The following is a 144,179-nucleotide window of genomic DNA, read 5'->3' on the forward strand; positions in this document are numbered from 1 at the left end:
TCTCACCCCCCCACCCCCCAACCCCACATCAAGAGAGCATGCTTGATAAAGTACGCAGATTGCCTTGGATAAATTCCACCAACTTCACCCTTATAAACTGAGAGTTGATGTAAGTTCTGCATTTCATCCTAACCGATGCCCCAAAACATCATAATTATTTTCCCCACGAGGCTCACTTGCTTCATCGGGGAAATTACTACTTAGCTGTGAATCCTACATGATTAGGATGGAAAAGTGATCAAGGTCACCAATTTATAGGTTTCAATTAAAGATGAGAGTCACAAGACCCAAAATCGGGGAAAGCATAACTCAGGTGGATTTGTCATAGTGAATTGGGGCGAAGGGGAATTTGGGAAGGACCACAGATCTACCAGGTTTTCTTTCCATTGTCCTCTGCCAGAAATACCGATGGGGAGGGTTAGTTTCCCATCCATCCACCCTACTATCTGACTGAACCTTGGGAGCATGTCTTGGAGCATACCTGGGCTGCCCCAGGAATTACGAGCAGCCTATTATCCATAGGCTTAGTGGTTCCTGTGCCTGCTGGTATCTGCTCTAGGCTTGATTGTCTGAAGGCCCCAAAGAAGTTTCAGAGAAAAGAGGACTAATTACCTCCAAATGCTGGTCCTTGCATCCTTCAGAGGAAAAATTACAAAATTCTATTTCATCTTCAACATGTTAAGAGTCTCTAGCTCCTCTGGTACCTTGTCACTGATTTATTCACTGCCAGTCAGGGAGGGCAGCCCCTGCTTCTACAGGAGCCCATTCAAAATATTAAAATTACCCCATCCCAGGACAATGAGCAAGGGCCAATATTTTGAACAGGTGGCTGTCGGAGTTCCCACCTACTGCACTTGCAGTGGCGGCATTTTGAGCTCAATGGAACTCAATATCCAAAACACCAATAAAATTCCTAGATTACCATAGAATTAAAAAAACACAGAGTTTGACTTATTTAGTCAATGTAAATCAATGGCCCCAATACAACCAATGAGTGCTATGTCATAGGATCATAGGAAATAGGAGCAGGAGTAGGTCATTCAGCTTTTCGAGCCTGCTCTGCCATTCAAACAGATCCTGGATGATCATTTACCTCTATGCCATTTTCCCCCACTATCCCCATTCCCTTGATGTTATCAGTATTCAGAAATCTATCGATTTCAGTCTTGAACTTGCTCAATGATTGAGCTTCCACAGCCCTCTGGGGTAGAGAATTCCACAAGTTCACCACCCTCTGAGTAAAGAAATTCCTCCTTATCTCAGTCTTAAATGGCCTGCGCCTTATTCTGAGACTGTGTCCCCCTGTTCTAGACTCACCAGCCAGAGGAAACATCCTATCCACATCTACCCTGTCATGCCCTGTAAGAATTTTGTAAGTTTCAATGAGATCACCTCTCATTCTTCGAAACTCTGGAGAATGCGGGCCCAGTTTCTGAAATCTCTCCTCATTAGACAATCCAGTCATACCAGGGGTTAGTCTGGTGAACCTCCATTGCACTCCCTCTGGCAAGTATATTCTTCCTTTGATAAGAAGGCCAAAACTGTACACAATACTGCAGGTGTAGTCTCACCAAGGCTTTATACAATATCCAGGCTTGGGCTGGTAAGTGGCAAGTAATATTCGTGTCACACAAGTACCAGGCAAATTCCACCTCCAACGAGAAAGAATCTAACCATCGCCCCTTGACATTCAACGGCATTACCATCGCTGAATCCCCCACTATCAACATCCTAGGGGTTACCATTGACCAGAAACTGAACTGGAGTAGCCATATAAATACCGTGGCTTCAAGAGCAGGTCAGAGGCTAGGAATCCTGCAGTGAGTAACTCACCTCCTGACTCCTCAAAGCCTGTCCACCATCTACAAGGCACAATTCAGGAGTGTGATGGAATACTCTCCACTTGCCTGGATGGGTGCAGCTCCAACAACACTCAAGAAGCTCGACACCATCCAGGACAAACCAGCGCGCTTGATTGGCACCCCATTCACAAACATTCACTCCCTCCACCACCGATGCACAGTGGCAACAGTATGTACCATCTACAAGATGCACTGCAGTAATGCACCAAGGCTCCTTAGACAGCACCTTCCAAACCCGTGACCTCTACCAACTATAAGGACAAGGGCAGCAAATGCATGGGAACACCACCACCTGCAAGTACCCTCTAAGTCACACACCGTCCTGACTGGGAACTATATCGTCGTTCCTTCACTGTCGCTGGGTCAAAATCCTGCAAATCCCTTCCTAACAGAACTGTGGGTGTACTTACCTCACATGGACTGCAGCGGTTCAAGAAGGCAGCTCACCACCACCTTCTCAAGAGCAATTAGGGATGGGCAATAAATGCTGGCCTAGCCAGCGACGCCCACAACCCATGAATGAATTTTTAAAAAGTAGAAAGGTAATAAGCGAAATTGGAAGGCAGATGAGACAAAGGCAAACGTTAAATATTTGGAATGAGGAATAATGTTAATACAAAATTAAGGGCACTCTATCTGAATGCACACAACATTTGCAATAAGGTAGATCATTTGAAGGCACAAATAGAGGTAAATGGATATGATTTAATTGCCATTACGGAGTTGTGGTTACAGGGTGACCAGCACTGGAAACTGAATATTCAGGGATATTCATCGTTTTGGAGGGATAGGCAGAGGGTAACAGGAATAAAAACAAGAAATGCTGGAAATACTCAGCAAGTCTGGCAGCATCTGTGGAGAGAGAAGCAGAGTTAACTTTTCAGATCAGTGACCCTGCTTCAGAACTGGCAAAGGTTAGAAATGTAATAGGTTTTAAGCAAATAAAGCAGGGGTGGGACAAGGGATAACAAAAAATAAATGTATTGATAGGACAGGGTCACAGAGAATAACTGACCAGAAGGTCATGGAGCAAATGTAAATGGTATGTTAATGGTATGTTGAAAGACAAAGCATTAGTGCAGAGAGGGTGTTAATGGACAGAAAAATGAACAGCCCTGGCCCAAAGCACAAACATGATAAAAGCAGGCCTGCCCACTGTTATTTTCGTGTTTGTGCTTTAGGCCAGGGCTGTTCATTTTTCTGTCCATTAACACCTTCTCTGCACTAACGCTTTGACTTTCAACACACCATTAACATACTATTTGCTTTTGCTCCATGACCGTCTGGTCAGTTATTCTCTGTGACCCTGTCCTATCAACACCTTTACTTTTGTTATCCCTTGCCCCACTCCTGCTTTATTTGCTTAAAACTTATTACATTTCTAACCTTTGCCAGTTCTGATGACGGGTCACTAACCTGAAACATTAACTCTGCTTCTCTCTCCACAGATGCTGCCAGACCTGCTGAGTTTTTCCAGCATTTTTTAATTTTAGATTTCCAAATCTGCAGTATTTTGCTTTCATATTAGAGGGTAACAGGAGGTGGGGTAGCACTGTTAATAAGGGACGAGATCAGTACGTTATTGAGAGAGGATCTTAGATCGAAGGAGCAAGATGTAGAATCAGTTTGGGTGGAGCTAAGGAACAGCAAGGGGCAACAAACATTGGTGGGAGTTGTTGATAGGCCACCAAACAGTAGTGGTAATGTTGGGCACAGTATAAATCAGGAAATTAGAGCTGCATGTAGAATGGGAAATATAGTCATAATGGGCGAGTTCAATTTACATATAGATTGGATAAATCTAATTAGCACTAATGCTGTGGAGGACAAATTCCTGGAGCGTGCATGAGATGGGTTTCTGGTGCAGTACGTTGAAGAACCAACTAGGGATCGGGCTATTTTAGATTTCGTATTATGTAATGAGAAAGGGCTAATTAATAACCTTGCTATAAAGGAACCATTGGGAAATAGTGACCACAATATGATAGAATTCTACATTAAGTTTGAAAGAGATATAGTTCATTCTGAAACTAGGGTCTTAAATTTGAACAAAGGAAACTATGAAGGTATGAGGGGCAAGTTGGCTATGGTGGATTAGTTTAGTTTAGTTTAGTTTAGAGATACAGCACTGAAACAGGCCCTTCGGCCCACCGAGTCTGTGCCAACCATCCACCACCCATTTATACTAATCCTACACTAATTACATTAGTGCAGTTACATCCCCACCTGTCCCTATATTTCCCTACCACCTACCTATACTAGGGGCAATTGCTAATGGCCAATTTACCTATCAACCTGAAAGTCTTTGGCATGTGGGAGGAAACCGGAGCACCCGGAGGAAACCCACGCAGACACAGGGAGAACTTGCAAACTCCACACAGGCAGTACCCAGAATTGAACCCGGGTCGCTGGAGCTGTGAGGCTGCAGTCCTAACCACTGCGCCGCCCATTAAGAAAATACATGAAAAGATTTGATGGTAGACAGGCAACGGCTAGTATTTAAAGAAATACTACACAGTTTACAACAAATATGCATTCCTCCAAGACACGAAAACCCAACAGGAAAGGTGAATCAACCGTGGCTAACAAAAGAAGTTAAAGACCGCATTTGTCCAAAGGAAGTGGTTTATAAGGTTGCCAGAAAAAGTGGTAAGCTCGAGGATTGGGAGCAATTTATAGTCCAACAAAGGAGGATCAAGAAACTGATAAAGAAAGGGAAACGAGATTATGAGTGCAAGCTAACTAGAAACATAAAGGCAGACTGTAAAATCTTCTTTAGATATGTGAAAAGGAAACGATGAGCAAGGATGAATGTGGGTCCATTGCAGGCGGAGACAGGAGAGTTTGTGGTGGAGAATGAGGAAATGGCAGAGAGTCTAAACAATTACTTTCTGTCTGACTTCACAGAGGAAGACAGAAAATCTCCCAGAAATACGAGGGAACCAAGGGACTTGTAAAAATGAGGAACTGAAAGTAATTAGTATCAATAAAGGGATAATACTTGAAAAATTAATTGGATTGAAAGTTGATAAATCCCCTAGACCAGATGAGCTACATCCCAGAGTATTGAAAGAGGTGGTTATAGAGATAATGCTTGCATTGGTGGTTATCTTTCAAAATTCTATAGATTCTGGAAGGGTGCCTGCAGACTGGAAAGTAGCAAATGTAATCCCACTATTTAAGCAGGGAGCAAGAGAGAAAATGGAGAACTACAGATCTGTTAGTTTGACATCAGTAGTCGGGAAAATGGTAGAATCTATTATAAAGGATGCGATAACTGGACACTTGGAAAATATTGATATGATTGGGCAGTGTCAACATGGATTTGTAAAAGGAAAATCATGTTTGACAAACCTTTTGGAGTTTTTTGAGGATGTTACTTGTAACAGAGATAAATGAGAACCGATGGATGTGGTGTTTTTGGATTTTCAGAAGGCTTTTGATAAGGTCCCACACAGGAGGTTAGTAAACAAAATTAGAGCACATGGGATTGGGGATAATATACTGCAATGGATTGAGAATTGGCTAACAGAAAGCAGAAAGTAGGAATAAATGGGTCATTCTCAGGATCAGGCTGTTACTAGTGGGGTACCACAAGGATCAGTGCTTGGGCCACAGCTGTTTAGAATCTATATAAATGATTTGGATATGGGGACCAATTATAATACTTCCAAATTTGCAGATAACACAAAACTGGCAGGGAATGTAAGTTGTGAGGAGGATGCTAGGAGGCTTCAAGGGGACTTGGACAGGCTAAGTGAATGGGCAAGAACATGGTAGATGGAATATAATGTGAATGAGTGTGAAGTGATCCACTTTAGTAGAAAAAGCAGAAAGGCAGAGTATTTCGTAAATGGGGAGAGGTTGGGAACTGTTAAAGTCCAAAGAGACCTGGGTGTCCTTGTTCATGACTCAGTAAAAGCTAGTATGCAGGTGCACCAAGCAATTAAGAAAGCAAATGGTATGTTGGCCTTCATGGCAACAGGATTTGAGTGCAGGAGTAAAGATGTATTGTTGTAATTGTATAAAACCTTGGTGAGACTTCTCCTGGAGTATTGTGTACAGTTTTGGTCTCCTTATCTAAGAAAGGATATACTTGCCATTGAGGGAGTGCAATGGAGGTTCACCAGACTAATCCCTGGGATGGCGGGATTGTCTTATGAGGAGAGATTGCAGAAACTGGGCCTGTCTTCTCCAGAGTTTCAAAAAATGAGAGGTGATCTCATTAAAACTTACAAAATTCTTACAGGGCATGACAGGGTAGATGTGGATAGGATGTTTCCTCTGGCTGGTGAGTCTAGAACAAGGGGACACAGTCTCAGAATAAAGGGCAGGCCATTTAAGACTGAGATAAGGAGGAATTTCTTTACTCAGAAGGTGGTGAATCTGTTGAATTCTCTACCCCAGAGGCTGTGGAAGCTCAATCATTGAGCTTGTTTAAGACAGAAATCAATAGATTTCTGAATACTAACGACATCAATGGATATGGGGATAGTGGGGAAAAATGGCATAGAGGTAAATGATCAGCCATGTTCTGTTTGAATGGCAGAGCAAGCCCGATGGGTGGAATGACCTACTCCTGCTCCTATTTCCTATGATTATGACAATAGAATGGCAGTTAACATAAAAGTGAACCCAAAAATCTTCGACTGGCATGTAAGGAATAAGTGGGTAGTAAGAGTTGGGTTGAGACCTACTAGGGACAAAGAGGGTGATATATGCTTAGAGGTGCAGGGCAAGACTAGAACACTTAATGAGTCATTTGTTTCAGTGTTTACTAAGGAAGAGGAATCCAATAAAATATCGGTAAAAGTGGAGATAGTCGAGGAAATTGGCTAAAAATTGATAGGAAGGAGGTGCTGGAAAAGTTGGCTATGCTTAGAGTGGAAAAGTCACCTGGACCAGATGGCTGGCATCCCAGGTTGCTAAAGTAAATGGGAGTGGAGATAGCGGAAGGCTTTGCCATAATCTTCCAGTATTCCCTGGTATGGGTGAGGTGCCAAAGGATTGAGGAATGACAAATGTGACATCCTTTTTTTATTTTAGAGATACAGCACTGAAACATGCCCTTTGGCCCACCGAGTCCATGCTGACCATCAACCACCCATTTATACTAATCCTACACTAATCCCATATCCCTACCACATCTCCACCTATACTAGGGGCAATTTATAATGGCCAACTTACCTATCAACCTGCAACTCTTTGGCTGTGGGAGGAAACTGGAGCACCCGACGAAAACCCACACAGTTACAGGGAGAACTTGCAAACTCCGCACAAGCAGTACCCAGAATTGAACCCAGGTTGCTGGAGCTGTGAAGCTGCAGTGCTAACCACTGCACCACTGTGCTGCCCCTGCACCTTATACAAGAAAGGGTGTAATGACATTCCTGGTAACTGCATGGAGGTCAGTTTAACATCAGTGTGTGGTAAGGTTTTAGAAACAATAATCATGGAAAAATCAATTGACACTTGGAGAGGTATGAGTTAATTCAGGAGAGCCAGCATGGATTTCTAAAAGGCAGATTGTACTTGACTAATCTAACTGAATTTTTTTAATGAAGTAACAGAGAAGGTTGATGAAGGGAAAGCAATAGATGTTGAGAAAAATGAATTTTAAAAAAGTGTCTGGCAAAGTACCTCATAAAAGGCTCGTTAACAAAATTGAGGCTCATGGAATAGAAGGATCAGTGTCAGCTTGGATAAAAAACACTTGCTTAAGGACAGAAAACAATGAGTCATGGTAAAAGGCTGTTTTTCAGGCTGGAGAATGGTATATAAATGGTGTTCCTCAAGGTTCAGTGCTAGGACCACTGCTTTTTTGATATATATAAATGACTTGGATATTGGAATACAGAATAAAATTTCAGTATTTGCTGATCATGCCAAACTTAGCGGTGTGACTGACAGTGAGGATGACATCAATTGACGGCAACAAGACATAGATAGGCTCACAGAATAGGCAGACAAGTACCAGATGGAATTTAATACAGAGAAATATGAGGTGAAACATTTTGGAAGAAGGGATAGGGAGAGGCAATATAGACTAAATGGCACAGTTCTGAACAGTGTACATGGACAGAGAGAGCTGGAGGTACATGTGCATGGATATTTAAAGGAGGCAGGATATATTGAGAGAGTAGTTAGCAAAGCATATGGGATCTTGGGCTTCGTAAATAGAGGTATTGAGTACAAAAGCAATTAGGTTATGCTGAACTTTTATAAAACACCGGTTAGACCACAACTAGAGTATTGCGTCCAATTCTGGTCATCCCATTTTAGGAAGGGTGTGAGGGTCCTTACAAGGGTGCACAGGAGATTTACCTGCATGGTTCCAGGATGAGAGATTTTAGCTACAAGGTTAGGTTGGAGAAGCTGGAGTTGTTCTCTTTGGAGCAAAGGAGACAGAGGGGAGATTTGATAGAGATGTACAAGCTTATGACAAAGAAAAGCTGTTTCGATGCAGGGGGATGTGAAGCAGAACTTTTTTGTGCAACGAGTGGTAATGACCTGGAACTTGCTGCCTACGAGGATGGTGGAAGCAGAGACGATGAATGATTTCAAAAGGAAATTGGATGGGCACTCGAAGGAAATAAACCTGCAAGGTTGGGGGATAGAGCAGGGGATTGAAACTGATTGGATAGCTCTACAGAGAGCTTCCTTCTGTGCCCTAATGACTCTATGGCTCTAAATCCCTTGCTAACTTTGTGCATTAATGCCGATGTTGCGCAACTTCTGGAAAGCTCAGCCAATTTGATTGCTAAAACCTCTGACGGAACTAATCCAGGAATGGTGTGAACCCACTCTGATAAAGTAATAACAATGTTACCAAGAAGTTTAGAAGGATTATCAAACCAGAAGATTGGTGATTTTACATAGAAGAAGTTGAGCTTGTCTTAGGAATTCTGAATCATGAAAGGAAAAGAAAATCCTTTGATTTACTCAATTTCTGGTATTGAATTAAAATTATGCTTCATAATAGTTTGGTTTCAGCTATTTTGTGGAAGGGTAAGAACTGCATCCAATTGGACATCTTAAGTTGAAGTTCCAACTACTATTATCAAGAGAGGATATTGTTACTGTAACTAGAGGGCATGTTCTTACAGGATTACTGCCAGAGGAAATGCCATGTTCCTGCTGGTAGGGCTAACAGGTCCTCTAGAAATCAGTGCTTAATAATACATGTTGACCTAGAAATTGGTTCACGCCTCAGGAATGATCCCTGCACCAGAATGAGTAGGCACGATGCGCACCCACTGATAGACCTTCAGCCTCATTTACATCATGCTACCAAGCTGCAGATGCCTGCTGGGTGGCCCAGGCAGCTTGCCAATGAAGGGAATTTTAAAGTCGGGAGGCTGCGTTACCTGAAGCGACCCTCAGGTAGATCCTGGGAGAGACAGGGAACTGATGGGGAGGAAATGGGGATGACTAGGAGGGAGGAAGGCGATTGGGGATGAGGGAGGCTGTGGGGATGAGGGAGGCTGTAGGGAGAGACGGGAGGGCAATCAGAATGAAGTGGCTAGCAATGGTCTGTGGCACTCCTGCTACTCCTGGCTCCATGTTAAATGTTTTTTTTTAAACTTACCTTTTGGGTGGCAGCCTCCAGTTGTCCCTTAAAGGATTTCTGATTAGGCCATGTGTAGACCACATTTTCCTGAACACATTAGGCCTTATTTGCAAAGGGCCTAATGCCTATCTCAGGTGCACACTCTGAAAGATTTTTTACAGCCTTGGCCAATATGGTGGGCAGCGCACTTTCAGCATGTAATGAGTGGATGCCCTCCACCCATCCTATTGGATGCATGGGCGACCATTTTGCACCTGAAAAACAAGCGCAGCACCTTCAAATTTCTAGGCTGTTATGTCTGTATCTGAACAAATAGATTTCTTTATGTCTGCTTGTACTTTGATCTTTATTGACGTGCTGGCTATTTAATGCTAGTTAAAATGCTGTAGAAATATTAACTGCAATTAAGCCTAAGCAAAGTATTCAAGTATAGTCAAATATTGACATGTTCTAGCACGTGACAAATTTAAGAGACATCTCTCAGGGCCACATATGTAACAATTTGAATGGTGGCTGAAAATGGCATTGCATTAATAAAACAATGATAGAATATCCAGTAGGTTTGTATTATCAAATCTTTACCTTTTCCAGCATAAAGTTACAGAATACATGAAACACCACAAAGCCCAACATGAGATAGGCAAGCATGTGCCCAAAAGGAAGGCAAAGGGACATCTTAAGAATCTACAAATGGGGAAACGTAACATGGAAAGAAAATCAACTCAGGTGAAAAACAAATTCTAATTAGCTCATGGTGCAGAAATAATGTTAATGCAAAATGTTTTTTGATGCACATCAACAGGAATGTGGCAGTCAAACTGATCAGATTCCTAACATCTCTCAATCTCACACTGAGTTAAATTTGAACGAGGTTCAGTATAATCCCAGTCTAGTGAAAATCTGCATCCTAATCTTCCCATCAGTCTCTCTAAGGCCATCTGGCCACTTTATAGACTTATTTTTCAATGTTATTGTTGGTAGTGAACTGATTCTCCCATCAACCTTTCCCGTGACATAAAGAATTGGGAGCAAAGCTGTGCTGAGGCAATTGTGGCTTCACCCTTTTGTCACTTAGTGTGACCCTCATTGACATGCAGTCAGTGCTATCCATACATAAGATTACACAGATATTTTGAAATTGCAGTATAACTACAGCTTCATTCACTATATACTCTGTTAGAGAGAACTTCAATAGCTTTTTCTGGCACTAGATCGTTAGTTTCCTTCAATTATTGTTCTGAGTTATAATCGTCCTGGTGAACAACTAAGTTTTTCTGAGTTTAATAGTTTGTGAGAGAAGTTGAAAAAATAAGGACTTCCACAGTGTAATTGTTTATGTGATAGTGCAATAGTGATTAAATACTGGGAACCAAACAGTGTATCATTTAACATGCAATATAGCCAGTTACAGAAATGCAAATTAATGGACCACTGAGCCCATTTTATGAACAAGTTGATTTCAAATGAAGCGGGAATTTGTGCTGCAGTTGTACATCTTTCTTTTCCTTAGCCTTGGAGCATAACCTTGGAGCCTTTCTCTCCTACTGGACTATCTGAATGCAACCTACAACCATATATATATTGCAAACCACACCCACCAGTGTTCCTCTTATCCACAATAATGATGCTTGGACCAAATATTGAAGAGCGAGTAATTTCAAATGGTGGCCTGGAAATTCTGTAAGGATTGTGGCTGGAATGGTGGATTTTATCCCTAACTGACTGGCGACTAAACCACCTGCCGAAAGCCGGCAGGATCCTAATTCCAGAGTGCTAATTGGGCCCTGACAGTGATTTTAACTACTGATTGAGTGGGGAGGCTGATGTGGCTTTGCTGGCAGGTGAAGACCAGCCTGAAGAGGACTGGGAAACTGAAGAGAGCTGATAGATAAGTTTTTTGCTTTCTTTTGTGGGGCCAGGAGGAACTGTGGTTGCAAGAAGAACGTCGATCCTGAAAACAAGGAGGAAACTTTGCAGTTCATAGGCAAATAAACAGGAGAGGGTGTCAGAGACAAAGAAGAAGCACAGCCTGTTAACTCCTATTTCTTCCAGAAACATTTTAGTGTTTACACAGCTGAACCAAACTTTCATGTTTTTGAAATCATAGATGACTTGGAAGTTGAGGTCAGCCACTCAGAGGAATAGCCACGATCAAGATCCCTAACTTATGCAACATCCTCACCAACTCTATCATGGCATTTAAGCTGCCCCAGCACCAACCCAGACAAACCCACATAGGAGAAAGTAACAAATAAGTCAGAAGGGTTTTCACTGGTTGAGGCACCAAGCGTGAGCAGGTATGAGAACCTGGAAATGGAAGAGGATCATGTCATTCCACTGCAGAGGGCTGAAGTGTCTGGTAAGTTAGATCCAAGAGGCCCAATCTTTAAAGGATAATGATTCTGGAGCATAGATCTCATGTGTAGGCACTGCCGACAGTTTCTATGTACATAATCAAGATGACGGAGAAATGAAATGATTCCAACATAACACCATATTGTACAACAAAAAGAACACCTAGAAGGAGTGACAGTCCAGGAGATATCTGTGGCTACAAGGCAACAGGAGGAAGTGCTAAGTAGATTGGTGTCTTCCAGAATGTCAGCTACCACTGCTTCAACAGATGCTTTGAGTGTCAGCATGAACACAACACTTTCACAGAGCTTCCAGACTATTCGGTCTGTAATGACACCAACCCATAGCACATTTGAGTCCTGCGCTAGTGGGTTACATGGAGTTGTAACACATGTTACTGTCTCTCATGAGAGTGAAATTGTGTCTACTCATTTAAAACCCCCTCCAATGCCAGTAGCTGAGGGAGTTCAGACTTGAGCCTGCTACTCATTGATGCAAGAAACTGGCAACCAAAAACAGATCCCTCAAATACGGCAGCTGCCCTGAGGCAAAAATTCTCAGTCCTTGAAACCTCCAGAGGAATCTTTCCAGCTGCCTACTTCACAATCTCACATCAGTCAGGAAGCATCTTGTGGAAGTGCGAGATTAGGACCTCGAGCAACTAAGATAACTGGCACAGAGGGCAGATCCAGGATATAATTGCGTTTAGAGCATGTAAAGTTATTGTAAGTTTTAGCAACTTTTGTTCTGGAATATAAAAATTGTTTGGCTATATAAGCATCAGATTAACATTTCTGTCAATTTTTTGCATCTTGGTGGACTTAGTACGATAACATGGGTGAGTGGACTCGTGTTATGGAGGCAAAGTACAGAAGCCTTTGGGAAAGGAGGACTTTTTATGGCAGTTTGGTTAGTGGGATGTATAGGCAGAGGAGGAATTTTATTTTGTTAATCAGATTTTATTTACTAAAAGCAGTAGATTACCAATTGCTGCCTGCTTTCTCTGGCTGCAGGCTGATGACTCTCTGGTTCCATCTCCTACCCTTCTTGTACACCCTCCTCCTCTTAATGTGGGAATGAAGAGATTTCTCTATCTTCTTCATTATTGCCATTATTCTCATCAGCTTTGGGAAGTAGTAACTCTTTCTGCATAACATTATTATGCAGGATGCAGCAAGCTACAGAGACTCTTTCTGGGCTGGACTGCAGGATTTATTCAGACACCTAAAACAAGACTTCAAAATGTCTATGGTCTGCTCTATTAAAATTATTGTAGTCCCATAGGCTTCATTATACTTGTTCTCCTCCTTGCTACTTAAACCAAAAGTCATGACTGCAGGGAATATCTCTGATTACTAAACAACCATCTTGATACGTGATTCTGTGTCACCATGGCTGGAGTGGTGAATGGCTGCTTCCTGCCTAGGAGGTATTAACATGCATGATGAGGTGACTGGCAATGCACATCGGGTGGATGTTTGTTGAATGAAAGCCTTTCCTATTCATGAAATTGAGGGGGTTATCATGCAGAACATTCAAAATCACACCTATTCTATCAATTGCTCCTTGCACTTGTAGTAGTTTTAGAATGATACTGTTTTCACTCTTTGTTTCAAAGATTGAGGGCTGCCTGAATAGATCATCAGTGACCTTCTTTATTTTGGCGGCTGCCTGACTAATGTGATGAAGATCATCTGAGATTGCCTGGAAGAATCCTGTCACAGAACCATTTCAAGGCAGTGGTTACTTTCACTGTTACAGACAGTTGTTCTCCTGTTAGATGTGAACTGCAGGTCTTCAGAATGAAGCTGGCATAACTTCCCAATTGCCTCTGAGGAGGAAAGTGCAACCTCTGAGGCAAAAATGGTCACAGAAATCTAAGTAAGGCCTTCTAGGCCTGCAACCCCTATGACATGCATATCTACATGCAGGAAACAAACATTTGTGATGCCTCACTCTAAGAATTCATTTCCCCAGTCCAGAAATTTACTTTAACAAGTATTCAAAAACTCTGTTAGGAGTGTGATGGAATACTCCCCACTTATCTGGATGAGTGCAGCTCCAACAACAGTCAAGAAGCTCGATACCTTGTTGGACAAAGTAGCCCACTTACTCAGCAACCCATCCACCACCGTAAACCTTTACACCCTCCATCACCAGTGCACTGTGGCAGCAGGGTGCACCAGCTACAAAATGTACTGCAACAACTCGACAGAAACTTGCAAATTTCTCTGTGCCTCCAATTTCCTGTATAGAACACCATGGCCACGATTTTATCGGGGCAGCGGCGGTTTTGACTTCTGATAAAGCACTGGCGAGAATCCTGTATTGGAAGGCCAAGCATTGACTGAGAAGCGCCACCACAAAGGTGGTGGCTGCTGCCGGTGGAGAACGCACCTGAGGCCTAGGAGTGGCACTGGACGCAGGCCACAGGTAGGTCAGGGTGGGCAGGGACTCGTGGACTGGGGGTCACAGGAAGGAGGTGCAGGAGGTCGGCAGCAAGGGCAGAGGGTGGCTCTCAGTGGGGTCCCCCTTCCTGATGCCGGGTCCCTTGTTGGCACTGTGCCTTTTAACGAGGGACCCCCCCCCCCCCACAACCTGCAGCTGGCAAACAACCCCCATGGGTTTGTTTAGCATGCTCCCCGTGCAGCGCCAGACCCACCCACCGCTGGGCTAATTGCCGCGGGGGAGGGATGAGGCCCTTAATTGGGCATTAATTGCTCAGTTGTGGGCCTCAATTGGTGACTGTGCAGGAAGGCCATTCACAAGCCTTCCCATCCCAGACTTAATTTCGGCGAAGGTGGGGAGTTAGCGGGGTTTCTTTCCCGACCCCACCCCCCTACCCCCTGATTACATGCTCTCCCCACCTCCAAACCTGCTGCGGGGAAGAGCATAAAATTCCCGCCCCGGTGTTGGCAAACACCCTGGAGAAAATCTCAAGATATGCATAAGGATAATTCTGTGCAGACAATCTATACAGTACAGCATAAGGAGTGGCAGGGTATAACAGTAATTTTGAGTTTTTCTGTTTTTCTTAATGACTTTAAAGCAGATCATGGAACTGATCATGGTACACTCTTTTTGGGATTTTAAAATTTATGTTTCCTCTCCACATGCAAAGGAATGTTAGACGACAGGGAGGCATGTGTGTGGCTTGTAGCCAGTATTGCTATTGTCTGGGGATCACTGTTCAAATAATCCTGATCCCAGAGCAGCCTGTTGAGCAGGACAATGATCATAGTTGTCCTGAAATTCTTGGGGTTGGGAAATGCAGTGATTTGTTGTAGAACCCTGTTTCACTTGGATGTCCCCTAATCAAAGAACCTCCTTAAATTCTGATGGAGGTCATACGCAGATCTTCTGCCTGCTCCGCCTTGCCACTCCCTGGGTAAAGGGTTTGTGTTTGAGGAGTTTTTGGGCTACACCAGGACATTCTCTCCTTAGAAGGGCTCAGAAGAATTCACGCCAGCTAAGAACTGGCAAACTGGCATGATCTCCCCCAGCGACCCTACAAATGGGCCCAAACCTTTACTAGGCAATCAATCTTACATGGAAGCAGAAGATTATAGAAATGAAGTTCTTTGTTGAACTCTTGTTGGGTCTTAGCTTCACCATCTGGCCAGCAGTTCAGGGAGGGCTTCAACCAAGCTATGAAAGTTCCACCTAATTGCTGCAATCAGGCATCAGTGGACAAGCTGCACATGTGTCAATGGAATAGGAGCCCAGGAATGTCAGAGTTAAAAGGTATAAGCACATGAACACACATTATGCTCCCATCGAATAGTGGGTCTACCAGTTGGAGATGTGCAACTTCAACAGAAGCAATTGTTCTCCCACTATGATCAGACATTTGAGAGCAATTGATAATGTAATATGTATATTTTGAAGATGTAAAATCTTACCAATAATGCATCAACATTCATTCTGCAGACTGAATCAATCTGTTGTTCAGGCAAGACCATTCTGAAACTGAGTGACTTACATTGTTTGACAGTTTCAAGCTCGAGTGGAATTTATAGTAATTTGGGAACAAAATTGTAAAAGATTGAAAAACAGCCAATTTAGTTCAGTTTGGGGGATTCACCTCACCCCACCCCATCTGTTCAATGATCAGCTGAAACTTTCAGTCCATAGGCAGTAACTGTTTGCCTCTGAGTTAATCCCATTCTGCTGAAAGTGTGCAAGTGCTGCCAGTGAGAAGAGGGGTGGGCTCAGCTGTGACGAACAGCTGTCTGTTACCAGCTAACACACCTAAAGTTGCCATTTTAACTGTGGGTGATGGTGCCAAACATGTGACAAGGAATTGGCTGCCCACTATACACCACATCCAAATATCCTTTCCATCAAAGTCAATGTAACAGAAAATCAGATGTGATGTATAACAGACAGCCAATTTAATATTGCCTCTTTTACATCAACACCCAAAGTTAAAATAACCCCCTAGAGTGGATGCTTGGATGAGGTGCTAGTGAGTCACTCTCAGCCATGATATTATATATGAATCAATGCATTCACTAGAGGAAGAAAAATGAGGCAAAGTCAAGAGAAAAAACTTAAATGAATCACTTATTCTATATTCTGAACACATGTTATGCCATTTAAGGAGCTGGATTGGGTCCTTTTACTTATATATCCTTGATTATGATCAAACAACAATTCCTAAACATATATTCTAACTGGGAGGTCCATTGTGAAGTAGTTCAGCTGAAAAGATTATTTTTTAGCCATTACATTTATTTAAGCAACTCTACTAATTTCAAGTTTTTTGCCATTTTTACCAATGTCAAAGTTTTTTGCCTCCTTAAATTATCTATGTTTGAAGACTGGTTAATAACTTCTAGTATGTTCATATGACCCTGCTCTTGTGCCGATGTGTTGTAATATAAATAGCAGAAAGTCAAATGTCCAGAGTGAAGCATAGTACTTCCAAATCTTTGAACTATGCCAAAAGCAATAGCTTGGTCAATTATCAGGTGCTTTTTCATCTGGCTGGCTGCAGTGTCATATTCTGTAAGTAAGCACTTTATACACAGTTTTAAAATGTATAACTACTATATTTTTGTTTAAAGTAGAATCACAAAAAGAGTATTCTTAGCAACTTGTTTTATGGATGCGTAACTCCAGGATTAAAATGATTACACATAACTTTTCAGTTTCTATAGTATAGTTAAAAATTGTGCAAGTTGTAAAATGTCATTTACCCATTCACTACAAAACCATTGATGAAACATCCTTTCCTTTATGTTGCTTCTTTTTCTCTCCATTTCATTATTGCGCACTTGGACTGGCACTTTTTCTTTATGATTTCTCTGTTCAGTAAACTCTCTATTCTTTTCATTAGGCCTCTGGGTTACAAGATATCGTTTACTTGCTATGAGTTCTAGGTAAATGATGTCATGCTGCTTTTATAGTTCCTGCATAGAGCCTATTCCCCATTATATTGTTTTTATTTGAAGTAATAAAAGCGATGTCGTGGAGGCAAGCTTTACAAGAACCAGCTGAGAAAAGGTCATAGTAATTTTCAATATATATAAAAGGAACAGCAAGGAATTAATTTCTCCTTTAACTAAAATATGTTTTGTCTTAAAGGGACATTGTCAGTGTTGAGACTTTGTTTACAAATTTCACCCAAATGATGGACAAATCTAACAGTGTAATTGCTGACACAGTGATGTCATCATGTCATTACATCAACAATTCCATTTCACTGTGAAGGCATTTAAATTGTAAATGGAAAAATCTGCACTGTTATAGTTTGTACTGTAGTCAATATAATTTAGGTTGGAGCATGAAACTACCTTAAATAGCAGACTTTTCTCAGCAAAATGTTCCAGAGACTTAACTTGTCCAAAAGTTTCCAAACACACTTTTTAAAGTCATGAATGCCCCTTTGTACAGTTCAGTGGATTCACATATAGCTTTATTTTTCTCCACAGAAAGTCTATGGTGACCATGGTAAGTGTTTTTTTAAACTACATATATACACAATGATAGTCAACGTTAAAGTTATGTTTAATGAAGAATTGGCAATTGGTTGAGTGGTTCATAAAATTCTCTAATAAAATTGCACAGTGTACATCATTTGGATAATAGTAGCATTGAGATGAAAAGTAGAAATGTGACATACACACAGACAGGAATTTTCACAGCAATTTAATAGAATTTTAATATGAGTAAATTTAAAACTGGTCTAGAATTGAATCTTGTAAAAGGGGCCTACCTTTTAGCTGGCAGTGAGTTTACTGCCTCATTAGCAGTAGCAGTAAGTTCCTGCGCAGTACCACACAGGTTAACATTCCTATGGGCATTTTATGTAAATCAGGCAAGTTAGTATTAATTGACCCCCATCCCTGGTTTTCTATATTTAATGGAGGGATATTAAAGCCCACATTATGCATTGTTCTCAGGAATAATGTATTTCTTTCTTAAACCCTCTACCATTCTCCCCTCCCCATTCCTTCCTCCCAAGAAATGTCTTATTTTAGTGCGACAGGGCTTCAGTTGCATCATTTTCTGCAATCACAGGCAATACCATTTGTTCCTTAAAAAATACAAAGTTGCTTTCCAGATAATTGTCCTCATTTTACCATCGGCAGAAAAATATTTTTAATTTTAAAATACCTGATTTCTCAATATATGGCTCTGATTGGCCAACAGGAAGTAGCTGGCAGAGTCCTTGACTAATGGCACAGTTCCAACAGCAGTGAACAATGCTCTAATTCTTAATGAATGCTGCCAGTCCAGATGTTCTGAAGATCAGATTACAACAAGTCGTAGTGATATTGCCAACCATAACGTTTCTCAATTAGCACAAAGAACAAATCAATTGCCTTGCATGTGTCAACATTTGAAAAAAAAAAATCTTGGGATGAGGTTGGCTCTGACAAGACTGCTTCTATTCTTTATCCCTAGTTGCCTTAGTTGAGAAGGTGCTGGTAGGGTTCCGAAGAAGGGTCACTGACCCGAAACGTTAACTCTGCTTCTCTTTCCACAGATGCTGCCAGAGCTGCTGAGTGATTCCAGCATTTCTTGTTTTTATTTCAGATTTCCAGCATCCGCGGTATTTTGCTTTTACTTTTCCTTTTACTGTTGCACTCCTTATGATGACGGTGCTTCCATAATACTATTAGATGGAAAATTCCAAGATAGAGACATAACAATGAAGAAATGTTGAAAAATATCTAAGTCAGGATGATGTGACTTGGCAGGGAACTGATGGTGATCCCACAACATTGCTGCTCTTGTCCCTTTTGGTAGTAAAGGTGACAGGACAGGCATCCATGTCTGGATCAAGGCTATGACAAGGTTAGGGGCCAAGTGGTTCTGGTAGACCCCAAACTAAGCATCAGCAAGCATGTTATTGGTAAGTAGATGCATATGTTGCCTACGTGGTGCACCGTTCCTTCTCTATTACGGTTGCTGCAATTCCAACCTATTATTCAATGAAACTTACTCTACCAAGCAATAATATGGTATGTATATCTTACGTGTGGAAATTACTAGTCATGAAGAATGACAAAAGCTGGACATACAAAAGGTTGTTGGAATATGATACATGGTCCCCTACTCAAATACACTTCAATGAGTAATTTACATTGATTGTATGCACAGTGCATTAGTCAGCCTGGTGTAAGCAGTGGACATAACATTTCAATTAGTATGACTCATTTCAACAATAAGTACAAGCCCCTTGTATGGATTCAATTATTTAATGATAGGACTTTTTTGAGTGTAACTAATAACATAAGCCATGGAATTATGTTAGGAGGTTTTGTAAAAAGAGAAAGTTGAAGAAAGAAATGGGAGATTGGGTTACGTTTAGATGGGAACTACAAACAAACTGGTCAGACCTCTCCCCTGAACAGTTAATAAATCCCTTCAGCTGCCCACAAATAACTTCAAGCAGCTTCAGACAAAGTGGCTTCACGTTGAATGGCAGCCAACTGTGCTTCAGTCACACCCTGACTGGAATTTCCTGTAGGGAGAGTCGCCTAGAAATTTGATTGTGCCCATAAATGAGTGTGCTGGGGCTGGTGTGTGCAATGCACTCGCCTGTTACTGATGTCCCAAGCAAGGTGGAATGTTTGCTTTGCCTGTTCATTATCATGAGTTAGGTGTACAGCCAGCACTGCACTATTCATGGCTGCACATCTGTCTGGGGACCGGAAATTGGGCATCGCTGATGCCATTTAAAGGTAGCCAGTAACTCTTAAAGGGGAGGTGCAGATAATAAGGAAGCATTTACGCACAGCGAATTGGCTGCAGCATGTTCTGAGGGAGCATCATGGTATTCTGGATCTGCCTTGGAATCCCTGATGCAGGCAGTGGACAGCAGGACAGAATTCCTCTTTACCCCAAGGGGGCAGAAAGATCTCCAGGCAACACCTCTACTGCCAATGGAAAGACATCCCAGAAGAGGTCAAAGCCAGTGACTCAGCTCTCAGGACGTGGCTGCAATGCAGGAAGAAGTTCAGTGACTTCACCAGAGTTGCGCAGGTAACAATACTGCTCTCTTACTCTCCAACTGCACTACTCACAACACTCCCTCTCCTGTTTTCCTTCACTCTCCTACAATCACTGCACCACACTGCACTCCAGCTCCTAAGATGCACACTCACCACTATTGCAACGCTCACTTCCCGTAACTCACAACAGATTCACAGCAACCCAGTTATTCATCCATGAGTGGTACATTCTCTAAACACCTCACAAGACTGTCACTAATACATTCCCTTCTTACTTGAAGAAAAAGATCACCCACAATTGCAGACAGCATGCTGCCAGGGGAGGTCGAGCCTGCCTGCGCACCTTCTCCCTCCTTGAAGAAAGTGTGCTTGCCATCATGGGCAACAGCAGAATAATGGCTGTGGTGACTTGCAACGCTGGAGGAGCTGTCACTCATGGTTACTTCATACCTTATCCTCTTTTTTTCCTCCTTATTTCTATCTTGGCCTACACACTCTGCATGGTAAACAGCAGGTGCTTTCACCAGCCACTTCTCTCTGTTCTCCTTTTGTCCTAAAAGCTAACCATTGTCACTCTCATTTCAGGTACTGGAAACATGCACATATCTCTGTAACTTGAGAAAGAGGAGGCCTGCCCTCCTGATAATGAAGCATCACTTGATCTCACTCTTCCAAGCACCAACTCAGATACTGGGTACCACACATACTTTAGGCACTAGGCCAGAGGAGGGGTCTTCACATGGTGAATCAGCAGTGATGTGTGTAGGAGTAGGGCAGAGGAAACAGATGCCATGGGTTCTACCTCACTGGAGGATGAGATCATACAGTAGGAATGCTGCAGAACACTCAGATGCTGCGTTCAAGGGTCCAGCCTACCAAAGACTGATAGGCATATACCAGGAAATGCACGGTGTACTGGGCAGCCTAGCAATGAGCTTGCACACGATATTGCAGAGCATGAAGGAGTCCAGCTCCAATTTCTGTTAAGGCTTTATGCAGAGCATTGATACAGCTCTGTCTAACATGGACAGGGAGGTCAACTCTAGTTACACAATAGTGACACCCACTGTTACGACCAGGTGAGAAAGGGGTCTAGGGGCTCCCTCTCCGCCTTTGCCTGGTTTACCCGTAACAGGGTTTAATTTTTAAAAACACCATGTTTTTAGCTCCCCTCAGTGAATCCTTGTTCACTGCTCGCCAATTGTAAGGCCAAGAAATCAATCAGACAGGTTTTCTTAGATTTAAACAAGAAAGGTGGAAGTTTATTAATCTTAAACACTAATTCGGTTAACGACTATGAATACGCGACGTGACCACGCTAGCATGCATACGTGATAAACACACACACAGATAGAGACATAAAAGTAGAAAGAATTAAGGGAAAAAGTTTGAAGCAATAGCTGGGGTTTGTTTACTGTCCTTTGAGTTCGATGTAGAGTCTTTGATTACAGGTAAATCTTGCCGTTTCGTTGGGGCCCAGTGGACGCTTTCAAACTTGTTTCGATGTAGTAGTCTTCTCTTTTAAAGTTTAAGTGTCTTCAATGGATGTGGACATCAGTGAGAGAGAGAGAGAGAGAGAGGCTTTCTTCTTCCAAGTTCAGTTGCAATCTGCAATCTCTGTCTTCAAACTGTCCTGTGAGCACAATTCAAAACTCCAAGTTGGCCAGCAGGTTAGTCATGTGACTAACCCCTTATTTGGGAACAACCACAGCGGTTTTTGGATTCCAAAGCTCTCGATGAGGGATGGGGGTGGTGGGGGTTGGGGGTTGTGGGGGGGCGTGGTGTAGTGCTGTCTCTTACACCGACAAGATAGGGATCACCGTTGCCCAGACCAATCTCTGTTAACTGAATCAGTGAGCAATTCTTTTGACTCTAAGCTCTGTCTCTTAGTATGCAAATGCTTTTCCAGCCACTGCTGATCTCTTTAAACAGTCAGCTCTTCACACCAGCAATAGTTTAAAATTAATGTTCATCCAGGCAAGTGGAGAGTATGCCATCACACTCCTTACTTATGCCTTTCAAATGGTGAAAAGGCTTTGGGGAGTCAGGAGGAGAGTTACTCGCTGCAGAATTCCCAGCCTCTGACCTGCTCTTGTAGCCGCAGTATTTAAACGGCTGGTCCAGTTCAGTTTCTTATTAATGGGGTAACCGCCCAGGATGTTGATTGCGGAGGCTTCAACCATGGTAATGCCATTGAATGCCCTGGGGATAGATGGTTAGACTCTCTGTTGTTGGAAATAGTCATTGCCTGGCACTTATTCAGCTTAAATGGTTGCTTACCACCTGGCTGTTGTATAGGTCTCGTTGCATTTGGGCACAGACTGCTTCAGTATCTGAGAAATTCCGAATGTAACTGAACACTGTGCAATCATCAGCAAATATCCCCACTTCTGACCTAATGATGGAGAGAAGGATGAAGCAGCTGAAGATGGTTGGGCCGAGGACACTGCCCTAAGGATCTCCAGCAGTGATGTCCTAAGGCTGAGACAAACACAATCATTTTCCTTTGTGCGAGGTATAAATCCAGCCAATGGAGAGTTTTCCCCCTGAATCCTATGGTTTCAATTTTACTTAGGCTCCTTGGTGCCACAAACGGTCAAATGTTGCCTTGATATCAAGCATAGACTCTCACTGGCACTTTCTTGAGGGCAACTACGGATGTGCAGCATGTGTTGGCCTTTCCAATGACACCCGCATCCCATGAAAGAATAAAACAAATAAGAAGTAAGAGCAGGAGTAGGCTATGTGGCCCCATGAGCTAGCTCCATCATTCAATAAGATCATGCCTGAACTTTTACATCAAATGCACTTTCCTGCCCAATCTCCATAGCCCTTGGTTCTCTTTGTGCCCAAAAAATTATCAATCTCAGTATTGAATATACTAATCAACTAAGTATCCACAGCTCTCTGGAGTAGAGAATTCCAAAGATTTACAATCTTCACAGTAAAAACATTTCTGCTCATCTCACTCCTAAATGGCTGATCCCTTATCATGAGACTATGACCCTAGTTGTAGACTGTCCAGCCAGAGGAAACAACCTTTCAGCATTTACCCTGTCAAGCCCTCTAAGAATCTTATACATTTCAAAGAGATCACTTCTCATTCTTCTAAACTCCAGAGAGCCTATTCTACTCACTCTCTCCTCATTTTCCTTTGTGTGAGGTATAACTCATAGAACAGCCCTCTCATCCCAGGGAACAATCTAGTGAACCATTGTTGCACACCCCTCTAAGGCAAGTATATCCTTCCTTAGATAAGGAGACCAAAACTGTATACAGTACTACAGGTGTGGGGTCTCCCCAAAGCCCTACATAATTGCAGCCAAACTCCCATATTATACTACACCCCCCTTGCAATAAAGGCTAACATACCATTTGCCTTCCTAATTGCTTGTTGTGCCTGCATGTTTAATTTTCGGTGACTCGTGTACAAGGGTCCCTAAATCTCTCTGAATACCAACATTTATGACTTTCTCACCTTTTAAAAAATACTCTGCTTTTCCATTCTTCCTACAAAAGTGGATAAATTCACACTTTCCACATTATATTCCATCAACAATATTCTTGCTCAATCACTTAAACCAGTCTATATACCTTGCAGCCTCTTTTCACCCTCCTCACAGCCTACTTTCCCACTTAGCTTTGCATTATCGGCAATCTTGGATACATTATACTCAGTTCTCTCATCTAAGTCATTGATATAGATTGCAAGCAGCTGAGCCCCAAGTACTGATTCCTGTTGCACTCCACTAGTTACATCCTGCCATCCCAAAAAATTACCCATTTATTCTTATTCAGTCCATTAACCAATCCATGCTAATATATTACACCAAACCCATAAGCCTCCAATCTTGTTTGGCACCTTATTGAATGCCTTCTGAAAATCCAAATATACTACATCCACTAGTTCCCCTTTATCTACCCTGCTAGTAACATCCTCAAAAAATTTAAATAGATTTATCAAACACTATTTCCCTTTCATTAAAACCATGTTGACTCTGCCTAATCATACTGATTTTTCAAGTGCTCTATTACCACATCTTTAAAAGTAAACTCGATGATTGAGAAGGCGGCTAATGGGGCAGTAATTGGCTGGATTAGATTTATCCTGCTTTTTCTTCTTGTAGCTATACTATGTTACATTTTTGTGTTGTACTGGACACACCAATCACACAGACAACATCAGTGATTCCAAAAATTAGGTTATTTTATTCAAGGTACTAACTTACACAGCAATGCTGGGAAGGTGCTTTACATTGTTGTTCCTTTAGCTGCTTGCCTCAAGTGTTTGGAGGTCACAAAATGCATCACATCCTGCAATGTCTGCAATGGTCGCGTTTGACGTGTCATGCAGCCGACGAATGATGGGGAATTTGGACAAATAGTCTGTCACAACCATGAAATCCTCTCAATGGACAGTGAAGAGATTGGTTGCAATTCTGGTCCATGGATGTGCAGGGACCTCATGGGGTAACAGAGGCTCCCTCTGAAGACTGGGCATGTGGACTTGGCATGCCTCACAATTCTTCATGGCTGTTTCAATGTCATGGTGTATTCCCAGCCAATAAACTGTTTCCCTGGCCAACTGTCTTGTACAGTCTATACTCATGTGTGCTTGATGCAATTGTTGTAAGATGTCCTGCCTCAGAGATTTCAGCACAAGTACTTGTTTGCCTTTGAAGATGACACCCTGAGATATACCAAGTTCATCTCTTAATGGTCAAAATGATGGAATAATCTCTGCAAAATGCTGGAGAGACTCTTACCAGCCATCAATCAGGGTCTTCCAGAGCTGTTGCAGAGTGGTGCCATCAAAGTTGCTGACATTTGGACATGCCAAAACCCATGAGGTCAACATGTAGGACATCTTCGATTTCAGAGTCAATGAGATTGACCTGAAGGTCCAATGAAATGTCACTGGTTTTGGATTGTTTGGGTAGTTGACTCAATGTGTCAGATGTAATCATGATGCTAGCTGGCTTGTAGCGAATGTCACAGTCATAACCTTGAATTTTAATAAGCAGTCGTTGAAGTCGTGTTGACGCACTTGCACTTGTTAGCAGTTTCTGCCAGATCATCTCAAGGGGTTTGTGATCCGTTTCGACGATGAATCTTTTCCCAAAGAAATAAGTATGGAAGCACTGAATCCAAAGGTGTTACGACCAGGTGAGGAAAGGGCCTCAGGCTCCCCTTTTGCCCCTTTCCTGGTTTGGCTGTAACAGGGATTTTCTTTTAAAACACAGTGATTTTAGCTTCACCCCAGTGAGTCTTTGCTCACTGCTTACTAATTGCAATTGTAAATGAACCAATCAGACAGGTTTTCTTTAGTTTAAACAAGAAAGATGTAAGTTTATTTAGCTTACCACGCTAACCCGGTTAAAATTACTAAAATACGCGACCATGCTCGCATGCACACGAGATAAACGCACACACACATATAGATACAGAGGGGAAGAAAGAATTTGGGTGGGGGGGTGGGTTGAAGTAGAGTTGGCAATAAATGGAATTGAGTCACTGTCTTTTGTGTTTGATGTAATGTACTTGATTGAAGTTATGGTCTTTGCTTTCTCGCTGGGGCCCAGTGCACAATTTTAAGCTTGCTTCTCTGGTACCAGAAGGCCGAAGAGAGGTTTCAATTGTCTTCTTGGTGGTCGCCTGTAAGGTTCTGTAGTCTTGAGGCTTACACTGCCACTGTGGTTTCCCTGGGACTTTGCTGGCGAGAGAGAGAGAGAGAGGTACTTTCTTCTTGGAGTTCAGTTGCAGTCTGTTACCTTTCAGTGAGGCACAATTCAAACTGTCCCCAGTTTGGCCAGCAGGTAGGTCAGATGACCATCTCTTTGTGTGAAACCGCAGCTTCTGGGAGGGTTGTTGATTTCAAAGTTCTCCAGTCACACTCGGTGGGATGTGGAGTTCTGGCTTTTACACAGTCAAAGAATGTTGATTATCACTATTGCCCAGACCAATCTTGTTAACTGAATCAGTGAGCACTTCCATTGTCTCTCAATTCAACTGTCTCTCAGAATGCAAATGTGCAACTATGTTTTCAGCTGGTCAGCTCTGTTGGTTTTTTTAAACAAGTTATGTGCAATGTCCAGTAAAAAAGTTTCTGTTGTGTCCCATATGTCAAAATTAATTTCTTTCCATTTGGCAGGTGTGATTTCCGTCACACCTCCACCTCTCACAGAATGAAATGCGACATTAGGGGGGCATTTCATTATAAGTTAGAAGGAAGAAAAAATACAGGAAAGCACACATGCCTTACTCTCATTCATTCTCATTCATTCAGGAATCAAAGAAAATGGTTTCAGCCTGTCTTTTCTTCATAGCCGTTTTGCCTTCTTCATAGCCCGTCCGCCCGTTTTCCTTGAGGTGGGTCTAAGATACATATGTGTTGCCCAAGGGGTTTAAAGTTTCTTCACTATCAGCCTGCAATACATTGGGAATGGAAATCCCAATAAATGTGTGATTTTTGGGGAGGTTTGGGGTTTGCACATTTCCATGATTGTCTAGGGTGCCTTTCTTCCTGTTAGGGTCTGCAGGGGGATGGTTAGATTTAATTAGCTCTGGGAGAGTCATGCAAGTGCTGTTCACTTCAGGGTATTTGTTGGTTCCCTTTTCTCCTGACTGTGGGGAAGGATTCTTTGCTAATCTTCCCTTTGTCCTCTGGGACACTCCTGCTTCCAGGTATATGTCCAAATTCAACTGCATGTCCCTGCGGCACTTCGACTAGAGTGAGTGCATCACACTCACTGTTTCTCTATCCTTTTGAGGACTTTCTTTGTCCCTGCAGATTTCTGCAAATGCTCTTAGCAGCTCCGGTAAGGTGTGTCCGCTGTCTGCATTTACATAGGAGTATGTGGGGTCTAATTTTTCCAACACTTCAGGATTGGCTGACTGGACAGTAGGGGTTTTCATTTGGGAAAACTCCCAGACCTCCTTTAACCTGTCCTCTTCGACCTTTTGCCCCCTTCCTCTCTAACTCTCTGCCAGACCTGTGCTTGTTTGTCCCTTTTTGTTCTCGGCGGTGGCCCCTTACAATTCACCAACCCTCTGCTGAAGGGTTCTCCAACTCCAAACACCAGTACAGGAATTAGGGGTGCAGATTTCACTGTGGGTTGGGGTTTCTCCTCGACCTGGCATATGTGGCAACTCCTACAGTATTCCACCAAATTGTTGTGGAGTTTTGGCCATTCAAACTGCTGCCTTATGCGGACTTTGGTTTTTCATATACCAACATGCACAGCCATTGTAATCTCATGGGGCCCTCTTAATATTTCTTTACGGTACCTCTGCGGCATCATTGACCAGTGAACCACTGTCCACTCTTTGTCCTCAGCTCTGTGAGGGAAACTCTACGTCCTCATCAGTACCTCATTCTTTAAATAGTAGCAATCAGGGACTCCATCTGCTTCAATTTCAGTTTGGGCAGCCTGTGCTAACTCTCTCAATACTGGGTTGGCTCACTGAGCCTCAGCTAGGGAAGATCTATCTAATCCATTCCCAGCTCCTCTAACTTTCCAAGAAAGTTTCAGACAGACAGACCACAGGGTCATCTTTCTGCAGTGCCATTTCAGTCTCCTCTGAGGGAGCTGGTTTGGTCATGGCCCCATTCACTACATATTCAGGGGAACTGCAGAGGACTGTCTCCTGCCACTACCCTGTCTCCTTGACCTTCTTCGGTCTCTCTTCACTACTGGGGAAGCTACCACCTTTATCCCACCAGATCATTACCTAGGAGCAGGTTAACCCCATCCACAGACAAACCGGGGACAATCCCTACGGCCACTGGTCCCAAAGCTAGGTCACACTCCTAGTGCACCCGGTGTAAAGGTACGGGCATACACTGCCCTCCAATATCATTTACTATCATCCTCTCATTTACTGCACTCTCTGGGGGAAAGGTCATGCCTTTTAGCAGCAAAAGGGATCTTGTGGCCCTGTGTCCCTGAGGATTACTATGGGTTTGCTTGCCCCACTCGAGGGATATGGAGTTACTCTCCCTGTGGATACAAAATCCTGATAGCTTCAGGGATCTCATTAGATTTTCCTGCACCCGCAGCAGTATTTTTTCTGGGTCTTACTGCTGCTGCAGTTAAAGCCACAGCCTACTCAGCTGCAGTTTCCATCAGGGTCCCTTCTCCTGTACTGAGTGGGTGTGCCCTGATTAACCCTACAGGCTTTCCCCATAGTTTCCAGCAGTCATCTCTTAGACCAGCCTTATTACAATGGAAACACACAGGCCCCCGGGTCTCACTCCTACTTACAGTACTATCCTTTTGGCTGGAGGAGAGCCCCATGTGTGTCCAAATTTTCTTTCTCTCCCAGGACTGCTTGGGACTTATCACCTTCCCACCGTTTGTCCTTTACGGATTTGTAGGGGTGACTAGGAAAGGTTTTCCCCTGGGGAACCGACTTGTATGTTAGAGCAAACTCATCTGCCAGAACTGTGGCTTGCCTCTCACTATGCACTTTTTATTCCTCCACATGGGTCTTTATAGAGAGGGGGAGAGAGTTTTTAAATTCCTCGAGTAAAATCACCTCTCTAAGGTTTTCATATGTGAGCCATACTTTACGAGTCCTCAACCACTGGTCAAAAGCCAGCTGCTTACTTCTCTCAAACGCCAAGTAAGTTTGATCAGCTTGTTTCCAGAGGGTTCAGAACTTCTGGCGGTAAGTTTCCGGTACTAGCTCATATGCCCTGAGGATAGCATTTTTAGTCAGTTAATAATTTTCTGAACTCTCATTTGGCAACAGGGAATAAACCTCATGGGCTTTTCCGGTTAACTAGCTTGGGTAGCAGGAGAGTCCAGCTCTCGGACGGCCATTTTAACTGCCTTGCAAGTTTCTCAAAAGTTACAAAAAATGCTGCACATCTCCCTCATTGAATTTTGGAATCAATTGGGAACATTTTAAAAACTCAGCACACAGCCCCGCACTACTTGTATTCTCCATGTTGGCCAGGCTTTCACTGGGGTTACTCTGTTGCCCCCTAGCTAACTCAAGCCACCTCAGCTCGCTTTCCTTCTGTTCCTTCCATAAATTTCTTTCTCTTTCTCTCTCCAGTGCTCCTTTCTCTCTCTCTTCTCTCTCCCTTTCTCTCTCTCCTTCCCTGTCTTCTAATGCAAGTTTCCCCTATTCCAATTGTATCTTTGCAATATTATCCTGTCTGACTCGAATTCTAACCCTGCCTCTGATTCTTCAGATTCAAGAGAAAACTGGTTGGTCATTAGACTTAGGAGTTCCGATTTCCAAGCTTTGGCACAAAAAGTGATCCCACACTGCTCAGCCACGTTCCTAAAATCCTCCATAGATAGTGCCTTTAACTTATCCCAAGTTACTTCACCCTGGCTTGAGGAGGTACGGGCTTTGGTTGCGGACATGTTAGTACCCTAGCACACACAACCACAAGAAAACCTGTATTGAAGTCTTCTCTCTATTTTTGATTGGGATCAATTTGATTTCCCACTTCCAATTTCTCGTTTGTCTGTGGGTCTAATCCAGATGCTAACCCCCAAATTTCTGTTACGACCAGGTGAGGAAAGAGTCTCAGGCTCCCCTTTTGCCCCTTTCCTGGTTTGGCTGTAACAGGGATTTTCTTTTAAAACACAGTGATTTTAGCTTCACCTCAGTGAGTCTTTGCCCACTGCTCTCTAATTGCAATTGCAAATGAACCAATCAGATAGGTTTTCTTAGGTTTAAACAAGAAAGATGCAAGTTTATTAACCTTACCACTCTAACCCAGTTAAATTTACTAAAATTTGCAACCACGCTCGCATGCACACGAGATAAGCACACACACAGATATAGATACAGAGGGGAAGAAAGAATTGAGGTGGGGGGGGGGGGTGGAAGTAGAGTTGGCAATAAATGGAATTGAGTCACTGTCTTTTGTGTTTGATGTAATGTCTTTGATTGAAGTTAAAGTCTTTGAGTTCTCGCTGGGGCCCAGTGCACAATTTTAAGCTTGCTTCTCTGGTACCAGAAGGCCGAAGAGAAGTTTCAATTGTTTTGTTGGTGGTCACCTGTAAAGTTCTGTAGTCTTGAGGCTTACACTGCCACTGTGGTTTCCCTGGGACTTTGCTGGAGAGAGAGGCGGAGAGAGAGGTACTTTCTTCTTGGAGTTCAGTTGCAGTCTGTTACCTTTCTGTGAGGCACAATAGAAACTGTCCCCAGTTTGACCAGCAAGTAGCTCATGTGACCATCTCTTTATGTGAAACCGCAGCTTCTGAGGGGGTTGTTGATTTCAAAGTTCTCCAGTCACACTCGGTGGGATGTGGAGTTCTGGCTCTTACACAGACAAAGAATGTTGATTATTATGATTGTTCAGACCAATCTTGTTAATTGAATCAGTGAGCACTTCCATTGTCTCTCGATTCAACTGTCTCTCAGAATGCAAATGTGCAACCATGTTTTCAGCCGGTCAGCTCTGTTGGTTTTTTTAAACAAGTTATGTGCAATGTCCAGTAAAAAAGTTTCAGTAGTGTCCCATATGTCAAAATTAATATGTTTCCTTTCGGCAGGTGTGATTTCCGTCACACTAAGATTAACATTTCCCACCCAATGTTTGTACAATAAGTTTGGGGATTTGAGAGGTTCTTCGATGCGAATGCAATTGGCTTTCATTTTTGAAGAATGCATGCTGCAATGCCCTTTTCAGACGCATCAACTTCTAGCGTGGTCACTTCTGATGGGTCATAGAATTGGAGTGTCGACAGACTTTCTGTCAGTGATTACTTGAGGTCATCAAATATGTGTTGATGATCTTCAGTCCTCACCAATGGAACTTCCTTCTTCAAGAGGTTGCAAAGAGATGAAGATTTGTGAGGGAAATTTGGGATATAAGGTGATATGAAGTTTAATAAGCCTAGGCAACATTGCAGATCTAGCTTGTCTTTCGGTTTTGGCATTGCAGTGCTGTCCTTCAGCTTGGCAGGGTCAGGATGGATGCCTTTATCTGAATAGATGGAGCTGAAGAAATTAATCTGCTTAATGTTGATGTTGCACTTGTGATTGTTAAAAATGAGCCCCTCTCAGCATGCTGCTTCCAGGAGATGTAAGTTATGCTCTTGCTTCATTCTGCCAACAACAGCAATGTCATCTGCTGTACAGATGCACACTGAGATCTCGCATGTGATGCGGCCCGTATGTTGCAGAAGAAGTCTTTATTAATGGCAGCCTTCGGAAGCAGTATCTTCTGAATGGAATGTGAAACGTAGTGAGTTCTTGGGATGTCTTCGCCAAGTGAACTGATCAGTACCCATTTTTGGCATCCACTTTGGAAAGAATTTAGCATTTGCAAACTTGGGGTTTAATTCCTCTAAGGTTGGGATCGTATGTGGGCATAGTTTCAGTGACACATTTAGATGTTTTGAGTCACGACAGACATGAATGGATCCATCTTTCTTCACTACACATGTGATGGAACTATACCAGTCGGTGTGGTGCTGTATCTTTCGAATGATGCCGTCTTTTTCCACCTTATCCAGTTCGATCTTTAGTTTTGTTTGGACATGGATGCTGCATTTGCATAGAGGATCAAAACTGTGTTGCCCTTAAAACTGCTAATCTTGTCGAACCTGTCTGGATAGAGTGAGGTTACGTCGGCCACAAAAGGCTTGTCCTTTTGGTTAGTAGGCTTAGCATTCGTGTCAATGCTGTGGATTGTCACCAGTGTGAAATCTCCCCATGCTGGTAGGCCTGCAATTGATGGACCTGTGGTATCCACAATGTAAAAAGTTTGGGTTAACCAGGGTTATTTGCACTCGAATGTAATGGATCCCAAGGACAGAATCGCTGAACCATTGTACACCCTGACCTTGGGGGTGGTCGCTTGTGCCATAGTTTGCCATTGCCGTGGATGCAGGCTGTTCAGGATGCAGAGTGGTAGAATGTTGGTGCTCGCACCTGTATTGATCTTGGTCCAGAGCATGTGTTTGTCAGACTTTTTCAGGCAAATAATCTGGATGGTGGCAAAGGCTTCTGAAGGTCCCACCATGTCGATGCACTCTGTGACGTTAACCATATGAAATGCCTTCTCACTTTGTGTGGCAGTGAAGGTCATGCACACCTTCCAACCTTTCAGTTTGGCTGGTCATCTCGTGTATTTTCTGCCATTGGTATTTGGACTGTACCCTCTATCCATTGGGATCCTGTACTTGTCAAGCATCCGACTGTGGCTTGGCTTGGTGTGCCTTGGGTTTCTTGCATTGGCTTTTCCATTGCCCTCTGTTGCCACATGTCTTCAAATATCGTGGAAGGCAGACAGCTTCTTGGTGAATGCACAAGGCCACATCCCCAGATGGCTCACCCTGTTTGACTGTGCTGGCACGGTGTCAATAATAGATGAACTGCACAGGGTTTGCAGGTTCTGCCTGCGCATAAGGATAGCTTTGAACTTACGACCACTTCAAGCAAGGCGTCTAAATTGTAGCCTTTGGGTTTATCAAGGAGGTCTTCTTGGAATGCTTCAATGGAGGTGGAAGCTATCACAAGCTCCATAATCCTGTCAGCTAGATCAGCCTCAGAAAAATCACTGTCACGCCCCTTGTCTCTACATCAGCTCACGAACTGGTCTATTGTCTCCTTTGGCTGCTGCTGGAATGACATAAACTCGAGGAGGTGTATTCTGAAATCGAGCTTGACTTTCAACTGGTCTTCCAATGTGGACCATATTTTACTCGGGTTCTTTAAGTCATCCTCCGAAATACCGGATGTATTTAACCTGTATAGGCCTTCATTTCCAATGGCAATCTTGACTTAATTATTTGGCTATCTGGCTCAGAAATGGCCAAGTCAAGAAAACAGAGCTCCATTTGTTGGGTTCAGTTGTTTTTGTATTAGTAGCATTTTAGGGCATTCTACAGAAAGTCTTAGGCTCCGATAAAGGTTAACTAACAAGTCGTTATTATTTATAGTTACTATATACACTCTCCACAAGCCACCTAGGCTAACATCCTTCGTACTGCCATACCTTCTTCTTCTCAAGCCTATCGTACGTAACTGTTATATCATCACTCACTGTCTTCAGTATTAGCCCTTTACATCCTTATACGACATCTCCCCCCAAGTCTTTATCCAATATTTTTCCAAACATATATACGTTTATGACTTCTCAACTACTCTGTTCCCCACCCCCCCCCCCGCCCCCCACGCTCCCCACCCCCTACAAATCTTTACAGATTCAGTCTCATCGGAGGTTTGACAGCTCTCCCCAATCTCGTTCTAAGCTGCTTGGGATGATTAGTAGTCCTCATAGTAAGTCTGGGTTGCTGACTTGGTTTTTCATTTCTACAGGTTGTAGTATTCCATTTGGGTTTGTTCCTCTTCATCTGGATCTTGCTGCAACTGACTGTTGCTTTTGTGGAATAGGAATGATATTCCTCCGATTCCTTTGGATGTTCCCTTCATTTGTTTGTATAACATGCGATCGCTGATAGTCCTCATGTTTCTGGATTACTGTACCTTCTCGTTCCAGGTCACATATCCAAACTTTCTGATCATTGTTTAATTTGGGTAAGCTTCTCACTCAAAATCTCCTATTGTAGTTTTGGATTTGTTTCCTTCTGTAGGGGTTTTCTCTTTCTCAAACTTTATCATAGTCTTGAGTCTTCAATCCAGGCATCAATTGTTGAGGCAATACTGGAAGCTGTGTTCTTAACTTCCTTCCCATTCGTAATTCTGTTGGTGATAATCTGCACAGCAGTGGCATTGAACGATAAACTAAGAGTGAGATAGGAAGATCTTCATTTTTCTCGGGTAAAGATTTTATGGTTCTCACACCTCGTTCTGCCTTGCCATTGGACTGTGGATACCTCAGTAAGCTTGTAGGATTCTGAAAGCCCATCTTCACAGCAAACTGGGTAAAACATTCGTTTGCGAACTGTGGTCTGTTGTCTGATAATATTTCAACCGGAATCCCATGTGTCGCGAAGATGTCCGTAAAGATTCTGATAACTACCTCGGTGGTTATAGAATGTAATTGCAGAGTTCTATCCACCTGGAAAAGTAATCGATAATGATAATAAAAGCAAAATACTGCAGATGCTGGAAATCTGAAACAAAAACAAGAAATGCTGGAATCACTCAGCAGGTCTGGCAGCATCTGTGGAAGGAGAAGCAGAGTTAACGTTTCGGGTCAGTGACCCTTCATCGGAACTGACAAATATTAGAAAAGTCACAGATTATAAGCAAGTGAGGTGGGGGTGGGGCAAGAGATAACAAAGGAGAAGGTGCAGATTGGACCAGGCCACATAGCTGACCAAAAGGTCATGGAGAAAAGGCAAACAATATGTTAATGGTGTGTTGAAAGACAAAGCATTCGTACAGATTAGGTGTTAATACACTGAATATTGAACAGCAGCAAGTGCAAACCTGAAAAAAAACCTAAAAAAAACAGTGGGTAAGCAAACTGAACAAACTAAGATGAAATGAAATAAATGCAAAAAAAGATAGTAAAAAATGTAAAAAAGAATGTAAAAAAAAGGAAGAAAAAATAACTAAAAATGAAAGTAAAATGGGGGACTGCCATGCTCTGAAATTATTGAACTCAATGTTCAGTCCGGCAGGCTGTAGTGTGCCTAATCGGTAGATGAGATGCTGTTCCTCGAGCTTGCATTGATGTTCACTGGAACACTGCAGCAATCCCAGAACAGAGATGTGAGCATGAGAGCAGGGGGGAGTGTTGAAATGGCAAGCAACCGGAAGCTCAGGGTCCATGACTTCCCACCAAACATGAATAAATCCATGCTTAGCCTTTGCCAAAGTCTAGTTGGAAATTGGGTAGTCAAAAGCAGTTTGTGCTGTTCTAGCCTGTGTATCACGTATGTCTGACAGTTGTTCATCATGGTCTCAATATCCTCGTATATCCCAGGCTACCGTACCGAAGATTGTGCCCTCGCTCTGCACTTGATTATACCCAAATGGCCTTGGTGTAAATGATCTAAGATATCGGATCTCATTGAAGTAGGAATAACAATTCTGTCATTGTAAATTACTAAGTCATCAATTATGGTGAAGTATTTCCTATACTCATGGAACGTCTTCCTTTTTCTCCCTCCTGGATTTTCTTGTGCCACCCATGTGTACGATATTGTCTAATGCGAATACACTCTTCATCATTCTTCTGTGCTTGTCGTATTTCTCACAACTTCTATGTGCTTGCTGGCCAACTTAGAGAGTCATAGAGTTTTACAGCACAGAAACAGACCCTTCAGCCCAATGCACCTGTGCCGACCATCAAGCACCCGTCCAAAACTAATCCTACTTCCCCACAGTTGGCCCGTAGCCTTGTATGCTATGGCGTTTCAAGTGCTCATCTAAATACTTCTTAAATGCCTTGATTGTTCCTGCCTCTACCACCCCTTCAGGCAGTGTGTTCCAGATTCCAACCACCCTCTGGATGAAAACATTTTTCCTCAACTCCCCTCTAAACCTCCTGCCCTTACCTTAAATCTATGCCCCCCAACTTCTTGCAGCCCCCTGTGAATAGATGACATCTCTCCTCCTGCCCACCTCCTGCACAAAGGCCTCCAGTGCAGTGCCAGAAAATCTTCGAGCCTGTTCTCTGCCATGTTGTGCCATCCTTCTGTCTTTCCCAGGTCAAACTCACTTTTCCAATGACTTCCAGCACCTGCTCCAGCCAAAACGCTCCTCCACTTTAAGAGGTGCAGACTTGCTTTTAAACAGTGCAAGCTAACTTGGACTCATGCTGGCCTCTCACGATTTTGCAGCACTTGCTGATGCGTGTAGCCACTCAACAGCACGCTGAGCACTGGTTGCATGCTCCAATCATTTAAATGAGTAGGCAGCATGCAGTTTGTGTCCTGCCTGCATCGGAAGCAACAGATGTTGGTTAATGATACTTTGTGATCCCTGTGCCTGTTCACGGGTCTTCTCAAATTGTGCAACGATTAACTCTGTTTTTCTCTTTCCATAGATGCTCCCTGACCTGCTGAGTGTTTCCAGCATTTTCGGATTGGATTTTCAGCATCAGCAGTATTTTGCATTCATTTTTGAATCAATTTTTCCACTCTAATTAGACACCTCCTCATGCTATATACCATTCCCCAACTGTAAGAGCAGACAAGCCATGCGTTGCGAGTATGACTCTATGTCACATACAAAATTCATATCTTCCTCTGACGGATGATCTACAGTTGCCCTCGATAACGCATTGGCTGACAATTGGCAGGAATTGTTTACCTTTGTTGGCTTGACTTCAGCTACCTTCTCAATCAACTGCAATTCCAAGCATGCATTCCTGTTCAGTAAAGAAAATTCTTGATTGTGTAAGACGTATAAGGTTGTCTTCATTTATGCTGAAGAGTTGCTTAGAATTTGCCTTTTACTCGCAGTTGTGTCCCGCCTGGACCATGCAACTGTCGGTTGCAGGTAATGTCTATTCACCCATGGCTCTTAGTCAAACAATACCGTGACACTAGCCCGTGTCCAGCTGCGAGTAAAAGGAAAACTCCAAGCGACTCTTCAGCATAAAGGAAGGCTATGCGTGAAAGTCTTCTGCTTTGCACCTTTAAGCAAAGAAATTTTGCTGTGGCACATGTTCCCAGTTTTTCCACAATTAAAACACTCAGCTTTACTTGCTGGGCACTGCTCTCATTTGTGGGTCTTCTTGGCTCCATAATGTGGCAAGGTTTTCCTATTTCATACGCCTTCTCACATGTATGTTTTTTCTACTCCTCAAATTGTTTCCCTGGCTTTGGCTTAACCAGTTGGATGGGCATTGGACTCCTTCTCATCCACAGCTTGTATTCAGATTGTAGAATGTCCCTATTGTGTTTGCGAATTTCAGCCTGTGTTACAATTTGAATGGCCTTTTCCAGTGTAAGGTCTTCCTTGTATTGCAACAGGTCTGACAAGAATTCATCCACAATGCCGACGACTATCCTGTCTCTGATTAGTTCTGCCTTTAATTTGCCATATTCACAACCTTCAACCAATCTATAAAGGTCATTAATGTAGGAGTCTACAGATCATCCAATCATTTGTGCCCACTTATTAAATTTGGCTCTTTCCAAGATTTTATTGGTACAGAGATTAAAATATTTATCAAAGGCTTGGAATACCTCTTCAAATTTATTGGTAGCTTCGTTGATCCCTTGCTGGACAATTACTTCATCCACAATTGCACCTACTGAATATAGGAGGGTGTTCACTTGTTCCACTTCAGATTTTATATGGAGTTGCAAAGTGATTCTAAACCTTAGGAACCAATTTTGAATCTAATTGGGTCCCTCTTGATTCTGGAAACTCTCAGGCATTCGCAATTTTGGATCCATATTGTTTTCCTTAATAGACTTTTTAGGGTGTTCCCCTTTAAGAAATTCTGCTTATTTGGTTTTTTTTGTGCAGGGGAGGCGAGACAGGGTCAAATAAACGTAATGGGTGTAGGGAATGGTGGGAAGGTGTGAACTTTAAACTTTGTGTAGTTGGGGGGGTGGAAGGTCACATCTAAAAGGTAAGTATTTTGGGGGGAACGGCAAATAGTTAATGTAATTGTTACTGGGGGTGAGAAAATAGGGTGTTAGAAATTTATTGCACAAATTTTGAGGGGATGCTTCTTTAAAAATTTAAATGAGCCGACAGGGCTGGCTGCCCTTTAAAAATGGCGCCAACACCTGCGCACAGGCAGCTGGCACCATTGCTGGGGACAGACAGCCCGCCCCCTCCACATGATTAGGACGGAATGGGCCACCCTGGTTATTTAAATGAGCCGCCACGCCCTTTGGTGTGCGGCCTACACAGACGGAACGGCATTTTTTGAGTTCGCTGCCGAGATCGGCAGTGGGCTCTTAAAATCCAGCCCATTATATGGAACAGTATCAGTGGCAGGGAAATAGATTTAAACCTGGACAGTCCTTAAGGGGTTAAGTTCTGTGATGACTGCCTGGGCCTTTAACTGGCAGTACAAGCTTTCTCTACGGCCAAAAAAGAAAACTGCCTTGTTGCTATGGGGGAAATAAAGTTACTGCAGCTGTAAAATGAAACTTCCTGCTATTTAAAAAAACATCATTGCCTGAAATACCACTAGCTGCCACAGCCTAGTGGATCAGTAGAGAGAGAAAGGCAGTGTAAGCATGGTGCCAGATCCGGGCGTTGGGCGATGATGCGCTGTCCTGAGGCTCCGCCCACCAAGGGCAATTTCCATATTCGAAGAAAACGGAGCTATCTCCATGGTCACGTGCTGAACTTAGCCTCTGCCCACGACGGGTGGTTTCGGCATGAAAAAAACCTCAGCCACCTCCTGGTCCACACGCTATCCTAAAGCCCTGCTCTCAGAGAGCAGTTTCAACGTGAAATGGCTCTGTAATGGTGATGGGGAGAACCAATAGTTGATTGTTTGTTTCTTCTTTTTAGCTCTACTGATTGATGAAAAGGTCAGTAATGGAGCTGGAATTTTTTTTTCTTTTTTACCTTTGTGCCTTGCCTGAGACCTTCATGAGAAGAGGGAAAACAGCTATGAAAGTCTGCTGGCCTTTTCAAATGACTGGAGGCTGCTGCGCACAGATGAACCTGCCTGGTTGTGTTGCGATAGGTCAACTACCTCCCTGAACTCCTGATCCTGGGGCCTATCAGCGAAAATGGTGTTCCTGTCTAGCACACACCTCTCGGAGTTGGCTTTTATTGGACTACTTCCTGCGCAAACCTTAAGTGCACCTTGAATCAGACTCAAGTTCCCTTAAAGTAAAGCTGTTGAATCTCGACGCGATGTGCGATGTCCCGACGATGTGGACCTATTGTGTGTTCAACGCCAACAATATCGCAGAGTCACTTAGACAGACTTCCACGCTGCCTCAAGGATCACAGACAAACCTGGTGAGCTTGTAAACCTTCACTCTGGAGCTTCTGTAGCAAGTGAATGGGTTCAGCTTTCCAATGTCTGCATAAACGTGAGGTATCTTTAACAACTACCAGCTGCCACCATATTACGTTTTTGTGTTGTAATGCGGACACACCAAGCCTGCAAACAAGATCAGTGAATCCAAAAAGTAGGTTTCTTTATTGAAGGTACTAACTTGCACAGCAATGCTGGGAAGGTGCTTTACATTGTTGTTCCTTTAGCTGCTTGTCTCAAGTGCTTGGAGGGCAGAAAGGTCTGTGCATCACATTCTGTCTAATGATGGACAGCCATTTTGGATATGCCTCTTAAAGCAACACTGCAGCATTTAAAGCAATACCACAACATATTGGAACAGCATGGCTAGAGGTGCAGCACTACAGCCGGGGTGTTATCGGAGCCCATAGCCTTTGCTGTATACAGTGGACTCAGCCATTTCTTGATAGCACATAGAGTGAATTGAATTGGCTGAAAATTGGCATCTGCAATGGTGGGGACCTCAAGAGGAGGCTATGATTGGTTATCTACTATCATGTGTTTCTCTCACAGAACCACGGGAGTGCTGAAGAAGTCCCTGGAGAATGGCCTTGGCTCAATTGGAGAGGCAGCTGCTGTTATCTCTAAGGATCACTGCATTCCATGCTCTCCCACCGCCCTTGTTAGGCCTAAACAACCAGATATGTCAGACTATGCTGGCCTATGCCAAGATGCCAAAGTCTTGCCCTCAAGACTCACAGCTGCTCGCAGTCACCCACCACAGCCATCTGAAGTGTTCTCAATGGAAGGTTTCCATCTCCCCAGCTGCAGCCACTGAGGAACCACTTTGTATGAACACTAGGATCAGTAAATGAGCACACAAGGAAAGCACTAAAGGCTTGCACAAGGGTGATTCATAGTTATTTCTGATAACTGATACAGGTGGAATTGAGTTGTTTGATAAATCTGTTTTTTTTTCTGGATCTGCTATTAGTGTTTCCAGTTGTAGTGAAGTGAACACCCATAAGGCTGGATTGAAGGAGAACAGTCAGATAGTGGCAGTAAGGACAGTGGCAGTTAGCCCTCTCTGAATTTAGATATTTGGAGCATTTTTCTGTGAGGAGAGTGTGTGCAGTCCACATTGGGCAAGCCGCAGCACAACCGCATAGATTTCTCACCACCTTGATTTCGATGCTCTTAAGCATGGGAATGACTTTCTGTTTGTGTTGGATACATAACTGAGCCAGAAAAAAAAATACCATCACTGTTCTACTCCCCATTACTAAGACTGTCAGAGTGCTGATGGACACCAATATCAGACCATCAAGGACTTAATGATCCCTACTAGCTTGCTAGAGATTAGACCATCAAGTATTATTTTCTTATTTTAAATTAAAAACTATTATGAACAATAATACTTCTAGCTTTGTCACTTTGGATTTCATGACATTTAGTGCCTGTGTACCTATTTGCCATAAAGATGTTTGTGGATTTGAGGACACCTATGAAAATAGGACAGGCGGGGGGAAATATTACCTTGTGTAAGTGTTGCGCCACTTCTATTAAAGGGACTGATGCATTCAAGCCTGCACCATTCAACAAAACGTTATTTGTGAATCAATCTGAAATTGTCCAGTTCAGGTCATTGAGTTAACAGTTCAGTTTAAACCTATTTCCAAAAAATACAAATACTTAATCAGTTAAGTATCTGCTTATCAGGATAATAAAAAAGTTGCAGAGAAGTAATGAACCTCGGTCCAATCCCCAGTCTGTGCTGAGTTAGCTAATCTCAGCTGGGTAAATAGTAAAATTGAAATAATTGTCCCAATGTCTTTGGGCCATGGGAAGGGAAAAAAAAATTCAACTCCTGAACATTAGCCAGTAATTTTTTTGGTGGAAATTATGTGCATGTGTATGTCAAGTGACAGTAGGATTAGGCACAGCTGTGGTTTCCTGTGTTGAATGGTCTAATTGCACTGACTATCTAAGCCATTTTGGCCAAGGTACCAGATGGTTTCTGGCACCTGTGGAACTGTAAAACCAGCAGGAATTACTTTCTCCAGAAAAGGAGTGTAGAAACTTGAAAATCAAATGAGGGAAATTTTAAAAGCATCTAACATTATTTCTTGATTAACATTGACGATTTAAAAAAAAACTTGTCATGATATAAATTTACAACATTTATTATGATCTGCAAGCACATCCTTGCAATGGAATATGCAATTAAAAGATAAACCTGAATTAGAATTCCTCGCAGTGTTACATGCGGTAAAACCTTTATAAAAAGCACATTTGTGATTTGCCTAACGGAGCACAGAAGAAATCTTCCATTACTGTTTATAATTTTAAGATGTCTCTGGGCAGAAGGAAGTTGATTTCAAAGAAATAATAAAATGGGAATGTTAGCTAGATTATCCTATTTGCTTAATGTAGCAAGTCCCTGCAAATATTTCACGCAAGCAAAATGGGCAAAAGTAGAGCTCTGCAGAATACATTCCCTTAATCCTTTGAAATTCACACCCAAACTCAATCTTATAGTGTGACCTCAACAATAAAACCTGCCTGCAGGCTACCAGTTTGTGCAGACAAGCAGCTTAATAGAATATAAAAACAGAAAGTGCTGGAGATACTCAGCAGGTTTGGCAGCATCTGTGAAGAGAGAGAGAAGCAAAGTTAACGTTTCAGGTCAGTGACCTTTCATCAAAACTGATGAAAGGTCACTGGCCTGAAACGTTATCTCTGTTGCTCTCTCTCTTCACAGATGCTGTCTGACCTGCTGAGTATTTCCAGCACTTTCTGTTTTTATTTCAGATTTCCAGCATCTGCAGTATTTTGCTTTCATCTTAATAGAAGGACAACTAATTCTTATAACAAATCTTCCAGGATCATTGATAAAAATAAATATTAGCAGAAAATATATTCTGTTTAAGATCAGAAAACTGTCAGAGATAAAGGTGCAAATAATTTTCCATTATTTTGCTAATTGTTGATAAGTTTGAACTCGTAATATTGCAAAGATAATATTTAAATATGATCCACTCCTAGGGGAAGATCCTGCAGGAATGGATGAGGACAGTTATCCCTCTTGGTTAGAAAATTCCTACGATAATAATGGTTTGTGAACAATGTTTTTTAAACTTGTTAAGTTATCTTGTAGTTATTGATTTGCGTATGATTTGTGTCATTTAGAAAGTGTACATTAGAAAGTGTTCTATGTAGTAGAATATTCATACATAGTACTTTGAATAAATGTAAACAAATATATAGTTTTGTAAAAGAACAGCAAAGTAAGCATAATTTGTTTAATGTTTCTTCCTTTATTTGTTACTGTAGTCAAGTTGCAAAGAAGATTAGTCTTAGTTGTAACTCCACACTAGCTTGTCAGCCCTGAAATTGCACATTGTTTTCAGTGTGTCTATAATGTAAAATTGGGACAAATACCTTAATGGGCAGTAAATTAGATGGAAGTTGATTCTGGTTATCCATCCCCAAATTGATCGCTCCGAATTTCCACATACATCTCAGCACTTCCTGTTAGTCACCGGTCATCTCCCCACCCACCAAATTAGCATATATTTTAATGAAACCAGTGGCTCTGTGGTGCTGAATTTCTCACTTTTACACTTGCAATGCCCTAGGTGTAAGTTACTGCAACTGGGAACAACATTTTGGAGCATTTTATTTGTATTCCGCATGGACTTCTAACTGCCTTGAGTGAGAGCAGTGAAAGAATTTGACCAGCCCTACCAACAGTTAGGGTTTCTAAAGAGCAGGTATGACATCTCCTTTGGGCATACCTTTGCATGCCATTATCAGGAAAGAGGGACAGGAGAGGTTGGAGGAAAGGAGAATGAGGTAGCACGTAAGGAGGATGAGCATCAACAGATTTTGCCCCAACCACCCCCCTGCCTCCAGCAAAAGAATGTATAGGCCATATAGGTCCTAAGTGAAGAGATATATATTAGAAGAGTGTGTTTCACCATAGAGGAAATGGGGAACTCTGCCATGTACTCTCTGAGTACATATAGCCACAGTTGTCTGCCCACATGGCTCTCTCTGTGGCTATTAAAGATGACAAGGGCACTCAACTTTTCAGGAACTGTGTTGTTACAGGCAGCCACAGGGATGCATTTGTCAGCTGACTAACATACTTTTCAGGTGAACTGTGGTACTATCCAGTTTGACATCACAGCAAGATAGGGCTACCAGTCTTATAACTATAACTTTTCCAAGGACCAAGATGTAATTAGTGACATCCACATTGATATACGATTTCCTACATTCAACCTCCTCACCAGAAGGGGTTTCAACTACTTGAATGGACAAGTTGTATGTGACAGCATGCAAGGTATCATACACAGCAAAGGGAGGTTTGCTGGAGACTTTCAAGATTCATTTGTCCTTCGGACTTCTGCCCTCCCTGAGCACTTCAAGGAAGAAAGTAATGTCAAAGAATGGCTTGGTGGTGACAAGGTGATCCCACTAAGAGTTGAGCAAACAGCGGTAGAGAACACTACAATGAGGCACATATCTCCACTAGAATGGTCATCAAGAGGACTATCAGGGTCTTAAAGGTTATGTGCCCTACAACACCTCAGCATCCAAAAAAACCTGGACGTATATATTTTTTGCTGACGTGGCCCTAGCTACTTTGGAGGCAGAAGTATATGAAGGAATGCATTACAATAACCATCACTCAAGGACTCCTCACCGAGAGCTACAAGGAGCACGTGAGCACAGCTGATTACTGAAAACATCTCTATATTTCCATAGTTTATCTTTGCCACTGTTCCCTCAGTCCATCTTCCCCACCTTAAAATGAAGGGTAAATCAAATTTAATTTATTACCCATCCTAGAACATTACAATGCCTCAGATCATTTTGTCACTACATGACCAGGCCAATAGTAAGTCAGTACAAAATAACTACCTTTTCCTGTATGATTTTAAATACCATACCTTTCTCTCTCCTATTCTAGTACTCCTGTATAGCTGCAACCTCAGGGCCAATGTCACAAGAAACGGTGACTGCTGTGCTGTAAAAGGCTAATGGAACAAATATGACACTCCTCTCATGGCAGCTTGATGCCACAAGGGAGCCGCTACTGGCTACATTTCTGAAGCTTGTGCAAGGGCAGCCTGTTGTCACCTTCTGTGTGCCAGTACCATTGTAGCATGGCTGGAGGCCTGGCATTTACTACTGCCCTGAGAGACAGCAGCCTCAGATAGGCTTCTTCCAGCCATCGATATTCTATGAGCTGTTGATCACTGATTAAAAGGATAGTTGGTATAATGACAGCCATCAAAAGAAGAAAAAGCTTGCATTTATATAGCACCTTGCATGAACCCAAGGACATTCCAAAGCTCTGCATAGCCAACGGATAACTTTTGAAGTGTAGTTACTGTTATTACAACACGGCAGTCAATTTGACCACAGCACGATTCCACAAATACTAATGATGTACATGACCAGGTCATCTGATTGTGATGTGAGTTGAGGGATAAATGTTGCACAGCATACCAAGAGAACTTAACTGCCCTCAAATAGTGCCATGGGATCTATTACACCCACCTGAGAGGGAAGGCGCATCCTTGTTTTAGTGCCTTGTCCTAGAGAGGGCTTAAAGATCAGGCAACATTGGGTACTCAAATATCTGATGTGGGATTTGAACGCATTGCTTTCCTACTCACAAGCAAGATTGCTACCATTGATCCAAGATTGGCGATCCAATCCTGAAACCCCTGGGAGAAAACAATCTGCATCCTGGTCAGCAGGCACACAAGGTATTGTCTATCCTGTTGCCTTTTGCCACTTGAGCTATAGTCTGTGCTTTTATGGAGGAGGAGGCACCGACTACCCCCGGATGCTTCTGAAGTGGTAATCTACTAGAAATTCCAAAGAAGTTGCCACATGCTCATTTATGTCTGCAACAAAGAAATAGCTTTCCTGATGTTGCCACAAGTGAGTAGTGTAAATGCTATAGTCAAAGCTTTTAACTGCTGCATTTCCTCAGGGAATTATCTCCGAGACTGCATTCTTTCTTTCTTTCTTTTGGGCCTCCTTATCTCGAGAGACAATGGATACGCGCCTGGAGGTGGTCAGTGGTTTGTGAAGCAGCGCCTGGAGTGGCTATAAAGGCCAATTCTGGAGTGACAGGCTCTTCCACAGGTGCTGCAGAGAAATTTGTTTGTTGGGGCTGTTGCACAGTTGGCTCTCCCCTTGCGCCTCTGTCTTTTTTCCTGCCAACTACTAAGTCTCTTCGACTCGCCACAATTTAGCCCTGTCTTTAAGGCTGCCCGCCAGCTCTGGCGAATGCTGGCAACTGACTCCCACGACTTGTGATCAATGTCACACGATTTCATGTCGCGTTTGCAGACGTCTTTATAACGGAGACATGGACGGCCGGTGGGTCTGATACCAGTGGCGAGCTCGCTGTACAATGTGTCTTTGGGATTCCTGCCATCTTCCATGCGGCTCACATGGCCAAGCCATCTCAAGCGCCGCTGACTCAGTAGTGTGTATAAGCTGGGGGTGTTGGCCGCTTCAAGGACTTCTGTGTTGGAGATATAGTCCTGCCACCTGATGCCAAGTATTCTCCGAAGGCAGCGAAGATGGAATAAATTGAGACGTCGCTCTTGGCTGGCATACGTTGTCCAGGCCTCGCTGCCGTAGAGCAAGGTACTGAGGACACAGGCCTGATACACTCGGACTTTTGTGTTCCGTGTCAGTGCGCCATTTTCCCACACTCTCTTGGCCAGTCTGGACATAGCAGTGGAAGCCTTACCCATGCGCTTGTTGATTTCTGCATCTAGAGACAGGTTACTGGTGATAGTTGAGCCTAGGTAGGTGAACTCTTGAACCACTTCCAGAGCATGGTCGCCAATATTGATGGATGGAGCATTTCTGACATCCTGCCCCATGATGTTCGTTTTCTTGAGGCTGATGGTTAGGCCAAATTCATTGCAGGCAGACGCAAACCTGTCGATGAGACTCTGCAGGCATTCTTCAGTGTGAGATGTTAAAGCAGCATCGTCAGCAAAGAGGAGTTCTCTGATGAGGACTTTCCGTACTTTGGACTTCGCTCTTAGACGGGCAAGGTTGAACAACACTGCGGCACAGTGGCGCAGTGGTTAGCACCGCAGCCTCACAGCTCCAGGGACCCGGGTTCGATTCCGGGTACTGCCTGTGTGGAGTTTGCAAGTTCTCCCTGTGTCTGCGTGGGTTTTCTCCGGGTGCTCCGGTTTCCTCCCACAAGCCAAAAGACTTGCAGGTTGATAGGTAAATTGGCCATTATAAATTGTCACTAGTATAGGTAGGAGGTAGGGAAATATAGGGACAGGTGGGGATGTTTGGTAGGAATATGGGATTAGTGTAGGATTAGTCTAAATGGGTGGTTGATGTTCGGCACAGACTCGGTGGGCCGAAGGGCCTGTTTCAGTGCTGTATCTCTAATCTAAACCTGCCCCCTGATCTTGTGTGGAGGAAAATTCCTTCTTCAGAGGATTTGAACGCATGTGAAAGCAGCAGGGAGAAGAAAATCCCAAAAAGTGTGGGTGCGAGAACACAGCCCTGTTTCACACCACTCAGGATAGGAAAGGGCTCTGATGAGGAGCCACCATGTTGAATTGTGCCTTTCATATTGTCATGGAATGAGGTGATGATACTTAGTAGCTTTGGTGGACATCCGATCTTTTCTAGTAGTCTGAAGAGACCACGTCTGCTGACGAGGTCAAAGGCTTTGGTGAGATCAATGAAAGCAATGTAGAGGGGCATCTGTTGTTCACGGCATTTCTCCTGTATCTGACGAAGGGAGAACAGCATGTCAATAGTCGATCTCTCTGCACGAAAGCCACACTGTGCCTCAGGGTAGACGCGCTCGGCCAGCTTCTGGAGCCTGTTCAGAGCGACTCGAGCAAAGACTTTCCCCACTATGCTGAGCAGGGAGATTCCACGGTAGTTGTTGCAGTCACCGCGGTCACCTTTGTTTTTATAGAGGGTGATGATGTTGGCATCGCGCATGTCCTGGGGTACTGCTCCCTCGTCCCAGCACAGGCATAGCAGTTCATGTAGTGCTGAGAGTATAGCAGGCTTGGCACTCTTGATTATTTCAGGGGTAATGCTGTCCTTCCCAGGGGCTTTTCCGCTGGCTAGGGAATCAATGGCATCACTGAGTTCCGATTTGGTTGGCTGTATGTCCAGCTCATCCATGACTGGCAGAGACTGGGCTGCATTGAGGGCAGATGTGGTATTCCTCAAACATCCTTCATTTCAGGTGAGTTCTGGGCCTCACTGCTTCAAAGCCATGGGCAGCCTTCATCTCGGGAAGGTGGCACATCCTGAAACTACTCCCAATCTCCCTCTTGCTCTGCCCATCCTCACTAATATTATCTAATTCCAACCCTCAACCAGACACCCCCACCATGTCACTACCACTGTCCCCCACCCCTCCAGACACACACACACACACTCACATACATATCTTCCTGAGTGTAAGTATCTGAGTTGGTGGTTCGAAGTGAAAAAGTGACAGTGGGGTGAGATTGAGAGGGTTGTGGAAAAGAACCACGGGACAGTTTAGTTTAGTTTAGTTTAGTTTAGAGATATAGCACTGAAACAGGCCCTTCGGCCCACCGAGTCTGTGCCGACCAACAACCGCCCATTTATTCTAATCCTACATTAATCCCATATTCCCTACCACCTACCTACACTAGGGGCAATTTACAATGGCCAATTTACCTATCAACCTGCAAGTCTTTGGCAGTATATTGATCGTGTGCTTTTCCCTCTTCAACATCAGCTTCCTCATTGACATCATTCTCAGAGACAATAAAGAATGAGGGATTCCATCTCTCGTCCTCCACATCCTCACAATCTTTCTCCCTGATGTTGTGATGAATCTGTAGGAAAAGTGAGCACAAGGCAATAATGGGTGATCATTACTATGATAACTGTGTAATTCTGTAGTCGTAATCTGGTGTGACTACATTGATAATCTAATTATCTAATCTCATTCAATGTGAGAAGTATAACAGGTAAGGCAGATGAATTTAGAACTTGGATTAGTACTTGGAAATATGATGTTGTTGCTATTACAGAGACTTGGTTGAGGGAAGGGCAGGATTGGCAGCTAAATGTTCCAGGCTTTAGAAGCTTCAGGCGGGATAGAGGGGGATGTAAAAGGAGTGGGGGAGTTGCATTACTGGTTAAGGAGAATATCACAGCTGTACTGCAGGAGAACACCTCAGAGGGGTCATGCAGCGAGGCAATATGGGTGGAGCTCAGGAATAGGAAGGGTGCAGTCACAATGTTGGGGGTTTACTACAGGCCTCCCAACAGCCAGCAGGAGGTAGAGGAGCAGATATGTAGACAGATTTTGGAAAGATGTAAAGGTAACAGGGTTGTGGTGGTGGGTGATTTTAGCTTCCCCAATATTGACTGGGACTCACTTAGTGCTAGAGGCTTGGATGGGGCAGAATTTGTGAGGAGCATCCAGGAGGGCTTCTTGAAACTTAGATCGTCCAACTAGGGATGGGGCCATTCTGGACCTGGTATTGGGGAATGAGCCCGGCCAGGTGGTCGAAGTTTCAGTGGGGGAGCATTTCGGGAGCAGTGACCATAATTCCATAAGTTTTAAGGTACTTGTGGATAAGGATAAGAGTAGTCCTCGGGTGAAGGTGCTAAATTGGGGGAAGGCTAATTATATCAATATTAGGCAGGAACTGAAGAATTTAGATTGGGGGCGGCTGTTTGAGGGGAAATCAACATCTGACATGTGGGAGTCTTTCAAACGTCAGCTGATTAGAATCCAGGACCAGCATGTTCCTGTGAGGAAGAAAGACAAGTTTGGCAAGTTTCGGGAAGCTTGGATAACACAGGATATTGTGAGCCGAGTCAAAAAGAAAAATGAAGCATTTGTAAGGGCTGGAAGGTTAGGAACAGAGGAAGCACTTGAGGAATATAAAGACAGTAGGAAGGAACTTAAGCAAGGAGTTAGGAGGGCTAAAAGGGGTCATGAAAAGTCATTGGCAAACAGGATTAAGGAAAATCCCAAGGCTTTTTATACATATATAAAGAGCAAGAGGGTAACTAGGGAAAGGTTTGGCCCACTCAAGGACAGAGATGGGAATCTATGTGTGGAGCCAGAGGAAATGGGTGAGGTGCTAAATGAGTACTTTGTATCAGTATTCACCAAAGAGAAGGACGTGGTGGATGATGAGTCAAGGGAAGGGCGTGTAGCTAGTCTGGGTCATGTTGTTATCAAAAAAGAAGGAGGTGTTGGGCGTCTTGAAAAGCATTAAGGTAGATAAGTCCCCAGGGCCTGATGGGATCTACCCTAGAATACTGAGGGAGGCAAGGGAAGAAATTGCTGGGGCCTTGACAGAAATCTTTGCATCCTCGTTGACGACAGGTGAGGTCCCAGAGGACTGGAGAATAGCCAATGTTGTTCCTTTGTTTAAGAAGGGTGGCAAGGATAATCCAGGAAATTATAGGCCGGTGAGCCTTACGTCAGTGGTAGGGAAACTATTAGAGAGAATTATTTGGGACAGGATTTACTCCCATTTGGAAACAAACGAACTTTTAGCGAGAGACAGCATGGTTTTGCGAAGGGGAGGTCGTGTCTTACTAATGTGATTAAGTTTTTTGAGGAAGTGACGAAGATGATTGATAAAGGAAGGGCAGTGGATGTTATCTGTATGGACTTTAGTAAAGCCTTTGACAAGGTCCTGCATGGCCGACGGGCACAAAAGGTGAAGTCACACGGGATCAGAGATGAGCTGGCAAGATGGATACAGAACTGGCTCGGTCATAGAAGACAGAGGGTATCAGTGGATGGATGTTTTTCTGAATGGAGGGATGTGACTAGTGGTGTTCCGTAGGGATCAGTGCTGGGACCTTTGCTGTTTGTAGTATATATAAATGATTTGGAGGAAAATGTAGCTGGTCTGATTAGTAAGTTTGCGGACGACACAAAGGTTGGTGGAGTTGCGGATAATGATGAGGATTGTCAGAGATTACAGCAGGATATAGATCGGTTGGAGACTTGGGCAGAGAAATGGCAGATGGAGTTTAATCCGGACAAATGTGAGGTAATGATGGAGTTTAATCCGGACAAATGTGAGGTAATGCATTTTGGAAGGTCTAATGCAGGTGGGAGGTATACAGTCAATGGCAGAACCCTTAGGAGTATTGACAGGCAGAGAGATCTGGGCGTACATGTCCACAGGTCACTGAAAGTGGCAACGCAGGTGGATAAGGTAGTCAAGAAGGCATACGGCATGCTTGCCTTCATCGGTCGGGGCATAGAGTATAAAAATTGGCAAGTCATGTTGCAGCTGTACAGAACCTTATTTAGGCTACACTTAGAATATTGCGTGCAATTCTGGTCACCACACTACCAGAAGGACGTGGAGGCTTTGGAGAGGGTACAGAAGAGGTTTACCAGGATGTTGCCTGGTCTGGAGGGCATTAGCTATGAGGAAAGGTTGGAAAAACACGGATTGTTTTCACTGGAACGACGGAGGTGGAGGGGCGACATGATAGAGGTTTACAAAGGGTGGTGGTTGATGGCAAATGTTCATCCTGGAGTTTAGTTACTAGTGGTGTACCGCAAGGATCTGTTTTGGGGCCACTGCTGTTTGTCATTTTTATAAATGACCTGGATGAGGGTGTAGAAGGGTGGGTTAGTAAATTTGCGGATGACACGAAGGTCGGTGGAGTTGTGGATAGTGCCGAAGGATGTTGTAGGGTACAGAGGGACATAGATAGGCTGCAGAGCTGGGCTGAGAGATGGCAAATGGAGTTTAATGCGGAAAAGTGTGAGGTGATTCACTTTGGAAGGAGTAACAGGAATGCAGAGTACTGGGCTAATGGGAAGATTCTTGGTAGTGTAGATGAGCAGAGAGATCTTGGTGTCCAGGTACATAAATCCCTGAAAGTTGCTACCCAGGTTAATAGGGCTGTTAAGAAGGCATATGGTTTGTTAGCTTTTATTAGTAGGGGGATCGAGTATCGGAGCCACGAGGTCATGCTGCAGCTGTACAAAGCTCTGGTGAGGCCGCACCTGGAGTATTGCGTGCAGTTCTGGTCACCGCATTATAGGAAGGATGTGGAAGCTTTGGAAAGGGTGCAGAGGAGATTTACTAGGATGATTGCCTGGTATGGAGGGAAGGTCTTACGAGGAAAGGCTGAGGGACTTGAGGTTGTTTTCGTTAGAGAGAAGGAGGAGGAGAGGTGACTTAATAGAGACATATAAGATAATCAGAGGGTTAGATAGGGTGGATAGTGAGAGTCTTTTTCCTCGGATGGTGATGGCAAACACGAGGGGACATAGCTTTAAGTTGAGGGGTGATAGATATAGGACAGATGTTAGAGGTAGTTTCTTTACTCAGAGAGTAGTAGGGGCGTGGAACGCCCTGCCTGCAGCAGTAGTAGACTCGCCAACTTTAAGGGCATTTAAGTGGTCATTGGATAGACATATGGATGAAAATGGAATAGTGTAGGTCAGATGGTTTCACAGGTCGGCGCAACATCGAGGGCCGAAGGGCCTGTACTGCGCTGTAATGTTCTAATATTCTAAAAAAGTTATGAGCGGCATGGACAGAGTGGATAGTCAGAAGCTTTTTCCCAGGGTGGAAGAGGCAGTTACTAGGGGACATAGGTTTAAGGTGCGAGGGGCAAAGTTTAGAGAGGATGTGCAAGGCAAGTCTTTTACACAGAAGGTGATGAGTGCCTGGAACTTGCTGCCAGGGGAGGTGGTGGAAGCAGATACGATAGCGACGTTTAAGAGACATCTTGACAAATACATGAATAGGAAGGGAATAGAGGGATATGGGCCCCGGAAGTGCAGAAGGTGTTAGTTTAGGCAGGCATCAAGATCGGCGCAGGCTTGGAGGGCCGAATGACCTGTTCCTGTGCTGTACTGTTCTTTGTTTGTTCTTTGGTACCAGCACTGTGCCCCCTAATCTGGCCTTCTCCCACTGTAAGAGCTTTTCCATCAGCTCCATGACTTGCTTCTTCTTGGGGTGAACTCTTGGTTTTGAAGATGCCCCTTCTGGATTCATGCCTCTTATAAGCATTGTGCACTAGTTGCTCCGACCATTGTTAACCTGTGAAGGGAGGCAATTATGTTCCAGATGGCAATGGAAAGCTCATGTAAGAGAAGTGGTGATAACACCCTGTTAAAATGAAGGAAGGTATTAAGGTCCTTAGTCAAACCTTTTAATTTTTTAATTTTACAGCTTTTAATTTTAGACAGCAAAGGTGTACTAGTGCCCAGAGAAGCCCAGGAAGAAAAGGGAGAGAAGTGGATGTGTTACTTTGCCTGATTTGATTCCGGTCATTGAACTTTTTGGCACACTGATCTGCAGTTTTGGGCCTGAGAAAGTAGAAGCAATTTGGAAGAAATTTCATGTTCACATCATAGGAAGTATCACTTTTTACTTTATCTGGTATATTCATCAAGAAATCATGCTCCTTCAATTTCCATGGGATTTCTCCTAATCTATCACCATAATTCCAACAGAATCCAGCATGAAATTGAGGGTGGAATGGCCTCTTTCTGTGCTGTAATGACTGTCTGAGAAGATAAGTGGAACCTCTGGAGAATTGCCATAAAAGGCTAAAAACAGCCATTTGTACCATTTCTTCAGAGTTTCCTGCAATCTCCTGCTGTACTTACATGGTAGTTTTCCCCATAGAGATTAATTTCAATTTACTTGAAGAAATTGTGTATTTTTGCTTATCAAGCAAAGTAATATGTATTGTCACAGATGAATAATGTGGAACATACAATGGTTGCTCGCCATTCATATCCACAAAATGCAGTATAGTATTACTAAATCCAAAACTGGTCAAATTCTTTTCTGCTCCAACAACACTGTCATCACTCAACATAATGACATTCCTAATGATCAATATTCACCAATTGAAATAATTTCTTTTACTAAAGGAATTTTAATTCCAATAACAACTAAGAAAAGCTTGGTAAAGATTATGCTGATTATGTTAACAAAAGCAACATTCTTCTAGAACCTTGTCTTTCAAATCCTTGTCACAATGGGGGAACCTGTGAAACAACTGCTTCAAGTTACCAGTGCCGGTGTCCTCGTCCATTTCAAGGAAGGAACTGTCGAAAAGGTAAGGTTGTTATTATCTTACAAAAGTATTGATGAATGTTCTAAATAAATGCCTCAAAAATGTTAATATTTCCCAAGTTACATTAATTACATTTAATTATTTGTATAGATGTATATTTGTATAGATTACTGTGCTTTATCTGTGCCCCCTGACATCGCCCCTCCCCCACCCCAAACTTAGCCAAAAATATAGTTGGGATAGGGAACTCAGCAGTTTGTAGGATTAAGCCTATATATGTTAAAGCTATGTTGCGACACATTAATGCTCCAATTTTCTTTGCCACAGCACCACCCAATGAAAACAGATCATAAACATATCAAGCCTTTTATAGGGTTGTGTTTTTACTGTACCTGTTAATGCACAACGAAGTGAATGCAGCAAAGGCTGCTCAATGCCATTGCTAGTTTAGCAATATTCATTTTGCTGAAAATGAATAACATTCGTGTGATCAGCTTAATTAATTAAAATGGATGATTTACAACTAATACAAATATGTTTTGGGGTCAAGTTTCTTTTTGGTCGCACTGTATTTTTTGGTGCAATTCGCCCAATATCATGTAAGTGGTGCAAAAGATTGTGGGATTTTAAGTGCAAAGTACATTCAGCGCAAAGCAAGTTTCTACGATCTTTTGCACTAATTTAAAAAACATCGTGCTAGAATCTGGGCCCGCCCACAAAACCGGTCATGCTCACCAGATCGAATTAATCACCATTGTGCTTGTCTGCTAACTGTGCTAGTTTGCCGGTCTTCAAGAAGGCTTTAAAAATTAAGCTGGATCTTTTTTGGCATCAGGACACCAATAGGCACTTCTTAAATTTTTTTTAAATTTACTAAGAAACTGACTACTGTATCCCAATATAGCTAGCAAATGATTCTGTATATTTTTAAAAAGTCATTTTCAGTCATTTAAAATCAGGTTACTCATAGGTGGTAGATTGATACTGTGAACTAAAAATGCTTATTTTTTGAGATAAACCCACTTTCAGCTGCATTGATGAAACTATACAAAGTTGCCACTGCTAAATATATCAAGGAATATTTCTTAGAAGAAAAATGGTTCAAAACAAATTACAAATGAAAACGCTGCCCAATTGCACTGGTTCGTGACAGATTTTGCATTTGGTAATATACCAATGCATTTGAGCGCACGTTTGGGTGTAATTCTCATCTGGATGATTGATTATGCCCAAAACGGAAACTCTACCCCATTATTTTTATAAAGATCGGATCAATATTTTCATTTTTCTACACTGATAATTACGTGGGTAGACAAACTTGTGGACAAGTCTCCCACTTCAGCTCTGAATCTGCAATGATAGTCGGCTAAAATTATGGAGGAATGTTTTGCAACAGGAAAATGTGATGTACAATCAGGTCAATATATCGGAGGAAGAAATTAATATGCATTGGCTGTTCACTTTAGATAGGGAAAACAATGGATTTTAGGTAAATTTACAACAAACCAGTAATACACAATAGGCCCCACTGATTGATTTTGGCCTGTTTTCCACCAGTTTCCAACTAGTTTTGGGCAGGATAGCAAAGGAAAATACAGTGCCTGTCTTCAGATCATGGTACATACTGCGATCATTATGGGGAAGTGTTGTATTCCAGCAACATCCTTTTTTAAATTCATATCTATGTGGGCAGAATTCAAATGCTCAGTAGCTGAGGAAGTACTTGAACTGATTCTGCAGCTACAGCTTCCTCCACCTCCATTGCCACCAGCACCAGTTTTTTGTGCTTTGTGTGTATTACCATTCTGCAACTCACAATTTAAATTTCACAGAGGGGATGTACCTATGCTGCACAAGAAGGGATGAGCGACATAGGACGCTTTGAACTTCTATCTCCTGGGGAGGCATTGTGACTTGGCAATACTTCTTGTGATACATCTATAGAAATTTAAGAGGACCATAGGTTAGAATACTGGCTCCATGACATCCCTTCAAATGCTCACTACATGAGAATGGACTGTGTATGTGGTGTCATGGAAGTGTAGTTTTGTTTTGTTTAAAAAAGTGTGCCTTTAAGACTCTGTTTAAAAAATAGTGTGCCTTTAAAAACTAAGGGGTACAATGTGCCAGCTGCACCTGCTTCCTAAAAAACAGCAGGAGAGAGCAGGTCACATGTTGTATTGTAACTTTTGACTATGGGTAAAAACTGGCTTTAACCAGTTTGAACTGGAAATCAGCAAAGCGTACTCTACACTGAAGGAAGAATTTGTCTGTCTTAGCAGCAAAATCTTCATTTATCTTCAGGCTCTGTATTGCCCAAGGAAAGAAAGACCCTGGAAAAAGGACATTTGCATTGTTGGAGGTAGTAACTTCCTTTTTACTTCCAAACCCGAAGAGGTCTCTGCTTCAAGAGTGACTCTCTGTCATCTTTTTGTGTTTGCTGGAATTCTCAGTAAAGTTTCTGCTGAAAGACTACCAATTTTAGAATCCGAATAGACCCTTGCTATATTCCTTGTCAAAAGAACTGTGTGACACTCGCTGCAACCAAAGTGCTTTGAACGCCTAGCCAATAAAGATTGTTCATCAAATTCGTCTGGGGACTTCAAATCGCATCTAATGATTCAACTCTAGGACACCTCACCAATCGGGAACATAACTCACCAGGACTTACAACCCAACTATGTACTTATTCCTACGAAACAGTTCTTTTTTTTAAAAAAACACCATTTTAAAACCGATTAACTGTTGACTTTTGAATGTATGTGTGTGTGCATTGGGGTTAAGAGAAATAAGAAGTTATACAGTCTTTTAGACATAGGTTTATTTCAATAATGTTTAAGATTTCATTGATTAATAAATAGTTATTTGTTGTTGTTTAAAGATACCTGGTTTGGTGTATTTTATTCTGGGGGTTAATAAAGTGTTCAATTTGGCTAATTTCCGGTAGGTGGGAAAACTTTAATAATATGCTGCGACCTGTGGAGTATTGGGACTGAATTGACAGTGCATTACTCCGGTCTCGGTCGTAACAGTGGATTGTGCTCGAGTAGGCTGTCCATGAATTGGATGAGAAGGGAGGACATGAGACGGGTGGTATTCATCCTGAGCTTGGAAGAGGCCTTCACTGTTAGCTTCCCTCACTCTATATATGCCCTTTGCTTAAATGATCATAAAAATGGCACCTCCAAAAGCATTCAAGATCCTGATGTTTTGTGAGCTTGCTCCAGTCCAATTTCTGCTGCCTTCTGTTATGCAACACCTTGGTCTACAAATGGAGATGCAGAATTGAGAGGTGAGATATGTCTGCAGCACATATAGTGAGATTCAAGTGACCATCCAGCATCCTGATTTGGGAGTAATTACATGCATATGAATCATGTAGCAAGATTCAGATGGCAAGATTTATGGTGCAAAACCCTTCAAGGATATTGTGCAGGAAGAGTCGCAGATATGTTACCTCTATATAGGGCTGGATTTTACCAGCCCCCCAGTGTCAAGGGCCGTGGTGGGGGGGCCCAGAAAATACCTCCAGGAGAAGGCCCACCATGGGCCTCGATGCCGGGAGTCGGTTAGGAGTCGGGAGGAGTTTTCAGGGCGGGGAGGGGAGCGGGGAAACCGCTTCCTATTGTTTGTGGGGGATGGTGGGAAGGGGTTTAAGGTCAAAGGTAATAATGGAGTTCGGGATCGGATGAAACATTTTTTTGGGGGAGAGGGCAATAAATAAATTGTTTGGTTATTGGAGGAGTGGGAGATGGTCTGAAATCTTTTATTACATTTTTATTTTAACTGTAACATTCATTTCAGTTTAAAAATTAAAATTACTTGTAAGAGCGTGAAGCCTTTTAAAAATGGCACCGCGCCTGTGCACTGGCGCCGGATACCGCTGCCAGGGCTGGTGCACCCACCCCCCTATGTCTTGGGGGGGGGCAGGTGGTCCACCCCCTCCATATAAATGAACCGCAGTGCCAAATATCGCGGCAGCTCCGCAGCGCACATTTCATGCATGCGCCACGCAGTTTTTGAAGCTCGCCGCTTAGATCGGTGGCGAGTTTAAAAGATTTTACACATAGTGTGCGTTGCTGCAAAGTAGGCACACAATGAACTGTGGAATAGTGTGTAGTGAAGGAAACCATTTATGATATGGAGATATAATCAATTAAATCCTAATTAGTCTGACACTGGAAAATTGGCCAAAATCAAAAGCACAGGCCCGAGGCCGATCCCACAGAGTTTATGCTGGATTGCCCCAGAGCAGAAAATACAAGCTTGCATGTTTATATGGCTTGCAACAAACATATTGTCCAGATTTTGTGGTGGTTATGATGACACAACTGGTATTGTTCACCATCATTCCTCCACTGAAAGTGACAGCAACGTCAGGAGTCCACACGTGCAGAATTATGCAGAAATCCAGAAGTTTCTGTCAGTCATTCTACCTTTTCCAGAGGGCGTGCTGTTGAAGCAAATACCTCATCACCACCAAGACCCCACCATCACCATCCCCTGGAATGCAATCAATGGGAAATTAATTGAATTGACCAGTACTTCCACCCTTATATTGTTAGTCTCACTGTATAAACCCTTGAAAAAGCTACAGCTTGTTGAATGAGGTGTAACTGGGTTTTTAACAAGGTACTAAGTTCAGAACTACTGCTAAACACCCTCACTGGCCCTGAGAAGTTAATTTTATAATTGTGGAATGTCAAATTTCTCCATAATGAGAAAGAAATCCACATTTTAAAAAAAATTAAATGTTTATCTTTATTTTAGTTTCTATCTTCATCCAAATATGATCATTTATTTTGCTATTTGAAAAATGTAAATAAAAAGTGAAGTTTTAAAAGTGATTTTAACTTCCTGGTTTGCTGTGTGTGAATACTTCAATGTGATTGGTTGCTTTCCTACTTGCTGACATCACTGCTGTTGCATGCCAAGACATCCCCTGCCATCAGGAAAGGGGAAAACTATGCCACATAGATCAGTAGATCTTTGTGGGCAGTTTTCTTCGAGAACAGCAGTGAGCACCATTGCTCACCACTAACTGCAAAATCCAGCCCATGACATATTGATTTTGTCAATGAATCAACATGATATTCATAAAGATTTAAAAAATAACTTTTCAAATTTTCTAAAATAAAATCAAGAGAATTTCTTATATGTATTTACATTTTTAAATGAATAGAATTAAAGTATCTACAAGATATTATCTGTACTATTTGTAATAATTTACTGTTATGAGAGCACTAATAACAAGTAAAAATACATTTTAATCTTTCATATGCTGATTTAAATTCACAAGTTGAATGAGTAACAACTGGATGCAGAATGTTGCCAGAGATCTTGTATTTTTGTTACAGTAAATGATCCTTGTAAGAAAAAACCATGCAGAAATGGAGACTGTGTTATCCAGTCCAACCCACCATATTATAAATGCAAATGCAAACACCCATATGTACCACCAACATGCAAAAGAGGTAAGACTCAATACTATTTATTATTATGTGTCAGAAATAATGGACAAAATACCTGACATTTCCCATTCACAGTTTGTTTACAAATGACCTAGACTTCAGTGTAGGGATCAGCCTTTTAAAGTTTGCAGATCATACGAAACTTGGCAAAGTATTAGATCGTAATGAGGATAGTTAAAGGCTTCAGGATGACATATACAGAATGGTGAAATGGGCAGAAGCATGGCAGATGGAGTTCAATGCAGAGAAGTGTGAAGCAATGCACTTTGGGAGGACTAATATGGAATGCAGTATACTATAAATGGCATGATTTGTAAAGTGTAGATGAGCAAACAGACCTCGGTGTCCAAATGAACAAATCCCTAAAATGTCACTGGGCAAATTGCCAAGATGGTTAAAAAACATATGGTTTACTTGGCTTTCTATATAAAGGAGTAAAATATAAAAGCAAAGAGATCATACTTGAACTTTGCAAATCATTGGTAAGGCCTCAGCTGGAGTACTATGGACAATTCTGGGAAAGATGCAAAGGCCTTAGAAAGGATACAGAGGAGGCTTACCAGGATGATGCCTGTGATGAGGGACTACAGTTATGAGGAGAGGTTGGAAAAGGTTAGGACTGTTCTCCTTGGAACAGAGGAGGTTAAGAGGTGACCTAATAGGTTTTCAAGCTGATGAGAGGTTTTGATAGAGTAGATCGAGAAAAATTATACCCTCTAGCAAGTGGGTCCATAACTAGAGGTCATTGATTCAAAATCATTGGCAAAAGATCTAGAGGAGAGATGAGGAGAAATATTTTCACTCAGAGAGTTGTCAGGATATGGAATGATCTACCTGAAAAGGTGTGAAAGCTGATTCCATAAATAATTTTAGAAGGGAGTCAGACTGGTGCTTGAGGATGAATGAATCATTTGTATGGACAAAAAATGAGGATGTGGGACTAAGTATGGCTGCTCTTTCAAAGAGCCAGCACAGGCACAAGGAGCCGAATGGCCGCCTTCTGTGCTGTAAATTACTAATCTAAGATAGTCTATAGTTTTTTGTGGAAAGAATACTAATTTATCCTTAGGCATGATGCCTGTTGGTAATGTTTAGTTTACTCCTGGTAAAAGATGTGAGTAGAAAGGATGAAATATTAGGTCATAAGTCTCCCTTTCATTCATAACATGAATAAACATCTATCGGTTTGTTTAGTTTAGAGATACAGCACTGAAACAGGCCCTTCAGCCCACCGAGCCTGTGCCGACCATCAACCTCCCATTTATACTAATCCTACACTAATTCCATATTCCTACCACATCCCTACCTGTCCCTATATTCCCCTACCACCTACCTATACTAGGGGCAATTTCTAACGGCCAATTTACCTATCAACCTGCAAATCTTTGGCATGTGGGAGGAAACCGGAGCACCCGGAGGAAACCCACGCAGACACAGGGAGAACTTGCAAACTCCACACAGGCAGTACCCGGAATTGAACCCGGGTCGCTGGAGCTGTGAGGCTGCGGTGCTAACCACTGCGCCACTGTGCTGCCCCTTTGATTTAACACTAAGCTTTTGTCTGATAGGGCAATAAGCGTAAGATGTTTCTAGTATGCCAGAAATCCACTGTATATTTCAGGAGCAATATTTTGACTTTTGCCTGGGTGCTCTTCCACCTACTGGTCTGAACAGTAACTTGAGCAGTTTAAGACTTGAACAGTCTCCCCTATTTTCCTATTTGTTTCTCCTGTCCACATTCTATTTCATAATCATTTATCCTGGAACTGTTTTAACTACTTTTGTCCTTCTAGTACCTTTTTACCTTATGACTGAGCTTCCTTCAATCTCCTTTTAGATTTCTAATGCCTGATTTAGCCAATCATTGTCTAGCATTCAACACATTTACTATTCCAGCATTGTTAAAATCGTTTGCAGAGCTTTAAACTAATTAATTATTTCCTTGCGACAGTGGTTAAATAACAGAATGTTGATTTTCATCTGTTGTTCTCTCTTCTTTCGTTTTGCTCATCCTATTAAAATGTTTGCTTATATTTCCACACTCTGGTTCGGACACATGGTCGATGCCTCTAATACTAATGTTTCTCTACACAGATTTTGGTGGAGCTACTGTGTATTTCCAACTTTTTCCCCTTTTTTATTTCAAGTTTCCAACATTTGTAATTCTTTTTTCTCTCAAATAACTATTTTTGACAATTGTGTCTTTCAAGCAACCATGCCATGTAGCCCCAATCCTTGTAAAAATGGAGCAACGTGCAGGGTTGGGAAGAAGAAAGGAAGCTTCAACTGCAACTGCCCAGGATTATTTAAAGGGGAACTTTGTGAAATAGGTAATCTTACTGTTCATTCTAGCTGTGACTGATGTCTTAATATAAATGTATTCAACAGTGAACCAGTTAAACCATTTCCATGTCAGAAACCTCCATCTCCAGTAGAACCATTTCCTCACAGTACATAATATTCCAGCCATTTAACATATAAGTGTGTTTGGAAGAATGAATGATAAAGCTATTATCAGAGAATTGATTTTGGTGAGTGGAAATTATATGATAGCACTCCAGAATCCAGTAGTCCCACCGTTGTTGACTGGACTTGTCATATAGTCTCCCTGCACTGGAATTCCTTCTCTAATATTGTTAAACATTTAGAAATATGAGGGTAATTTTCAATTTAATGGTTGAGTTATACTGGCTCAAATAAGTGATAAAGATGGTTGGAAAAGCGAGCAGAATCCTTAAGAAATTAGTCCAGTTTGTCACATTATAAATCTTCATTATATTAAAAATGTATACTCTCCCAATGATGGAATATTGCACTCCATTTGACAGGATTCATAGAAAATTTATCTCTTGATATTGGACTAAGTACAGAGCAGATCCATGTAAACTGCTGAAATGGACATTGATAGTCTACTCACATCTGAATGCGCCTTCTACAAGATCAGAGATATATGGCCAATATTTCAGTTCGCTGTGAGATTGTGACTGGAGAAAGTGCCACCTAATGGCCCCTAAATCCGCAGCCATATGTGCCAGGTATTAGCTTTCCAGGATGGTCTTGGGTGTAAGGCAAGAAACTCTCCTTCAAGGCCATCAAAAATAGGGGGACTTATGGGGTTGAGGTCAGGGACAGGTAATTTTGTTAGATTTGCCATACGCCAAGCTTTCATTGGCATCCTGTATATGGCCAGTGCAGGAAGACACGATTGCACCAAGTGTGCTGATTGACTCAGTGGCAGATGTGAGGCTCTTCTAAGAGGGGTTCATGACACCCTATGTTACAGGCACCGATATTCGAAATGTGTTGCTAGTGATTTGGACACTTGCCAATTTCAAACAAATTAGAAAATCTGTCCTTGACCTCGTAAGGCTAACCTGGGCCATCTGTGGAGTTCCAAATGGTCACAATCCAGGTGTATGTGCTTGGAAATCTTGCTCATGGATTTTCAGGGCCAGTTAACCAAGATCTCCATAACAGGAACATAAAAGCTGCTGCAGCTTCATTACAACATTCTATGGCACAATGGCTGCATGAGCAGACAGTGCTGTTAGGGAAGGAGTTCCAGGATTTTGACCCAGTGACAGTGAAGGATATAGTTCCAAGGATGGTGTGTGACTTGGAGGGGTATTTGCAGGTGGTGGTCTTCCCAAGAATCCCATGAAGATGCTCATTGCCAGGCACTTGTTTGATGTGAATGTTACTTGCAACTTATCAGCCCAAGCCTGAATGTTGTCCAGGTCTTGCTGCATGTGGACATGGACTGCTTCAATATCTGAAGAGTTGTGAATTGTGCTGAACATTGTGCAATCGTCAGCGAAAATCCCCGCTCTGACCTTATTATGGAGGGAGGGTCATTGATGAAGCAGCTGAAGATGGTTGTGCCTAGGACACTACCTGGTGAACTCCTGCAGTGATGTCCTGGGGTTGAGATGATTGACCTCCAACAACCACAACCATCTTCCTTTGTGCTAGGTATGACTCCAACCAGTGGGGAGTTTTTTCCCTGATTCCCATTGACCAATTTTGATAGGGTTCCTTGATTCCTTATTCATTCAAATACTGTTTTGATGTCAAGGGCAGTCACTCTCACCTCATCTCTTGAATTCAGCTCTTTTGTCCATGTTTGAACCAAGGCTGTAATGAGGTCAGGAGCTGGTGGTCCTGGCAGAACCCAAACTGAGCATCGTTGAGCAGATTATTGCAGAGGAAGTGCCGTTTGATAACACTGTCAACGTCACCTTCCATCACTTCGTTGATGAATGAGAGTAGGCTGATGGGGTGGTAATTGGCTGGTTTGGATTTGTTCTGCTTTTTGTGGACATACCTGGGCAATTTTCCACATTGTTGGGCAGATGCCTGCATTGTAACTGTACTGGAACAGCTTGGCTAGAGGTGCAGCTAGTTCTAGAGCACATGTCTTCAGTACTACTGCCACAATGTTGTCAGAGCCCATAGCCTTTGCTGTATCCAGTGCCCTCAGATGTTTCTTGATATCATGTGGAGTGAATTGAATTGTCTGAAGATTGGCATCTGTGATGGTGGCAACCTCTGGAGGAGGCCAAGTGGATCATCAACTCGGCACTTCTGGCTGAAGATAGTTGCAAATGCTTCAGCCTTGTCTTTTGCACTGATGTGTTGGGCTCCGCCGTCATTGAGGATAGGGATATTTGTGGAGCCTCCTCCTCTGGTTAGTTGTTTAATTGTCCACCACCATTCACTTTCAGATGTGGCAGGACTGCAGAGCTTATATCTGATCTGTTGGTTGTGGGATCGCTTAATTCTGTCTATTGCACGCTGCTTCTGCTGTTTAACATGCATGTAGTCCTGGGTTGTAGCTTCACCAGGTTGGCACTTCATTTTTAGGTATGCCTGGTGCTGCTCCTGGCATGCCCTCCTGCAGTCTTCATTGAACCAGGGTTGGTTCCCTGACTTCATTGTAATGGTAGAGTGGGGGATAAGCTAGGCCATGAGGTTACAGATTGTGGTTGAATACAATTCTGCTGCTGCTGATGGCCCACAGCACCTCATGATGCCCAGATTAACCCATTGAGCATAGTGGTAGTGCCACACAACACAATGGAGGGTGTCCTCATTATGAAGAAGGGGCTTTGTGTGATAGTTACTCCTACCAATACTGTTATGGACAGATGCACCTACAATGGGTAGATTGGTAGGGATGTGGTCAAGTAGGTTTTTGTCTCTTGTTGATTCTCTCACCACCTGCCGCAGGTCCAGATATGTCCTTCAGTACTCAGCCAGCTTGGTCAATAGTGGTATGACCGAGACACTCTTGGTGATGGACATTGAAGCCCCCCATCCAGAGTACATTCTGTGCCCTTGTTACTCTCAGTGCTTCTTCCAAGTGGTGTTCATTATGGAGGAGTACCAATTTATCAGCTGAGGGAGGGCAGTAGGTGGTAATAAGCAGGAGGTTTCCTTGCCCATGTTTGTCCTGATGCCACGAGACTTCATGGAGTCCAAAGTTAATGGTGAGAATTCAAAAGGCCACTCCCTCCCAACTATATACCTCTGTGTCACTACCTCTGGTGGGTCTGTTCTGCCAGTGGGATAGGATATACCCAGGCATGGTGATGGCAGAGTCTGGGACATTGGATTTACGGTATGGATCGGTGAGTATGACTATATTAGGCTGCTGCTCGTCTAGTCCATGGAACAGCTCTCCTAATTTTGGCACCAAGTCCTCAGATGTTAGTGAGGAGGACTTTGCAGGGTTGACTGGGCAGGTTGTGCCTTTGTTGTCCCCAGTGCCTAGGTCGATGCTGGATGGTCTGTCCAGTTTTATTATAACTTGACCTTTCTGTAGTGCTTTAATGCAACTGAGTAGCTTGCTTGGCCATTTCAGAGAGCAGTTAAGAGCCAACCACATTTCTGGTGGGTCAGGAGTCACATGGAGGCCAAGCCAGGCTGGGCAAGGATGGCAGATTTTTTCCGCTGAAGGATATTAGTGAACAAGATGGGTTTTTACGACAATCCCATAGTTTCATGTCATTATTAATGAGAGTAGCAACTTATTCCAGATTTATTACTTAATTGAATTTAAATTCCCCCAGCTACCATGGCGGGATTTGAACTCATGTCATTGTAGCATTAGTGCAGGTCGCTGGATTACTAATCTAGTAATATTTACCACTATGCTACCATTCCCAAGTAAATGGATTAACATCTGCATTAAAATAACAAAGAAATGTCAAGCAAACATGTTAAGCATGTTTCCTTAAATATTGCCTGCAGTAATTTCTAAACACACAACCATTATAAAGTTCACACGCTGTAAAGCTGCACACACTGCTTTGAAAGAACCCACACAGCTCTTTCACCTGGAACTCTGCTTCTTATATGCAGATTTAACCATTATTTTATGAACCAAGTTTGTTAGGCAACAGGAGATCCATGATTTGGCACCCTAATACAATTTCTTCAAGCGTTCCTCTGCTCCCAGTAACTTCCAAGATCAAATTCATGACAGACCTGTCTGTCTTGAATTTAACAAGGGCTCAATTCTGCAGTTATGCTCGATAATATTAAGACATAAAACAAACAATGCTATCTGCATAATTATTTTCAAAAATTATATAGACCAACAATCATATTTAAATTCAGAGATTGTCTTGTTCATGTTTTATTGTTTTGTGTATTTTTTTTAGCGCCAAATGATTGTTACCAAGGTAATGGCTTATCATATAGAGGTCTTGTGAAAGAAACTGAACGGGGAAAGAAGTGTCTGCACTGGAGCTCGAACTTGCTGCTTAAGGAAGCCGTTGGTACTCATATGGAGAATCCCAACAAATATGGCATTGGTGATCACAACTATTGCAGGTACCACAGTTTTAGAACTTTAGAATTTTGATATACTCGGGTAGGTTGCACCCATTGAGCTGAGTGATGATAATTATTTTAATTTATAACTTAAGCTTAACTTCATACTCTAAATTTTTGAACCCTTGGTCTACCAAAAGGTAAACTCCCAAAACAAATACTAGATTTGGGGTGAGTTCAACATGTTCTAAATACTCAAATGGTGGCTTGTCAGTATTCATTGCTATAAGGAGGATAAATGATTAGAATCTGGAGATCTTTTATTGAAAAGGCATTCTTTTGTTTAGAGTATCTACACCTCTTCAAATTAGCCCCAAATGTTTTTCAATACTTGAGCATTTAATGTATAGAACACACTACTATATGAATAAAATCAATCACAGAATAAAGTCACTTTTATATGATTGTATCAGTTGCTTTGCAAGTTGATAGAATGAGACTTCTAGTACGATGCAATTCCACAGGGTTGTACTTTCTATTTTGCCAAAAAAAGGTTAACTCCCCATTTTTTCACCCCAGTAACAAATTAGACTTGAGTGGTTTTGAAAGGTGCCATTCCTTAAGAATGAGCGTTTATATGTAGGAAAAAAGCAGTGAATTGCAACACAATCATAATAAGATCTACTGATCCCTTAATATTTCCAAAATAATAAATAAATAAGTTCACCAATATAAATGTCATAGTTTGTTAATGGAACTGTGGAGTGTGCAATATTGCAAAAAGCTCAGTATTAAATTCAGAAAGTAAATTTTACTCGTGACACTCTAAAAGGTTGTGTTCTGTTCTTCTCCCCTGGCAGGTAAATATGAAACAAACACAGCGAATGACTCAAATTGTATTTATATTTGAAAGACAGCTAGAGAGGGAGAAAAGCACAGGCCAGATTTCATGCGACTCAGCAGGAAAGGGAAGGTGGAATGGGAAGCGGGTAGCAAAGGCCCTCCTGCTCCAACTGCCACTCCCATTGGAATCTTGAGCTGGTTGGCCAATTAATAGCCAGCAGGCGGGCTTTGAGGCGGCAGCTGCGTTGTCAGCCGACACGGAAGGAAGTGCTGGCGGTATGTTTAAAGGGCAGGCCCCAGCAAGGCGTAGGTTGCGGGTCTCTAAGGGCAGAGAATGCCATTGCCACAGGGGTGGCCATTGCTGCCAGGGGAGGCCCCTCCGTTGACCAAAGATTAACCGAATAGGAGGGCCCGTGTCCTGGAGCCCACCGGGAGGCCGCCAGGGTTTACCTGGCTGTCTCGCAACATGGTGGAGGGCCTCACAAGCGCTGGTAAAATGCCAGCAGAGACAGGAAAAACTCCCTTAAATGGCCACTTAAGTGGCTCAATTGGGCTCCGAATGGGCAGGCCATCTGACACCTTTCCTGCCGCTGGCAAGATGGCATGGCAGCGGGAAGACAATGGCACGCCACCTTCTCACACCATTTTGCCAGCCTTCCTGAGTCATAGCCCATCCCCAAAGGGCTCTTAAAATGCAGCCCACCTTTTAGAAAATCATCCGTAAATCCTTTTCACTGAAACCATTGTATGTATGTATATATTTATATATCTATTATACTTGTTCTACAGATAAGTGATAAGGTTGGGATCAGTAAAAATTCAACTAAATTATTTATTTCCAGGAATCCTGATGGTGATGAAAAGCCTTGGTGCTATTTTAAGGAGAAGCGTGATAAATTAAATTGGGACCATTGTGCCATTTCTCCCTGCACAGCAGGTATGTATTATCTGTGTTAATTTCATTTTATAACAGTTAATTTGTTCCATTAATTATGTCATACAGATGGGTATTAGCCCTGCCTTACTGCATAAACAATAACTACACAGCAATATCACAATAATTAATGCAATTAATGCTTTGCTAGTTAAGTGCTGAAGTGCTAAAAGTACAATACTAACTGCTTTAAATTACAAGATAGAATTAAATTAAAATCCTTGTAATTTTCCCATATCAGATCCATATAATGAGGAATGGGGGCAGTAGTGGTAAGTGGATTTTATCGAATTGCTTTCAATTTCACTCAGAGACACAGCCAAGGCAAAAGGATTTATTTTGCTTTTTTTTTACCAGCAGCCTCAGATCTTCAGGTTCTCAAATTGCAATCTAAGAGACAGCCTGCTATAACGCTTATTTATTCCAACAGTCCCCATTAACTGGTAACATTCCATTTGGGTGGAAACCATCAAATAACCTGCCTATATACAAGAAGGGGTCAGGTTTACCTGGGAACTGCACACCTGTATCTCTTCTCTTAATTGTTGTTTGTCATTGTTCATAAAAACTAAAGTACGTAACAAACAGTTGGAACGACGACACCTTGCATTCATATCTCAATTATAACAACCTTCTATGTGGTCACCAGTTACTTTCCTTCAGAATAAACCAGTAATCGAATGACATTTTTAATCTCACTTTCCAGAAGTGCAGTGATTTTCCTTGCTAGAGTGGGATATTTCTGGTGTTGTCAATGGGGAAGTCAGCTTGTTTTGCATTGTATCTAGTGAACAACTGAACTGAGTATGTAACTTCCTCAGAAAATACAGATGTAGGGCCAAGGCAGTTGGATAGATGTTCTCATTTAAATCCAAAGTGACCTGAACTGTGCTAAATTTGGACCTTTCAAAGTAAATCGGTCAACATAATTTGGATTACTGTTTTAAACTTGAGACATATTCCTAATATTTGGATGCCTACAATAACTTTCTGTTCTGAGAATGGTATCAAATACCAAATTACAAAAGTAAACAAAATTAATTAGTATTAATGCATAGAATGGGTTTTGACTTTGTACCATTTATCCATCATAAAAGCTCGACCACAACTCCAACGAGAACCCACGGCCAGACCTGTGGCCCGATCAACTGCCCCTACTTCTACCATTGTGCCCTTTGAGTGTGGAGTACCAGAGGTTGCAGTAATCATAGGCAAAATCTTTGGTGGAAAAAGGACAGTACCAGGAAAATATCCGTGGCAGGTATCTCTACAGCTGAAAAATCGGATTGGACTTTATAAATCAGGACATCTGTGTGGAGGAACATTGATCAAACCATGTTGGGTTCTCACTGCTGCCCACTGCATTGTCTCACAGTAGGTATTATTATGCTTATAAGTTGCCACGAGTTATCTTCTTATTTGAGAAATTCGCTTCCACAGAAATATCTTTCTAAATTTTGTAACATATTTATTATGTATTTACTTTTTATTCCAGTTACCTACATTTACAGTAATTTATTGGAAATACTGGAGTGAACATTTTTATTGTAAAGCAACATTAATTAAGTAATTTTACAAGTCCGCAGTACTTGCTTGGAGCCTCATACACAGGCAGCACATATTGAAAGTCCAGGCACCCACTATTCATTATATTCCACTCATTAATGGTCAGAAATCTCTGGGCAGCAGAGGCCTGAATTGATGTCAGTGGCTAGAAGGGAGTGACAGAAAAAAGGAAAGTAGCTATTTAAGTGAGGTTCTAAAACTTACTTTTAGGATTGTTATATCACTTTATCCACCTCTATTAATTTCAATGACTCAAGTGAAGTGCTGACTTGAAAAGATGCTAATTTGGTGAATTGCAGTTGTTTTAACATGCTTAAATATGTATAGTTTATGATCTCTGCCAAATAGTGGCAGTGTTGTGATAAGAGTACCAGCTGCTGTGTCAATTTGCACAGGTCTGTGTGGTGGAGTCTATTAATCAGCTAACTGAAGCCTGGAACAGCATAAAGAGAGCCGAGGAATCATTAGGACAGAAAATAGAGAGGAATTGAGAGAACGAATAGGAAATAGGAAATACAGCAATACCTAAACAAACAAAAGCAAGAACAAAATATGGAGAAAATTAAATAACACTAACAGAGTCTCAGAGAAATTGAAAATAAAAACAGAAAAATACATTTAAGTAATAAAAACAAGAAATGCTGGAACCACTCAGCAGGTCTGGCAGCATCTGTGAAAAGAGAAGCAGAGTTAACGTTTCGGGTCAGTGACCCTTCTTCGGAGAACGTTAACTCTGCTTCTCTTTTCACAGATGCTGCCAGACCTGCTGAGTGGTTCCAGCATTTCTTGTTTTTATTTCAGATTTCCAGCATCCGCCGTATTTTGCTTTTATAATACATTTAAGTAGTTTGGCCAGATCTATTCAGTCCCAAACTTCATCTAAGCCTTGATCCAGACATGGATACATGGAACTGAATGTCAGAAGACAGGTGAGAGTTACTGCCCTAAAAATCAAGGTAAAATTTAACCGAGAATGGCAAAAAAGAGGCATAACAAAACTGAGGTTAATAGGATTGAAATGTACAGTGGCTAGAGTCCTACCTGATATAAAGGAAGATGGTTGTGATTGTTGGAGATCAATCATCACAGTCCGAGGACATCACTGCAGAACTTCCTCAAATAAGCAATCAGAGGCCAACAATCTTCAGCTGCTTCATCAATGACCTTCTCTTAATCAAAATTTTAGAAGTACAGCTGTTCGCTGATAACTCCACAGTATTCAAATCTAATCACCGTTGTTGGCATCCTTCCATCTACGAAAGATGATGGACACGCATCAAACATCCATTTAGGTGGGGTGTCTTCTCTTGGTGCACCTTCCACAAGCACCGCATGTGAAGCTGCCAAGAGACTCTGAGTTGTTGTTTACGATGTTGGTGCCTGCTGCCAAGCTGCTGTAGCCACTGGTCATTGTGGTAGTGCACACCAGTCCACAGAATTTGTCGCCATTTCCCTCTTTCGCCAGCTAGTGACTCCCAGGTGTGAGAATCAATGTTTAGGGCCTTTATGTCACGCTTGCAAGCATCCTTGAAGTGGAGCTTTAGGCGCCCCGGCTACATCTCAATACATAAGGTCCTTGGGTATGCGACCAGCTTCCAAACTGCAGGTGTGTCCCATTCACCGAAGCCACCTCTGTTTGATTAGTGCCAACATACTTGGGAGCTCTGCCTTTGAGAGGACTGCCGCATTTGTGATTTTGTCCTGCCAGGATTATACTCATAATGCACTGAAGACAGCGAAGATGGAAATTATTGAGCTTCTTTTTCTGGTAGCCGTAAGTCACCCATGTTTCACAACCATACAGCAAGGTGCTGAGAACACAGGCCTTATAAACTATCAGCTTGGTCCTAAGGGTCAGCTCGGTGTTATCCCATGCGCGTTTCACAAGTTGAGCAAAGGTGGTAGCTGCTTTGCTGAACGGTCGCGTGCTAATCTACAGCAGCACATTATAAGTTCCAAGCTTCAGCTAAGAAGCGACAGGGAATATTCACTAACATGAAGTAACGGCTGATGTTCAACTTGAACAGAAGAAAGCCCAGCCATCTCCACTTGACCTTCACTGAGTCCACTTAACTGCACCAGCCATATTAACAACATAACTACAAGAGCAGGACAGAGGCTGGGTATTCTGTGATAAGTGGCCCTCTTAAAGCCTAACCACCATATACAAGGCTCAAGGAAGGAATATGATGGATTACTCACCACTCATCTGGATGAGTGCAATTGCAACAACAGTCAGGTCCTCAAGACCATCCACAACAGAGCAATTCACTAGGTCACAGACCTGAAACATTAACTCAGCTCCTCTCTCCACAGATGCTGCCAGACCTGCTGAAAATTCCAGCATTTTCTGTTTATATTTCAGATTTCCAGCATCTGCAGTATTTTGCTTTTAGAGCAATTCACTTGATTGGTATCTCTTGTAAGACTCTTAAACAGGGGGTCTCACTTCCCTCTAAGATGCTGAGTATCAATGGCATGAAATAAACTTTGGGTAAAATTTATATGGAAAACCTTTATTAACCCACTATAGTATATACTTACTATACACACTATCCTATATACACTATAGTATACACTTATATAACTCAATAGTATATACTTACAACACCAGTTGCTTAGTTAGACCCACGTACAGGAGCTCGTTCCCAGGTGGTCAGATAGCTGAACAAATTCTTCCGCGTGACTTCCTGTGACTGACCAAGTCACACTTCCCAGCTGCAGCAACAATGTCTTTGTGGGCTGTGGCTTTCGACCCCTTTCTGACCCTAGTCCCTTGAAATATAAGGTAATGTCTCGAATTGGGTCATCTCATTGGGTTGCAGTGCCTTATCAATCCCACCCTGGCTATGCATGTGATCATATCCTGCTCTCAGCAAGAGGGTCTTAGGTGCATACCAACAAAGGATGTGATACCTGCATCTTGATAAGGAAAGAAGGAAACCATTGACACATATTCCAAGAGGCCATTGTCCATGAGAGTTATAGCAGACAGAGTGTCTGATGTTGTAATAGCCTGGGGCTACCACCTTAGTGGCATGTCCTGACTTGTCTGTGTGTGGGGGAGGGGTGCCAGGGGGGGTCCTTGTTCAGTTACACAGTCTGTTTTTTTTAAAGTCCAATATGAGCCCCAGTGATGATGTCTTTTGTCAGAATTCTTTTCCCTTCGTCCCGATGTCCTTCACACTTCATGTTTTTACCACACGGCGAGCCCCACACGCTGGTCCACACCACAACTGGTTACATTTCGCTTATAAACAGAAATACAAGAGATATCCAAATACTTTACACTTTGACACCAGGTTCAATATCCATCAACACGCTATTGCAGTCATACTGTGGCTGCAGTATGTACAATTTACAGAATGAACTCAAGGTTACTTCAACAGCACCTCCCTCCCAGTAACGCCTCAACCATCAAGAAAGACAAGAGTAGTGACGCTGTGAGAATACCATCACCTGCAAGTCCCACTCTAAGTCCCACACCATCCAGACTTGAATATTTACTGCTCTTACTTTGTCATTGCTTGATCAGTATCCCAGAACTCCATACAACATCATGGGAGCACCATCACCACATGGACTGTAGTGGTTCAAGGAGAAGGCACCATTACCACCTCCTCAGGGGATTCCGCCCCGTACACCTCCTAGTTATGGCAGGGTCAAATGGAGAATCCACCCATCACCACATCCATCAACTGGAATGTAAAGATTCAGCTTAAACGAGGTGGAATCATATTCCAGGCCCACTGAGGGCAGAAATCAGACCTAAGGGGCTTAATTCACCCCGTCCAGCAGAGATGGGTCCAGAGGCAGGGCTGGGAGCAAATTCTGCAAGTAACACGTTGGGTCTCCAACCTGAGACGTTCCCACCTCTGGTCGCTTTTGCCGGAGGTGGGATCACCGTAGCACCAGCTACCCACCTGCCAGTGGCTGGTAGCCAATAAGCCCCATCTGGGAGCAGGGTGAGGACACCGCTGGGATCTTCCCACTGTCGGATGTCAGCCCCCCCTCTCACAGCTGAATTTGGAGGGTGGCAGTAACTTGGAGGCTGCCTTCCAGCGGAAGGTTGGGGTACCATCGAACCTTCGACTCCAGCACAGACCTGCTGGGATGTGATGGCTGCAGCCACAGCATCAAGGCATCTTCTGGAGGAGCTTCCCACCACCCCAACACTGATGGCCTGACAGCTATGGCCATGCGGGATTTGTAATTTGTCCCGATGCTGCAAAGAGCCCAATCATTTTGAGGCACCTTGAGGTCTTCTGCCATCCTCACCAATGCCCATTTTGTTGTATGCTTGTTTGGTTAGCTGCCACCTTAATATGCTTAGTTAGTCATAAAGGCGGGGCTAAAGTGTGGCGAGTCGAAGAGACTTAGCAGTTGGCAGGAAAAACGACAAAAGTGCAAGGGGAGAGCCAACTGTGTAACAGCCCCGACAAACACATTTTTCTGCAGCACCTGTGGAAGAGCCTGTCACTCTAGAATTGGCCTTTATAGCCACTCCAGGCGCTGCTCCACACACCACTGACCACCTCCACTTACCCATTGTCTCTCGAGATAAGGAGGCCAAAGACAAAGACAGTTTAGCTTAGAGAGATTCCTTAGTCTGGAGTCATTAGAACATTATCCTTCATTACATTACAACAATGTACACCTTCACACCAGTCTGTGTGACTCCTCTGAGGCCATGTTGCATCTATCTTTAAGTCTCTCTCACGTGTGATCTCATGGTAGGAGGTATTATTTATTTAGTTTCCAAAGTTTTCATTTCCAAGGTATGACTTGACATTGGAATTATTTTTTATTTAGAGATACAGCACTGAAACAGGCCCTTCCGCCCACCGAGTCAGTGCCGACCATCAACCACCCATTTATACTTAATCCTACACTAATCCCATATTCCTACCAAATCCCCACCTGTCCCTATATTTCCCTACCACCTACCTATACTAGGGGCAATTTATAATGGCCAATTTACCTACCAACCTGCAAGCCTTTTGGCTGTGGGAGGAAACCGGAGCACCCGGAGAAAACCCATGCAGATACAGGGAGAACTTGCAAACTCCACACAGGCAGTACCCAGAATTGAACCCAGGTCGCTGGAGCTGTGAGGCTGCGGTGCTAACCACTGCGCCACTGTGCTGCCCTCGGTATTCTGTATACACTCTCTCAACATTAACCCTTTCAGACCCCAATACTTTCCCCTCCCCCCCCCCAAGTCTTTAACCAAACATATATGTTTACATACATTCACTTTTTATTTACATACTACCCCATCTCCCCCCTCCCCAAGTCTCTGACTTCATAGATTCAATCTGTCAAGAGGCTTCACAACTCTCCTTGATCTTGTTGTTGTTAGATGCTGAAGATTGGTAGTCTTTCTCTGAACTCTTGTTTCGTGACTTGGATGGCCTTTATTGAGGTTTATAGTATCCGGTGCTTTCTGAATTTCAGGTTCAACATCTGATTTATCCAAATGTATGACCAATTGGCGTCTTTGATGAATAGGAATAAGATTCCTTCTGTTTCTTCTTATAGTACCTTCTGAAGTTCTTACTAAATAAGATCGTTGTTGATTCTCCTCTCTCTGGACAATTACTCCATCTCTGCTTTGGTCTCGTTCCCATACCTTTTGCCCTTCTGACAACTGCGGTAGGTTCCTGGTACGGTATTTCCTGTTATAATTATAAGCCTGTTGCTTTCGATAAGACTTTTCTCTGTCTTGAATCCTCTGATAGTCCTGGATTTGTAGCTCTGGAAGTAACTTCTTGGATGTTGCGTTCTAAGTTTTCTTCCCATTAACAGTTCGGATGGTGCCAATCCGCATAACAATGACGTAGTTCTGTTGTTCAGAAATGCTGTTTGAAAATCTTGATTTTTCTTTAACGGTGCTTTAATGGTCCTGACAGCTTGCTCAGCTTCTCCATTAGATTGTAGATACCTAGGGGAACTTATTAGATGATCAAATCCACAGTTTTCCGCAAAGTGCATGAAGTAATCATTAGCAAATTGTGGTCCATTATCGGACACTAACTAATCGGTTATAACATGTGCTGCGAAGATTTCTTGTAACACTCAAATGACTGCTTCAGTTGTTGTTGTGTACATACAGTTAATCTCGATCTACCTGGGAAAAGTAATCGAGTACAATCAGATAGGATTTTCCATTAAAGATGAATAGAAACATCACTAGATGTTCCCACGGTCTGGTTGGGAATTGAGTCAAAATAAGAGGTTCTCTCTGATCCTGTCTGTGCAATGTACGTACGTGGCCATTTGAAATAATTTCTTCTATATTGTTCTATATTCTTGGCCACCACATGGACGCCTGAGCCCGTGTGTTATTTTTAGTTCTGCCCATATGACCCTGGTGTATTTTGTCCAAAATCTCTACCTGGAGTGACTCTGGAATCACCAGTTTCTCATCATATACCAGCAAATCATCCACTATGGTAACGTGTCTTCTGTGTTCAAAGAAGATTTTCATCCTCATGCCCTTGGGACTCTGTTGCGGCCATCCTTGCCTGCAATATTGGAGGATATAGATGCATTCTTCAGGCTGGATTTTAAGAGCCCACTGCCGAGATTGGCGGCGAGTTCAAAAAATGGCAGCCCGCCTGTACTGCAATCTCAAGCGCAGCTGATCATTTAAATAGCTGGGGCGGCCCGACCCCGTCCCAATCTCGTGGAGGGGGCTGGCTGTCTGTCCCCGGCATTGGCAGCAGCTGCCTGTGCACAGGCGCTGACGCCATTTTTAAAGGGCAACCAGCCCTACCACCCAATTTAAATTTTTAATGTCCTACCCCCAAAAAATAAATACATTTCTAATGCCCCTTTCCCACCCTCCAATAATAATTACAATAACTATTTGCCCTTTTCCCCCCACAAAACACTTACCTTTTACACCTGACCTTCCCCCCACAAACTGCACAAAATTAGTTTCAGGTTCGATCCTTCCCACCATTCCCTACGCCATTACCTTTATTTGACCCATTTCCACCACCCCCCGCACCCGGTACTGACAATGGCATCACATTTCCCCAGACGGGGATCTGAAGGTGCGGGAGTGCAGGCCGCCACGCCAACGATCGCAGTGGGCCCTCAAGATCGCAAGTATGTCTGTGTAAATTTATTAATTTTATTCATTTGAATATTTAAATTGTGGTCCGCTCGCCCAGCAGCGTGGGGGCCACCAAGGAGACTCACCGCTGGGTGGGTGGATCGGGCCGGGCCCTCCCGGCATCAAGATCTGTGGCGGGCCTCATCCGGCGCCATCTTCAAGCCCCCCCACCCCGCCATGGTAACCGATGCCTGGGGGAGAACAAAATCCAGCCCTTCATCTTGCATCTGCACATGACGAATTTGTTGTAGCTTATTTGAACTTGTCAGCTGTTGTGGCCTGAGAATATGACTCAACTTCATTCATAAAGTTAACATCTTGTTGAGTAGGATGGTCGACCTTAGTTCTGGACAATGCATCTGCTGTCGTTTGTTGCTTGCCCTGTACGTATACCGTTTCATACGTGAACTTCATTAGTCACAACCGGAATCTCTAATCCGTGGAGGCATCCTAGTGAGTTCCTTTTCATCAAGTAAGGAAACTAAGGGTTTGTGATCGCTCTCTATGACAACCTTAAAGCCGATAATACAGTCTGAAAACTTCTCACAAGCCCATGTCCAGGTGGCTGCGAGAGCTTCTTTCTTTAGCACGACATATCTTGTCTCAGTGTCAGACAGTGCTCATGATGCATAATAAACAGGTCTTCGCATTCCATCTGGCTGCTCTTGAAAAAGGACTGCGCCTGTCCTTGTAGACAAGGCCAGCTGCAATTGTGGTTGACAGCGAAGGTTATAATGCACTAAGGTGTCTGGCAAAAGCAGCATCTCCTTGATTCTTTGAAATGTTTGCTCCAGGTGTGCATCCCAGCACCATGCTTGAGCTTTCTTTAATAGGTGATGCAAAGACTTAGAAACTTGTGCTAAATTAGGTAGGAATTTTGCCAACTGGCTGACTATGCCAAGAAACCGTTGTAGATCATGGACAGAGCAGGAAGTGGAAATTCACTCGTGGCTCTCGTCTTTTGTGGGTCTGCCATTATGCCACTACTGCTGACAATGTGTCCTAGAAAAAACAAATGGATGTTTTTGAAAACTCGCACTTCTTATTAAGTGTTAGGCCTTCGTCCTGCAGACGATTCAAAATGACTCTGACCCTCAGGTTATATTCTTCATTGGACTCAACGTGAACTAAGATGTCGTCCATATGCCATATTACACCTTCAAGGCCCTGCAGAATATTCAACATAGTTCTTTGGAATATTTCCAGTGCTGATGTGATACCGAATGGTAGATGGTTGAAACAAAATCTTCCAAATGGAGTAATGCAGGTTGTGAATAACCTTGACTTCTTATCCAACGGAACTTGCCAAAAGCCACTATTCACATCAAACTTCACGACAACGGTACTTTTGGATAACTTTGCCGAGCTTTCGTCCGCTGAAGACATCAGATGAACTTTCCATGCCACAGCCTTATTAGGTCTACACAAATGCAAAGATCACTGTTAGGTTTAGGAACTGGAACCATTCCCAAACACCACCCTGTAGGTTCAGTAACAGGAGAAATGACTCCCATCCTGGTCATATCTTCTAACTGATGTTGGACTTGCTTCATTAGTGGGTGTAGAATCTTCCCAGGTGTGAAAAGACATACTGGTTTAACATCTTTGCACAAAGTAATATTATATTCGGTCTTCAGTCTCCCTAGATCAGGAAACAATTTTGGGAATTCCTCTTGGAAATGACCCCTGGATTGTTGCTTAACTTCTTCCACTTTCTTTATAATATGAAAGTCGATTCAAGCTCTTTGACTGAAGGGAGCGAATTCCTGATTCCTTTGAACATAAAGTATTTCTAATATTTGGGCTGAATTTTGTGCTGGAGGCTGGACTCCCTACGCCAGGCCGAACAGGCCGGAGGAAACCCCGCCTCTGCCTTCCCCCACCCCAGACTGATCTTTCGGCCTTTTTTTGTCAAAGTTTTAGGAGGCCGTGATCCCCAACCCTTTAAAGGGACGGGGATTCCGCCTCCAAGAGCTGCCGGCCAATCACAGGGCCGGCAGCTCAGCAGTACCGGCAGGGCCACCGGGAGCGGGAGCGGTGGCCACTGACAGTACCGCAGAGGTCTTGGTCCCAGGCCCACCGCTGGAACACCAGAACAGAGGCACAGTCGCCAGGGCCAGTCCAGATGGCCCCAGCAAGGGAGGGGGTTCCTGGGGGGTGAATTGGTTCCCGGTGAGCGTCCTCCGTTGGCCACAAATTGCTCACGAAGAAAGGACCCCCCCCCACCCCAAAGCCCACAGTGAGGATGCCTCGTTTTACAAGGTGTCTCTCCTGCATGGCGAAGGCCGCCCCCCCCCCCCTCCCCCCCACCTCTAGGAAGATCCCAGCGGCAGCAGCAAGATGCCCTTAATTGGCCCTTAATAGGCCACTTAACGGCTTCAATTTGCCGTTGGGTGGGAAGGCTATCATCGGCCAATCCCGCCCCCGGGAAGATCGCTGAGTGATGGGGAGGTGACGGGCCTTCCGTGCTACCGCCTCCTCTGCCACCGACCACGATTCTCCATTCTCCATGCACAAACCACCCCCTCCCCCCACCCGCCTCCAATCCCACCTCAGTGGTACCCATAAAATCCCGGCCTTTCTTTCCTTTGTACTGGTGTGTTGGCTGTAGTTTCCCCTTTCCTTCGAGTTCAACCCCTCCCAGGCCGTGTAACTGAGTTTCCGTCAGTTGCAGAAAATGTGTTGATAATCACGGCTCTTTGTCTGATAATACTGTTACAATTGCTCTGGTGTCCAGTTTAAAATTAGTGACATGTCCGTTGACATATATATATATATATATATCTGCAGACCAAAATGCCTGATTAGGATCGCTGATCTCACCAAGAAAGTGTTTTGGTTGCTCTCCTGAGGAAGGCTGTTTAACTTTGTTAACCATTCTATGCTTGAATGCTTTTCCTTTTGAACTTGTGAGAGTAGAGATTTTACTTTGGCACATTTTACCAAAATGCCCTAATTTCTTACAGTGGAAGCATTCTGCTTTGTTTGCAGGACAGTGTTCACACCTGTGGGTACTTTTGGTGCCATATCGCTGGCAGGTTTTAATGGCGTCTTTCGCTTCACTCGCACCCCCCACCCCCCACCCCCACCCCCACCCTCCAAGTGTACCTTTTTTTCTGGTGCTTCATTTACAACCCTCTGGTTAAGGAACTGTACAGTTGCTGGAAGTTTCCTGAACCAAGGTCTTTCTTCACCTCTCAGGATTACTCTGTTGTTCTTGTGGACCTCTGCTTGTCTCACCAGCTGAATAGCTTTGTCCAGGGTGAGATCTTCTTTAGACAGCAATAAATCGGATAGGGATTCATCAGCAATACCTACTACAATGCAGTCTCGTATTAATTCTGCTTTAAGATCTCCATATGCATCTCCTTCAGCTAGCCTGTAAAGGTCATTGATAAAAGCATCAACTCTTTCGCCTGGTTTCAGCACCCTTCTGCTGAATTTAGCTTTTTCTAAAATCCTATTGCTCCACAAGTTGAAACAACAATCAAAAGATTCTAAAACTTCATTGAATTTGGCACATGTCTCATTAATGCCTTGTCTTGCAATAACATCCTCTGCTATAGCCCCAATAGAATAGAACAATGTCTTAACTTGCTCTACTTCAGACTGGCTGTCTAATTTGGAAGCAATTTTGTTTCTCAGAAATCTTTTTTCCCCAGAGTGACCAATTTTGGGTTTGATTTGGTCGTTCTTTGTGTTGAAACCTCCCTGGTATTACGAATTTAAACTCCCTAGCTTCAATTTGTTTTACTTTCACTTTTGGGTTTTTCCCTCCAGTATCAGAAGTTTCCTGTGCTTGTTCAGCCCCACGCTGACTCCTGCAATGGCCAACATTTCTGTCTTTGAAATCTCACCGCTGGATTTAGGATTAATTTGCTTCTTGTATTAAACTCAGTTACTGCTTTACTTCTTTAACTCCCTTCTTGCAGAGACTCGAGTATTTGCAGCCTCGTTATTTGTTTTTTTTTCTCTCTTCACTCCGGTCACTATGTGTAATAGTGCTGACCTTGGATCTGCCCTCGGTAAGGACTTTCCCAGTACTGCCTGCCTAGTGCCATTAGGGACAAAAAATTTTACCCTCTTTCAGGTTTGCTCACCTTATCCTTGATCATTGCTTGGTTCTCTGACTTGAAGCCTGCAATCGCTGGACCAGATTTATACTGCCAATTCCTCAACTCTCTGTGTCTGGAACTCTGGAGCTTTTCCACAGTCTCTTCTTGAGTTCTGCAGTTTTGGCGCTTTTTCCAGGTCAGCCCTGTTCTAAATTTCTTCAAAAGCTTTTTATGGGTTTAGCATGGTAAGAACCACCATTGTTTTCGATTTCACCACTGATCATATTGTATGCTGGTTTGGTATGCTACCACCTTAATATACTTAGCTAATCTAGCTTCGAGAGATTCTTTAGTCTGAAGTAATTAGAACAGTGACCTTTATTACATTATAACTATGTACAGCTTCACATCAATCTGTGTGACTCCTCTAAAGCCACGCTGCATCTATTTTCAAGTCTCTTTCACGTGATCTATTAACTCATGCTAGGAGGTATTCTTTGCACTGTCTCAACATTGCTGCAGGCTCTCCTATTGGGCCACTACTTCCCTGGCCTGTTGGTCATCCTCAATGAAGCTGCCTCTGGGAAGAATGCAAGCAACATCCCGCCAGGGACACTTCCGGGTTCCCGACCTAGAATTGAGGCTGATGCTGGGATTGCAAACCAACTGGGAAAATTTAGCCTATGGCCTTTCCTAACCCCAGACTTTCAGGCTGCAGTACTGAAGACCTGCGCTTCCAGAACTAGCCCCATCTCTAACAAAGCTGTTCCAGTACAGCTACAACACTGGCATCTACCCAACAGTATGGAAAATTGTTCGGGTATCGTCTGTCCACAAAAAGCAGGAGAAATCCAATCCTGCCAATTACTGCCCCATCCGTTTATTCATAATTATCAACAAAATGATGGAAGGTCACTGACAGTGCTATCAAGCAGCACTCACTCAGCAATAACCTGCTCACTGATACTGAATTTGGGTTTTATCAAGGCAACCTGGCTGCAGACCTCATCACAACCTTAGTCCAAACATGAATAGAACAACTGAATTCAAGAGATAAGGCACGAGTGTCTGCCCTTGACATCAAGGCAGCATTTAACCAAGTGTGGCATCAAGGAGACCTAGCAATATTGAAGTCAGCAGGAACTGGTTGGAGTCATACCTAGCACAAAGGAAGATGGTTGTGGTTATTGGAGGCCAATCATCTCAGTCCAGGACATCACTGCAGGAGTTCCTCAGGGTAGTGTCCGAGGTCCAACCATCTTCAGCTTCATTAATGACCTTCCTTTCATCATAAGGTCAGAAGTTGGGATGTTCGTTGATGACTGCACGATGTTCAGCACCATTCACAACTCCTCAGATAATGAAGCAGCACATGCCCACATGCATCAAGACCTGTAAAGTATTCAGGCTTGGGCTGGTAAGTAGCAAGTAATATTCGTGCCACACAAGTACCAGACAATTTCCACCTCCAACAAAAGAGAATCTAACCATCTCACCTTGACATTCAATGGCATTACCATTGCTGAATCTCCCACCATCAACATCCTGAGGATTACCATTGACCAGAAACTTAACTGGGCCAGCCATATAAATATTATGGATACCAGAGCAGCTCAGAAACTGGGAATCCTGCAACGAGTAACTCACCTCCTGACTCCTCAAAGTCTGTCCACCATCTACAAGGCACAAGTCAGGAGTGTGATGGAATACTCTCCACTTGCCTGGAAGAGTGCAGCTCCAACAATACTCAAGAAGCTCAACACCATCCAGGACAAAGCAGCCCACTTGATCAGCATCCCATTCACCACCTTAAGCATTCACTCACTCCACCACCAGCGCACAGCGGCAACTGTGTGTACTATCTACAAGATGCATTACAGCAACTTGCCAAGCCTCCTTCGACAGCACCTTCCAAACCCACAATCTATACCACCTGGAAGAACAAAGGCAGCAGATGCATGGGAACACCACCACTTTCAAGTTCCCCTCCAAGTCACACACCATCCCGACTTGGAACTATATCACCATTCCTTCACTGTCAATGGGCCAAAGTCCTGCACCTCCCTACTTAACAGTACAGTGGGTGTATCTATACCACATGGACTGCAGTGGTTCAAGAAGGTGGCTCACCACCAACTTCTCAAGGGCAATTGCATCCAGTAAGCAATAGTTAAGTTATTTGAGAGCCAACCAAACACTTTATATGACATGGGATCATTATGCCTGAGAATCTGCTGTACTCCTAACCAACTTACACCATTAGTACTTCAAAAGGCCCACTGAAAGTCGGGAGCCTGGGCCTGAAATTTCCTCATCTCGTTGTAAGTGTGGAGAAGCAAGATTTTTGGACACCTTAACAACAGTACCATAATCCCATCTCATTTTCCAAGAACAGATCTAATTTTTTTTATTTAGTGTGGGTTTGGAGCAATATCCCTACTCCTGGCTGGCATACTGTCACTGAGGGGGAGGGAAATGGTGTGCACCCATGGTGTATAAAATAGTGCAGGCGACTAAAGGGGCAGGCAACTTGACAAAACCATCAACACAGAGGCAGCAGCAGGAATATTGGAAAACATTGGAAGAAGGAACAGCCTTGACGGTTTCAGCTGTGGTAAGAGCCCCAGGTTATGTGGATATCCTTCTGGCAGCAATAAGAAGAAGAAGGGACTGCCTCCCAGGCAGACAGACAGAAAGCCAGGGAAAAGGCCTATCATAAAGCAAAATGGCACAGGCAGGAATTGTCTCCACTATCACTCCACACACGGTCATGTGGTGCTGGAAAAGGTCTAATGGCCAAACAAAGTTGACCAAGCTAAGTGAAGGTGTGAATGTACCAAAATGCATTCTAAATAATGGTAGAAGTATGACTCACCTCCAAACTCACGATTCAAGGCACGTCATAGCCCAGATCCACATTGCTATTCCGTTATACCACAGTGACTTCTCCCAGTCATTAAGACCAAGGATGGTCATGTGACGATCAAATTACAGGTTATTACTGCTAGTCTACACCTGAGAGCATGATCATCTGGAATGGATGAAGACACATCGGTGAAATTTAATGTTACACCAATCATGTACCTTTCTCACTCTGTACTTGCCTTGCAAAAGGAGAGGGTAGCCCATAATTCTCGACAAAGAACAGCCAGAAGCAATCAATGGCTATGCTGTGACTTCTAAGTGTATATGGGGAGCAATGCTGGAGGGATGGTGATGAGACGGGGAAGAAGACAGCAAGCTTCCAGGAGCAGGTTAGTATTGGCAGGGATCATTTGCAGTTCAGCAAATAGTTACTGTGTTCAGACGTTCAACATTATTGTAAGATTTTACACTGTTCAATTATATTTTCAGAGTCACTTGTGAGACTCCCCCTTCCTGAAGTCTTCCCTTTTTAATCCTCCCAGGTGAAGACAACCAAGAAGTTGATGGTTGTATTGAAAAGCAGCCTGGCACCTCTACTTCAATAACTCATACACTTGGCTCATCAGCTCCATCATTCCACTTTGTTTAGTCAAACACTAGTCCAGATATATCCACTTTTCTTAGCAAGCTACAATGAACATGCAAAGCATCAGTAAGCAGGAGAAGCATTATTGGAGAAGTGACAAATGAAGTTGAATACTGTGGAGTCATCAGCAAACAGCTGCACTTCTAACCTTTTGATGGAAGGAAGGTCATTCAAAGTGCAGCTGAATATAGTTGTGTTGAGATTGCATCCCAGAGGGTAGAGAAAAGAATGCCCTCAGCTAAGGAACCTAGGGACCCTGATATCAGGTATTCAAAATAAAAACGATGTAGAAGCATCAAACTCAAGTGCAAGTTGTGGAAATTGTTTTCATGAAGGTGCTGCAGATGGTGGATGAGTTGGAGTACTCCGCAACCTATGTCTGCAAACCAAAAATGGAATTTGCGAGACCATGCAGACCACCCTGAAGCATGCAACAATCCAGGAGAGGTCTATGGCTAAAAGGCACTATGTAAGTGATCTAAGGACAGCCGTGACAGCTGCAACTGCTTACATTTATGCCTTGCAAGGCTTCAGTTTTGTAATTGGCACCATTTTATCTGCTTCTTCACTGATCATTAGAACAGGAATGGTAGCTCAAAATGCTGCTGCCTCTCATGATAGTGACATCCTTTCTTCTGGCTCTCTCTAATGCCAGTAGATGAGACCAAGCTACCTTTGTAATTACAAGAAAGATCCAGGTGGAAACCATTCCTTCTCGGGCTTCGGCAGAGCAAGGCTGTAAATGTAGCCGGCAGGTGGCTTAACTCCCCATTTGTCTTTGGTGGGAATCACAGCCTTCTCATGTACTGTCTGCAACATACATGTATAAGCTCCTTGGTCTGTGTATTCTGGAGGTATGGGTATGATTTTGACAGTATCAATGATCCTGAGCTCTTTTAGTTTCCATCATCTCTTCCTCCATATCCCTGTAATATTTTTCAAAACATAGTATTGAAGAATTCCTCAAGGGAAATCCATAGCTTCCCAAAAGTAACCACTAAAATGTGAGAAAGAAACTTCACCGACGAAGATCGTATAATAGGCGTTTATAAATTTTCAGCTGTATCAGTAATGAAATGACCTGGAGGCACCACATAATGCCTCCACCATCCTTTCCTGGCTGAGACACCGCACTGCTCCTGAAAATACCACCTTTGTGTTGGCATGTGGGACTAGGGGTGATGTAGCAGGAAATAATAGGAAGAATAAAGCCATACCCACCTACCAGTATGTACATGCATCGGCCTTCTAAATTTGGAGATCAGCAACCAGAAATCTCCAAGTCCAGGAATTGTCTGAGAATGGGGAATAATTATTGAATCTTACCTGCAAGTCTTCAGCTTATCTCTATGACTCCTCAAATCCTCCACTACATAGTTTAGGTGTTGAACACTCTGTGTGAATAAGAACTTTCTAATACCAATCTTAAAGTTACCTTTTTCTACCTTGAACCTTCATCCCCTTGTCCTACTCCCACATTTAATTTAAAGTGGTATTTCAAATTAATCTATCTCATAAGTGTTACCAATTAGAACTTGCATTTCACAACTGGAAGCATTTACCAATTACCTTTTCTAACTATGAGCAAAACACAGGTGAAATAATTCAGTGGATGCTATAATTATAAAAATTGAACCAGCATTATTCTGTAAAAAGTCACTGGGGATAATTTTCACCTTCATCACTTGAGTGATAAATGGTGGAGCAGTGTGCTCGCTCTTTATAGAACCCAACCAATTTTCATTTCCATTTTTCACTTTTCAATTTTATTTAAAAGTGTGAAGTGATTCATTTTGGTAGGAAGAACGAGGAGAGGCAGTATAAAATAAAGAGTATGAGAGTATGAATCTAAAAGGGTGCAGGAGCAGGGGGACCTGGGGCTATATGTGCACAAATCATTGAAGACGGCAGAACAGGTTGAGAAAGCGATTAATAAGGCATTTGGGATCCTGGTATTTATAAACAGAGGCATAGAGTACAAAAGCAAGGAAGTTATGAGAAACCTGTATAAAACACTGGTTCAGCCTCAACTAGAGTATTGTGTCCAGTTCTGAGCACCACACTTTAGGAAGGATGTTAAGGCATGAGAGAGGGTGCAGAAAAGATTCACAAGAATGATTCCAGGAATGAGGAACTCCAGTTACATGGATAGGTTGGAGAAGCTGGGGTTGTTCTCCTTAGAAAGGATAAGATTAACAGGAGATTTGATAGAGGTGTTCAAAATGATGAGGGGTCTGGACAGAGTAGATAGGGAGAAACTATTCCTATTGCTGGAAGGATCCAGAACCAGAGGACACTGATTGGCAAAAGAAGCAATGGAGACATGAGGAAAACCTTGTTTATGCAGCGAGTGATTAGGATCTGGAATGCATTGCCTGAGAGAGTGTGGTGGAGGCAGATTTACTAGAGGCCTTCAAAAGAGAACTGAATAATTACCTGAAGAGAAAAAAATTGCCAGGCTATGGGGAAATGGCAAGGGGGTAGGACTAGGTGAGTTGCTCTTGCAGAGAGCCAGCACAGACATGATGGGCCACCTGGCCTCCTTCTGTGCTGTAACCATGATTCCATAATTCTTATTTTGGGCATGAAAATTTCAGTTATTGAGAAAACAATTGGTGGTGAAAATTTTATCAGAAAGCATTTTATGTAATTTATAAAGAAATGTTAGTGATGCTGTGGTTCCATTTTTCTGCCCCATCTGATGCCAGCACAGCAGGAATCCAAAATCCCACCTGACTGCTCAATAATGATGAGTGTAGATCCGAGTCCTTTGTCGTGCCTGTTGTATGCAATTGGTCTTGGGTGTTGGAGAGGGATCCGCAGCCATGGTTGCAAGAGGTATTCTTGGTCTCCAAGCATTATTCTATCTGAATAATGCAGTTGGTCTTATCTCATGGGGACATTATGTGACAGAAGGCATGACAGGCCCAACTTTCAAAAACCTATCACAACAGCACCTACAAGTGTAACATATAATTACATGCAATTGTGGACGCTTTCGTTACAGCATTGTCATAAGAGCAGGTTGTTGTATTGGGGTTCAATGGACTGTGCACCAACATACCTAATTTAATCCATTACAGATTGTCAAAAAGGGAAGAATATGATCCATATCATAAATGGGACCACGAAAGACAAGTGTCACCATGGATCAGCTGCTTTAACTTGTATATTGGCTATGGGCTGGATTTTGTTCCCAGTCCAATGTTGGGTTCCTAGGCGTGGGGCGCCAGAGGATTGGAACGGCAGCAACTGCCACAGAACCCAACGCCGGGATTGCCAGGCCCAATCTTCCTGGCAGCGGGGAAGCTTCATGGCGGCCCTCCTGCCGCTCTGCAATGGGACCCTGCTTTCCATATGCTAAGTGGATCTTTGCATTAATCTAAATGTAACCCGCAGTGATCTTACCTTCAGTTCCTGATCTTCAGCGCGATGTGCGGCACTCAGATGCCTTCACTTTCCTGTCCTGGGAATGCTGGTGCCACTGAGGTGGGGAAGGGTGAACTCTGTACGATTTGTATACGGAATGGGGAGAAGGGGTCAGCACTGCATTATTTTTATAGGTAAGGGGTCAACTCTGCACTATTTGTATAGGGAAGGGGTCAACTCTGCAGTATTTGTATAGGGTATGGGGGGAAGGGGTCAGCTCTGCACTATTTTTATAAGAAAGAGGGGATGGGTCAACTCTGCTCTATTTGTATAAGGAAGGAGTCCACTCTGCAGTATTTGCATAGGGTATGGGGGGAAGGGGTCAACTCTGCACTATTTTTGTAGGTAAGGGGTCAACTCTGCGCTATTTGTATAGGGAAGGGGGGGAAGAGGTCAACTCTGCAGTATTTGCATAGGGAAGGGGTCAACTCTGCACTATTTTTATAAGGAAGAGGGGATGGGTCAACTCTGCAGTATTTGCATAGGGTATGGGGGGAAGGGGTCAACTCTGCACTATTTTTATAGGTAAGGGGTCAACTCTGCGCTATTTGTATAGGGAAGGGGGGGAAGAGGTCAACTCTGCAGTATTTGCATAGGGAAGGGGTCAACTCTGCACTATTTTTATAAGGAAGAGGGAAGGGGTCAACTCTGCACTATTTTTATAAGGAAGAGGGGATGGGTCAACTCTGCACTATTTGTATAGGGAAGCGGGGAAGGGGTCAACTCTGCACTATTTGTATAGGGAAGCGGGGAAGGGGTCAATTCTGCACTATTTGTATAGGGAAGGGGGGAAGGGGTCTACTCTGCATTTTGTTGAACTGTCTACAGGGCTGGCAGCCTTTTAAAAATGGCACCAGCACCTGCTCCTGCAACAAGTGATGGCATGCACATCGTCGCCAATGCCGCCCCCGCCATTCAATGAAGTTAATTCCTAGCTTAGTAAGTCTGTTAGTCTGAAGAGGCATTTGCAATCAGCTTTCTATAAAACTTTGAACCACTTATTTTTATTGATGAGGGCTGGCCTAAATCTGAATCAGACATCCTAATTAATGAGAACACTCATGACTAATAAATCAAACATTTAGGAAGGATTTCATATACCAAGTTCATTGTTACTTATTGACTGGAATAAGTGTCTTCTTACATTATTGTCACTAATTTTAGTATCATTTGCTAATCCTTTTTAGTTAGGAACTTTCTCTGTTCTTTTAAACCAATACATAGGGCACAGCCTAGAGATTTCCGCGTACAGCTTGGCAAACAAGACCTTCAAAGAAAGGAATCACATGAACAGAACTTTGACGTTGGAAGTATTATTGTCCATGAAAACTATCACGAGAGTTTGGTGGGATTATACAATGATATTGGTAAGCAATTCGAGACATTTTACTTTTCAGTTTCTAATTCCTTGTCTTTATTTATTTATTTTTTCTTTGGCCTTCTTATCTCGAGAGACAATGGGTAAGCGCCTGGAGGTGGTCAGTGGTGTGTGGAGCAGCGCCTGGAGTTGCTATAAAGGCCAATTCTAGAGTGACAGGCTCTTCCACAGGTGCTGCAGAAAAATTTGATTGTCAGGGCTGTTACACAGTTGGCTCTCCCCTTGCGCCTCTGTCTTTTTTCCTGCCAACTGCTAAATCTCTTCGACTCGCCACTTCGAGACATTTTACTTTTCAGTTTCTAATTCCTTGTCTTTATTAGCCTTTTGGTATTGCAGCAAATTCTCATGGAAATCAACATTTGTATTCCAGCTTTAGTGAAGATTAAACAAGTCAATGGTCACTGTGCCCAGGAAACAAAGTATGTAAAAACTGCGTGTTTACCAGATGCTGACTTTCCGCCTGGCACTGGATGCCACATTTCAGGATGGGGCCAGACAGAGTCAGGTTTTTCATCTATTATTTTGGATAATTTTCATGACTTTTTTCTAAAATTGTAGTAATATTTAGATTGTAAATAGCCAAAATGTAATATCATTTTCTGTTTATTGATGATTGTACAGAGGCATCATCCAATCAGTTATTGCATACAAATGTGAGACTGATATCTAATCAGCAATGTAAGGACCCACAATCCTATGGAACTGCTCTCAATGACAGCATGTTTTGTGCAGGAAACTTAGATGGAAGTGTGGATTCATGTCAGGTTTGCAATAACTATTCTTTGGATTGTGAAACTTGCTTCCACTATTTGATGATTTGTGACTTCAGTAAAATTCATTAAGGCAGATTAACACATAGCTGGAGAAATGGTGCAGATATGTCTTCAGATACCTGGGGCATTGGGACCAGTTTGAGGGCAGGAGGACCTGTTCAAGATGGATGGGTTGCACTGCAACAGCACTGGGAAACAATATCCTCACAGGGAGGTTAATTAGTGCTGTGGGGGAGGGTTTAAACTAATTTGGCAGGGGGATGTAATCTTAGAGAGGAGGCACAAGAGCCATAGAGGATTGGGAGAGGCAAATAGCACAGAGTAAAGAACAGTTCAGAAATAGGAGGACTCAGAAAGGGGACAAATGCAAGACATTCTAAGATGAGTTTGGAGTGCATATAGCATGGTTGATGAGCTACAAACACAAGTCAACAGAGACCTGGCTCAAAGAAGGGGAGGACTGGGAACTTTATGGGCCCTATCTTTACTGGGACAGGATTTCCAAGTGAAGAAGAGGAGTCCTGTTCCTGGAACGCTATGGAAAATGTGATTTTTTTTCTAGCAGGATCCCTGCCTGGAAATTATTGACAGGCTTGGTTCCCTGTTGGGCAGGAACACTGCATGAGAGGCTGCAGTCCAGGGGCAGATAGCTTTTCTGCTGCTGAAGTAGACCTGGAGAGATGGTGGGGCAGGAGTGCAGTGGTGTAATGTAGCTTGCAAGGTCAGGGGGTGATCACAGGGGGTCAGGAAGAGATCAGGGTAGAGATGATGGGTTCAGGGGGGAGGTCAATTCATGATGAGAGCAGGGTGGGGGTGTTGATGATCATAGTGCGAGTCTGATTGTGGGAGGAAAACAGTGATCGTGGAGGGGTGTCCAATCAAGGGGCTGTCTGATTGCGGGGGCGTGACCAATTACAGGGAGAGAAGCAGGTTAGCTTTGGGGGGAGGTGGAAGGAAGTAGTTCTGCTCCTCCTGGCCCACAAACAGTGCTGTAAAAGCACTTAACTCTTCCGTCCAGCAGTCCTTGTCTCCCTTGAGCTATCAGGTTTTTAGGCTTAGGACACCAGGCTGGCCAGGGTTAAACCTGGAAGAGAGATAAAATATGAGGCATGCACCCTCATTAAAATATTTAAATGAGCAAAGTGCCTCCTGGGGGGGGGGCAGGTTGATTGCCCGCCCACCACCCCATTCCCGCCTGTTAAAACTGAAAGTGGGCAAGTTCAAGGCGAGTTGGCTTCAGATAAAGGCACAATGGGCCACATGACCTCGTTCTATGATGTATCATTCTATGATTCTATGTGAACAAACATTATTTTTATTTTATTTATTTATTTAGAGATACAGCACTGAAATAGGCCCTTCAGCCCACTGAGTCTGTGCCAACCAAGAACCACCCATTTATACTAACCCTACAGTAATCCCATATTCCCTACCACCTACCTACACTAGGGGCAATTTACAATGGCCAATTTACCTATCAACCTGCCAGTCTTTGGCTGTGGGAGGAAACCGGAGCACCCAGCGGAAACCCACACGGTCACAGGGAGAACTTGCAAACTCTGCACAGGCAGTACCCAGAATCGAACCCGGGTCCCTGGAGCTGTGAGGCTGCGGTGCTAACCACTGCGCCACTGTGCTACCCATGAATAAAAGTCATTATTAATATGTTCTAAAATTGCATGTCTTTGATTCATGTTCAGGGTGATTCTGGAGGACCACTGACTTGTGTGAAAGATGGACGTTACCACATCTACGGAATAGTGAGCTGGGGTGATCGCTGTGGAATAAAGAATAAACCTGGTGTTTATGTCCGTGTCACTAAATTCCTTAAATGGATTAAAACACGAGCCACTTAAGTGCAGCAGTTGAACATATAGGATTATCGCGGAATATAAAAAGATGCTTATTAATATTTAACACATCCATTATTTCTAGAATAACATACTAAGGATTTTCAAATATGTTATTACCTCAGCTTTAGTAACAATGGGATCTCTTATACCATCTTAATAACAATCCTGATTTTGATTATCATTAATTTTGTATTCCATTCGTCAATACTGTGAGAAGTATAACTATCGCAGTCTTAGTGACTGCGTTTGTAAAATACTTTTAGTTTTGAACTTCCATGGTAATAATTCTAACTCATAAAACTGAATGCCAGTCCTGTTGCTTCACATTTTCATCAAGAAATCAGAAATACAGACTTTCTTAGATGGAATAATGTCTTTGTAATCTGGATATGTAATCATGTACAATTTGAGTGTATATAATTGATTAAATGCAATGATTCTGTTCTGATGATCCTCAAATGAGTACTTTTAAAATTATTTCAAAGATGAATCTTGGTAGCATTAGTTAGGAACTATGGCCGGAATTTTGAGCCCCCCCTCCAAAGAGTGGGTTGGTAGGGGGGAGCATAAAATGGAGTGGGAGGCTCGGGCGGCCCTTCCCGACCCAATCCCACCTCCGCCGCCATTTTATGCGGGGCAGCAGCAACGAAAGCCAGTCCACCCACCCCAAGCCAATAAAGGCCCTTAAGTGGCTAGTTAACAGTCACTTAAGGGCCTCTGCCCACTGCCACAGGGATTTTACCCTTGGCCGGTCAGGCGGCCCAGGCCTGAGAAAAGCCGCCTGACAGAAGTAGGCGGCTTTCTGAATCCCTGGGGTGGGGGGACCCTCATGATCAGACACCCTGTGCCCGACGGAGGGCCGTCCCGATGTTCCAATCATCTCCAACACGCCCCCCCCAATCAACCACCCTTGCCTCTCCGGGGCCTGACCGATCACCCCCGGTGAGGTCCCAAAAACTTACCTTTTCCCAGGGCTATCTTTCCTCTTCTTGTTGATGCTGGCTTGCAGTCCGAGCAGTGGTCACAGCTCCCGATGGCGCTGCTGGAACTAAGAGCTGCCGGCCCGCTGATTGGCTGGCAGCTCCATTAGGCTGGACTTCCTGCCTCAATGAGGTGAAAGTCCCACCTCAGACCAGTTAAGGGCTTGGGGATTGTAAAATGTGGTCTGGATCCTCAGCCAGACAGAGGCGGGATCGCAACCGACTTTGCAGTCGGTGGAATGCTCCCGTCCGACGAAAGTTAAATTCCGGCCTATGGTTATCATAGATGACAACCAATAAAGCAGAGACTATGACCAGAATTTTACGCCACCCCAATGAGCAGGATGGTGCCGGGGCGTGGCATAAAATGAAGCGGGAGGCACCAGGAGACCTTCCCGACCCGCTGCCACCTCAGCCACCACTTCATACAGGGTGGCGGTGAAAAATGGCCCACCCACCCCAGGCCAATCAAGGCCCTTAAGTGCCCACGTAAAGGCCACTTAAGGGCCTTCGCCCGCCACCACGTGGAATTTACGTGTGGCAAGCAGGCATCCTGGAGCCGGGAAAAGCCGCCTAACGAAACCAGGAGGCTTTCGAACGTCCCGGGGGTTGGGGGGGGTGCCCTCATTTTCAGGCACCCTGTGCCTGATGGAGGGCCGCCCCCACTTCCCCAACAACCCTCAACACCCAACATGGCCTCCTTCCTCCCAATCGACCACCCTTGCCTCACCAGTGCCCCAAAACCTGGCGAGGCAACCAAAACTTACCTGCCTTCCCGGCTCCCAGGCATCTTCTCATCATGATGGGCTGCCGTCAGCCTACCATAAAATTCCAGCCTATAAAGCCTCCAGAACATTAACTTCTTGGTTCAAAACTTAACTTACAAGTTGGTCAGCTTAAAAATGCGTGCTAATTATGATTCTCTCACCTATAACATTATTCTGTGATGCTTAAGGCCAACAAATTTAGCAAGTGTACTAGTTACTAATTTTTATAGATTCTAGAAGTTTAAATTACTGAAACATGAATAATCTAGATGCAAGCAGGTTATTTAATTTATAGTGCAATCATGTAACTGGGAGTAATTTTGGCTTGGATAGTAGTGTAAAACAAGACATATCGATTCAGCCTCCCTGATACATCTCTCCTGATTTACATTTCCATTGAAGTTAATGGCAGAGTTGATCTGTGTGAGTAGGCAAAGAGATCAGACCCAAAATGCCAGGCATGACCTTTGTGCCATGGCTGGCCAGTGTTTGTGTTTGTGCCACTCAGCAGGTGGGGAACTGCAAGAATCTGCCTTTCAAAGAGTGTCTGGGCTGAAGTTTCATTTTCATTGCCTGGCAGGTAACCTGCTGGAGCAGATTGCCTGCCATTTATAGAACTCGTCCCATTTTCTATTGATACCAATGGACTGAAAGTCAGGTAGGTGAAGGGCAGGTGATCCACTCTACCAGGTTACCTCCAAGGTAATGAAGATGAAAATCTACCCCTGAGTCTTTGCTTATTTATGGGGAAAACCCACAAATCGGATGTGAAATGGAGGTCTACAAGTTTTGGTTCCATTGCCTTCAAATGTTAGAGAGATACTTCACAAAGTTCACCACAGTCTGCAGATGAAGGACTTAAAGGGTCGGGCTAATATATGTCTCAGTGACAAGTGAAAGCTGTATAAAACTGAAGTATAGACAAATGTTAGTCAGCACTGGTGCAACACCACATTATACTCACCAACATTTTAGCTATAATTAGAAAGAGAGCGAAGATAGTAAAAAGCAGCATTATGTCCAAAAAGATACACAAGCGGTTAACTTTTATCCTTTTCCCAGCTGTTCTGGCAACACAATTTCTGTCAGCCAAGTGGAAATGAATCAAAACAAAGTGATTTATTTCCTTTAATATAAACAAACTGCTTTCTCAGAAAAAATATGCAAAGAATGTTGTAATTGTGAACTCCAGATAGCCTTTATCTCAATTTTTGTTAATGTGGGACAGGTATAAAAGTAGATCCTCAGAGCAATAGTTGGTTATACCGTCAGATGTTGCTTCTGAAGCGACAGCCCAAATGACAAATCAGATTACACCTGATCTACCTCTGCTTTTGAAATCTTGGAGGAGACTAAACCAGACCAATCAATTGAAGCATCATTCTTTGGAAGAGAATACAGATTCGTAGCTGTAACAGCCACACAGCTCGGTTTGAAAAACAAAGACCAAAGTGATTTTTGAACTTGTGTGATGCCACATCAATCATACATTGCTGCTAGAATAGGCTGGAACTGTAGTGATCATTAGATTATGTCAGGAAAACATGTAATGCTGAATGAGGATGTTTAATTCATTAGTTGGAAACCTACATTAAACTTTTTAAAAGGAAAGCTGGAATCCTACATGCAACTTTTAAAAAACTGGCAGCCAAGATGGCCACCCCAATTTGCATTCAAATACCTCACCATCAAAGATATCGCAGTAGAGACGCATGTCTAAAAAGCTCCCAGCCAGGACAATGGCTTGAACAGTTGAGTAAATTATCTAGTACCCTCGTTATCAAGACAATCAAAGCCATCTTGGAGCATTCACTAGTGGAGACATACCTCCAGAGGATGAACATTGAAACAAAAGACCTGAGGGAGATTTGGGATTCTTAGACTTTGGACCTCATTGAAGTGAAAAAAAAAAAGACAGAACCATGTGACAGTCTCCCCAGGCTGTGTGAACGTGGAGTTTTTCTTACACAAGCAGACAAGCCTTGAGAGCTAACCAGTGCGGGATTCCAGTGGGTCTCTCTCTCTCTCTCCAGGTAACGTTGCAAGTTTTGAAACCTGTCTGCAACTGTGGAACATCTAAGTCCACCAATGTTACAGGCAGAGACCCTGGGGGAGAAAGCCACCTACATTACTGTCTCCAAGAAAACGTGAACCATGTGGACCAGCTGCAAGTACACTTCTACCAGCCAGAGACTTCAGCTGGAAAACAACTGAATTACCAGACCCCACAGACTGTATATTATTTTTATTTGTTCTTGACTCTAGTCTAACCAAACTATTCTTCTTCAGTCTAGAAATTTATTTATGCGTGTGTAATGCTCGTGTGTGTATGTGTGAAAGTTGGAGTATAGTTTATTATTTTCACTTAGATCGGATTTTGATTTTTAAGTACAATAAACTAACCTCTTTCTTGTTTAAACTCAAGGAAACCTGGTTCTTTTATGATCATAGCACACAAAGGGTTAAACACTCTCTGAACTGGTAAGCACATTCACTGTTCAAAAAGGAATAAACCCTGTTGCAGTCAAATAAGGAGAAGGACAAGAGGGAGCCTTTCAATCCCTCCTCACCTGATTGTAAAAATTATAGCATTTAATTTAAAGAAATTGTATGCCTTTGTGTTACAACTTGCAGTGCTAATACTGATAGTTGTATACTTTGCTCTGATGACAAAACCTAAATTCTGCCATTTAATGTTATGTTAAATTAACCATATCTAAAGTTGTGCCACTGGAACCCTGAAGGCTGGATTTTCTTATTATGCTTATGATGATTAGGTTGATAACTGTCACTGAATAAAGTATATTGTTATTAATATAAAAGGTGCCATGTCAAGTTGTTAATTGGCCCAAGTACGAGCTAAGGGTTCATTGGGAATCCGCATTTTTGCTGCAGTGTATTTGTAATAACTACAGATTGTGATTTGTTTGAGGGTTTTTTATGATGCTTTAATTTCTGCACAACCACAGACTACATGATACAGTAAAAATAAATTTATTTTTATTTGGTTGTGCAAGAATAATGTTGTTTCATTTTAATGTATTTGCCAATGTATAGTCTGAATTTCTCTGAGTTAATTCTGCTTGGTCCAGTATGATGTCCAGCTTTGGGCACCTTACATGAGGGAAGATATCAAGGCCAGGGATACAGTGTTGTGATGATATCTCAGATGAAAACACCAGTTATGAGGAAAGATTGGAGAAAGTGAGTCTTTTCATTAGAACAACCAAGGTTAAAAAGAAATCTAATCGCGATGTTCAAAATTATGAGAGGTTTTGAGAAAGTATATCAGGAGAAACGACTTCTGTTGGCACGTGAGTCAATAAATCAAGGACATAACTTTAAGGTAATCATCAAAAGAATGAAGGGCGAGGTTAGGATTTTATTTCAACGCAGTTATTAGGGAATAGAATGCCATATCTGAAACAATATTGGAAACAGAATCCATAATATGTTTTGAAAAGGAAGTAGAACAATATTTGAAGAAGAAAAAATGAATACTGAAAGGGCAGGGGAATGGGACTAAGTAGATAGCTCTGTGAGAGGACTAATGCAGACATGAACCAAATGCCCTCCTACTACGTTATATCATTCTATGTGGATGATTTTCGCCCCATTTTAGGGTGGGAATGAGGTGGTAATGTAGGAAAACAAGAACTCAGAACTTACCACCCCATTCCCGATGACATCCAGATTGCTGCCATCAGGACAGGAGTTTATAAGTGGGTGGCCCAGGTGCATTGAATGGTGTAAGGGACCATCACAGATCACTCAAAATGAGGTAGGTTAAACTTTTGAAATTATCCTTGAGTGCTACATTGCCATTACATGCACTATTAAAGGCTCGTGTGCAACCATCGTTTGTAGACAGATGGTTGTAACATCCTGTACAAATGATGGAATATTTGAATAATGCAGTGCATATCACAGGTGCTGCTCTGTCCTTCAAGAGCCCACAGCTTCCAAGCTCACTCTCCCAAATAGGTTTCTCACAAATATTGCGATGTTCCATCACTGCAGATTTACCACCTGCTCTGTATTGTGGCTTCCAATTATACACGAGTTATCCTTCACACATTAGGTATTTAGACAGTGATTGGGCTATAGAAATTCCTTCATGCAGTCCCATCATGGCACGCCTAATGTAATTTGCGTAATAAACATGTGTGGCTTTGTTTGCTACTGTCATGGAAACCTGGATCCATCCCTTTCCAATTAAAAATTACTTTGTCAGTTCTTCTTGTTGCAAGAGTATCGAGATCTTCAAATGGAAATCATGGCTGTCTTCTCTGTTAGTTTCCTTTCCCCTCTTGACTTGAAAGTATGTTAATAAAAAGACAAATACACAAATTGTGGAAAAATGAAAGAAAAGACTTGCATTTATATAGCGCCTTTCATGACCTCACGATGTATCAAAGCATGAATAACATACAACAACAACAACAGCTTGTGTTTATATAGTATATTTAACGTAATAAAATGGCCCAAGGCACATCACAGGATGGTTATAAAACAAAATTAGACACTGGGCTACATAATGACAGATATTAGGCTAAATGGTCAAAAACTTGGTCAAACAGGTAGATTTTAAGGAGCTAAAATAAAAGCAAAATACTGCGGATGCTGGAAATCTGAAATAAAAACAAGAAATGCTGGAACCACTCAGCAGGTCTGGCAGCATCTGTGAAAAGAGAAGCAGAGTTCGACAGTTTTCAATGAAGAGATCAAGAGCGGGTAAGAGGCCAGGTGGAGGGGTCTAGGTAGAGGGAGAATGCTGGAGGCGGGTGAATGGGTCTGCTGGTCGGGGGGAGGACTCCTGGTCAAAGAAGTGAGCCCGGAGGCGGAGGCGACGGAAGAAGAGCTCAACGTCATGCCGAGCGCGAAATTCATTGAGGTGGGGGCGTAAGGGGATAAAACTGAGACCTTTGCTGAGTACAGAATGCTCAGCATCAGAGAGGGGGAGGTCAGAGGGTATAGTGAATACACGGCAAGGGGTCAGATCAGAAGGGGTGGGGTCAGAGGGAAGTGAAGCGGAAGGAGGATCTGGAGGGGCATTAGACCCCATCAGCTGCTGGAGCTTGCGTTCCTTAACACCTGAAAGGAAGAAAAAAAGTTTTTTGTTAATGCGTCGGATGAGACGAAAGATGAAATGAAACTGCGGAGTAGAACAGCTTTGAGATAAGGTGAGTCGGTGCTGCTGGAGAGAGAGATCCAGTGTGTGCATGTGGCAGCGCATAGCACTGAGCGTGGATCTCAGGATGCGGCGAGAGTAGCAGTCCGAAGAACGTTGTATTTCTCGGAGATACCTGTGATCCTGGGTGGTTTCAAAGCATGATGGGTGAAACTACTGTTTTGATGAATGCCTGGCATAGTCATGGTGGGCTTTGCACCAGGCCAATTTCTCTGCAACTGAATTTCACATGGTCAGTTTCATTAGCATATTTCGGGCAGGTTTCTCCTGATATAGATGGGGATCTGAAGGCCTGTGATCACTGTGCTCCATTCATTAAATTCCAAACTCTTCATAAAATTACATGCAGTTGCATGCAAATTCACCTTAATTACCTTCTCAACAAGCTAAGTTGGTGTCCTGCCACTTTGCAGCAACAACTCCACCCTCCATTTTTCCTGCCACTCGTACAATGCGAAACTGACGTCATGACATCGGGGTTCTGGGCGAGTATGTTCCCTCCCAATTTGTTGTCACCCCCTCCCCCACCCGCTATCCCACTCATTCAGGTTGGTAAAATTCAGCCCTTTGCTTTTTTTAGATCACTTGTGTAAATCACATGTCTATGTTGCTCCAGCAAGACAGAACTCCATGGAATATGAAGTACCCATGTTATAGATTTCTAGAGTAGAGTTATAAGACGGCTAGAAAAGAGCTCCATAAAAATTTTGAAATCCTTTGTTATTTTGCTCTCAGAAGTAGTTTGAGTATTACAGTGAATAAAATACTGTATCATTATTTTAACTGCTAATTTATTTTTGCTTCTGCTTAATTTTGCAAATTACCATTATCATCAATTTATAGTTACGCCTGCAATACATAGTTTAGCAACCTGGTGTTGTTCCACCCATTAGAAAGGGCAGGAGTACATAATGGGTATCCTGTACTATTTCCATTATAACCTAGCAGTAAAGGGATATACCATTAGCCCTGAGGTGCATTACATTACATGCTAAGTTTTAGTTCAAAGTTGGGGCAGAGTTGCATGTGGAAGATACCATTGTAATGATCACAAGTAAAGAGAACTCAAACTGTAATAGTCACTTCACTTTACTGTATTTGCATATGTCTTTCTGCTACTTTTCTTTGTGTCTATATCTCTGATGTTACTTTACAATAATTTTCATATCTTATTGTGTGTTCTTTAATTATTTGCAACTTCTTCTGGACCCATCATCAGGGCTTGCGAGTCATCACCACACATTGATTCTTTTAGTACTTTTGTACCATGGGCCTGAATTTTACCGATTGGGCAGATGACCCGATGTCGGGGGGATATGCAGGTCAATGTCACACATGGGCAGGTAGCAGGACTTCCTCCACAATTTTACAAGGAAGAGACAATTAAGGGCAAGCAGGAGAGGGAGCCGGCCAATTAACAATGGTGGGTGGGTCATAGTGCCGGCAGCTCTCACGGAGGTGCCATTTTTAAAGGCCCATATGTAACATTCAGGCACACTGAAGACGCAGCCAAAAAGGAGGGGATCTACTGCAATGGAGGGAGTGGAGGAATGGCTTCAGCACAAGGAAGGGTCACACCATGATTCAGTGATGCCTCCCTGGAGGTGCTCCTGCAGGCAGTCAGAGAAAGGAGAGATGTCCTGTTTCCAGAAAGCTTCACCAAGAAGGCCTGGCTGGAGATCACAGACATTGTAAGCAGCCGAGGGGTCGTTGCAAGAACCTGGATCCAGTGCGGAAAGAGATTTAATCACCTGCTGCGGTCTGGAAAGGTGAGTGGCAGTTAGAGTTCAAACTGGAAGTCCAGCATGAATTAAAAGGCACCCATGAAATATGAGGCCAGGTGGTTGACCCATGCATGGGGCAACACCAGGCACCAACATCCACATTGAGGTGCCCATTCACACAGACCCGAACCCCACGGTCAGTGATCGGTGAAGGACATAAGAACATAAGAACTAGGAGCAGGAGTAGGCCATTCGGCCCCTCAAGCCTGCCCTGCCATTCAATAAGATCATGGCTGATCTGCCCCAGACCTCAACTCCTCTTTCTTGCCAGCTCCTCATAGCCCTCAACTCCCCGATCTTTCAAAAATCTATCTACCTCCTCTTTAAATACTTTCAGTGAACTAGCCTCCACAACTCTCTGGAAGGCTGCTTTGAAATGGCTGAATGGCTGCCTCACCATGCCATCCCAGCAGCATGGTGCTGCACATTTATAGTGTCTCAGAGTGACCAGCACAGATGTGCCATGAGACAGGAGTGACACTGCATGTCTGCGCTTGCAGGAGAAACCTGCTCAGAATGCCAGGGAGTGCCTTTCTTTGCCTTGGTGACATCAATGGAGGAGGAGGCCATGGAGATTGGACAGATCATGGCAGGGCAGCCTGTCGTGAGGCAGCTGTGGAATTTATGGAGAGTAAAGTGATGGTCGCATCCAACATTCCATCGACAATGGCACCATGGCCTGTGGCACCTGTGTGGGTCTTTAACGTCACTGGAAGTTCCTGATCAAGGGGAGGCACCAGGGCTTGGTTGAAGGAGAAGCTGTTTCACTAAAATCATGTCTATCCAGCAGGTACAGCAGCAAATGAGGAACAGACCAGGGCTCCTGCTACACTGGAAAGCTCACAGATTGCAACGCCATCTCAAGACACTGTGTCACTTCGTTGCAGTGCACCCTCCACCAGTGCAGATGCACTCACATCAGTGGGCTTTGTAGCATGTGTAGAACAGGGCGGCACAATCTGGTGAGCACTGCATCGACGTGCAGGAGGAGGTGATGGAGGCAGTGACAGCTGTGATCACCTCCCTTCGGAGGAGTAAGGAGAGGCCCAGTGATGCTCAGATCCATGTAGATTCCGAGTCATGGGTTTCATCAGCAAAGCAGCAGATGCTTCAGCTGCAGCGTGGTATGGGTGAATATCTGTTGGAGTTTCCAGAGGCAGTGAATTCCCATGGAGACCATCCATGCCATGAGTGGCTGCATATCTTTGGCATGTGAACGCATGGCGTCCTCCAGTGAGACAGTTGTGACCGTCATGGAGAGACACATGGAGCATAGTACTGAGTGGATCAGTGGGTGTGCACAGACCTCCAAAGCATGGCCTCATCCATGAGGTCTATGGAGAAATGGGTGAGCGAGATGGGATGGTCACACATCTCCCCATTGCCAGGAGTTGAACAACTCCAGGCAACCACATGGACAGATGCATCTGAGACAAGTAGATTGGTGAGGATGAGTAGGTAGGTTTTTCCCTCTTGTTGGTTCTCCCACCACCTGACGCAAGCCCAGTCTGGCAGATAGATCCTTCAGGACATGGCCAGCTCAGTCAGTAGTTGTGTGACTGAGCCCGTCTTGGTGATGGACATTGGTGTTCCTCACCCAGAGTACAGCTTGTGCCCTTGTTACATTCAGTGTTTCTTCTAAATGGTGTTCAGCACTGATTCATCAGCTGAGGGAGGGCAGAAGGTGGTAATCAGCAGGAGGTTTCCCTGCCCATGTTGGACTTGATATCATGAGACTTCATGGGGTCCGGAGTCGATGTTGAGGATTCCCAAGGCCACTCCCTCCCAACTGTATACCACTGTGCCACCACCTCTGATGGGTTTGTCCTGTTGATGGGACAGGACATACCCAGGAATGATGATGGAGGAGTTTGAGACATTGGCTGTAAGGTATGATTTGGTGATTGTGATTATGTCAGGCTGTTGCTTCATTAGTCAGTGGGACAGCTCTCCCAATTTTGGCGCAAGTCCCCAGATGTTAGTGAGGAGGACTTTGCAGGATCGACTGGGCAGAATGTACCTTTGTTGTTTCCGATGCCTAGGCTGATGCCAGGTTGTCTGTCCGGTTTCATTCTTATCTGACTTTTCTGTAGCAGTTTGATATAACTGAGTGGCATGCTAGGCCACTTCAGAGGGCAATTAAGAGTCAATCACATTGCTGTGGGTCTGGAGTCACATGTAGGCCAGACTGGATAAAAATGGCAGATTTCCTCCCCAAAAGGAAATTGGTGAACTTGATGGGTTTTTACTACAATCCGGTCATTTCATAATCATCATTACTGAGACTAGCATTTTGTTCCAGATTTGTTAACTAATTGAACTTAAATTCCCCCAACTGTTGTGGTGGGATTTGGACTCATGTCTCCGTAGCATTAGTCCGGGCCTCCAGTAATAGTATTATTGTGCTACCATCCCTGAGGGAGACTTAATGGCCACATGACCCCCTGCACCTGGAGAAATCCAGCCATAGCCCCAAAACCAAGTGCCCGCGCAGCCTAACTGGCCTGATCTGGAATAATTGGCCAGCCTGACGGTGCGTGGCGTCCATGACCTTCTTTATGCAACAATGGGTCGCTGACTGAGAGATGCCACGAAGATCTCCAGGCGATCCCTGAAATGGACCACAGGTGAAAAAATTGAGTGCCAACATCACCTTTAACGTCACAGGTATTGGGCGCCTGCCACTTCCCATTGGCATCAACTCCTGCTCCGCATACTGCCTGGCTCCGTCACTAATGCCCTGGAGAGAAGCAGTTTTCATAGGTATTGGTGTTTGGACATTTTGCTGAAGCTGTGCCTCTGACAGTAGACAATTTGAGTTGGGTAGTGCCTTCTGCAACCATGAGGCTGCCCTCTTGCCCCCATGCACCCTCCTCTTACACATCCAATTTCTTCCTCAACCCACTGGAGCTCCCCTGGCCGCTGCACAGGTGCTCCATGTGGCTCCATCCCCATCTCTGTGCTACTCTCCTGCTCACTGGAGGAGTCAAAGGCTGTAAACATTGATCCCATCGCCAGATGAAGCCTCCACTGTGATGAGCCTCTCAAGAACCTTGCTCTGCCTCCAGTGGCTGCTGTGGACCTGGGAAACATCTTTTCCACTAACAGCACTTCACTTTGGCACCTCCCTCTGCAGTGCATCCAAGCTTGATAGCGTCGCTTCTTCAACACACAGCCTGCAGACAGCTTCACAGTATGGCTGCCAGTTCCCTTCACAACTCAACTGCCACTCGCCTCGTTTGAGTAGGCGAGACTCTGAGCCTCCGTGCATCCCACGTGCCATTAGAAAAATCGGAAAAAGGAGAATACCTGTCAATTGGCTGTTTAATGAGTTAATTACCTGCTCGCTGCCGATGTGTCTGCCACTGATCAGTCCTGCTGCTGCATCTGGTAAATTTGGTCAGCGGTGGGAACATGTCAGGGAGCCAGCCTGATGCAGGCCCATGCCATTTTACTGAGTCCCCTTGCCTCCGATCCCACTGCCATGGACCTGGTAATGTCCACCTCACATGAAATGTGTTCATAATTCTCCATAACAAAGATTACTAAAATATTCAGTGCCTGGGCTCAATAAAACAGACATTTTTCTAATTCCTTAGCGTAATATTCTTCCACAATTGTAGCCGATAAAGTTGGGTTGACAGGCTTTTGTTTCTGAATAAAATGTTTTATTCTTGGATTCAACCACAAACTACCATAAAGGACAGTTAACAATTTAAATGTGAGCTCGTAGACAGATAAATGTCTAGAACACAAGTGTTACAAAGCATGGTACAAAATATTCCAATAAATTCGAAATAATCCAACCATCCCCTACCGTATCCCCTTTCTAATTAATGGAAGAATCCAAAACACAAAAGAAATGGCAAAGACCAGAGCATTATAAAGGTCAGCATAAAATCAGCTGGCTTGTACCCTGATAGTAAACTGGTATGTACTGTGTGTGAGTTGTATGTATTCATGCAAAAGTAGCAATAATTCGAACTTTTTTTTATTCATTCATCAATATGGATGCCATTGGAAAGGCTAGATTTTATTGCCCATCTCTAATTGCCCTTGAATAGCTCAGTGGGGCAATTAAGAGTCAATCACTTTACTGTGGGTCTTCTTCTTCTTTGGCCTCCTTATCTCGAGAGACAATGGGTAAGCGCCTGGAGGTGGTCAGTGGTGTGTGGAGCAGCGCCTGGAGTGGCTATAAAGGCCAATTCTAGAGTGACAGGCTCTTCCACAGGTGCTGCAGAAAAATGTGATTGTCGGGGCTGTGACACAGTTGGCTCTCCCCTCGCACTTTTGTCTTTTTTCCGGCCAACTGCTATGACTCTTCGACTCGCCACACTTTAGCCCTGCCTTTATGACTGCCCGCCAGCTCTGGCAAACGCTGGCAACTGACTCCCACGACTTGTGATCAATGTCAATGACTTCATGTTTGCAGACGTCTTTGAAGTGGAGACATGGACGGACGGCGGGTCTGATACCAGTGGCGAGCTCGCTGTACAATGTGTCTTTGGAGATCCTGCCATCTTCCATGCAGCTCACATGGCCAAGCCATCTCAAGTGCCGCTGACTCAGTAGTGTGTATAAGCTGGGGATGTTGGCCGCCTCGAGGACTTCTGTGTTGGAGATACGGTCCTGCCACCTGATGCCAAGTATTCTCCGGAGGCAGCGAAGATGGAATGAATTGAGACGTCGCTCTTGGCTGACATACGTTGTCCAGGCCTCGCTGCCATAGAGCAAGGTACTGAGGACACAGGCTTGATACACTCGGACTTTTGTGTTCCATGTCAGTGCGCCATTTTCCCACACTCTCTTGGCCAGTCTGGACATAGCAGTGGAAGCCTTTCCCATGCGCTTGTTGATTTCTGCATCGAGAGACAGGTTACTGGTGATAGTTGAGCCGAGGTAGGTGAACTCTTGAACCACTTCCAGCGCGTGGTCGCCAATATTGATGGATGGAGCATTTCTGACGTCCTGCCCCATGATGTTCGTTTTCTTGAGGCTGATGGTTAGGCCAAATTCATTGCAGGCAGCCGCAAACATGTCGATGAGACTCTGCAGGCACTCTTCAGTGTGAGATGTTAAAGCAGCATCGTCAGCAAAGAGGAGTTCCCTGATGAGGACTTTCCATACTTTGGACTTCGCTCTTAGACGGGCAAGGTTGAACAACCCCTGATCATGTGTGGAGGAAAATTCCTTCTTCAGAAGACTTGAACGCATGTGAAAGCAGCAGGGAGAAGAAAATCCCAAACAGTGTGGGTGCGAGAACACAGCCCTGTTTCATGCCACTCAGGATAGGAAAGGGGTCTGATGAGGTGCCGCCATGTTGAATTGTGCCTTTCATATTGTCATGGAATGAGGTGATGATACTTAGTAGCTTTGGTGGACATCCAATCTTTTCTAGTAGTCTGAAGAGACCACGTCTGCTGACGAAGTCAAAGGCTTTGGTGAGATCAATGAAAGCAATGTAGAGGGGCAATCTGTTGTTCGCGGCATTTCTCCTGTATCTGACAAAGGGAGAACAGCATGTCAATGGTCGATCTCTCTGCACGAAAGCCACACTGTGCCTCAGGATAGACGCGTTCGGCCAGCTTCTGGAGCCTGTTTAGAACGACTCGAGCAAAGACTTTCCCCACTAAGCTGAGCAGGGAGATTCCACGATAGTTGTTGCAGTCACCGCGGTCACCTTTGTTTTTATAGAGGATGATGATATTGGCATCGCACATGTCCTGTGGTACTGCTCCCTCGTCCCAGCACAGGCATAGCAGTTCATGTAGTGCTGAGAGTATAGCAGGCTTGGCACTCTTGATTATTTCAGGGGTAATGCTGTCCTTCCCAGGGGCTTTTCCGCTGGCTAGAGAATCAATGGCATCACTGAGTTCCGATTTTGTTGGCTGTATCTAGAATCACATATAAACCCAGACCAAGTAAGGGAAGTAGAATTCCTTCTCTAAAGAACATTCGTGAACCAGATGGGTTTTTAAACAACAATCCAGTACTTACATAACTGATTATTCCAGATTTATTAACTGAAGCCATGGAGGGATTTAAACTTATGTCCCTGGATAATTAGTCCTGGCCTCTGGATTGCAAGCCCAGTCCAGTTGCATTAACACTCTGCTGCCATCCCCTAAAGGTACCAGCTGACAATACCACGCACAGTTAGGTGTGACATGTGATCAAATACCATTAAGTCCACCAAACATTGCTCCACAAACTTAGCTCACTCTAACACCAAAAAAGAAAATCTCTGACTACAAACAAGTACACCTCTGAAGAAGAAACCGAAGCTAACCAAGGAACATTTTAAACATTAATCACAATTTCCAACCTTATCCTTTCAATACAAACAACCATGTGTCTGATGATTATTTGTAAATTGGATAGAGGAAACTAAAAGAAGTTCTCAAAGCAGGATACAAATAAAGATCTGGAGCTGTAAACAAACATTATCTAAGGACTATAAGTACCTTTTGCAAGGGAACAATGCGACATATTAACAGCTCCTTGCAAATAAAGCAACATAGTTCATTCTGAATGGGCCAAAATCAATAGTTTACTTCAAATTCTGATGAAGGAAATGGGTGGACTCCCCAGGGAAATGGCACATATTGCCATTTTAAGCCATTTATGCCGTGTCCCAGAAGATCAGGAACTTCAGGAGTGTAGTTTAGGAAAACATAGTTACTGAAAGGAGGTTGATAAAGAAAAACACAATCAAGTGACAAGTTATGTAATGGTCAGCTATTAGAAAGGACTTGAGCCTTGACTAACCCATTGCCTCATACACACACACACACACACACACAAAAATAGGCACTGAAACATCTATCTACAAATATTTTGAGGAAATAACCAGTTTGGTTGATGAAGGTAGTTGTTGACATTATTTATTTGGACTTTCAGAAAGTTTCACAAGGTGCTGCACAATAGGTTACTTCATAAGACAGAGTCCTATGAGATAGGAGAACAGGTCCTGGATTTGATAGGGAATTGGTTACATTCTTGCAGGCAGAGGGTTGTCATTAATGGAAGTACTTCTGCATGGAGACTGGTTATATGGATTCTCACAAGGATCCATATTGGGACCGCTGCTCCACATGACCTATATTATTGATCTACATGAAGATGTTGTGGGTACTGTATGCAAGTTCAAGGATGTCACAGAAATCTGTGGTAGTGTCAGGACCCTTGAGCAGAAAAGAAAACTAATATCTGATTTAGAGCTGATGGGAGAATGGGAGTGCATCAGGCAGATGTCATTTAATGTAAATAAATGCAGTGACATACACATGCATTGGGATAACACTAACCATGTATGTGTCATGCTTGGTAGAGAATTTACATCTGTCAAAAGAAATTATCATACAATTCTCTGAAGGCATACAACCAGTACCAAGAGGCTATTGTTAAGGCAAAAAGAGCAGCTAAAATAATCCAGTGTAAGGAACTATGGGCAAGATTTTATCCTGCTCTTGGAGAAGGAAATGGGCAGGAGGAGGGGGGTGGGGGGCAGGGGGTCATAAAATGGCAAGGGGTGACGTGCCCGACTTTGTTCTGGCCTCCTGCTATTTCATCCGGGGCGGGGAAGGGTAGGAATGGCCTTCCTTCCCCAGGCCAATTGAGGTCATTAAGTGGCCAATTAATGGCTACCTTGAGGGAAGCCTGCCTCCGCTCTGATTTTATGAAAGATGGAGTGGCCTGCTACCACAGGGAGACGCTGCCAGGTGAGACCTGATGGCCTCCTAGGGGCCTCGGGTGGGGGGCCTCTCCTCTGGCCCACAGAGGTGACCCCTGGCAGTGATGACCGGCCTCCCCGCAAGACCACCCCACCTTCACCTACCCAACTTCCCATCCCTTTTTGGGGTCTGCCTTACTGACCCTGGTGACCCCGACCCCACCACCTGAGTCCCAGGGTCTTCTCTTTCTTCAGTACTGCAGGCCTCCTGCAATACCTGCAGTGGCCACCTGGAGGTGGGAGCTTGTCCTTTAAAGGGACTTCATCCCCGACAGCAGGCAATTAATTGGCTGCCCACTGTTAAATTGCAATGAGGGTCCAACGGAGGCCCGAGGCAGGGTCTCCCCCACTTTGCAGCCTGCTGCTGGGACCCATTTTGCCGGAAAAAAATCCAGCCCATTGTGTTCAGTTTTGGTTCCCTCACATTGTCCTGGAAAAGGGTAAAAGGAGAGCTACTGGAATGATCCCTGACTTCAAAACTCTTAGTTATCATGATAAGGTTTAGAGAGCCGGGGCATTTTACTCTACAAAAGGGTAGATTTGGGGGTTATTTAATTGAAGTATTCAAAATGTTGAATGGACTAGAATGTATCTGTGTGTAAAGTGTTAGATCTGAGGTTGGAGGAATGTACTGTCTTTCTCTAGTTCCACTACTCCACTGGTCACAACATACATTTAAATCTTTTACCCGGTTACCGGTACGGTCAATTATATACTTTATCTATATTAGTTTCAGAATAAAAATCCGCCAACCAGGTTTCTTTAACAAATAACAAAATTATTCATTTATTGTAAAGCATGACTTATTCAATAAAGATGCAACGCTCTAACACAGTTTGAAATATGAAAGTATAAATGTATACCTTTCTAAAATAACCTAACACACACACACAGGTTAAAGAGAAAAAAAATAAAGAAAAATGTAAAAACTGGCAATGCAGATAGCAACTTTAAGAAAAATACTTTGGCCAAGTTATTGTTAATTCTTGAAGAAAAGGGATAAGATATGGAATGTTCCAGATGGCCTTTGGTCTGGTGTCCAGGTACACGTAGACAGCTGTCACTGGGATCTTTCTGGAGCAGTTCTGCTCAGCCAGCATTGAGGAATAGTCTTGCAGGTTTTTCAGGAGAATTACTACATCTGTGGTTTCAGCCATCACACTGGATTCTCAGAAGATTTTTTTAAAACAGGTGGAAAAGGATGAGTTGGGTAACTTCTCTCTTAGCAGGCTTACACACCAACTGAGCTTTCAAACAGTCCACGCCCAAATCAGAAAACCAAAATTCCTGAGCACCATAAACATAGACGTCTGACTTCTCTGTTAACAACTCCAATAACCAGCAAGCTCCTTCTGTTTATTCAGCACTTCATGGTCTCTTCCAGTTTTTTTGTGTTAAATGAAGAAGAAGTTTCCACAATCTCAGCCTCAAAAACATATTAATAATGGAAACACCTTCATGACAATAGACAATTTGAGCTGCATAGTTTAGGGATAATGAGGGATCATGCCTATAAGCAATGCAAGCATTAGACTAGGATAGAAGAGAGGATGTTTCTCTTTCTGTGGAGGGTTATTGATGCCTGGGGCAAGTTGTCAGATTGAATGGTGAGTCCAGATTCATTTCGGATAGTTCAAAAAAGAACGGAACAAGTTCCGTACAATGACTAATATCACAGCATACATAAGGTAGGTAGGACTTGGATTTGTCACAGGCACTGGAGCTTAGTTTTGATTATCTTATGGGGTCAGAGAGGAATTTTTCTGATTTTTTTCTCCTTCAATTGACCTCGGTTTTCTTAAAACTTTTTTTTTGCTTCTACCGGGAGATTACTACTAGTGGGAGGGAGCACTGGGAGTCATAATGCCATGGCTGTAAGAGGGTCGATTTACCAGCCAGAATTTTCTGGTTTATCTTTTCATGTGTTTGTGTATAGCCCCAGTATTCACAGTTCAATCTCAACAGCTAGTAATACTACTTGCATTTTTCCAATATATTTAACATAATAAAGCATCCCAAACTACTTCACGGAAGTGACAAGATATTGAGCAGTGATAGCAGAAGGGTTAAGGGAGATGACAAAAGACATGGTCAAAGAGGTAGGCTGTAGGAAAGCTTTTGAAAGAGTAGACAGAGGTAACTAGTTTGAAGTTATCAGAGACACTGTTCCAGATTATGGGGCAAGAGGCTAAGTGTTCTGCAGCCAAAGTTGCAGCAGATAGAAACACAGAGAGCCAGGGAAGCTTTCAGAGGTTGGAAGAATGGGACAATGAATGAACTTGTAGATGAGAATGAGAGATTTTAAATCTGATGGATTGGGATATGGTGAGTCAATAGAGGCTGGGGTACAGGGCAGCAAGACAGTAGGAATTTTGCAAAAAAAGGCTGAAGTGACAGTCTTGCATGAGTTTGAGGTTATAATGGTAGCAATTTGGGAGGCTGGTGAGCAAGTTGGAATAATTGAGCTTGGAGGTGCCATAGCCATGGACAAGGGTTTCACTGGCAGCGGAATGAAGTAAAGTCAGAGGCAAATGATGATGCAGAGCTGGAAATAAATGGTATTTAGGATATAGTTTTGAAATGGAGTTCAGGATCAAGCAGGACATTGAGATTGTAAACCATCGGGTTCAGCTTGCATCAGATAGGAGTGGAACTTGGCAGAATGGTGTTACAGGGGTGGATCACAGAGGAAGTGCATTGGAAAATGATGACATATTGAACCCTGTTGAATGCCACAGAGAGCTCAAGGAGAGATAGTGCAGTACATAGTCACAGTCACAAAGTATGTTGCTTGTGGCTTTGACCAGAGCAGTCTTGGTGCTGTGGTCAGGGTGGAAACTAAGCCAAAAGGATTGAACAGAAAAGGTGTAAATTTTTGGAAGACTTCCCTTAAGAATTTTATTGTTGGATCTCCAATACCATTACAAATGCCAGCTTTCTGCTACCAAAATTGTCTAAATTTTGACAATGTAACGAAGAAACATATCATTGAAATTAAGTTTTCTGACAGTAAAGTTGGAATTCCTTTAACTGCTACATAAATAGAGGTGCAAACCTGTTTAAATGAAGTGGATTATCTGCAGGAATGCATGCAAATAAAACAAACAAGTTTTCAAAGGAATATTGAAGTTCTACAAAACTGGACCTTGATTTATCTTATCTACACTAGGTTTGCTGAACAAACTGATGTCTGAATATTGATTGGATTGTGAAAAGAGATGATAACTAGAAATTATCTGTGTGGGGCAAGTGTGCAGGGCCCTTAAATATTAAACATTAATCCTCATTCAATGTTTAGGTAGTAGCTTTCCTCTATGTCTATATACTGACCATTTGATTTCTGGTAAATTTGCTTTATTTAGCATAAAATTAAGGTCGTCATTACTGGCAAACAACAAACTGTCCAGGTCTAACCATTATATCTGTCAGTATGGCAAGGATTGTAGCTTTGGTTTTTATTTATGTGATCTGGCATACAGTTCTACCATTAACAGTAAGTAACATAAACAAATCCATTTTTCATTACCTATTCACACAGAAGTGACATAAAGTCAAATTTTAAATGATTGTATGTTGCTGATGTGGTCAACCTTTTATATAAAAATACACGTTATGTTTATATTCATAGAAGTAAATTCCAAAGAATGTGATTTTTTGAAATTAATAGATTTTCCATCTTTTATTAAAGTTTTGTTGTTTGTTTTGTATAAATTATAGGCCACCATTGCATTCTTCTGATTTTTTTCTATATGCAGAAAATCTAATACTTTTTTTCTGTGTAGAAATCCACAGATTGGTATTACGATGGTGAGTAGGAATTTATTTTTACATGTAAAAGGATTAAAATTGTGAAAAGGAGGTTGTAAATAATATGTTGTATGACTGAAGTGCTCAAGCAGCAACATTTGCATATTATAATGAAAAAGATAATAAGGTTCAATTGATTACACTTAGTCAAAGGAATTCATTAATGCTGTTTGCAGTGCTGACTTTATTTATTCAGATCTGTCATTTTAATTACTTCCATTTTTGCAGAATGGCCTTTTTTTTTCTCTGTATGCCAAAAAGATTTATTTAGCAAGTTGAGAAGAAATGATAAGTCTTTGAAAGGCTGAGGAGCAGCGGGACAGTGACCAATATACAACAGTGGGCACTTACAGCAGGTCTTGCATTAGAGATACAAGGGAATCAGACTTAGTTCCAGATACAGGAGAAAGGTTTGATAATTTGGTGCTTTGATGCATATCTTTCACCCATTGTATTTGAAAAGTGAGTTTTGTTTCTTTTTTTAATGCATTGAAGGTGTTTTTAATTTTATGGTCTTGTTGCAAACCAATACAGTAGTGCAGTGAAGGACCTCTGTTGCCCTATCAATATGTGTGAATGTACTAATAATTGGTTACATCGTAGCTAACAAAAAAAACTGAACAGGGATAAATTGCAAGGCTCTCCTCCTGCCATGAATATAATTAACTGTCAACGATAGGATAGCAACATTGTCAGGCTAATTTTGTCCAGCGAGGTTCCACATTGAGAATCAATCTTCAGAAAATTGTCACTAATTTCCTACATTTAGTTACATCTTAAAGGACAATTTCCTCCGTATAGTTGATTTGGTGAAATTGTAAATATATTTATAAAGAACAGGTGTGTAATTTACTACACCAGCACACGGAGGATATCATTCCCCCAGGAGACTTCAATGCAAATGCCAATCTTAGCAGTCCCTGCTCAGGATAAAACATTTCCTGTCGACTTGCTGTCGGATGATAGCACCAGAATGCTTAGCATATTCCTCTGAAATAACTCCACCCTTTCCGTTTTTTAGCAGAGACTGAAAATAAGCAGCAACTAAGATAAAAGAGTAGGGAATTTCAGCTAATGGTGTTTGTCTGGTACTATCCCACAGTGTAGTTTCAGATGTGTTTTCTTAATGTACATTTTGGTTGAATTTACATGGATATTTTGTTGTATGTACTCACAGAGAAAGTGCATAAAGTATGAAAACATAGGCTGTAAAAAAAAAATTGCTGTTTATGTTGAAGCAACACTAGCAGGGCAGAATTCTGCTGCTTCTTCATTGGAATTCAGCTCACTACTGTGTTGAATGCTGGGCCAGGAGCACAAATCCCATGTAACCTCAATGTAAATCACCCAGGGGGAGGACACTTGACATCGTAGGATTTAAAAGTCAGCAGCAACTTAATTTGCTAGAAGTTTTCTGGCTCTGTTGTGCAATAAACAGATCAGATATCACAAGGTTTGGTTGGAGTGAAATGCCATATTTGTTTTTGGGGATGAGAAAGACTGATGTTTATGTATCATTGTCAGCTGTCCCTCAATTTGAGGATGACATCTACTCAAGGTCACGAGTTTCTGTCGTGGGTCTTCAGGTGACTGAACAGGCCGATTCTCAACCCGCAGATCTTTAGGCACATGGGGCAGGACGTCCCAAGAGGTAGTGGGATCCGGAATGCAGGAATTGCTTCCTTTTCTTTCCTTCTCTGCCGTCGCTCTGCATCATTAAGGCGTTTGGACTCAAAGCATGGTGCAGCTTGATGGACAAGTTGTCGCCATTTTGAACATTTGGTAGCAAGCTCCTCCCAGTCATCAATGTCAATGGTGCCCTGCTTCAAAGAGAACTTCAGAATGTCTTTGAAGCGTTTTCTTTGTCCTTCCTGGAATGCTGGCCATTTGAGAGTTGAGAAAACAGGACCTGGCGGAGGAGATAGTTTTGAGCCACCCGGACACAGTGTCCAGTCCATCGAAGTTGGTTTTGCAGAATTTTTGCCTGAATTCTTGTGGAGCTGGCTTCAAGAAGGACACTAGTGTTTGTTTGACCATCCTCCCATTAAATCCAGAGGATGCGGCAAGGAGATCCAACACCGGATCAGCTGCGCCAGCTCAGCCTTCTACAAACTACAGCAGCGAGCATTTGGCAACAAAGACCTCTGCAAGCCAACAAAAGTCCTAGGGTACAGGAGCAGTTGTTGTCACCACACTCCCGTACTGCAGTGAAACCTGGACTTTGTATCAGTGACACATAAGAACACAAGAGAAATTCCATCGGCAATGTTTATGTGACTGCAGCTGGCAGAAAGGCTGGAGAAATGTCGTGATGGAAATTTTTAACAGTTACTACTTTGATCCAAGGATAATGTATTGCTAATAATCTCTATACAAGTCTAGCATGGAAGAGTCCACCTGATTACTGATTCTCATGAGTCTGATTTTAAGGTTCCTCAAACTCCTTTGCATCTGGGTCCAATCCTACAGCGATTTCATTTCCAGCCCTTTGTGAAAAGTGAAGGTTGAAGGGTACAACAAGCAGCCATGATACAAGAGACCCTTGTCCTCAGAACCCCAATAGTCATTTCCATAATGACTCTATTTGATGAATGGGCCTCATCATAATGCTGTTCTGTTGATGAGATTGTTAGTTGAAGTGGAGTTATAAGCCCTGGAAGTAAAGGTTATGTCTTGTCTCCCAGAAGTCACCTTGACATCTCACTGTCTTTCCTGAATAAAGCTGGGAGGTTAGAGTTAGTCATGACTAAAGCACTGTGACAACTTTTGAAAATTTGTTCTTGACTTGCAGGACTGAGTGTGGTTAATCACAGACAATTTGAACATTGTGGGAGTGGAATCCTTTTCTATTCAGTAAGTCCAATGGGTCCACTATTGGAATACACTGTGCAATGTGGGTGATATCTATAGACTCCTGAACTTTGGACAAAAGTGACAAGCTATCACAAAGGAAGATGGTTGTGGTTGTGGAATGCCAAACATCTCAGCCCTAGGACATTGCTGCAGGAGTTCCTCAGGATAGTGTGATTGGCTCAACCACCTGCTTCATCAATGACTTTCCCTCGATCATAAGGTCTGTAGTGATGATATTTGCTGATGATTGCACAGCGTTCAGTAACTTTTGTGATTCCTCAGATACTGAAGCAGACCGTGTCCACATGCAGCAAGACCTGGACAACATTCAAGCTTGGGCTAATAAATGTCAAGTAACATTCGCGCCACACAAGTGCCAGGCAATAATCATCTCCAACAAGATCTATCCATCTCCTCTTGACATTCAATGGCATTACCATTGCTGAATCCCCCACTATCAACATCCTGGGGTTACCATTGATCAGAAACTTAACTGGATTGACCATATAAATACTGTGGCTACAAGAGCATGCCAGATGCTGGGAATTCTGCAGAAAGTAACTCACCTCCTGACTCCCCAAAGCCTGTTCACCATCTATAAGGCACAAGGCAGGAATGCGATGGAATACTCTCCATTTGTCTGAATGAGTGCAGCTCCAACAACACTCAAGAAACTCGCCACTATCCAGGACAAAGCAGCCCACTTGATCGGCACCCCATCCACCACCTTAAACATTCTCTCCTTCCACCACCAGCACACAGCTGTTCCATATACAAGATGCACTGCAGAACTCATCAAGGCTCCTTTGACAGCACCTTCCAAACCTGCAACCTGTACCACCTGGAAGGACAAGGGCAGCAATTGCAAGTTCCCCTACAAGTCACACACCATCCTGACTTGGAACTATATCGCCATTCCTTCACTGCTGCTGGGTCAAAATCCTGGTACTCCCTAACAGCACAAGGAGAGTACCTACACCACATGGACTGCAGCAATTGAAGAAGGTAGCTCACCACCACCTTCTCAAGGGCAATTAGGGATGGGCAACAAATGCTGGCCTTGCCAGCGATGCTCACATTCCATGAAAGTTTTTTAAAAAATTGAATGGCTCGGTCATGCTATAATAAAAACAAAAAGTGCTGGAAATATTCAGGTCTGGCAGCATCTGTGGAGAGAAACAGAGTCGGCATTTCAGGTCTGTGACCTTTCATCAGAACTCGGGCTCTTTCATGCTGTTGCCAGGAGTCATCCCAAAGGTAATGAATCTTTAGCTCTCCAAAAGGTGGTATTGGTGATCAATCTCATTCAGATTCAGACCTGCAACCTGAGTGATATTGCAGCTTGGAAGAAACCAGTGGTATAAAAGGCAAGACCTGCAGTAACTTTAACAGCCTTTAGCAGAGTTGTCCAGTTACTTGATCATTGTGCAAAAGGCAGCTTAGCTCTTTCAGGGCTTCCTTAGTGAATCACAGTAGATGAAGTCATCGCTCCTCACTCGATTCCTCCCAGCATCTCCTCCATTAAGACTTAAAAAGGGTAATTTCCACAAGAGAACCCACGCTGCGCTGAAGTGTCTCCTACTATGGGTGGCAGTTGAAAATGTATTAGTGACCAGAGAGTTCCTCAGTCTGGTGCAGTTTATCAGCAACCCAAAGAGAAAATAAACATTTGCAAAATAGGAGATATAAACAAAGGTTAGCTAGGCAGTAAGGTCCTTTAAATGGATCATTTCCACCAAGTGGATCTGCTTCTAATAATCCAATGCCTTTTTCAATCTACTGATAAGTTAGACCAATGGCAATGATGTGTAAATGGGGCAAAGGTGTCAGGAATTCCACTGCCTTCTGCCATCCATCTCAGTTGCATGTGTGCAACTTGGTGAAGGGACGGATGGAAGAATAGAGTTCCCATAGAGTTCCCACCACCCCTCCACACCCATAACCCCAGCGTAACACAAACACACAGAGACTGGAAATTTCAACAAATGTAAACAAAGGGTAAAAATGTCAGAAATGGTTCCCATCCTAAAATCTGATCTTATCTTCACTAGCCCTGCTGAATACCTTAGACAAAGAAAATGGGGGAAAGAGTTGTGTTAAAAGCAAACAAAATGTTAAAATACATGTATTGTGGGAAATCAACTGAGGGGACGGGAAACAATTATATTACAGAAAGCTCCAAACTTAATAATATTAACAGAAAACTGCAGAAGAATGAGAATGGACCATATTGGGACATATCAGATTCTGTTCCTTTGTAATCGCCTTTCTAAAAGCATCTTCCTGTTACTGTACAGTCCTATGTACCAATTTTTCCTTCCACATCATCTCAGTTAACTCACTCCTCATCTTTCTGCCCTAATCCAGTCAAATGTTCTCGTTTTCGTACTGCTTTTCCCTATCTAGTCGGATTTTCAACCTTATATTGTGTTCACTACTGTCAAGGTGTTCACCCACATTTAGCTAATCTATTTGATCTATTTCCATTACTCATAACCAGATCTAGCAACAACAATGTCTTTGTCAGTCTAATGATATATTGCTTGAGGAAAGAGTCCTGTACACATTTTAGGAATTCCATTCCCTTTCCTCACTGTCCCAATGGAAAAATGAAGGACAGAAAAAATAAGAAAAGAGTTACAGTGACAATATTTGTAAAATAGGGAATTATCATTGTAGAGAGGGTTGATGTAGACGAGCAAGTGATACAGAGAGAATCAACATGGTTGGAGATTAAAGATTTAAAGGAGAGGCTTGTTACGTTAGGGGGTATTACCAACCTGCATTTTACGGGAAGGCAATGGAAGAGGAAATGTGCAATCAGATGAAAGAGAAGAGTAGCAACTAAGTAGGGAGGGAGGTAAAAGAGGTGGGGGAGTGGCATTGTTAATCAGGGATTGTATCACAGCTGCAGAAAGGGAGATCGTCGAGGAGGGTTTGTCTACTGAGTCATTATGGGTGGAAGTCAGAAACAGGAAAGGAGCAGTCACTTTATTGGGAGTTTTCTATAGACCCCCCAATAGCAACAGAGACATGGAGGAACAGATTGGGAGGCAGATTTTGGAAAGGTGCAGAAGTAACAGGGTTGTTGTCATGAGTGACTTCAACTTCCCTAATATTGATTGGAACCTCCTTAGTGCAAATAGTTTGGATGGAGCAGTTTTTGTCAGGTGTGTCCAGGAAGGTTTCCTGACTCAATATGTAGATAGGCCGACTAGAGGGGAGACTGTGTTGGACTTGGTGCTTGGCAACGAACCAGGCCAGGTGGCAGATCTCTCAGTGGGAGAGCATTTCGATGATAGTGATCACAACTCCCTGATCTTTACTATAGTCATGGAGAGGGACAAGAGCAGACGGGATGAGAAAATATTTAATTGGGGGAGGGGGAATTACAATGCTATTAGGCAGGAACTGGGGAGCATAAATTGGGAACAGATGTTCTCAGGGAAATGCACGACAGAAATGTGGAGGTTGTTTAGGGAGCACTTGCTGCGACTGCTGGATAGGTTTGTCCCAATGAGGCAGGGAAGGGAACGTAGGGTGAAGGAACCTTGGATGACAAGAGATGTGGAACAGCTAGTCAAGAGGAAGAAGGAAGCTTACTTAAGGTTGAGGAAGCAAGGATCAGACAGGGCTCTAGAGGGTTACAAGGTAGCCAGGAAGGAACTGAGGAATGGACTTAGGAGAGCTAGAAGGGGACATGAAAAAGTCTTGGCGGGGAGGATTAAGGAAAATCCCAAGGCGTTCTACACTTATGTGAGGAACAAGAGGATGGCCAGAGTGAGGGTAGAGCCGATCAGGGATAGTGGAGGGAACTTGTGTCTGGAGTCGGAGGAGGTAGGGGAGGTCCTAAATGAATACTTTGCTTCAGTATTCACTAGTGAGAGGGACCTGGTCGTTTGTGAAGACAGCGTGAAACAGGCTGATTTGCTAGAACAGGTTGAGGTTAAGAGGGAGGATGTGCTGGAAATTTTGAATGATATGAGGACAGATAAGGCCCCGGGGCCAGACGGGATATACCCAAGGATATTACGGGAAGTGAGGGAAGAGATTGCTGCGCCTTTGGCGATGATCTTTGCGTCTTCACTGTCCACTGGAGTAGTACTGGATGATTGGAGGATGGCAAACGTTGTTCCCTTGTTCAAGAAAGGGACTAGGGATAACCCTGGGTATTATAGACCAGTCAGTCTTACGTCGGTAGTGGGCAAATTATTGGAGAGGATTCTGAGAGACAGGATTTATGATTATTTGGAAAAGCATGGTTTGATTAGAGACAGTCAGCATGGCTTTGTGAGGGGCAGATCATGCCTCACAAGCCTTATTGAATTCTTTGAAGATGTGACAAAACACATTGATGAAGAAAGAGCAGTGGATGTGGGGTATATGGATTTTAGCAAGGCGTTTGATAAGGTTCCCCATGGTAGACTCATTCAGAAAGTAAGGAGGCATGGGTTTCAGGGAAAGTTGGCTGTCTGGATACAAAATTGGCTGGCCCATAGAAGTCAGAGGGTGGTAGTAGATGGAAAGTATTCAGCATGGAGCTTGGTGACCAGTGGTGTTCCACAAGGATCTGTTCTGGGACCTCTGCTCTTTGTGATTTTTATAAATGACTTGGATGAGGAAGTGGCAGGCTGGGTTAGCAAGTTTGCCGATGACACGAAGGTTGCTGGAGTTGTGGATAGTGTGGAAGGCTGTTGTAGGTTGCAACGGGACATTGACAGGATGCAGAGCTGGGCTGAGAAGTGGCAGATGGAGTTCAATCTGGAAAAGTGTGAAGTGATTCATTTTGGAAGGTCGAATTTGAATGTGGAATACAGGCTTAAAGACAGGATTCTTGGTAGTGTGGAGGAACAGAGGGATCTTGGGGTCCATGTCCATAGATCGCTCAAAGTTGCCACCCAAGTTGGTAGGGTTGTTCAGAAGGCGTATGGTGTGCTGGCTTTCATTAACGGGGGATTGAGTTTAAGAGCCGCGAGGTTATGCTGCAGCTCTATAAGGCTCTGGTTCGACCACACTTGGAATATTGTGTTCAGTTCTGGTCGCCTCATTATAGGAAGGATGTGGAAGCTTTAGAGAGGGTGCAGAGGAGATTTACCAGGATGCTGCCAGGACTGGAGGGCATGTCCTACGAAGAAAGATTGAGGCAGCTAGGGCTTTTCTCATTGGAGCGAAGAAGGATGAGAGGTGACTTGATAGAGGGGTACAAGATGATGAGAGGCATAGATAGAGTGGATAGTCAGAGACTTTTTCCCAGGGTGGAAAGGGCTATCACCAGGGGGCATATTTTAAGGTGATTGGAGGAAGGTTTCGGGGAGATGTCAGAGGTAGGTTCTTTACACAGAGAGTGGTGGCTGCATGGAATGCGCTGCCAGCGGTGGTAGTAGAAGCAGATACATTAGGGGCATTTAAGCGACTCTTGGATAGGTACATGGATGATAGTAGAATGAAGGGTAGGTAGTTAGATTGATCTTAGAGTAGGTTAAAGGTTCGGCACAACATTGTGGGCCGAAGGGCCTGTACTGTGCTGTACTGTTCTATGTTCTATAAGTTGTTGCTTGGGAGGTATTAATTATTCACTTTCCCAGTGAGACAGTGAGGAAATAAATGGAGAAAAGGGGTTGGAATTTCCTTTCCTCAAGCAAAAATTTGAACATTTGATTGGATTAGGGTAGAAAGTAATGTAGAAGGAAAAATTGGTACACAGGACAGTACAGGAACAGGAGGATGCTTTTAGAAAGGAGATTACAAAGGAACAGAATAAGTATATTCTGCTAAATACAAGAAGGAACATATTAGAAGTGTCAGGATGCCATGGATAGATAAGGATTTAGTTAAGCTAAGGAGGATAAAGCATCAGGGCTCAACAGGACTGTATTCTAAAATTTCCCATGATACATGCAATTTTGACTGAAGATATAAATAAACCTAAAGTAATGATTCCCAATCTTAGTTCCCAAAAAATTGCTGCCTGTCAATGTAAATATTGAATAGTTTCCACCAAAAGTTCAAGTATATTATAAAGCATCAATTCCACCTCATAGGGAAATAGACATACTTGAAAAGAACAATTTGCAGGGCTATGGTGAAAGTGTGGGACTAATTGGATAGGTCTTTCAAAGAGGCTGCACAGGTACAATTCTATGAAACCAATATTTCTTCAACATACATCACTTGTAATGTAATCCATATTTTGACAGAAGGCAATTATATACAAATGCCAAACTTTTGTAGATTGCACTAATGTAGGAGCTGCATTAAAATTACTATACATGTTTTTATTTGTAATTTATCTTGTTTAATGGACCAATTTTGCAGCTATATATTACAGTGCAGCAGGAGAAGAGACCAAAGGAGTTCCAACTGGAGAAACAGTTCTGTAACTGCGGGAAGCTTGAGTTGATTAAAATCTGCCTGGTAACCAGTGAATTGCATGGCACATATGAAGCACACACTAGAGTCCTGAGGACAGCTATGGGTAGGGTGTTACCAGAATTTCTAACCTTATGGCATCCTTCCCAAAACATCATACCACATCCCAAACATAGTCCACCAGACCGGAGAAAGGAATGATGAAATGCATGCCCCAGCTCATGATTGCCCAGAGTTTGCGCATCTCAACAATGAGGCTGCAAGAAATTATTGAGTAGAATCTAATTCCTTCCCTAGTGGATGAAATAAATGCTTTTAATGATTCTTTTCTATTTTACAATTTTCTGTTTCTCTGTCTTCTTACCTTTTTATTTCACTGTTTCCTCACTCTCTGCTCTGTGACACCCTGCTCAGTTTTGCGATGTCTCTGCATTTCAAATGACACTTTCCCTTTCTTAATATCACGTTCTGGAGAGAACACTATTTCAATAGCTCAGCATGCATTAACAAATGAAAGGCCTAAAGTTGCAGGGCTTAATGGGGGAGAAATTGAACTCTGTAGCTCCTTTTTTTTTTTAGGTACTAAACAGCCTCCTAATGGTCGAAAATTGGGTCCTAGTTGCATGTGCACAATTCCGATGGGAAGTGCATCAGGCGCCATCTTGGTACAGTAGTTTGTATGCAGACACCTGATGACCGCTGGCAGCATGCAGAGCATGTAGATTATGATGTCAATCAACATGCAACTCTGATTTGATGCCATTGCAGCCAATGCCCTCTCTTTACCTAGCACAGCTGAACACAGATTCAACAGCGTGAAGGACCACCATCCCCCACCACCAGTGTTACTTAAAGTGATCATGACGTACTTGCAGGTTATTCGCTGAATTACTTCTTCTGGCTGCTGCTTCAATTCCATGAGTTTTTGGAGCTTTCTTATACTTATCTAAAGTTTCAATAATCTACAGAGAGTGCTGTGACTGGTGCCAAAGTGCTTTTTTGGCGGTTTGGAGGCTTGTGCTGAAACAAGTTACTTCCAGACATGGATGACTTAGTCTTTCTCTAGGAATTGAGCATTGCTGGGAGAATGAAGAGTGGCGAAACAGAGCTGGACAAGCTGCTGGAAGAGGTGAGGGAAGGAGGGGTGGGAGGGCCCTCAGCAGAAGCCTATATCTGCCCAGGGTATGTAAGGAGCAACTCTCTTATCTGAACTTCAGTAAGAACTAATGCATTGGATGTATTTGCTTCTATCAAGAGGTTTTGACTGAAATCTGTCAACTGCTGCAGCCATAAATAAAACCTCAAAGCAGGACAAGGACTGCATTGCCTGCAGCTGTCAAGGTGATCATGGCTATAAACTTTTATACGTCTGACTCCTTCCAGACTGAAGATATAAGCAACATCTTGTAGTTTGCAGTAGACTGCTGAATATGGGAGGTCACTAAGGCTCTCTATGCACAGAGAAACAGCTTCGTCTCATTCCCTCTTGTCAGAGGCACGCAGGCGGAATGCTCTGATTGCAGCTTTCCCCATCGTGGAAGGTGCCACTATGTACATTGCCTTGCTTATGCCTCATTTGAACTCTGCCATTCTCCTGAACCGAAAGGAATCCCACTCCCTCAATTTACTGATCTGTGACCATAGGCAGTGCATCATGCAGGTGAATGTCCGTTATCTTGGCAGTACTTCATTCTGTGGTAATTCACTTTTCCAGCTGCATTTGATCCAGCACAGAAAGTCAAAGGCTGCCTACTATGAGACAAAGGTAATTCATTCATGACATGGTTCATTGCACAGCAGACATACAATGAGAGCCATGCTACCACAAGGAACATTATAGAGCACACCATCGGCATCCTCAAACAATGTCTCCACTGCCTGGACTGCTCTGGAGGAGTCCTGATGTATTCAGCTGAGTAGGTATCAGGATTTGTGGTAGTGTGCTGCACGCTACGCAACCTGGTCAGTATGCAGAAGCAGACCTTGCCACCACCTGTCAGGTGAAAACTGAGGAGCAGTAGCACTAGAAAGAGGAGAGAGAAAGTGGAAGAGGAGGGCAAATACGGTCATCCTGAGAGAGTCATAGAGCCATTTACGACACAGAAGGAAGCCATTGCCCATCGATATGGGACAAAAGGTTTGTACTCCACAATGCCACTGCTAGTAATCTGTTGGACAACAGCTTGATGGACAGCTGTGAGACCCTGGAAGCCCCTTTGAACACTGGTATCCAGAGCCATGATGGCCGCAGTTTGAGTTTGGATGGCTGTAATCTGAGCTTCCACGACTGCACTCAGATCTTTGCTGTTTGTGCTGCAATGGAGGTTGAGACAGTGGCCATCAGATGCTTCATTCTTGAGGGTTGCACTGGCGTGCTATTGGAGGTACCATCCATTCAATGTTTAAAAAGGATGATATTCAAGCTCTGTGCAAAGCCGTGTACCTACCAAGTTGGAGCTGGACTCCTCCATGCTCCTTGACATTGAGGGCAGGCATTCTGACAGGCTTTCCAGTGCACCATGCATCTCAATGTATACACCCATTAACCTTCTTCTATAGGCTGCCCCATCAAAGTCCTCATCTGTGTCTCTTGCAGCTGAATGTGCATGTCTCTTTGACTTCCTGTGAGTTGGTACCTGCACTATATTTTCTGTCTGTCCTGAATCCTCTGCCTTTCTGCTCGGTGTCTCACAACATGCAGATCCCTCCTCACAAAATCATTACAGCACAGAAGGAGGCCATTCGGCCCATCACATCTGCACTGGGTCTCCAAAAGAGCAATTTACCTAGTGCCACTCCCCCATCTTCTCCCCATAGCCCAGTACATTCTTGCTTTTCAGATAACAATCCAATTCCTGCTTAAAAGCCCTCATTGAACCTTCCTCAACCACACTCTCAGGTAATGCATTCCAGATGCTGCATGAAAAGGCATGTCACCATTGCTTCTTTTTCATGATTTTGAACACCTCTATCAACTCTCCTCTCAACCTTCTCCTCCAAGGAAAATGATCCCATCTTCTCCAATCTATCCTCGTAACCGAAGTTCCTCATTGCTGGAACCGTTCTCGTGAATCTTTTCTGCATTCTCTCTAATGCCTTCACACCTTTCCTAAAATGTGGTGCCTGGAACTGGACACAATGCTCCAGCTGAGGCCAAACCAGTGTTCTATATAAGTTTAACATAACTTCCTTGCTCTTGAACTCACTGCCCCTATTAATGAAGTCTAAGATGTTGTATGCTCTATTAAACGCTCTCTCAACCTGTCCTACCACCTTCAATGACTTATGCACATATACACCCAGGTCCCTCTGCCCCCTTTAGAACTGCACCCTTTATTTTATATTGTCTCTCCATGTTCTTCCTACCAAAATGTATCACTTCACACTTCACTGCATTAAATTACATCTGTCTCCTTTCTGTCAATTCCACCACCTTGTTTATGTCCTTTTGTAGTTCTACACTGTCCTCCTCACAGTTCACAATGTTTCCAAATTTTGTATCATCAGTTTGTAAATTTTGAAATTGTGCCCTGTACATCAAAGTCTAGGTCATTAATATATATCAGGAACAGCAAAGATCCTAACACGGACCCTTGGGGAACTCCACTACAAACCTTCCTTCAGTGTAAAAAGCATCCATTAACCACTTTCTGTTTCCTGTCACTCAGCCAATTTCGTATCCATGTTGCTATTGTCCCTTTTATTCCATGAGCTATAACTTTGCTCACATGTCTGTTGTGTGGCACTTTATCAAATGCATTTTGGAAGTCCATGTACACCACATCAACAGCATACCCTGTTACCTCATCACAAAACTCCAAAAAGTTAGTTTAACACTAACATTAGGCCTGTACTGTGTTGTACTGTTCTATGTTCTATTAGTTGATTAACACATGGGAATTTGATATTATTGCTATCACAGAGACATGGTTGAGGAAAGGGCAGGACTGGCAGCTCAATATTCCAGGGTATAGAAATTTCAGGCATGACGGTTGGGGGGGGCGGTGGGGGGCTGCGGTGGTGGTATGAGAGGAGGTAGCATTGCACTATTCATCAAGGAGTCAATTACCGCAGTAAAGAAGGATGATATCTTAGAAGGTTCCTTAAATGAGGCCATGTGGGTACAACTTAAAAACATTCTGGAAAAAATAAGAACTCAGGGTATTGGGGGTAATGTGTTGGCATGGATTGCAGATTGGCTAACATACAGAAGGATGAGAGTTGGGATCATTGGGTCTTTTTCAGGTTGGAAAGCCGTAACTAGTGGGGTGTCACAAGGATCGGTCCTAGGGCCTCAACTATTTACTAACTATATCAATGACTTGGAGGAAGGGACAGTGTGTAGTGGATCCAAATTTGCTGATGAAAGAAAAATAGGTGGGAAGGCATGTTGTGATGAGGACACAAAGAATCTGCAAAGGGATATAGATAGGTTAAGTGAGTGGGCAAAAACTTGGCAGATGGAATTCAATGTGGGAAAGTGCGATGTCATCCACTTTGGTAGGAAGAATAAAAAGGCAGATTATTATTTAGATGGAGAAAGACTACAAAATACTGCAGTACAGAGGAATCTGGGTGTTCTTGTACGTGAAGCACAAAAAGTTAGCATGCAGGTGTAGCAAGTAATTAGGAAGGCAGATGGAATTTTGGCCTTTATTGCTAGGGGGTTAAAGTTTAAAAATAGGGAAGTCTTATTACAACTGTACAGGGTGTTGGTGAGGCCACACCTGGAATACTGTGTACAGTTTTGGTCCCCGTATTTAAGGAAGGATATACTAGCATTGGAGGCAGTTCAAAAAGGTTCACTAGGCTGATTCCTGGGATGAAGGGGTTGTCTTATCAAGAGCAGCTAAACAGGTTAGGCCTTTATTCATTGGAGTTTAGAAAAATGAGTGGTGATCTTATTGAAACATATAAGATTTTAGGGGGCTTAACAGGGTAGCTGTTGAGAATATGTTTCCACTGGTGGGGGAATCTCAAACTAGGGGACATAGTTACAGAATAAGGGGGCACACATTTAAAACTGAGATGTAAAGGAATTTCTTCCCTCAGGGGGTGGTGAATCCTGGAATTCTCTACCTCAGAGAGTTGTGGAGGCTAGATCACTAAATGTATTTAAAGAGGAGGTAGATAGATTTTTGAAATCTCAGGGAGTCGAGGGGTATGCAGAGCAGGCCCGAAAGAGAAGTTGAGGCCTGGGGCAGATCAGCCATGATCTTATTGAATGGCGGGGCAGGCTTGAGGGGCTGAATGGCCTCCTCCTGCTCCTATTTCTTAGGTTTTTATGTAAAAAGGGGGCAATCACTTTGCTGGGAAACAGTCAGAGAGAGATAGAGGAGCAGATTTGTAGGCAGCGTTTAGAAGAATGCGAGGGGATCTCATAGAAACCTACAAAATTCTAACAGGACTGGACAGACTCGATGCAGGAAGGATGTTCCCAATGGCGGGAGAGTCCAGGACCAGGGTTCACAGTCTAAGGATAAGGGGGAAGCCATTTAGGACTGCGATGAGGATGGATTTCTTCACCCAGAGAGTGGTGAACCTGTGGAATTCTCTATCACAGAAAGCAGTTGAGGCCAAATCATTAAATATATTCAAGAAAGAGTTAGATATAGTTCTGAGGGCTAAAGGGATGGAGGGATACAGGGAGAAAGCGGAAACAGGGTACTGAGTTTGGATGATCAGCCATGATCATATTGAATGGCGGTGCAGGCTCGAAGGGCTGAATGGCCTACTCCTGCTACTATTTTTCTGTATTTTCTACGTTTAAATCTCAGAGAGGTATAAAAATAATAGGGTAATAATAGTAGGGGATTTCAACTCCCCCAATATTAACTGGGATAGTCTTAGTGCAAAAGGCTTAAAGGGGGTGGAATTCTCAAAGTGCATCCAGGAGAGCTTTTTGAGCCAGCACATAGAAAGTCCTACAAGAGAAGGGGTGGTACTCGATCTAATCTTAGGGAATGAAGCCGGACAAGTGGTAGAAGTGTCAGTGGGGGAGCATTTCGGGGATAGTGACCATAACTCTGTAAGATTTAAGGTAGTTATGGAAAAGGACAAAGGGGGACTGGAAATAAAGGTACTGAATCGGGGGAAGGCTGATTTCAATTTGATAAAACAGGATCTGGCCAAAGTAGACTGGGAGCAGCTACTTGTAGGAAAGTATACATCTGACCAGTAGGAGTCATTTAAAAAGGAAATAGTGAGAGTTCAGGGCTAACATGCGCTGTTAAAGGTGAAGGGTAGGATCAACAAGGCCAGGGAACCCTGGATGTCAAGGGATATAGAGGACTGGATAAGGAAAAAAAGGAGGCTTATGGCAGATTCAGAGGGCTGAAAACAGCAGAGGCCCTAGAGGAGTACAGAAAGTGTGTGTGTGTGGGGGGTGGGGGGGGGGGGGGGGTTACTTAAAATAAGTACTTAGGAGAGCGAAGAGAGGGCATGAAAAAACATTGGCGGACAAGATAAAGGAAAATCCCAAGGTGTTTTATAAGTATATTAAGAACAAGAGGATAACCAGGGAAAGAGTAGGGCCCATTAGGGACCAAAGTGGCAATCTGTGTGTGGAGCCGGAGGATGTAGGTGAGGTTTTGAGTGATTACTTTTCATCTGTGTTCACAATGGAGAAGGACGATGTAGGTGTAGCGATCAGGGAGGTGGATTGTGATACACTTGAACAAATTAGCATTGAAACGGAGGGGGTATTAGTGGTTTTAGTGGGCTTAAAAGTGGATAAATCCCCAGGCCCAGATGGGATGTATCCCAGGGTGCTATGTGAGGCAGGGGAGGAGATTGCAGGGGCTCTGACACAAATTTTCCACATGAGAAGTGAGGACAGTGAATGTGGTACCATTATTCAAGAAGGGTAGTAGGGATCAATCAGATAATTACAGGCCAGTGAGTGTAACAGCAGTGGTAGGGAAACTATTGGAAAAAATTCTGAGGACAGGATTAATCTCCACTTGGAGAGGCAGGGATTAATCAGGGATAGTCAGCATTGCTTTGTCAGGGGGAGATCGTGTCTAACAAATTTGATTGAATTTTTTGAGGAGGTGACTAGGTGTACAGATGAAGGTAAAGCAGTTGATGTAGTCTACATGGACTTCAGTAAGGTTTTTGATAAGGTCCTGCCTGGGGGATTGGTCAAGAAGGTAAGAGCCCATGGGATCCAGGGAAATTTGGTAAATTGGAACCAAAATTGGCTTAGTGGCAGGAGGCAGAGGGTAATGGTCGAGGGTTGTTTTTGCGATTGGAAGCCAGTGACCAGTGGGGTACAGCAGGGATCAGTGCTGGGACCCTTGCTGTTTGTAGTGTACGTTAATGATTTAGACGTGAATATAGGAGGTTTGATCAGTAAGTTCGTAGATGACACGAAAATTGGGGGTGTCATAAATAGTGAGGAGGAAAGCCTTAGATTACAGGACAATATAGATGGGCTGGTAAGATGGGCAGAGCAGTGACAGATGGAATTTAATTCTGAGAAGTGTGAGGTCATGCATTTTGGGAGGATTAACAAGGCAAGGGAATATACAATGGATGGTAGTCCCCTAGGAAGTACAGAGGGACCTTGGTGTACTTGTCCATGGAGCACTGAAGACAGCAACGCAGGTAGATAAGGTGGTTAGGAAGGCATATGGGATACTTGCCTTTATTAGCCGAGGCATAGAATATAAGAGCAGGGAGTTATGATGGAGCTGTATAAAATGCTAGTTAGGCCACAGCTGGAGTACTGTGTACAGTTCTGGTCACCACACTATAGGAAGGTTGTGATTGCACTGGAGAGGGTGCAGAGGAGATTCACCAGGATGTTGCCTGGGCTGGAGCATTTCAGATATGAAGACAGACTGGATAGGCTAGGATTGTTTTCCTTAGAGCAGAGAAGGCTGATGGGGGACCTGATTGAGTTATATAAAATTATGAGGGGCATAGATAGGGTAGATAGGAAGAAACTTTTTCCCTTAGCAGAGGTGTCAATAACCAGGGGGCATAGATTTAAGATAAGGGGCAGGAGGTTTAGAGGGGATTTGAGGAAAATAATTTTCACCCAGAAGGTTGTTGGAATTTGGAACACACTGCCTGAAGGGGTGATAGAGGCAGGAACCCTCACAACATTTACGTAGTATTTAGATGAGCACTTGAAACGCCATAGCATACAAGGCTATGGGCCAAGTGCTGCAAAATGGGATTAGAATAGATAGGTGCTTGATGGTCAGCACGGACACGATGGGCTGAAGGGCCTGTTTCTGTGCTGTATAACTCTATGACTCCAACACAATTTGTCCTTCACAAATCCATGCTGGCTTTCCTTAATGAACCCCCATTTGCCCAAGTGACTATATATTTTGTCCAAAGTTACCGTTTCTAGAAGCTTTCCCACCATTGACTGGCTTGTGGTTTCTGGGCTTATCTTTACACCCTTTTTTGTAACATTTGCATCACCCCTGAATCTAAGGAAGACTGGAAAATTATGGCCAATGCCTCCACAGTTTCCATTCTCACTTCCCTCAGTATCCTTGGATGTATCTCATCCTGTCCTTGGGCCCTATCAACTTTAGGTACAGCTGGCCGATCTAACACCTTCCTCCTTATCAATTTTAAACCCTTTAAGTGTCTGAATTACCTCCTCTTTCACCATACCCTGCACAGCATCTTCTTCCTTGGTAAAGACAGATACAAAGTATTTATTTAATACCTCAGTCATGCCCCCTGCCTCCATGCATATATCCCCTTTTTGGTCCCTAATCAGCCCCACTCCTCCTTTTCCCACCCTTTTACTATTAATATGCCTATAGAAGGCTTTTAGATCCCTTTTTATATTAGCTGCTTGTCTCTTTTCATACTCCCTCTTTGCTTCTCTTATTTGCTGTTTCACTTCCCCTTTGAACCTACTACATTCAGCCTGGTTCGAGGTTGTATTATCGACTTGACATCTGTCAGAAGCACACTTTTCTTCTTCATCTTAATCTCTATCTCTTTCGTCATCCAGGGAGCCCATTGTTCAGTTACCATTTTGCCTGCCAGCCTTTGATTCCAATTTATCTGGGTGAGATCCATTCTTACCCCACTGAAGTTGGCTTTCCCCAGTTAATTATTCTTACTCTGGATGGTTCCTTGTCCTTTTCCAGAGCCAACCTAAACCTTATGATACAGTGATCACTGTCTCCTAATTGTTCCCCTACTGACGCTTGATCCACTTGGCCCATCTTATTCCCAAGAACCAGGTCTAACAGTGCTTCCTTTCCAGTTGGACTGGAAACATACTGTTGTAGAAAATTCTCCTGAACACACTCTAGGAACTCTTGCCCCTCTCTACCTGTTACACAACGACTATACCAGTTTATTTTGGAATAATTAAAGCCCCCATTATAACCACTATAATTCCTTCACCTTTCAGTAATTTCCTTGCAAATCTGTCCCTCTACATCCTTCCCACTAGTTGGTGACCTATAGGCTACACCAAGCAATGTAATTGTACCTTTTTTGTTCCTCAGCTCTAGCCAAATAGATTCTTTCCTTGACTCCTCTGGAACATCCTCTCTCTCCAGCACTGCAATGTTCTCCTTAATTAAAACTGCCACCCCTCCCCCTTTCCTTCCTTTCCTATCTTTCCTGAGCAGCTTGGATCCAGGAATATTTAGCACCCAGTCATGCCCTTCATTGAGCCAGGTCTCCATTATCACCACAACATAATAATTCCACGTGGCTATCTGTGCTTGAGCTCACCAACCTTATTTGCTACACACTGTGCATTCACATACATGCATAGCAACCCTAATTTAGACTTTATTACCTTCCCTCTTACTCCGACCCCACCTAATACTTTGACATTTCCTACTCTAGTGCAATCTGTCTCTCCCAATTCTCTGTGCATCTTGGTGTTCCTCTCTTGTATTATCTCCTGGTTCCCACGCCCCCATATACTAGCCTGTAAAATATGTGCAGTGTCAGTATCTGAGCTGCTGGTTGCAGTGTAAGATTGCCAGAAGATGCCTCTTGATCATTACTGTCTTCTTCCTCTTCCTCCACTGCCAGGGCATTTCCAGTTCTTGGGTATCTGAAATGAAAAAGGGACAAAACTTAGGTGTTAGTGAGGGCAGAGGAGATAGTAAAAGGTGCATGCTTACACGATCATCAGCTTCTAAGTCAGAAGAGATTGAGGTATGTGGGAGAAGTGGCATGACAGAAGGAGGATTAGGTATGTGCATACCCTCATCATCAATCGCTCCAGTGCTGCCTGTTGTCCCAGCCTTAGGGATGCTCATTCCCATGATGGCCAGCACTGTCTCCTCCGTGGGTGATAAAATATGCAGTCATACTTGTCCTTCTCCAGTTCTCACCTACTGCCTCCTATTATGCACCACCTTCTGCAATAAAGAGGAAAGGCTGAGAGTGGGTGTTACACAGTGGGCTGGATTTTACACACCCGCCACCGGGAGTGGCAGCGGGCAAAAAAAATGACAGCCCACACGTGCGGGCCGCACGCCGCAATCTTCCTCGCGGCGGCCATGCCCTACCCACCCCCCAATCACCTGGAGGGGGCGGGCTCTCCAATACCAGCAATGACGTCAGCTGCCTTTGCATATTTACATTTTTAAAGTTATACCCCACCCTCCCCCCCCCCGCCACCCACTGTTACTATCAAAAATCTGTCACCACTTTCCCAACTCCCAATAACAATAAAATTCAGTATTTGCCCTCACCCCCCCAAAACACTTACCTTCCACACATGACCTTCGCAACACCCCCAGACTGAACAAAATGCAGGGGTCACCCCTTGCCACCAACCCCGACACTAATGATGTAAATTTGACCATATTTCCCCCCACCACCCCCTCACTTGTGTGAGAACATTAAACTTCCTCCTGCACTGCTTCCATGTTCGACATGAACACTCCTGACATTGACCACTGCCGCTATTTGTTCCCACCACCTCCTCAGCATGTTTCTGAAGGGCCCCCTGCCCTAGCTGCATCACTCCTCCATGCCACCTCTTCCACCAAGGCCTCCAGTGCATTGTCTGAAAATCTTCATGCTTGCTCTCTTGCATGTTCAACCATTGCTCAAAGTATTACAGCACTGATTCAGTTTTGATAAAGCTCCCACAATTTATTGCAACTACAATACACCTCCTCTTTAAGGAGGTGCAGGCTGCTTTTAAGCAATGCTGAACACTCGCTATATCAGCACCCGCTGCTGGTGTGTGCAGCCAATGAACAGCATGGGGAGCACAGGCTGCATTCTGAAATCGTTTACTAGTGTGGGCAGCACCAATTTACTGTACACCCGGCAACATTTGAATGTTTGTTGATCCTACTTGTGAGGGAGACCTGGATATCTCCAGAGTAATCTCACCATTCATGAGCTATGCTTTTTCCACCACTGGTTAAATGAACATGGCATTCAACAACCTCATATGGGGTATCCACATGAGAATTATTGATGATGCGTTATTACATTCTGAAAATCCTGCTTACAAAGACCCTGATGATCCAAATTTTGTGGACAAGGGGAAGAAAAACAAAATCGCATACCACAATCCATGCTCCTGTTTTCAGGTCTTAAACAAGTTCTCCCCCATTGTTTTTGTGGAGTCCTTTCATTTACACCATGTATGCTTCATTGATAATATAAAATAAAAACAGAAAGTGCTGGAAATACTCAGCAGGTATGGCAGTATCTGTGGAGAGAGAAACAGAGTTAACATTTCAGGTCTGTGACCTTTCATCAGAACTGGCAAAGGTTTTAAGCAGGTAAAGTGGGAGTGTGGGGGAAAAGAGAACAAAAGGGCAGCCTCTTTCTGTGCCTTCAACTTTCTATGATTCTATGTGATAGGACAGAGGACTGGAGAGATTAACTGACAAGGAGGTCATGGGGTAAAGGCAAAGAGAGTGTGCTAATGATTTGGTGAAAGACAAAGCATTAGTACAGAGAGAGAGAGTTAATGACAGAATAATGAACAGCCCTAGCCAAAAGCACAAACATGAAAAACCCAGTTTAAGGCAGGCACATGGTAAAAAAAAAATTGATTAAACAAAATAAATATAAAAAAAAGGCCAGCCATGTTCTGAAATTATTGAACTCAATGTTCAGTCCCAAAGGCTGTAGTGTGCCTAATTGGAAAATAAGGTGCTGTTCCTCGAGCTTGCATTGATGTTCACTGGAACACTGCAGCAGGCCAAGGATAGTAATGTGGGCATGAGAGCAGGGCGGGTGTGTTGAAATGGCAAGCAACCGGAAGCTCAGGGTCATGTTTGCGGACTGAGCGGAGATTTTTCGCAAAGTGGTCTCCCAATCTGTGTTTAGTCTCCCCAATGTAGAGGAGACCGCATTGCGAACAGTGAATACAGTATACTAAATTGAAAGAAGTACAAGTAAATCGCTGCTTCACCCTGCCTTTATATAACATGCTCTTATTTACTGTCTTCAAAAAAAATGATTACCTGAATTGACAACATCCAACGATCGGTTGAGACTGAAATACAGGTTAAGATATACAGGGAGTGATGGATCTGATGAGTACTGAGCTAAAAATGAGATAGGTCTGTCATCAAATGGATATGTGCTGCACATCTTTGGCAATGCTAAACACTCAAATATTCAGAGGGGTGGTAAATAATTACGCAATGAATTTGGCACAAAACAGCAGGTGATAAATGTTTGTTATTTTATTTACATGGAATATAGGATTTGATATATCAAGCACAGCACCTATGTCTGTCCATAAGCATTATGCAGTACAACTTCATACTATATACCAGACAACAAAGATACAACCTTATTGCATCAAAGCTCCACTCACAATACTTCCATGTTATTACACTGTACCTGTACCACAGAAATGTGGAATGCATATGAAGCTGTAGAATGCTTGTTGATCCTACTTGTGAGAGAGATCTGGATATCTCCTCAGTAACTTCATCATTCATGAGCTATGCTTTTTCCAACACTGGTTAAATGAACATGGCATGAGAATTAATGTTGATCCGTAACCAAATTCTGAAAATTCTCCTCAAGAAACAGATGATTATGAAGACCCTGATGATCTAGACTTGGAGGATGAAGAGGATGAAACACAAAATGGAACTGACATTAACTGGATGCTGGATGATTCTGAGGAAGAAGGTTTATATACATTTTTTGATAACTATTTTTCATAAGAACATAACAAATAGGAGCAGGAGTTGGCCATTCGGCCCCTCAAGCTGCCACGCCATTCGATAAGATCATGGCTGATCTGCCCCAGACCTCAACTCCTCTTTCGTGCCAGCTCCTCATAGCCCTCAACTCCCCGGTATTTCAAAAATCTATCTACCTCCTCTTTAAATGCTTTCAGTAATCTAGCCTCCACAACTCTGAGGTAGAGAATTCCAGACATTCACCAACCTCAGAGAGAAGAAATTCCTTCACATCTCAGTTTTAAATGAGTGTCCCCTTATTCTGTAACTATGTCCCCTAGTTTGAGATTTCCCCACTAGTGGAAACATCTTCTCAACATCTACCCTGTCAAGCCCCCACAGAATCTTGTAAGTTTCAATAAGATTACCCCTCATTCTTCTAAACTCTAATGAATAAAGGCCTAACCTGTTTAGCTGTTCTTGGTAAGTCAACCCCTTCATCCCAGGAATCAGCCTAGTGAACCTTTTTAAACTGCCTCTAATGACAATATATCCTTTCTTAAATACGGGGACCAAAACTGTACACAGTACTCCAGGTGCGGCCTCACCAATACCCTGTACAGTTGTAACAAGACTTCCCTATTTTTAAACTCCAACCCCCTAGCAATAAAGGCCAAAATTCCATTTGCCTTCTTAATTGCTTGCTGCACCTGCATGCTAACATTTTGTTTCTCATGCACAAGAGCACCCAGATCCCTCTGTGCTGCACTTTTTTGAAGTCTCTCGCCATTTAAATAATAGTCTGCCTTTAGATTTGTCCTTCCAAAGTGCATGACGTCACACTTTCCTACATTGAATTCCATCTGCAGAGTTTTTGCCCAGTCACTCAACCTATCTATATCCCCTTGCAGATTCCTTATGTCCTCATCACAACATGCCCTCCCACCTATTGTTGTATTGTCAGCATATGATTGTAGAGTGGAATATCCAGTTATTACCTTTAAGTTTGATTGCTGTTAATTTTGCAGTACATGAATGTAAATTTAATTAATGAATGAGTGCTCTGTCCTGGGATAGTTTACAACATTAAAACTCTTAACCAGCACAGGTAGGTGGTAGGGAAATATAGGGACAGGTGGGGATGTGGTAGGAATATGGGATTAGTGTAGGATTAGTATAAATGGGTGGTTGATGGTCGGCACAGACCCAGTGGGCCGAAGGGCCTGTTTCAGTGCTGTATCTCTAAATAAAAATAAATAAATAAAAACACCAGGAATTTTCTCAGGGCTATTCCTGCTTTTCTGAAAGTGCAATGAAACCTTTGTTTACAGACATAAACGAGGGTTTTCCCCATACTTCCAGTGATATGGGAGCAACTCCAAGAAATTTCAAGGTAATAGTAATCTAAGACATTTAAAAAGTCTCAGATTAAACAAATAAGAGGTGTCATTGCACCTTATATTGACCATTTCTCGAGCACAAAACGAGGCCAAAAAGATCCAATTTCGGGGTCTGTGGCCCAGTGTCACCTGAAGTATGTCTGACATCATATTGGCTCGGACGATATTGAGCCTCCCTGGTGACTGTCTTCAATAGCTGTTTGGCCCTTGTGTATTCTGGTGAGGGGTCTAATGTCTGTTTTATCGACATCTCTCAGAGACTGTTTAGAAACTGTCTTTCTAGTTCCTTTTGAAGCCAAACATTAAAGGGACCATTGGAGTTCACCAACATAAAGGGTTTTTCTAATCTTACCTTACTGAGGAATACTGTTTCCAACTCCACAGAATACTGCGAGCTGCTGCCATACCATACCTTCTTCCTGGTCACCTTCCCTGGCTCTGAGGATCCATCCCAGGGCAGTTGATGGCATAACAGCCAGCCCAAATTGGTCCAGAGGAAACTGCTGAGAAGCCTCATGGGACCTGCCTGGAGCTCACTGGAATTATTTAGATGATGTCCAATTTAAAACGAGCTTCGGGCTTTCAATGTTTAGTGTGTGCTGCAAATGCATCAACCATTTCGATGTTGAGGACAAATATCGTCCCCCACCCACCTCCCAGACTCACTCTTATCAATGGCATGTGCAATCTAACTCCAGAACACGCCGGTATCAGATCCCTCTCAGGGAGTCAATTGTACACCTCTTGGATTTGTTTTGTATGGTGTATAATTCCAGTGTGATATCAGGCTGGGTTTAAAAGCTGAGTGCCTTAATCAGACTCTTAGGGAACTTTAGAAGCTTAAACAGGGTATACTAATATAGTCCTTTCGGGACTCTCAGAACATTTCGACTTTGATGAAGAAGAATAATGCTCTGTGTGCATGTATGGAATTCACAGCTTGCAATATAACAGAGGTGTAGCCAGCAGCTTCTGCAGCTACCTGAGAGCCATAACACCGTTTTATTAGTATACTCACAGAACTGCACCTGCTAGATGCATCCATTGAGGTATGGGCCTTCAAGTGGAACAAGAAATAGTTAATTCTTCACCTGTCCACCAGAAATCTCTATGGACAATTACAATAGTAACTTGGAGAGATTTGTTCCCATCAGTCTAGGTCCTTGTTTAATTGTTTTTTTCAAATTCCTTCATGGGATATGGGTGTCACTGGTAAGGCCAGCATTTGTTACCCATCCCTAATTGCCCTTCACAACTGGCCATTTTGGAAGGCAGTTAAGAGTCAACCACATTGCTGTGGATCTGGATCTGAAGGGCATTAGTGAACCAGATGGGTTTTTACAACAATCAATGATAGTTTCATGGCACCATTACTGAGACGAGCTTTCAATTCCAGATATTTCTCGTTAATTAATTGAATGTAAATTCCACCAGCTGCTATGGTGGGATTTGAACCCATCTTGTCAGAATGTCCCTGCTGACTGCATCTGCAGGAAGTGCACCCAGCTCCAGCTCCTCGAGAACCGCGTTAGGGAACTGGAGCTGGATGAACTTCGGATCATTCGGGAGGCGGAGGGGGTTATTGAGAGGAGTTATGGGGAGGTAGTCACACCTCAGGTAAAAGAAGTAGGTAGATGGGTTACCGTCAGGGGAAGGAGAGGGAACCAGCAGGCAGTGCAGGGATCCCCTGTGGCCGTTTCCCTCAACAACAGGTATACCGTTTTGGATACTGTTGCGGGGGACGACTTACCAGGGGTAAGCAATGGGGTATAGGTATCTGGCACAGAGTCTGTCCCTGTTGCTCAGAAATGAAGGGGGAAGAGGAGCAGAACATTAGTCATTGAGGACTCCTTAGTTAGGAGAACAGATAGGAGGTTCTGTGGGAACGAGAGAGACTCACGGTTGGTGCGTTGCCTTCCAGGTGCCAGGGTTCGTGATGTCTCGGATCGTGTTTTTGGGATCCTTAAGGGGAAGGGGGAGGGGGAGCAGCCCCAAGTCGTGGTCCACATAGGCACCAATGACATAGGTAGGAAGAGAGATGGGGATTTAAGACAGAAATTCAGGGAGCTAGGGTGGAAGCTTAGAGCGAGAACAAACAGAGTTGTTATCTCTGGGTTGTTGCCCGTGCCACGTGATAGCGAAGCGAGGAATAGGGAGAGAGAGGAGTTGAACACGTGGCTGCAGGGATGGTGCATGAGGGAGGGTTTTGGTTTCCTGGATAATTGGGGTTCTTTCTGGGGTAGGTGGGACCTCTACAAACAGGATGGTCTTCACCTGAACCAGAGGGGTACCAATATCCTGGGGGGGAGATTTGCTAGTGCTCTTCGGGGGGGTTTAAACTAATTCAGCAGGGGAATGGGAACCTAAATTGTAGTGCCAGTGTACAGGATGTTGAGATTAGTGAGGTCAGGGATAAGGTTACAAGGACGCAAGAGGGCACTGGCAAGCAAGAACCTGGTTTAAAGTGTGTCTACTTCAATGCCAGGAGCATCCGGAATAAGGTGGGTGAGCTTGCAGCATGGGTTGGTACCTGGGATCTCGATGTAGTGGCCATTTCGGAGACATGGGTAGAGCAGGGGCAGGAATGGATGTTGCAGGTTCCGGGATTTAGATGTTTCAGTAAGAACAGAGGAGATGGTAAAAGAGGGAGGGGTGTGGCATTGTTAATCAAGGAGAGTATTACAGTGACAGAAAGGACGTTTGAGGACTCGTCTACTGAGGTAGTATGGGCCGAGGTTAGAAACAGGAGAGGTGAGGTCACCCTGTTGGGAGTCTTTTATAGACCTCCGAATAGTTCCAGAGATGTAGAGGAAAGGATAGCGAAGATGATTCTCGACAGGGGCGAGAGTAACAGGGTACTTGTTATGGGGATCTTTAACTTTCCAAATATCGACTGGAAATACTATAGTTCGAGTACTTTAGATGGGTCAGTTTTTGTCCAGTGTGTGCAGGAGGGTTTTCTGACACAGTATGTAGACAGGCCAACCAGGGGCGATGCCACATTGGATTTGGTACTAGGTAATGAACCCGGCCAGGTGTTAGATTTAGATGTAGGTGAGCACTTTGGTGATGGTGATCACAATTCGGTTAGGTTTACCTTAGCGATGGGCAGGGACAGGTATATACCGCAGGGCAAGAATTATGTCTGGGGGAAAGGAAATTATGACGCGATTAGGCAAGATTTAGGATGCGTAGGATGGGGAAGGAAACTGCAGGGGATGGGAACAATCGAAATGTGGAGCTTATTCAAGGAGCAGCTACTGCGTGTCCTTGATAAGTATGTACCTGTGAGGCAGGGAGGAAGTTGTTGAGCGAGGGAGCCGTGGTTTACTAAAGAAGCTGAAGCGCATGTCAAGAGGAAGAAGAAGGCTTATGTTAGGATGAGACGTGAAGGCTCAGTTAGGGCGCTTGAGAGTTACAAGCTAGCCAGGAAGGATCTAAAGGGAGAGCTAAGAAGAGCAAGGAGAGGACACGAGAAGTCATTGGCGGATAGGATCAGGGAAAACCCTAAGGCTTTCTATAAGTATATCAGGAATAAAAGAATGACTAGAGTTAGATTAGGGCCAATCAAGGATAGTAGTGGGAAGTTGTGTGTGGAATCAGAGGAGATAGGGGAAGCGTTAAATGAATATTTTGCGTCAGTATTTACAGTAGAGAAAGAAAATGTTGTCGAGGAGAATACTGAGATTCAGGCTACTAGGCTAGATGGGATTGAGGTTCACAAGGAGGAGGTGTTAGCAATTTTGGAAAGTGTGAAAATAGATAAGTCCCCTGGGCCAGATGGGATTTATCCTAGGATTCTCTGGGAAGCTAGGGAGGAGATTGCAGAGCCTTTGTCCTTGATCTTTATGTCGTCATTGTCGACAGGAATAGTGCCGGAAGACTGGAGGATAGCAAATGTTGTCCCCTTGTTCAAGAAGGGGTGTAGAGACAGCCCTGGTAATTATAGACCTGTGAGCCTTACTTCGGTTGTGGGTAAAATGTTGGAAAAGGTTATAAGAGATAGGATTTATAATCATCTTGAAAAGAATAAGTTCATTAACGATAGTCAGCACGGTTTTGTGACGGGTAGGTCGTGCCTCACAAACCTTATTTAGTTTTTCGAGAAGGTGACCAAACAGGTGGATGAGGGTAAAGCAGTGGATGTGGTGTATATGGATTTCAGTAAGGCGTTTGATAAGGTTCCCCACGGTAGGCTATTGCAGAAAATACGGAAGTATGGGGTTGAAGGTGATTTAGAGCTTTGGATCAGAAATTGGCTAGCTGAAAGAAGACAGAGGGTGGTGGTTGATGGCAAATGTTCATCCTGGAGTTTAGTTACTAGTGGTGTACCGCAAGGATCTGTTTTGGGGCCACTGCTGTTTGTCATTTTTATAAATGACCTGGAAGAGGATGTAGAAGGGTGGGTTAGTAAATTTGCGGATGACACTAAGGTCGGTGGAGTTGTGGATAGTGCCGAAGGATGTTGTAGGGTACAGAGGAACATAGATAGGCTGCAGAGCTGGGCTGAGGGATGGCAAATGGAGTTTAATGCGGAAAAGTGTGAGGTGATTCACTTTGGAAGGAGTAACAGGAATGCAGAGTACTGGGCTAATGGGAAGATTCTTGGTAGTGTAGATGAACAGAGAGATCTTGGTGTCCAGGTACATAAATCCCTGAAGGTTGCTACCCAGATTAATAGGGCTGTTAAGAAGGCATATGTTGTGTTAGCTTTTATTAGTAGGGGGATTGAGTTTCGGAGCCACGAGGTCATGCTGCAGCTGTACAAAACTCTGGTGAAACCGCACCTGGAATATTGCGTGCAGTTCTGGTCACCGCATTATAGGAAGGATGTGGAAGCTTTGGAAAGGGTGCAGAGGAGATTTACTAGGATGTTGCCTGGTATGGAGGGAAGGTCTTATGAGGAAAGGCTGAGGGACATGAGGTTGTTTTCGTTAGAGAGAAGGAGGAGGAGGAGAGGTGACTTAATAGAGACATATATGATAATCAGAGGGTTAGATAGGGTGGATAGTGAGAGTCTTTTTCCTCGGATTGTGATGGCAAACACGAGGGGACATAGCTTTAAGTTGAGGGGTGATAGATATAGGACAGATGTCAGAGGTAGTTTCTTTACTCAGAGTAGTAGGGGTGTGGAACGCCCTGCCTGCAACAGTAGTAGACTCGCTAACTTTAAGGGCATTTAAGTGGTCATTGGATAGACATATGGATGAAAATGGAATAGTGTAGGTCAGATGGTTTCACAGGTCGGCGCAACATCAAGGGCCGAAGGGCCTGTACTGCACTGTAATGTTCTAATTCTAATTAGCCTGGGTGTCTGGATTTACTCGCTCAGTGACATTGCTACTACGCCACCATCTCCCTAAGCACAATGGTTACCTTTGAACTGCCAGTTCTTAACTTGCGTACTGTGAACCCACAATTTAAATGGATGAAAAATATGGATGACAATTTCTTTTCCAGATCCTTGTTCAACAAATCCTTGTGAAAATGAGGGTACCTGTGAATCAACTGGCACACACTTCAAGTGTCATTGCCATCCCCTTTATACAGGAAAGATGTGTCAAATAGGTAATGCTCTTTCCAAACATTGTTTTCCACAGTTCATTTTTACTGATTCATTGTATTTAACTTGTAATACAGTGAGAAGAAAAGCTTTAATGACCACAGCTGCTAAGTTTGAAACAATTTTTTTTCCAAAATATACTTTATTCGTAAAAATCTGCCAAAAATATATTACAAAACAGTTCCAAAAAGCACCAAGTCAAAACAATACAAACAGTGCAAAGGAGATGTTTCCTTCAATACAGGAGTGAGTTGCCTCACAACCCTTCCATTTCATTTTACATGCCATGTACATTTTACAAATAGTTTAAAACAATGAGTTAATCAACAATAATTGACAAAACAACGGGAAAGAAATCCAGCTTTTTATTCAGCCCTGACTAACTAAATCTTCCTCCACTTTTTATTGCTACTGGTTCATGTCCCATCCATAATGCATTTTTCCTAAATAGCACCTCTAATCCCACTGGGTGACATGTATTCTTGGTGAATTTTTCCTTGTTTATTTTTTCCTGGAGTACAAAGTAGTTGAAGATGCTTAACACACTGAATATTAAATTTGGGAGCTATTTTAATGCATCTGAGTCAACATTTTCATAGGTCACAATCAAATTGCGCATGTGTTGTGTACAATGCACAAATGCCAAAGAAAATAAATTCCTCTCTCTCATTATTGTAACAACAGAACTTATGGAAACATTATGAGATGAATGATACCATTTTTAAAACGGGTGCAAGAGCAGAGAGCTGGGGTGTTTATACACAAATATTTGAAGGTGGCAGGAAAGGTTCACAAAGCATTTAATAATGCATAGGGATCCTGTGCTTTATAGATAGAAGCACAGAGTACAAAAATGAGGAAGTTATGCAAACCTATATAAAACACTAGTTTGTCCCCAGCTGGACTATTGGCAAGAATTTTACAGCCCCCCAATGAACCGGCTGTTGGCGGGGGAGGAGGGACGACAAACTGAGTGGGAGGCGGGTGAGGGGGGGGACCGTTACAGACACCCTTCTCCCCTATTGCAATTTTACGTGGGGTGGCAGCGACGTGGCACCCACCCCAGGACAATCAAGGCCCTTAAGTGACCAATTAACTGCCACATAGGGCCTCCTCCCTCCGCCACTAGCATTTTACCCGCAGCGGGCAGACAGGAGAAGCCCCAAGAACACCACCAGGTAAAACCTAGTGGCCTTCTTGTGAGCTGGGGGAGTCCTCCGTGTGCCCCACGGAGGGCGACCCCCAAAGTCGCACAACACTCACCACCACCACCCACCTCCACCCCAACCAACCCCCCCATGCCTTGCGGGGCCCAGCCGATCGTCTCCTGCGAGTCCCCAAAAATCTACTGTTGTTCAGGGGCCATCCTTTCTCCTACTGCTGAAGCTGGGTGTAGTCCCAGCAGTGGCCACCGCTCCCGGTGGCATTGCTGTGACTGAGAGCCGCCGGCCCACTGATTGGCCGGCAGCTACATTAGGTGGGATGTCCTGCCTCAAGGAGGTGGACGTCCCGCCCAAGGCCAATTAAGGGCTTGTGGAGCAAAAAATCCCATAGTGGCTCCCCAGGCCCAGGGGAAGCGGGCTCGCCACTGACATTTTGGCTGGTGGCCGGGGCCTCCCGGCCAATGTTATATTCCAGCCTTTGTGCCCAATTCTGGACACCAAACATTAGGAAGGACATTTAGGGTACAGAAGAGACTTACTAGAATGGTTCCAAGGATGGGTGATTACAGTTATGTGGAGAAGCTGGGATTGTTCTCCTCAGAGCAAAAAAGACCAAAATGAGATTTGATAGAGGCATTTAAAATCATGATGAGTTTAGATAGAGTAAATAAAGAGAAGCTGTTCTCATTGGCCTAAGAGTCGATAACCAGAGAGCACAGATTTAAAGCAATTGACAAAAGAACTAGAGGCGACATATGGCAAAACTATGGCAACATGTGGTTAGGATTTGGAATTCACTGCCTGATAGAGTGATAGATTTAATAGTAGCCTTCAAAATTGCCGAGAAATGGGGAAAGAGCTGGAGAGTGGGACTAATTGGATTGCACTTCAAAAGAGCCAGCGCGGACTTGATTGGATGAATGGCCCTTCTGTCCTGCAACATTCTATGATTATACTTTGTGAAACTGGGACTATTTCTTCCTCACTTTACTAACTTCAGTCAAAGTAAAGACGAGAGTAAAAAAATATAGTGTCATAAGACAGCACTGCGTTTGGCCTTGATCTGAGAATTCTTACTCCTCCAAAAATGAGTTGGTAAACAGTTGTGAAGATTGAGTCCATCTTTTTGTTTTTTAAGGCATTTTAGAGGTGATTAATGAGCAAGTCTGGCACCATTCTGAAGATGTGCAATGAAATCAATAAGTACTTTACCCAGGACACTAACCAGTTTAAGAGGGGGAAGAGAAGTGTCCTGCCAAGTGGTTGGGTGTAATGGCCAATAATGGGAGTATCACAGTAGAGCAGTGAGAGGAGAAGCATCCAATAAGTATAGAAGGCACAGGTGACCCTTGACTCACACAGGTACAACCACAGACAGTATTGAGTCTACTGTCAGAAAGTCACCTCCCTGGGCATTGCAGAGAAGCAATGATTGACAAGTTACCAAATCTGCCAGATTTTGTGAATGAGGGGTCCTACTTGACCCACAAACACCAATGAGAACCATCAAGCATCAGCCTTGCATTTCCAGTGGCAATGAAGTTCATTAGCCTTGTTAACTTATATGTGCAGGAAAGTTCCAGGTATCCAGAAGAACCTTTACAGTATTCAGGCACTTTGCCTTTTAGTCAACACTAATCTGCACAATAAGTGCACAGTGTATATTGGAGAGTGAGTTATGATTGGCGCCTTTATTTATTGCCTACAAATCCCCTTTTCAAAATTTATCCTTTTTAAAACTGCAAGGGCCCATGATTTTTTAGCAAGTCACAAATTTAATGAAAAACAAGCGGTTCCCCCACTTTTCAATTCGGGGACAATATGGTTCCTGATATGCTAACAAAATTTGAACAAACGGTATTGATTTTTGTTGCATGACATCAGTGATTGTGACTCTGCGTTTCTTGACTTATTTTTGCCGCTTTGCAACAAAAACGTAGGCTGCAGTACTTTAAACTTTGCCCCATGTGACACAAAACAAATTTGTAAAACAATGTTCAAGGTTATTTTATTTATTTAGTTTACTTTCCCTGGCCTCCAGTAACTCATTCCCAGCTTCTGCGTTATTGGAGCTGCAAGCAGCCAAGTTTGACCTCCCCAGCTTTTGGTTGACCACTTGAGCTCATCCAGCAATACTTCTTGTGCCTTGAGCAGGTACCGCCACAGTTTTGTAGGATGGGTATTAGAAGCGATTTTGTCCGCATTGCTCACAATCTCAGCACACATTAAAAAAAATAAGATTATAATTTAAATCAGTTACATTTCTTCCTTTGATTTATGCATTTGCTCTATTATTGTGCACATCAAAGTGTAAGATGGAACTGCTATGGGGTGGAACCATTTTTGATTTTTGTCAATTGGTGTCAGCAGCAAGTAATCACAGGTCAGGGTCATCGTGACCACCAGCCTCAACCCCCATCCCACTATCACAAAAATACTTGAACCCCAACCTCAGTTTCTGCCTTGCCTATCCTTGTTAATCTGAGATCTTCAATTTATGCTAAAAAAAAAAATGACTTGTTTTATGTTGCATATTCAGTGGCTTGAATTTGACTTTAACTCACGAG

The 144,179-nt window shown here is 43.4% G+C and overlaps 2 protein-coding genes across 3 annotated transcripts in view; both read left to right on the forward strand.

Moving 5' to 3' along the window:
* The first annotated feature begins 16,669 nt into the window (after positions 1 to 16,669).
* LOC137380688 (hyaluronan-binding protein 2-like) lies at positions 16,670 to 91,347 on the forward strand. Its single transcript, XM_068052941.1, has 13 exons — positions 16,670 to 16,797; positions 17,724 to 17,742; positions 42,127 to 42,195; positions 53,110 to 53,217; positions 58,533 to 58,649; positions 60,857 to 60,976; positions 65,312 to 65,483; positions 67,109 to 67,203; positions 68,298 to 68,574; positions 88,109 to 88,251; positions 88,633 to 88,767; positions 88,884 to 89,026; positions 90,736 to 91,347. Exons 1-13 carry the CDS (start codon positions 16,729 to 16,731, stop codon positions 90,889 to 90,891), a joined length of 1,623 nt encoding a protein of 540 aa, XP_067909042.1. The 5' UTR covers positions 16,670 to 16,728; the 3' UTR covers positions 90,892 to 91,347.
* A 19,296-nt stretch (positions 91,348 to 110,643) lies between these two features.
* LOC137380689 (hyaluronan-binding protein 2-like) overlaps positions 110,644 to 144,179 on the forward strand; it is a 60,488-nt gene continuing 26,952 nt past the window's right edge. Inside the window, exons 1-4 of one of the 2 annotated variants that reach the window (XM_068052943.1) lie at positions 110,644 to 110,835; positions 111,125 to 111,149; positions 133,392 to 133,493; positions 140,347 to 140,454. In XM_068052943.1, the coding sequence (XP_067909044.1) occupies positions 110,773 to 110,835; positions 111,125 to 111,149; positions 133,392 to 133,493; positions 140,347 to 140,454 (298 nt within the window). In that variant the 5' untranslated portion in view covers positions 110,644 to 110,772. Of the gene's footprint in view, positions 110,836 to 111,124; positions 111,150 to 133,385; positions 133,494 to 140,346; positions 140,455 to 144,179 lie in introns of both variants that reach the window. The other variant, XM_068052942.1, reaches the window with a different exon arrangement.

The sequence above is a fragment of the Heterodontus francisci genome, chromosome 20 (genome assembly GCF_036365525.1).
Source record: "Heterodontus francisci isolate sHetFra1 chromosome 20, sHetFra1.hap1, whole genome shotgun sequence".
Lineage (NCBI taxonomy): Eukaryota > Metazoa > Chordata > Chondrichthyes > Heterodontiformes > Heterodontidae > Heterodontus > Heterodontus francisci.

Excerpts from the sequence above, each read along its gene's own strand:
- LOC137380688 (XM_068052941.1), top strand. The coding sequence starts at position 16,729 with ATGCCAAAAGCAATAGCTTGGTCAATTATCAGGTGCTTTTTCATCTGG. Across the intron at positions 67,204-68,297 it reads CATTTCTCCCTGCACAGCAG|CTCGACCACAACTCCAACGA; the intron begins GTATGTATTATC and ends CCATCATAAAAG. Across the intron at positions 89,027-90,735 it reads GAAGTGTGGATTCATGTCAG|GGTGATTCTGGAGGACCACT; the intron begins GTTTGCAATAAC and ends ATTCATGTTCAG.